The 144,179-nt window shown below is 41.8% G+C and overlaps 1 protein-coding gene across 4 annotated transcripts; it reads left to right on the top strand.

Moving 5' to 3' along the window:
• The first annotated feature begins 29,359 nt into the window (after positions 1-29,359).
• Positions 29,360-142,004, top strand: LOC106566896 (vitamin D3 receptor A). 4 transcript variants are annotated; one of them, XM_014135458.3, is made up of 11 exons: positions 29,360-29,444; positions 29,848-29,987; positions 50,005-50,125; positions 111,459-111,606; positions 114,859-114,989; positions 123,238-123,422; positions 123,655-123,754; positions 125,806-125,989; positions 129,433-129,587; positions 134,190-134,306; positions 135,229-142,004. In XM_014135458.3, the coding sequence occupies exons 4-11, from the start codon at positions 111,461-111,463 to the stop codon at positions 135,480-135,482; spliced, it is 1,272 nt and encodes a 423-aa protein (XP_013990933.1). In that variant the 5' UTR covers positions 29,360-29,444; positions 29,848-29,987; positions 50,005-50,125; positions 111,459-111,460; the 3' UTR covers positions 135,483-142,004. The 4 variants fall into 4 exon arrangements, with proteins under 4 accessions (XP_013990933.1, XP_013990932.1, XP_013990935.1 ...); XM_014135457.3 differs by lacking the exon at positions 50,005-50,125; XM_014135460.3 differs by lacking the exons at positions 29,360-29,444; positions 29,848-29,987; positions 50,005-50,125 and adding an exon at positions 51,085-51,347.
• The last annotated feature ends 2,175 nt before the right edge of the window (positions 142,005-144,179 follow it).

Genomic DNA, 144,179 nt, shown 5'->3' with positions numbered 1-144,179 from the left:
ATAATACACCACAACACAGCAATACAAGTTAAAAGTAAACAATAATGACAAACGGCAAAAGAGATAATGTAGTTGTTAGTATTTATTTAATATTAACAGCTTTTCCAGAGGAAAGTGGGGGAAAAAAACAACAGAAACCCATTTAAGACAATATGGAATAATCAGCCAATATTTTTCCTGATCTCTCAAAACAATCAAGCAAGTTCCTGGAAAATATACAAATAATGAACATGTACCCATTAACAATTTAAGTGAAAATGTACCTGACAGTAGTTTACTGAAGAAAGGCCTGGTACTACATTACCTGTAAGCAAAAATGAGTTATCACTAAATTTACAATTTACAACCAAATGTACATTCAGATCTAGTCAACTTTGTAAATGCAGTGCATGGATGGCCACAATTGCTCTTGATAAGCTACAGGTTTATGAAGGCTTTTCTGTTCAAGCCCAGTACTACCACACCTGATTCCACTATTCATGGTCTCGATGAACAGCTAGAATCTGGTGTGGTAGCACTGGGAATGAACAGAAAAGACTGCATAACACTGTGGATCGTCAATGGCAATTTTGGTAACTCCTGATACAAGCACTGCAACAAATAACAAACTGTTGAGAAACACCTGTAATATAGTCATTAGACAAGTACAGAACTTTTTTACACATCTGAAATTGGGTAGGTGCTCTAAATCCTTGAATATTAAACTTCAGCTACAAATGTCCTAAGTAATGGTGTACACAGCTGTCCTACTCCAGTAAAAGAGCACGTCCTCATTTATAAATACCAGTATAAATATGAAAACAGATGGGAGTACTCAGATTTGGAACAGAACATACATTTTAAGTATTGATAGTGTGCAAGGTACCATGTGTACTGCGTGCATTTGAATTGGTGTAAGTCGTTTGTCAGTTCCACATGGGTCAGCTTGCATTTCTCAGTGACATGTGCATGCCCACAATCTGCCACTCTGCCATAAAGCACTGTGTCCCTGGGCAGTACTGTTCGGATGGCGTGCATCTCACGGATGAGAGCAACGACCTCTTTCTTCCTTGAGAGTCTGAGAGCTGGTCTCTCCTCTGTTCTAGCAAGACTCAAGCAGTTGTGCACACCACCATTGTCGCTTGCCTGCCATTCCACAAACCCAAAGGCTATTTTAAGAGCCACCTAAGCAATGCAAATTAGCACTGTGTCAAAACTATACACTAAAGTGAGTGGTCAAAATGTGTCCTCAGACAGGCAAACCCAGGACCTTCAGTTCCAAAGGCAGTGACACTAACTGTTACGCTACAAAACTTGTTATAAGCAACTTCACAGCAACTTCACACTATTTTAATGGACAGTATGGTGATGACAGGAAGCTTTAGTTGCAATGATTTTGTTCATTCACTCAATAGTGACTACACATTTTATGTTATCTTAAAAAAGTCTAAAACAGTTATTTGTTGAAAACAGACTAATTTCATTACTTTTTCATTTTCTTTTGACTGCATGCTGCTGCAACCTGATCTCATAGCATTTCGTATTGTTCTGTATGTAAATTCAGGACACCCCTGTTAGTATAATATGTTATATTTCGTATGGTATGTATTAATTTGTGGATGTCCATCATCCATTTCACATATGTTATGAATTACAATTCGTATGATATGTTGCAAATGTCAATTCGTAAAAAATATGTTATGACTTTTCATTACGTATGATATCTTATGAATTCCAATTCGTTGTGGCTAATGCTAACACTAATGTTAGCTAGGTGGCTAAGGTTAGTTAGTCTAGGCCCGGGGTTAGGGTTAAGTAATTGACCATGAAATCGGAACACTCAACCTTTGGGTTGCTAGACATTCACATACGCCCATCCTTCCACCCTGACCTTGTTTTTGCCTTAAGTAACCTTCTGTCTTATGTAACCTTAAAGGTACATACTGTATCATACTAATTTCAGTGTACTGGATTTACATTTACTATGTTACATCTAGTGTATGAGACCAGGCTGGAACATGTGATCATCCTGGAAAAAAATCTAAGGGAAGAGAACAAAATAGAGCAAGGAAAGAAAGATGATACAAATGAAAACATGTCAAAGACAGTGGTGGAAAAAGTACCTAATTGTCATACTTGAGTAAAAGTAAAGATACCTTAATGGAAAATGAGTAAAATAAGTGAGTCACCCAGTAAAATACTTGAGTAAAAGTATAAAAGTATTTGATTTAAAATATACTTAATTTTTCCCCAACTGCTTACACATGTTTTCAAAACTGTCTCCTTTATTCAAAACTCTACACACAATTGCCTAAACTGCACACACAAAATGCCTCACATCTCCTTCAAAATGTAACACTGCATTCAAAATGCCATAAACACATGTCAGAATGAAGCATTTGCATCAAATGGCAAACACTGCTTTCATAATAGTACATTTTTGGATATACCATGTAAACACTGTTCTAAATCTAAAGCTCTTTGGTCTTTCGTAGGCTTATATCTACATTTCAGTACAATGTTCTACAGTGAAAGTAATCTGCTGAGAGGGGTAACAAGTACACTGTAAACACCAATGCAATGTAGAATCAGAAAATGTATTAGGCCAAACATTACTGTTGTATACAGTAGCATACAACAAAACCATAAACATATGTAAACCAAAAGTATATTCTTTAGAATACAGTAAAGAACACAATTGTGTGTGTGGGGTCCCGGGGGGGGCAGTCCAGGAATTGGTGTGGGAGGGGGGGCAGTCACCAGTGCTAAGCGTCATCTTTTCTCCAGGCTGGGTCTGGCCACAATACTTCGTCCACGTCACAAGATACGTTTTCTCTTGCCAAACATCAAGGGAAGTATCTCCTAGCATGGCGTATCCAACCTTGGACAGAGGCAACCTCTATGTCCCGTGTGGCTCAGTTGGTAGAGCATGGTGTTTGCAACGCCAGGGTTGTGGGTTCGATTCCCACTGGGGACCAGTACGGGGAAAAAAATATATATATTATGAAATGTATGCATTCACTACTGTAAGTCGCTCTGGATAAGAGCGTCTGCTAAATGACTAAAATGTAATGTCCCCACATGTGTCCTCCATTGCCTGGAGAAGTGGCATGCAGGCACAGGGTTGGCAATCATACACTTTCCAGCACCAGGCTGAGAAGAATTCCTCTATGGGATTTAGAAAAGGTGAATATGGGGATATGTACAAAACTAGAAATTGTGGATGGGTGGCAAACCAGTTTTGGACCAGAACAGCCTGGTGAAAACTAACATTGTCCCATAAAACCACAAATCTAGCAGGCTCCTGATCTGGATCAGGGACAAGCATTGTGTAAATTACATCCAGAAAAGTGAGCATATGGCCGGTGTTGTACGCATTGTGATAGAGGACCCTGTTTTGAGTGATGGCAGCACACAGTTATATTACCCCTATGCTGTCCAGGGACATTGGTAATTGCCCTCTGTCGTATTACATTTCTTCCGTGGTTCCTGGTTTTGGTGAGGTTGAAGCCAACCTCATCCACATAAATTCATGGCGAATTACATGGGCATCCAGCTCCAATACTCTCTGTAATAGACAGCAGGATATACAGATGAGTAAATATGGTATGTCTGAAGTACTGGAAGTAGTGTTGCATACATACCTCTACAAAGTCATGTCGCATATTCTTGACTGTTTCTCTCAAATGGCACCTTGTAAAGTTGTTTCATCGTTACTCGGTGCCGTTGGAGGATGCGTTGTATGGTCGACAGGCTTACAGCATTGATGTTGTTAAATATGGTGTCATTATTCAAAATATGCTCTCTTATCTCTCGAATCCTAATTGCATTGTTGGCCAAAACCATATTTATAGTAGCAGTCTCTTGTACATCTGTAAACAAGCGTCCTCCATGATGTCTTTGCCTTTCCACTCTGTACAGAATTCAAACACAGTATGTGTTCAGCAAAGGAACTGTAAACAATGTGCAAAAAAGGTAGTACAGCATGATAACCAACCTCATTCATTCAATGCAGTGCAGTAAATGGATGGCTTAGAGTTACAAATGTTTATGCAATACTATGCAGTCATACGTATTTTACAGTACATTAATGTAATGCTAATGCTAGTCATTAGATAGTTGCATACCTGTTCTCATTTCTGAAGGTTCGAATTATGGACGCCACTGTAAATCGACTCAATCCAGCCTCTCTCATGGTCAAACCGTGGTTGATCACATGATCAACAAGTGTTGCCCTAATCTCGTCAGAGATGGCTCTCCTTCCTTCTCTTCTTTGCCCTCGTTCTCTTCCTCCAACTCTTCGTCTTTGAATTTGTCCTCGTTGTTGTCCCCTGCCTCTCCCTCTTACTCCTCTTGCTCTCTGTCCATTGTTGGCATCCATTGTTCAAAACAGGTAATCTGACCTTTGAACTATTTATAGGCCTATACTACGGTAAAGCAGTGATTGGTTAGTGATCAGTTAAGCAATTAGTGTTTGCACATGTGTGGAGTGTGTGTGTAACCTGGTGAATAAGTGTAGCATTTTGATTGGTTGTGTTTGGAAAAGGAAAGTAAGTCACTTCCTGTTAGATTTGTGTGTTTTAGGTAGAGAATTGTGTGTAGTGTTTTGAAAAAAGTGTTTTATGCAATTGACAACTGAGTCAAAGGCTGAGAAATAGCTTATGGTTTTGGATATTTGGTGTGTAGTTTTGCACTTTGAGTGAGAGGTTTCAAAAATCGTGTGACATGAAAAGATTTTGTGTGTAAGCAGTTGGAAAAAACTGTAAGTATAAAATTAAAAGTATAAGCAAACAAGACCTTCTTGTTTTTATTTTATTTACGGCTAGCCAGGGGCATACTCAGACATCATTTACAAACAAAGCATTTGTGTTTAGTGAGTCTGCCAGATCAGAGGTAGGGGATGACCAGGGATGTTCTCTTGATAAGTGTGTGAATTGGAACATTTGCCTGTCGTGCTAAGAATTGAAAATGTACTTTTGTATTTGTATTTATTATGGATCCCCACTCTTCCTGGGGGCCAGCAAAATTAAGGCAGTTTATACAATTTTAAAACATTACATTCACAGATTTCACAGCACACTGTGTGCCCTCAGGCCCCTACTCCACTACTAACATATACCTACAGTACTAAATCTGTGTGTGTGTGTGTGTGTGTGTGCATGTGTCCGTGCCAATGTTTGTGTTGCTTCACAGACCCGCTGTTCCAAGCTGTTTTTTTATCTGTTTTTTAAATCTAATTTTACTGCTTGCGTCAGTTACTTGATGTGGAATAGAGTTCCATGTAGTCATGGCTCTATGTAGTACTGTGCGCCTCCCATAGTCTGTACTGGACTTGGGGACTGTGAAGAGACCTCTTGTGGCATGTCTTGTGGGGTATGCATGGTTTTTCCGAGCTATGTGCCAGTAGTTTATACAGACAGCTCGGTGCATTCAACATGTCAATACCTCTCATAAATAAAAGTCGTGATGAAGTCAATCTCTCCTCCACTTTCAACCAGGAGAGATTGACATGCATATTATTAATATTAGCTCTTTGTGTACATCCAAGGGCCATCCGTGCTGCCCTGTTCTGAGACAATTGCAATTTTCCTAAGTCCTTTTTTGTGGCACCTGACCACACGAGTGAACAGTAGTCAAGGTGCGACAAAACTAGGGCCTGTAAGACCTGCCTTGTTGATAGTGTTGTTAAAAAGGCAGAGCATCATTTTATTATAGACAGACTTCTCCCCATTTTAGCTATTACTGCATCAATATGTTTTGACCATGACAGTTTACAATCTAGGGTTACTCCAAGCAGTTTAGTCATCTCAACTTCCTCAATTTCCATATTATTTATCACAAAATGTAATTGCGGTTTAGGGTTTAATGAGTGTTTTGTTCCAAATACAATGCTTTTATTTTTAGAAATATTTAGGGCTAACTTATTCCTTGCCACCCACTCTGAAACTAACTGCAGATCTTTGTTGAGTATTGCAGTCATTTCAGTCGCTTTAGTAGCTAACGTGTATAGCGGTGAGTCATCCGCATACATAGAAACTCTGGCTTTACTCAAAATCAGTGGCATGTCATTAGTAAAAATTGAAAAATGCAAGGGCTTAAACAGCTACCCTGGGGAATTCCTGATTCTAACTGGATTATATTTGAGAGGCTTCCATTGAAGAACACCCTCTGTGTTCTGTTAGACAAGTAACTCTTTATCCACATTATAACAGGGTGTGTAAAGCCATAACACATATGTTTTTCCAGCAGCAGACTATGCTCGATCATTTCAAAATATGCACTGAAGTCTAACAAGACAGCCCCTACAATCATTTTATCGGCAATTTCTCTCAGCCAATCATCAGTCATTTGTGTAAGTGCTGTGCTTGTTGAGTGTCCTCCCCTGTAAGCATGCTGAAATTCTGTTGTGAATTTGTTTACTGTGAAATAGCATTGTATCTGGTCAAACACATTTTTTTTCAGAAGTTTACTAAGGGTTGGTAACAGGCTGATTGGTCGGCTATTTGAGCCAGTAAAGGAGGCTTTACTATTCTTGGGTAGTGGAATGACTTTAGCTTCCCTCCAGGCCTGAGGGCACACGCTCTCTAGGAGGCTTAAATTGAAGATGTGGCAAATAGGAGTGGCAATATTATCTGCTATTATCCTCAGTAATTTTCCATTGTCAGACCCCAGTGGCTTGACATTGTTGATAGACAACAATCATTTTTTCACCTCTTCCACACTGACTTTACAGAATTCAAAAGTACAATTCTTGTCTTTCATAATTTGGTCTGATATACTTGGATGTGTAGTATCAGCGTTTGTTGCTGGCATGTCATCCCTAAGTTTGCTTATCTTGCCAATGAAAAAGTCATTAAAGTAGTTTGCGATATCAGTGGGCTTTGTGATGAATGAGCCATCTGATTCAATGAATGAAGGAGCCAAGTTGGCTTTTTCCCCAAAAAAAGTAATTCAAGGTCCCCCAAAGCTTTTTACTATCATTCTTTATATAATGTATCTTTGTTTCATTGTGTAGTTTATTTTTATTTAGTTTAGTCACATGATTTCTTAATTTGCAGTACGTTTGCTAATCAGTTGGGCTGCCAGACTTAATTGCCATACCTTTTGCCTCATCCCTCTCAACTATACAATTTTTCAATTCCTCCTCAATCCAAGGGGATTAACAGTTTTTACAGTCATTTTCTTAATGGGTGCGTGCTCATTAGTAACTGGAATTAGTAGTTTCCTAAATGCGTTAAGTGCAGCGTCTGGTTGCTCCTCATTACACACCACAGACACGCAAATATTCTTTACATCATCAACATATGAATCACTACAAAACTTATTGTATGACCTCTTATACACTATATTAGGCCCAGCCTTTGGAACTTTGGTTTTCCTAGATATGGCTACTATATTGTGATCACTACGTCCTAATATATAAAATATTATCCAGATACTGACTGTTAGCACTTGGTGGTCTATAGCAGTTTCCCACAAGAACGGGCTTTAGGTGAGGCAGATGAACCTGTAGCCATATTACTTAAACAGTATTTAACATTAGATCGTCTCTAAGCTTTACAAGAATGTGGGTTCTGAATATAGACCGCAACACCGCCTCTGTTGGCATTTTTTTTTTTTGGTACATGTTATAACCATGTATTGCTACCACTGTATCACCACCACTGTATCACCAAAGGTATTATCTAAGTGAGTTTCAGAGATAGTCAGAATATGAATGTACAAGCAAGTTATTGACTTTGGGACCTTGTTTTTTAGGCTACATATGTTAATATGGGCTAGCACTTTTCTGGGTTGCTTGATTGTTTTTAATGCTTTACTGGGAAGCTTAGAGGTAGACTTACTCATGTTATTTACATTGGAGCTGATGAGGGTGAGCTGCATGAAGTGGTCTTCCTGCTATTGCACACCGCCTCAGTGCTAACAGTGTAACTCTGGTTTATAGGCTCATGATTACGGCTTACAATAGCTGGAAGATAAACATATGAATTCGGTGCAATTAGGGGTACATCAATTAAATTACTTACATTGTGTTTGCCAATGCCCCTAAGATCATGTACATTTGATGCAGCATTATGACGACTCATTGTCACAATGGTAGGGATTAACTGAGCTGATCTTGTATAATTTTCCAGTCATTGTTTCAACGCAGCCTTGAAATGCGTGGACAGAGTCCAGGAGCCAAGATGATTTGGATGGACTCTGTTATTCCTGTAGTGTATCTTCTGTTTCCAGAAGGTGTCAAACAAAAGTGACTCCAGCAGAGCTACAATAGTCTTTTAGATGTTGGAAATAAGGCATAATGCAGCAAGATGTTAGAATAAGTGTTATGATTCATGAATAGGTCATTTATAATGAGTATACCAAACCTTAAGGACACCTGCTCTTTCCATGACATAGATTGACCAGGTGAATCCAGGTGAAAGCTATGATCCCTTAAAGATCTCACTTGTTAAATCCACTTCAAATCAGTGTAGATGAAGGGGAGGATGTCAATAGTCCATGTATATGAGATGAGAAAATGAGTCAGTCGCAGGACACCGAACTGAGTAAAACATACGTTATTTTACTCTAAGCAAAGTTCAAATACAAAATCCACGCAGGGATAAAACAAATAACTACATACAAGGAACACGACCAACAGCAAAACAATAACGCACAAAACATACTGAATATCAGAGGGTTTAAATAGGGAAGTAATCATATTGAAATGGGAACCAGGTGTGAAAAATGAAGACCCAACAAATGGACAAAGAAACATGGATCGGTGGCAGCTAGAAAGCCGGTGACGTTGATTGCCGAACGCCGCCCGAACAAGGAGAGGCACCAACTTCGGCGGAAGTCGTGACAGAGGAAACAGGTTAAAGAAGGATTTTTAAGCCTTGAAACATGGATTGTGTATGTGTGCCATTCGGAGGGTGAATAGGCAAGACAAAATATTTAAGTGCCTTTGAATGAGGTATGGTAGTAGGTGTCAGGCGCACCTGTTTGTATCAAGAACTGCAATGCTACTGGGTTTTTCACGCTGAACAGTTTCACGTGTGTATTAACAATAGTCCACCACCCAAAGAACATCCAGCCAACTTGACATAACTGTGGGAAGCATTGGAGTCAACATGGGCCATCATCCCTGTGGAACGCTTTTGACACCTTGTAGAGTCCATGCCCCGATAAATTGAGTATGTTCTGAGGGCAAAGAGGGGTGCAACTCAATATTAGGAAGGTGTTCCTAATGTTTGGTATACTCAGTGTAATTTATGATGATTATGGTAAATTATCACTTCGATAACGAATAGAGCCTCGATTCCACTTCATTTAAAGCTTACTACATTCACTCAAGTTCAAGACTGCATTCATAGGCCTGGTCAGTGAGCTTTTATTTGCTCTTCCAGCTAGACTCACAGTGGCTTTGGGGCTTTTTATATAGGACAGCCTGGGATATGTGCCCCTGTGGTGGTCACAGTAAAAGTAGAACAGTAATCATGGTGGACTGAAAATGGCAAAATTCCATTGCGCACCATCCTTTAAAGCTTTAATATGTAACTTTTTGGGCGACCTGACCAAATTCACATAGAAATGTGAGTTATAGATCTGCAACATAGCTTCAGCGTGTAAATCAGCTAGAAAGATGTGTCGGCATCGAGTAATTGTCTCTGGCCCCCTCCCAGTTAGGGGGAGTGATGAGCTCTACAGCAGTCTCACAACTCAATCGCTGGTTGAAAACTGTTTTCTGCCCCTCCCAAAAGATAGAATTTGTAGATAATTGGCCCTCTTTCTGGGACTCACCCACAAACAGGACTAAGCCTGGCCTGTTGAGGAGTGACGGACTCCATCCTAGCTGGAGGGGTGCTCTCATCTTATCTACAAACATAGACAGGGCTCTAACTCCCCTAGCTCCACAATGAAATAGGGTGCAGGCCAGGCAGCAGGCTGTTAGCAAGCCTGCCAGCTTAGTGGAGTCTGCCACTAGCACAGTCAGTGTAGTCAGCTCAGCTATCCCCATTGAGACCGTGTCTGTGCCTCGACCTAGGTTGGGCAAAACTAAAGATGGCGGTGTTCGCCTTAGCAATCTCACTAGCATAAAGACCTCCATTCCTGCCATTATTGAAATAGATCGTGATACCTCACATCTCAAAATAGGGCTACTTAATGTTAGATCCCTCACTTCAAAGGCAGTCATAGTGAATGAACTAATCACTGATCATAATCTTGATGTGATTGGCCTGACTGAAACATGGCTTAAGCCTGATGAATTTACTGTGTTAAATGAGGCTAAATGAGGTTACACTAGTGACCATATCCCCCGTGCATCCCGCAAAGGCAGAGGTGTTGCTAACATTTATGATAGCAAATTTCAATGTACAAAAACAAAACAATGTCGTTTTCATCTTTTGAGCTTCTAGTCATGAAATCTATGCAGCCAACTCAATCACTTTTTATAGCTACTGTTTACAGGCCTCCTGGGCCATATACAGCGTTCCTCACTGAGTTCCCTGAATTCCTATCGGACATTGTAGTCATAGCAGATAATATTCACATTTTTGGTGACTTTTTAATATTCACATGGAAAAGTCCACAGACCCACTCCAAAAGGCTTTCGGAGCCATCATCGACTCAGTGGGTTTTGTGCAACATGTCTCTGGACCTACTCACTGCCACTGTCATACTCTGGACCTAGTTTTGTCCTGTGGAATAAATGTTGTGGATCTTAATGTTTTTCCCCATAATCCTGGACTATCGGACCACCATTTTATTATGTTTGCAATCGCAACAAATAATCTGCTCAGACCCCAACCAAGGAGCATCAAAAGTCATGCTATAAATTCTCAGACAACCCAAAGATTCCTTGATGCCCTTCCAGACTCCCTCTGCCTACCCAAGGACGTCAGAGGACAAAAATCAGTTAACCACCTAACTGAGGAACTCAATTTAACCTTGCGCAATACCCTAGATGCAGTTGCACCCCTAAAAACTAAAAACATTTGTCATAAGAAACTAGCTCCCTGGTATACAGAAAATACACGAGCTCTGAAGCAAGCTTCCAGAAAATTGGAACGGAAATGGCGCTACACCAAACTGGAAGTCTTCCGACTAGCTTGGAAAGACAGTACCGTGCAGTATCGAAAAGCCCTCACTGCTGCTCGATCATCCTATTTTTCCAACTTAATTGAGGAAAATAAGAACAATCCAACATTTCTTTTTGATACTGTCGCAAAGCTAACTAAAAAGCAGCATTCCCCAAGAGAGGATGGCTTTCACTTCAGCAGTAATAAATTCATGAACTTCTTTGAGGAAAAGATCATGATCATTAAAAGCAAATTACGGACCCCTCTTTAAATCTGCGTATTCCTCCAAAGCTCCATTGTCCTGAGTTTGCACAACTCTGCCAGGACCTAGGATCAAGGGAGACACTAAAGTGTTTTAGTACTATATCTCTTGACACAATGATGAAAATAATCATGGCCTCTAAACCTTCAAGCTGCATACTGGACCCTATTCCAACTAAACTACTGAAAGAGCTGCTTCCTGTGCTTGGTTTATTATGTTGAACATAATAAACGGCTCTCTATCCACCGGATGTGTACCAAACTCACTAAAAGTGGCGGTAATAAAGCCTCTCTTGAAAAAGCCAAATATTGACCCAGAAAATATTTTAAAAACTATCGGCCTATATCGAATCTTCCATTCCTCTCAAAAAAAATTGAAAAAGCTGTTGCGCAGCATCTCACTGCCTTCCTAAAGACAAACAATATATACGAAACGCTTCAGTCTGGTTTTAGACCCCATCATAGCACTGAGACTGCACTTGTGAAGGTGGTAAATTACCTTTTAATGGCATCAGACCGAGGCTCTGCATCTGTCCTCGTGCTCCTATATCTTAGTGCTGCTTTTGATACCATCGATCACCACATTCTTTTGGAGAAATTGGAAACCCAAATTGGTCTACACGGACAAGTTCTGGCCTGGTTTAGATCTTATCTGTCGGAAAGATATCAGTTTGTCTCTGTGAATGGTTTGTCCTCTGACAAATCAACGGTAAATTTCAGTGTTCCTCAAGGTTCCGTTTTAGGAACACTATTGTTTTCACTATATATTTTACCTCTTGGGGATGTCATTCGAAAACATAATGTTAAATTTCACTGCAATGCGGATGACACACAGCTGTACATTTCAATGAAACATGGTGAAGCCCCAAAATTGCCCTCGCTAGGATCCTGTGTTTCAGACATAAGGAAGTGGATGGCTGCAAACGTTCTACTTTTAAACTCGGACAAAACAGAGATGCTTGTTCTAGGTCCCAAGAAACAAAGAGATCTTCTGTTGAATCTGACAACTAATCTTGATGGTTGTACAGTCGTCTCAAATAAAACTGAGAAGGACCTTGGCGTTACTCTGGACCCTGATCTCTCTTTTGAAGAACATATCAAGACTGTTTCAAGGACAGCTTTTTTCCATCTACGTAACATTGCAAAAATCAGAAACTTTCTGTCCAAAAATGATGCAGAAAAATTCATCCATGCTTTTGTTACTTCTAGGTTGGACTACTGCAATGCTCTACTTTCCGGCTACCCGGATAAAGCACTAAATAAACTTCAGTTAGTGCTAAATACGGCTGCTAGAATCCTGACTAGAACCAAAAAATTTGATCATATTACTCCAGTGCTAGCCTCCCTAAACTGGCTTCCTGTTAAGGCAAGGGCTGATTTCAAGGTTTTACTGCTAACCTACAAAGCATTACATGGGCTTGCTCCTACCTATCTTTCCGATTTGGTCCTGCCATACATACCTACACGTACGCTACGGTCACAAGACGCAGGCCTCCTAATTGTCCCTAGAATTTCTAAGCAAACAGCTGGAGGCAGGGCTTTCTCCAATAGAGCTCAATTTTTATGGAATGGTCTGCCTACCCATGTGAGAGACGCAGACTCGGTCTCAACCTTTAAGCCTTTACTGAAGACTCATCTCTTCAGTAGGTTCTATGATTGAGTGTAGTCTGGCCCAATAGTGTGAAGGTGAACGGAAAGGCTCTGGAGCAACGAACCGCCCTTGCTGTCTCTGCCTGGCCGGTTCCCCTCTCTCCACTGGGATTCTCTGCCTCTAACCCTATTACAGGGGCTGAGTCACTGGCTTACTGGTGTTCTTCCATGCCGTCCCTAGGAGGGGTGCGTCACTTGAGTGGGTTGAGTCACTGACGTGGTCTTCCTGTCTGGGTTGGCGCCCCCCCTTGGGTTGTGCCGTGGTGGAGATCTTTGTGGGCTATACTCGGCCTTGTCTCAGGATGGTAAGTTGGTGGTTGAAGATATCCCTCCAGTGTTGTGGGGGCTGTGCTTTGGCAAAGTGGGTGGGGTTATATCCTGCCTGTTTGGCCCTGTCCGGGGGTATCATCGTATGGGGCCACAGTGTCTCCTGACCCCTCCTGTCTCAGCCTCCAGTATTTATGCTGCAGTAGTTTATGTGTCGGGGGCTAGGGTCAGTCTGTTATATGTGGAGTATTTCTCCTGTCTTATCCAGTGTCCTGTGTGAATTTAAGTATGCTCTCTCTAATTCTCTCTTTATTTCTTTCTCTCTCTCGGAGGACCTGAGCCCTAGGACCATGCCTCAGGACTACCTGGCATGATGACTCCTTGCTGTCCCCAGTCCACCTGGCCGTGCTGCTGCTCCAGTTTCAACTGTTCTGCCTGCGGCTATGGAACTCTGACCTGTTCACCAGACGTGCCACCTGTCCCAGACCTGCTGTTTTCAACTCTCTAGAGACAGCAGGAGCGGTAGAGATACTCTCAACGATCGGCTATGAAAAGCCAACTGACATTTACTCTTGAGGTGCTGACTTCTTGCACCCTCGACAACTACTGTGATTATTATTATTTGACCATGCTGGTCATGTATGAACATTTGAACATCTTGGCCATGTTGTGTTATAATCTCCACCCGGCACAGCCAGAAGAGGACTGGCCACCCCTCATAGCTTGGTTCCTCTCTAGGTTTCTTCCTAGGTTTTGGTCTTTCTAGGGAGTTTTTCCAAGCCACCGTGCTTCTACACCTGCATTACTTGCTGTTTGGGGTTTTAGGCTGGGTTTCTGTACAGCACTTTGAGATATCAGCTGATGTAAGAAGGGCTATATAAATAAATGTGATTTGATCTGTCATTCTCATTGAATGCAAGTCTCAGAAGTGGTACATTTGTCCTACTGTATGTGTGCTATTTCTATGCTTCCCGTTGTTAAGGTTTGTTTTTGCATCTTTTACTTTCAGTTTTGTACACCATCTTCCAACATCTGAAAAAACGATATTTTGGGTTATGTAAAATATATTTCACAGCGGTTTAGATGGTACAATGATCTGCAACACTGCTTGTTTTGTCACAAACTTAAATTAGACAAACTATTAGAATTTTAGCAACCAGGAAATGGAGGAGTAATTTATGCATATTGCACCTTTAATACAAATTTCACTTGCCATCAAGAGCACTGGGCAAATGGGAATTTCCACCGATGGAGATGAATCCAGAGGAAATGTGGCTATGCGTTCAAGTGGAATCTGCATTCGGGAGAGAGGGATGCCTTATGTATGGAGGGGGTGTGAGCATGGGGTGCAACTGTTCCTCAGTTGCATTGTGATTACACAGCGGACACACCTGACCCAGGCACCAAGGCACACTCCCACATACATTGATACGCCCATCAAACACAAACCCACAGTGATGGCCTAGATTAAGGTACGTGCAGGAGCATGCACATAAAGGCACAGGGAAAATATTACACATACCACATATCCAGACAGATGTTCACATAGACATTTACACATAGCAAAATGGCGTTCATGCCAGATTCTCACACACACACGTCATCTGCAAAAGTGCTTTGTGAGAATGAGAGTTCTGGTAGGAAATTTGAGACACACCCAGGTCACAGAAAACTGCCCGAGTAGGGCCCATGTGGCCATACAACAACACTCCTTTCCAATGAGTGAGCTACTGTTCACAATATGTCTTTGAGGAAACACTTGGTTCCATTCCGACAAAAATAAATAATAGGTCTACTACTGGTCAAAAATGTGGGTCTGGTTTCAAGGTCTGACATGTCCCAGCTCAGCTCACAGCCTCACACATGATCACTGACAGACAAAGAGGCCAGACTGTCCAGACTGTCTCCCAAGTTAAGCTCTAACTCAACAACACTGGGCTGCGTACAGAATCAATTCCCCTATAACCTGAGAGAGAGAGACAGAGAGATGCTTTGATTTTTAGATGCATGCTAGCAAAGCCACTACACAACATAACACTTAACAATACATTAGCTGCACTATAACGGTGACAAACGGTGCACACAAACTGTTAGCCTGTTAGGGCTAGGGGGCAGTATTGACACGTCCGGATAAAAAACGTACCCGATTTAATCTGGTTACTACTCCTGCCCAGTAACTAGAATATGCATATACTTATTGGCTTCGGATAGAAAACACCATAAAGTTTCTAAAACTGTTTGAATGGTGTCTGTGAGTATAACAGAACTCATATGGCAGGCAAAAACCTGAGAAGATTCCTTACAGGAAGTGCCCTCTCTGACAAGATCTTGTTCTTCTTGTCTCTGTTTATTGAAGACTGAGGATCTTTGCTGTAACGTGACACTTCCTACGGCTCCCATAGGCTCTCAGAGCCCGGGAAAAAGCTGAATGATATCGAGGCAGCCCCAGGCTGAAACACATTATCGCGTTTGGATAGTGGCCGGTCAGAGTACTCTGAGACTCAGGCTCGTGCACGAGATGTTTTTATTTTCTCTCTCTTTGTACGTATACACACTTTCCCGGTCGGAATATTATCGCTTTTTTACGAGAATTTTTAATTGATTTTAAACAGCGGTTGACATGCTTCGAAGTACGGTAATGGAATATTTCGAATTTTTTTGTCACGAAATGCACCATGCTCGTCACCCTTATTTACCCTTTCGGATAGTGTCTTGAACGCACGAACAAAACGCCGCTATTTGGATATAACAATGGATTATTTGGGACCAAACCAACATTTGTTATTGAAGTAGAAGTCCTGGGAGTGCATTCTGATGAAGAACAGCAAAGGTAATAACATTTTTCTTATAGTAAATCTGACTTTGGTGAGTGCTAAACTTGCTGGGTGTCTAAATAGCTAGCCCTGTGATGCCGGGCTATCTACTGAGAATATTGCAAAATGTGCTTTCACCGAAAAGCTATTTTAAAATTGGACATAGCGAGTGCATAGAGGAGTTCTGTATCTATAATTCTTAAAATAATTGTTATGTTTTTTGTGAACGTTTATCGTGAGTAATTTAGTAAATTCACCGGCAGTGTTCGGTGGGAATGCTAGTCACATGCTAATGTAAAAAGCTGGTTTTTGATATAAATATGAACTTGATTGAACAAAACATGCATGTATTGTATAACATAATGTCCTAGGGTTGTCATCTGATGAAGATCATCAAAGGTTAGTGCTGCATTTAGCTGTGGTTTGGGTTTATGTGACATTATATGCTAGCTTGAAAAATGGGTGTCTGATTATTTCTGGCTGGGTACTCTGCTGACATAATCTAATGTTTTGCTTTCGTTGTAAAGCCTTTTTGAAATCGGACAGTGTGGTTAGATTAACGAGAGTCTTGTCTTTAAAATGGTGTAAGAAAGTCATATGTTTGAAAAATTGAAGTTTTTGCATTTTTGAGGTATTTTTGAGGTATTTGAATATCGCGCCACAGGATTACACGCAAGCGTCCCACCTAGCCCAGAGAGGTTAAAGCCTACCAAAAGATGTCCCAACAGCAGAAATTTCCTTTCAGCGCCATGGAGTGAATCCTTACCACTGCTACACCTGGCTATCAGCGGAGCCTTGTCTGGCAGCGAAACAGTTCATTCAGCCTCATTTACTGCCTTTTTAAAAACTATAGCTGATATGATTGACTTGCTTAAACAAATGTGGTTACTACTGACTCCTTGTGGATTTGTTTAAGTTGATAAGAATTCTCCTTCGATAATAACGTATGCCAAAATGAGTTTGGAACCTTACACAAACATTACATTTATGTTCAGTAAATTCATAATGTTTATTCTTATATCATTAACACTTAGCTGTAAGTATAAGCAAGTGCAAGCAAACAAGCTGCGACAAGGTAGGCCTTTTTGTTCAGCACTTTCAAAATGGACACCCACAGAAATTCAGATAGATGTCAGTTAAGATAAATTTAGCAAGCCTTAACTTTGCTCTTCTTGAAGTCACCACACAGAGAGAGATGGGTGGAGGGAGAGAGAGAGAGAGAGAGAGAGAGAGAGAGAGAGAGAGAGAGAGAGAGAGAGAGACACTCGGTTAGCCTACCATTTGAATAATTTTATTAGGCCTGTTTGGTCTAAAAAAGAAGGAAAATACAAACATGAGGATCCACTTTTATATACAATATAGCGATGCACAGACAGAGCATTGCGCAAACAAAACAACCCTCACAATATCAACTGGAAATACATGGATCTATTACTGAACTTTTTGAGACTGTCACTGGAAAACATGGTTACAGACCCAACAACATTATATAGTATCTCCTCCTCATCAAGAAAAGCACATGAGCTAATTATAATACACAAAGTAAGCAAAACAATGAAATCATTCCAACATTGCCTAAAATGATTAATAAGATATTAATGAGACAGACCTCTATAAGCAATAGGCCTCTAACAATTGAGAGGTACTATCTGTTGCATAAGGGAATGATGAGCGGATAAGAGGCAATCCGTAACTTTAATTAAGAGATTAATGAGCGAGCTAAGATGGATGTAGTCAATATAACTATTTATTCAGTACTTTTGAAATGTACAGCGACAGAATTCAGAACATGGGTCGTTCTTACAGTATTCTCCTTGTACACCAAGTCAGAACTGTAGGATAAATAAAGGGGGAATGTAAGCAGACAAAGAAAGCTCTTACAATATTAGATTATTACATTTCTCTAAAACAGTCTACATGTGCTCCCCCAAGTCAGAACAGTAGGTTAAGTTATGAGGGGGAAAGGGACCAAATTATTAGGGTGAGGCTCGTGGGCTACTAACAGCTTATTACCCAACATACACTTAGTATTACTTTCTTAGCTACCGTATACATATCTCCCTGGCATATTACCTCATTTATGCAGCAGCATACAATACATTTTTGGACTCACCATTGTTGTGCTGTGTTAATTTGAACAGGAAGGTGGCGCAGCGGTACTTGTCATCAAACTTTGTCATCAGTCTGGCATTCTCTGGATTTATGGTGCTTTCAAGACAACTAGGAACTCTGAAAAAACAAGGTTGGTGATCTTCAGGTTGGAGCTCTAGAAAGAGGCCAGATTTCCTGACTTGGAATTCCAAGTTGGATGAACGTTCAAAACGTATTTTCCCAGTCAGAGCTTGTTTTTCCCCAAGTTGCCAGTTGTCTTGAATTCACTGAAGTCTGAGATTTCCCAGTCCCTAGTTGTTTTGAACACAGCAGAAGTCATGATGGATTGATGGATTTCCTGGCCCCCTGGTGTTGCGTGTGAAAGTTTATCCTTTTAAGCTTGGAAAAGAGATCCTTTCAGACAGATGTTTTAAATCCTTAAACCCAGACTTGGACCACACACCCTCTTCACCGAATAGCAGGCAGGGGAAGCAAAATAATGATTGCTTTGCAATGCTTGCAGTTAGCCACTGATTCCTTCCAAACCTCTCATTGTTGAATTTGCGATTTCCGACTTGTTGCGTAATGTTTATGTCCAATGGCCAATGAGCAACGATACGTTTTATCTATAATTTCTCTTCATGTGACAAGGATTTGCCAGTAGATTGTCGACGTGATTCATGATGATTGCTTGTCTAGCTTGCTAGCTAAGATTTTGAAAGTATGACATTAACATGATCAGTCCAATCAAAGCTACCGGTGAAAAGTGTTAGAGCACCTACTCATTCAAGGGTTTTTCTTTATTTTTAGTATCTTCTACATTGTAGAATAATAGTGAAGGCATCAAAACTATGAAATAACACATATGGAATCATGTAGTTTCCAAAAAAGTGTTAAACAAATCAAAATATATTTTACATTTGAGATTCTTCAAAGTAGCCACCCTTTGCCTTCATGACAGCTTTGCACACTATTGGCATTCTCTCAACCAGCTTCACCTGTAATGCTTTTCCAACAATCTTGAAGGACTTCCCACATATGCTGAGTACTTGTTTGCTGTTTTTTCTTCACTCTGAGGTCCGACTCATCCCAAACCATCTCAATTTGGTTGAGATCGGGGGATTGTGGAGGCCAGGTCATCTGATGCAGCCCTCCATCACTCTCCTTCTTAGTAAAATAGCCCTTACACAGCCTGGTGGTGCATTCAGTCATAGTCATGTTGAAAAACAAATGATAGTCAAACTAAGCCCAAACAAGATGGGATCGCTGCAGAATGCTGTGGTAGCCATGCTGGTTAAGTGTTGAATTCTAAATAAATAAATAATAGACAGTGTCACCAACAAAGCACACCCACACGGTTTATATTATTTTATTTAGCCTTTATTTAAACTAGGCAACTCAGTTAAGAACAAATTATTCTTTACACTGATGGCCTACCCCGGCCAAAACCTAACCCGGCCAAAACCTAACCCGGACGATTCTGGGCCAATTTTGCACCGCCCTATGGGAATCCCAATCACGGCCGGTTGTGATACAGCCTGGAATCGAACCAGGGTAGTGCAGTGACCCCTCTAGCATTGAGATGCAGTGCCTTAGACCACTGCACCACTTGGGAGTCTGAGTGTCGCAAAACACCTCCACCTCCTCCATGCTTTACGGTGGGAAATACACTTCATCCATTCACCCACACCGCATCTCACAAAGACACGGCGGATGGAACCAAAAATCTCCAATTTGGACTCCAGACCAAAGGACAAATTTCCTCCGGTCTAATGTCCATTGCTTGAGCTTCTTGGCCCAAGCAAGTCTCTTCTTCTTATTGGTGTCCTTTTAGTAGTGGTTTCTTTGCAGCAATTCAACCATGAAGGCGTGATTTACACAGTCTCCTCAGAACAGTTGATGTTGAGATGTTATTTGTCTGTTATTTGAACTCTGTGAAGCATTTATTTGGGCTGCAATTTCTGAGGCTGGTAACTAGGGTTGCAAAGGGTCTGAAACTTTCTGGAAAATTTCTGGAATTAATCGGAAAATTTTCCATGGGAAGTTACGCCCGGCAATTTTGCCTAAATTCATCAAAAAAGTTAGCTTATAACAGTGAACCTTTTTTGTTGGATACACATAAGGCAATTCTAGGCCTTGTGGCATATTTTGGTAAAACTATCCCCAATTCAATGGAATTGCAACCCTCTACATCCATTCCATGTGCAGTGCACTCTTCCATCACATGTACAGCTGATTCTCAAGATCTTGCACACTAATGAGATGCTATTGAGCCCACACTACTACACTGTCTGAGCCAAGGACTACATGCTTTCTGGTAAGTTTTGATTACGCTACTGGGTGGGGTGAATATATTTTTTATGACATACATGATTTTTTGTTAACTAGTAAATAGTAGCCTACAGAAAAGTGTGTTTAAATCACTTATAACTTGTTAACAATTTCTGCTACTTAGTTTTTTGCTACCATGTGGGTTTTAGCATGCTTGAGCCTGCTAACTGAGGAGTGTTAATTCACCTGTTTCTATACATGTTTCATTTTAAAACATTTATCTTACTAAGGAGTTGTTTAATCTAACTTTTCTAATCTTTACAGGAAAACGCCACAGGCACTATCTGATGTGTGGAGACGTTTCACTGCAGCAAATGCAGAAGGAAAAGCTGTGTACATTTGCAAATACTGTGCCAAATCTATTGTGAAGAATGCAACAAAGATGCAGAATCATCTGGCCACGTGCAAAAGTTCCCTCAGCGCTCACAACAAGCAACCTCTGACAAAAGTCCCTCTACTTCTATTCGAGGTGAAAATGATGAATCAGACACCTTATAGATAGCAACAGCTCATGGTCCTCCTGGAATCAGACGTTTTTTTGACTCAATGGTGGAACATAGTCAGTGAAATGCTGATGAATGTCTTCCTCGAGCTGTGTATGCAACTGGTTCACCTCTGATGTACACAGGCACTGGAAGAGATTTCTGAATGTTCTTTGCCCAGCATACACTTCTCCAACCAGACATGCTTTATCTACTCATTTGCTGGATGCAGAGTTCAACAGAGTTCAAGTGAAGGTCAAGAAAATCATAGAGAAAGCAGACTGTATTGCTATCATCTCTGATGGGTGGTTCAAGGTTCGTGGGCAAGGAATAATTAACTACATCATCTCCACCCCTCAACCAGTATTCTACAAGAGCACACACACAAGGGACAGACACACCGGTCTCTACATTGCAGATGAGCTGAAGGCAGTCATCAATGACCTTGGACCGCAGAAGATATTTGCACTGGTGACAGACAATGCTGCAAACATGAAGGCTGCTTGGTCTAAAGTGGAGGAGTCCTACCCTCACATCACACCCATTAGCTGTGCTGCTCATGCATTGAATCTGCTCCTCAAGGACATCATGGCACTGAAAGCAATGGATACACTCTACAAGAGAGCCAAGGAAATGGTTAGGTATGTGAAGGGTCATCAAGTTATAGCAGCAATCTACCTCACCAAGCAAAGTGAGAAGAATAAGAGCACCACATTGAAGCTGCCCAGCAACACAAAATGTAAAATCGGTTGGGGTGGTGTTGTCATCATGTTTGACAGTCTCCTGGAGGGGAAGGAGTCTCTCCAAGAAATGGCCATATCACAGTCTGCCGATATGGACAGCCCCATCAAGAGGATCCTCCTGGATGATGTATTTTGGGAGAGAGTGATAAGCAGCCTGAAACCTATAGCAGTAGCCATTGCACAGATTGAGGGAGACAATGCCATCCTGTCTGATGTTCAGACTCTGCTTGCAGATGTAAGAGATTAAATCCGTACTGCCCTGCCCACTTAACTGTTGCTCCAAGCGGAGAAAACTGCAGTTCTGAAATACATCAAAAAGCGTGAAGACTTCTGCCGGAAGTCCATACACGCCGCAGCATACATGTTGGACCCCAGGTATGCTGGCAAGAGCAGCCTGTCTGGTGCAGAGATCAACAAAGCCTATTGTGTCATCACTACCGTGTCTCGCCTCCTTGGCCCGGATGAGGGCAAGGTTCTTGGCAGTCTGGCAAAGTACACTTCCAAGCAAGGGCTTTGGGATGGAGATGCAATATGGCAGTTGTGCCAACATACTGTATCTCATCAGCCACCTGGTGGAAGGGACTTTGTGGATCTGAGACTCTTTCCCCTGTTGCCTCCATCCTCCTCGAAATCCCACCAACATCAGCTGCCTCAGAGCGCGACTGGTCCTTGTTTGGGAACACACACACCAAAGCACACAACAGGCTGACCAATACAAGGGTTTAAAGATTTGTGGCCATACAGGCAAATGTTAGGCTTTTTGAGCCTGACAACGAGCCATCCTCAACAAGGTTGGAAAGTGACAGTGAAGATGAGGCCTCAGAGTCTGATGTTCAAGAGGTGGACATTGAGGAGGTCCAGGGAGAAGACATGGAAGCCTGAGAGGAAGACAACCAAAGCTTTAGTTTCTAGACTTTAATTTTACAGATGTATGTTGAAAATGTTTTTGGGAGATGCGATGGATCATTGAGGATCATTCAATATTCTCTTTCTTTTGTTGTTCAGTGAAATTATCCCATGTGAAGAGTCAACTCATTTAATTAAAATTAAATTCATAACAATTGTTTTTTCTATTGGAAGGATTTAATAATTTGCAATTATGTCTACTTATGATAAGGTAAAAGGTTTGTTTCTGTCTCCATATGAGATGTTAAATATATCCAATGCAAAAAACATCTACATTTAAATGTATGTTTAATATTCATATGAATATTCATTTGCATATATTCCCGTTAATTCCTATGTATTATTAATTCATTCCCACAGAAAGCTTCCACCTCTGAATATTCCCCAAAATGTGCAACCCTACTTATCCTCTGCAGCAGAGGTAACTCTGTATCTTCCTTTCCTGTGGTGGTCCTCATGAGAGCCAGTTTCATCATTGAGCTTGCTGGTTTTTGCGATTGCACTTCTAGAAACTTTCAAAGTTCTTGAAATGTTTCGTATCGACTGACCTTCATGTCTTAAAGTAATGATGGAACGTCGTCTCTCTTTGCTTATTTGAGCTGTTCGTTACAAAATATGCCTATGTTCTGTATACCACCCCTACCTTTTCACAACAGAACTGATTGTCTCAAACACTTTAAGAAGAAAATAAATTCAACAAATGAACTTTTAACAAGGCACACATGTTAATTGAAATGCATTCCAGGTGACTACCTCATGAAGCTGGTTGAGAGAAAGCCAAGAGTGTGCAAAGCTGTCATCAAGGCAAAGGGTGGCTATTTGAAGAATCTCAAATATAAAATATTGATTTGATTTTTGATTTGTTTAACACTTTTTTGGTTACTACATGATTCCATGTGTTATTTCATAGTTTTGATGTCTTCGCTATTGTTCTACAATGTAGAAAATAGTAAAAATAAAGAAAAACCCTTGAATGAGTAGGTGTTCTAAAACCTTTGACCAGTAGTGTATAACGTGATTTGACGTCCTTTTACCTGTGGCCAATGACCTTGAGCCTTCTTGGATGGGCACTTCTAATGTAAATCTATGGCAGCACCCAAGGGGGCTTGAACTGCCTAGCTCTCCCTGTAGATTCTGCTGCGACGTAGTGTCCCCATGATTGACAGAACACTGAGCCAATCATGGTGCAACTAGTGAAGATTACCAATGCCTACGCTCTGTATTTTCCGCTGGCTGCCCCTCCACCACAGTAAGCACTGAGGTAGGCTGAAACACCTGCATTTTGGAGCTGCCTTACTCAAGGAAGCAAGAAAGAGTCCATGTTTGTATGCGGCTTATTCCCTCAATAAATTAATTGTTTGAAGACTGATATGTGACACGAATTAATGCCAAAATAACATGCAAAATAGGCCCCACCTGCCCTGAATTACGAGTCGCAACTGCTATGGCGTCATCTTAAATGAATTCAGATTAGTTCTATCAGAGATACTTTTGAGGAGAAACTCCATTGGAAAAGTATTAATGCTCATTGTGTACGTTGCCCATAGTGCTGAGTGATTAGTGCTTTTGATGTCGGTTCGGATTAAGATCGATTATGAAAAATGGATTACGTTTTTTGATTCATTATTTTTAGAACATTAAATACATTATGAAATATAGCTTTTTAATGGAAATTCCAAAGCCCAAAATAGTGAGTGTCCACTTGCAAAAACATTTCAAATATTCCATTGTCTCTGTCAGGTCCACATTAGGTAGACATCAATACAAAAATAAGAAATTACTATGAAATAATTAAATATTTCAGCTGTGTATATTACTTAGTTTTTATTTAATGACTAAACTGATTTTCATTCTTTAAAGTCACCTCATCTCTGTTCAGGCAGTAGCATTCTGCCAGCCAAACCTAACACAAACTGGCTCTAACCAGACTAGAAAAAGGAGTGGGAGACCCCGGTGCACAGCTGAGTTAGAGGACAAGTACATTAGAGTGTTTAGTTTGAGAAACAGAAGCCTCACAAGTCCTCAACTGGCAGCTTCATTAAATAGTACCCGCAAAACACCAGTCTCAACGTCAACAGCAAAGAGGCGACTCTGGGATGCTGGCCTTGTAGGCAGAGTTCCTCTGTCCAGTGTCTGTGTTCTTCTGCCCATCTTAATCTTCTCTTTTTATTGGCCAGTCTGAGATATGGCTTTTTCATTGCAACTTTGCCAAGAAGGCCAGCATCCCGGAGTCGCCTCTTCACTGTTGACATTGAGACGAGTTTAACGAGTACAATTTAATGAAGCTGCCAGTTGAGGACTTGTGAGGCGTCTGTTGCTCAGCCATCACGGTGAGCTATTCAGACACCCGCTAAGTTCGGGGCAACCTAAACTCAGAATTAGTATTAGAAATATTCTCTTACCTTTGCTGATCTTCGTCAGAATGCACTCCCAGGACTGCTACTTCCACAAGAAATGTTGTTTTTGTTCGAAATAATCCATATTTATGTACAAATACCTCTGTTTTGTTCGTGCGTACAGATCACTTATCCAAAGGCATAACGCGCGAGTGCGGAACGAGAGACGAAAAGTCAAAATGTTCCATTACCGTACTTAGAAGCATGTCAAACGCTGTTTAAAATCAATCTTTATGGTATTTTTAACGTAAAATTGCGATAATATTCCAACCGGACAATAGCATATTCATTCAAGAAGAAAAAGAAGGAACGGCGTGCTCGCATGACCGCGCATATCCAATCCCTTTGTTGCCAGGTACACCACTCAGTAACTGAGCTCCTATTATCTGCCCAGTGACAGGAAAATGCTCAAACCACTTTCTGAAGGCTTTAGACAGCCAATGGAAGCCTTAGGATGTGCAACGTCCCCCACAGACACTGTAGCTTCGATAGAGAATCAAAAGAAGAACTACAATTCTCAGACTTTCCACTTCCTGCTTGGATTTTTCTCAGGTTTTTGCCTGCCATATGAGTTCTGTTATACTCACAGACACCATTCAAACAGTTTTAGAAACTTCAGAGTGTTTTCTATCCAAATCTACTAATAATATGCATATTCTAGTTTCTGGGCCAGAGTAGTAACCTGTTAAAATTGGGTACGTTTTTCATCCGACCGTGAAAATACTGCCCCCTAGCCCAGACAGGTTAAACCCTTTTTCCATAAGGTATTGAGTGAATTAAGAGGAACATCAACATCATTTTTAGCATAGGCAAAGAAGCAAACTTCAGGTTTCCATCAAAATAACAATTATTGCGAGTTTAAGAATATGGTGCAAGAGAAAAGATAAATCACCATTATTTTCCATTAATGGATGTCGATTTAACTTGTTTTGATGCCTATGACTAAGTAATTTTGCCTGAGGAGGTGAGGTATATGGCCAATATACCAGGGCTTAGGTCTGTTCTTAGGACATAGCCCTTAGCCATGGCTAATAACAGCTCTAAGCCGTGGTATACTGGCCATATACAGTTGAAGTTGAAAGTTTACATACACCTTAGCCAAATACATTTAAACTTAGTTTTTCACAATTCTTGACATTTCATCTTAGTAAAAATTCCCTGTGTTAGGTCAGTTAGGATCACCACTTTATTTTAAGAATGTGAAATGTCAGAATAATAGTAGAGAATTATTTATTTCAGCTTTTATTTCTTTCATCACATTCCCAGTGGGTTAGCAGTTTACATACACTAAATTATTATTTGGTAGCATTGCCTTTAAATTGTTTAACTTGGGTCAAACTTTTCGGATAGCCTTCCACAAGCTTCCCACAATAAGTTGGGTGAATTTTGGCCCATTCTTCCTGGCAGAGCTGGTGTAACTGAATCAGGTTTCTAGGCCTCCTTGCTCGCACACACTTTTTCAGTTCTGCCCACAAATGTTCTATAGGACTGAGGTCAGGGCTTTGTGATGGCCACTCCAATACCTTGACTTTGTTGTCCATAAGCCATTTTGCCACAACTTTGCAAGTATGCTTGGGGTCATTGTCCATTTGGAAGATCCATTTGCGACCAAGCTTTAACTTCCTGACTGATGTCTTGAGATGTTGCTTCAATATATCCACATCATTTTACTCCTCATGATGCCATCTATTTTGTTAAGTGGACCAGTCCCTCCTGCAGCAAAGCACCCCCACAACATGATGCTGCCACCCCCATGCTTCACGGTTGGGATGGTGTTCTTCGGCTTGCAAGCCTCTTCTTTTTCCTCCAAACATAACGATGGTCATTATGGCCAAACAGTTCTATTTTTGTTTCATCAGACCAGAGGACATTTCTCCAAAAAGTATGATCTTTGTCCCCATGTGCAGTTGCAATCCATAGTCTGGCTTTTTTTATGGCGGTTTTGGAGCAGTGGCTTCTTCCTTGCTGAGCGGCCTTTCAGGTTATGTCGATATATGACTCGTTTTACTGTGGATATAGATATTTTTGCACTCGTTTCCTCCAGGATCTTCACAAGGTCCTTCGCTGTTGTTCTGGGATTGATTTGCACTTTTTGCACCAAAGTACGTTAATCTCTAGGAGACAGAACGCGTCTCCTTCCTGAGCGGTATGACGGCTGCATGGTCCCATGGTGTTTACACTTGGTACCATTGTTTGTACAGATGAACGTGGTACCTTCAGGCGTTTGGAAATTGCTTCCATGGATGAACCAGACTTGTGGAGGTCTACCATTTTTTTTCTGAGGTCTTGGCTGATTTCTTTTGATTTTCCCATGATGTCAAGCAAAGAGGCACTGAGTTTGAAGGTAGGCCTTGAAATACAGGTACACCTCCAATTGACTCAAATTATGTCAATTAGCCTATCAGAAACTTCTAAAGCCATGACATACTTTTCTGGAATTTTCACAGCTGTTTAAAGGCACAGTCAACTTAGTGTATGTAAACTTCTGACCCACTGGAATTGTGATACAGTGAATTGTAAGTGAAATAATCTGTCTGTAAACAATTGTTGGAAAAATTACTTGTGTCATGCACAAAGTAGATGTCCTAACTGACTTGCCAACACTATAGTTTGTTAACCAGAAATGTGTGGAGTGGTTGAAAAACGAGTTTTAATGACTCCAACCTAAGTGCATGTAAACTTCTGACTTCAACTGTACCACAAACCCCTGAGGTGCCTTATTGCTATTATAAACTGGTTAACAACTTAATTAGAATAGTAAAAAGTAATTTGTCATTCCCGTGGTACACAGTCTGATATACCATGGCTTTCAACCAATTTAGGGCACAAACAACACAGTTTATAATTGTAAATAAATCCTGTTTGCGCATGTGCAGAACTATATTTAACATTTTTACATTTACATTTTAGTCATTTAGCAGATGCTCTTATCCAGAGCGACTTACATTAGTGAATGCATACATTTCATACATTTTTTTTTGTACTGGCCCCCCGTGGGAATCGAACCCACAACCTTGGCGTTGCACACACCATGCTGGCGTTGCAAACACCATGCACTACCAACTGAGCTAAATCAGACAGGAGAGTTTGAGTGATGAATGTTGGACAGAGGATCTCAATCTCTGTGTAAGAAACACTTGGATAAACTTCAAAAACTGAATGTTAGTCTATTTTCTGGCAATCGTGCCATTAATATGTGCCAGATGTTAAGACTACGAACAGTTATAATGGCCAATTTGCAAGATTTACTTATTTGAATAGGCATATGCTACTGACTAAAATCTGGGTTTCTAATTGCAATTTAACTTTGCCATGGTTTTCTGAGTTAGAAGCAGGCAGCCTATAACCCCTGATAGGCAAACATCTCATTTCAGGGAAAAGTCCACAATGAAACTGACATTAAATGTGGAGAATGATACATTTGCGATAGAGCTGTGACCATGATCACAATTGATTACTTCCAATTTAATTAACTAAACATGGGCATTAATAATTGCATAATTACACAAGGCTACAACAACAAACGGAGTTATATGCCGTTTATTGAATCGTTTGCCAACTCCAGGTAGGCAACACAAGTGGCACAAATTGATTTGCAATGACTCCAGTGATATCTTCATTTCAACATATTTATTGTATCAAATGGTAGGGTACAGTAGCATACAATAGCATAGAAATTAATAACCTACTTGATGGCCAACCGATGTAAATGTAGCCTATCATTTTCCACATTTAATGTAATTTCCATTGTGAACTTTTTCCCATAACAGAAGCACGCTAGGGTGTTCCATAACTTCCATTTCCAATGGGACGCGCGGTGCATTCTGGACAACATTAGCAAGCATTTCGTGAAGAAGAAGTACAACATCACACATATTTTCACTGTAATATCCTATCGTTTTGGAATCGTGACATTACGTACTTAGGAGGAAAATAGGCAGATGTCTCGACTCATAACTCGTTCAGATGGTAGTCGAAACCAATTAGCAAGTAGGAAATGTCCGAGTTTCTTTGGTCCGACTAGCACATTAACGCGCATCATCATACATTGACTTTGGGAAGGTGTTGCGTGACGATAGTTTAGCAACTTTGTGACGCACCATGACAACCGGAACGCGATTGGTCGACAGTCTGCAGGGTGGAGCGTTATACGCATTGAATTAGGATAGGAATTCTAATACTAGAATAAGTTATAAGTTCCTCCATTCATTGCCCAATGGGATTCCCCTCTCCTCCTTTCTCTAATATCGCTGGTTCTATTCGACCAGAAAAGTGAGCCTGTCATGCTCTTGTCCAATTAAAATAAGATACTATTCTTACACGTTAGTTATGATTGGTTGCTCGCGGTGCTATATGTATAGATGTGCATTTTCTGCTAAACTATGGGGCGGGACAAGGCAGAATGGTGTTTATTTCAGGGGTAGACTAAAGACGTGTCTCTTCGTACTGATTGATTACCGTGAGTTGTTTTGCGAATGAGTTTACCATTTGGTCTTCATAACATGCACGTTTCAAATACATTTGATAACAAGGCGCTGGCTGAGCAATGTGTTTTTGTTGCGTTTGAGGCTGAAATGATTGGCTCGCGTAAAGCTGTACGCTTGAACAGCGCTGCTAGCTCTCTTGCTAATTTTGACAGAACAATGTGGCTAACTAACTGTCATTTTAGTGCGATCAATTTAGTTATGTTAAATGGTGTATTCTAACATTGTAATATAGCTACTTAGCAAATATGGTTCTTGATGGAATATCAGAGTAACTTTTATTATGCATATAAATATGTTGCTTTGATTTATCGTATCCTACTCATAGCTAGCCGATTGACGTTAGCTTTGTGTAACGCATTGCCATTTCTTTCACAGTTAAACACCAGAAAAGTTTCCATTGAACGAAGAACACGTTCACCAGATAACGTTACCAAACCTTTAGAGAATTCTTGAACTGGCTTCAAATTTCAGTCCCGATACCCAGCAAAGTAAAGAAGGGTGATATGCCACATCAGGTAAGAAAATTGCTTTTAAGTTAGCTAGCCAGCTTGCATAAGGCTAGCTAACGTTAGTTGCTCAACTCGATTAATTCACAACAGAGACCACAAGCCAGCCACAGCTAGCTTTGAAGCTAGGACCCTTGGTAGCTCTTGAAAACCCTTCTGTATGTAGGGTTTTCAGTTGTTAGCTTCGCCCACCGTTGGCTGCGTGTGAACAACTTCTTCGTGTGGCTTTCTGGCAGACTAGGCGCTAATTCTTCTTCTGTGGGTTTTTTTTGGCAGACTACAACCCCCAAAAGTTTATTACCTCCACCAACTGGACGGGGTTAACAAACCAAGGTAAAAAGAAAACCCATGTGTGATAAGGAACCTAATTTAATCCACCCAAAATAAAGCAATAAAAAAAACTCCCTTCCTTCAAATCTCGATCTCCCTTCTCAGGCTCTATGACTTACTTGAGGGTGGTACTGCTTGTGACAATACTCCATGCAACTCCTCTGCTGAGAAGTCTTTCAGTCACAGGAACCGTTCGCTGCATCCACAATTATATTTATTTTCCTGGACTTGCTCTCCACCTTGGCAGTGCCATTAATCACCATAGCTATAAAGGCCACGAAGTCCACCTTCTTAACCTTGAACATATCTGGGACCTGCTGTTGGAAGGGCAACCAGTGAAGGTTTCTTTGGACTACTCAGGGGCACCATTCGAAACCTCAACCATTTTAACAGCCGCTGCATATGAAACGCTCTGGACAGCGCTGACTTTGGCCACCTCTTCTCGTTCACCCTTGTTGGGCATTCCAAAGCCATGGCTTCATGGTTCCCACCAGAATTGCAACATGTTACATTCATCACTTTTAAAATGCATGATATGATCTTTTCCAGAACTTGGACATCTTGGCTTCTCCTTTCTGCAAACACTTGAAACATGTCCAAAAGCGTTACAATAATCACACTAAGTTGGTATTGTAACAAGTGCTCCGACTCTGTAGTTCATATAACCCAACTGCACTTGAGTAGGGAGAGACTCCATATCAAAAAAGAACAGATACTCTTTTTCTTCAAAGTGCCACACGATTCATCTGACAAACATAAATCACTCCAGGAATATTTTTCATGTCTGCAACATCAAATTCCCACGATACGCCAGATTAATATTGTCTCACCCCCTGGGGTGCCCTGTTCCGAAGCGACACACCGAACACATCAAACTTCTCAAATCGGGTGAGACGTAACACACTTTTGAAACTCAAAGGTTATTCATACTCCTTGACTTATTCAACATTTTGTTATAGCCTGACTTCGAACATAGATAAAATATTGTTCTCCCCATCTTCATGCAATACCATATGACAAAGTGATTTATTTTTTTGAATTTTTTTTAAATTACATTTTTGCACATGTATTGAAAATGAAATACAGAAATGTCTCATTTACATACTTTAAGTATTCACACCACGAGTAAATACATGGTAGAATTTCCTTTGGCAGAGATTACAGCTATGTGTCTTTCCGGGTAAGTCTAAGAGCTTTGCAGACCTGGGTTGTACAATATTTGCCCATTTATTAGTTTCAAAACTCTGGCACTCAGGAATGTTCATTTCTCTTTTTGGTAAGCAACTCCAGTGTAGATTTGGCCTTGTGTTTTTAGGTTCTTGTCCTGCTGAAAGGTGAAATCATCTCCCAGTGTCTGGTGGAACATAGACTAAACCGGGTTTTCCTCTAGGATTTAGCCTGTGCTTAGCTCCATTCCGATAATTGTATGGCCTGTAAAACTCCCCAGTCCTTAACAATTACAAGCATACCCATAGCATGACGCAGACACCCACCACTATGCTTGAAAATATAGAGAGTGGTAGTCAGTAATGTGTTGGATTTGCTCCAAACATAACAATGTATTCAGGACAAAAAGTGAATTACTTTGCCATATTTCTTGCAGTATTACTTTAGTGCCTTGTTGCAAACATGATGCATGTTTTAGAATGTTTTATTCTGTACAGGCTTGCTTTTTTTTCACTCTGTCTATTACGTTAGTATTGTGGCGTAACTACAATGTTTTCTATCACAGCTATTAAACTCTGTTTTAAGTCACCATTGGCTTCATGGTGAAATCCCCAAGTGTTTTCCTTCCTCTCCGGCAACTGAGTTAGGAAGGACGCCTGTATCTTTGTAGTGACAGGGCGTATTGATACACCATCCAAACTGTAATTAATAACTTCACCACGCTCAAAGGGATATTCAATCTGTTTTTTTTTTTTTTTTTACCCATCTACCAATAGGTGCCCTTTACAAGGCATTGAAAAACCTCCCTGAGCTTTGTGGTTGAATCTGTTTGAAATTCAGTGTTCGACTGAGGAACCTTACACATAATTGCATGTGTAGGGTACAGAGATGAGGCAGTCATTAAAAAAATCATGTTAAACACTTGTTGCAAACAACTTGATCTGAGTCCACCTGTGGTAAATTCACTTGATTCGACATGATTTGGAAAGGCGTGCACACTCCTGTCTCGATAAGGTCCCACAGTTGACAGTGCATGTCAGAGCAAAAACCGAGCAATAAGGTCGAAGGAATTGTCCGTAGAGCTCTGATACAGGATTGTGTCTAGGCACACATCTGGGGAAGGGTACCAAAACATTTCTGCAGCATTGAAGGTCCCCAAGAACAGTGGCCTCCATCATTCTTAAATTGAAGAAGTTTGGAACCTCCAAGACTCTTCCTAGAGCTGAGCCAAACTGAGAAATCAGGGAGAAGGGCCTTGGTTAGGGAGGTGACCAAGAACACGATGGTCACTCTGACTGAGCTCTAGAGTATCTCTGTGGAGATGGGAGAACCTTCCAGAAGGACAACCATCACTGCAGCACGCCACCAATCAGGCCTTTATGGTAGAGTGGCCAGATGGAAGCCACTCCTCAGAAAAAGGCACATGACAGCCCACTTGAAGTTTTCTATTAGGCACCTAAAGGACTCGCAGACCATGAGAAACAAGATTCTCTGGTCTGATGAAAGGTTCTGAATACCTATAATATTTGTTAATTTTTTTGTTATAAGTTTGCAAACATGTCATTAAGGGGTGTTGTTTGTGTGTTGCTGAGGAATTTGTTTTAATTAATCAACTTTACAATAAGGCCTGTAAATGTTACAAAATGTGGAAAAAGTCAAGGTCTGAATACTTTCCGAATGCACTGTACCTCTGCCAGGTAACTCTTCTTTGTAGTTAACATTTAATTGAGAAGGTTGAAGGAAGTATTTCCAGCAACCCAAGAAGCTTATCCAGTCAACTGACTACTAGTGATGGGCATTCTGTGTCTTTTTCTGTGAGCTGGATTATTTGGCTCCCAAACTACTCTTTGCTAAGTTAATGCATTGAAATTGACCTAAAATCATGAAAAAAAAAATACTCTAAATTTTAAAGCCTAAAACGTTGCCTACTATTATGTCAGATCGTGAAATGTGAGTTCAAATACATTTTTACCATAAATTATTAGATGGCATGCAACAAAAAAAAAATGAAGATAATGATGTTCTCTTCTCACTATTGTTCCTGCACTGAGGAATTACCATCTTGAGACTATTTATAATTTATCTGCAGATAATTGATGTCTGGAGCTCAAATGGCAGTAGGTATAGTATGCATATCAGGGAGCCAAATGAAGGTCTTTTTGCTATGTGATTGGGTTCCCGACTTTCACTAAAAAGTAGTTTGTTTCGAACAACCCATCACTACTGGCTACACACAGTCATAGACAAACATCTGCAACACAGACCAAAAGGGGCAATATTGCTGGAAATGATTTGCCAGATATTGTATTAGGTTTGGCTTTTTAAGGCAATAGTGGCTAACCAGGGGTGAAACAATGTACATTTTTGCATTGTTTAGATAGGCGCTGGGAGCTTACGGTGTCAGAACCTTGAGATTTGTTTGACTCTTTTCGTTGGAACACATGGAAATTGCATGTACTTTCAGAATAGTTTGGTGGGCTACTCTTAGGTGGTCTGTGAGCTACTGGTAGCTCGTGATCGACCTGTTTGAAACCCCTGTTCTAGTGTGTTGGGGGTCAAAATGAAACTTTGGTTCTGGTGTTATACTTTATTCCATGTTTTATAGAGAAGCTTCTCAGGAACACAGAACACCATTTCATGAGGATGGGACTTTTTTGTGGGGTAAAATGACTACGGTACCTGTAGTTTAAATAATTAGGTATATTCCTAATTTCCTCTTCAAGTGCTGGATTTTCACTCGCACTGGCCAATCCACCATTCATTTTGATCTATACTTCAACCCTCCGATGTCCAGAGTAACCTGTCTTTCCCAGTATAAGGCCATTTTGCCATTTCTATTTACAGTTCATCCCTCCATTTTAGTATATCTTACGAGGGTCCTGAACATCCCTAATTTGTAGCACTTCTAACATTATTGCCCTACAAATAAATACTTTTACCCAAGTGTATAAAGATACTATTCCCTAACAACCATTCCTGGACCTGACTCCAAATGCGAGCCACTGATGGACAATACCAGTAAAGTTGTTCTATTGGGAATCCCGAGTGGGGTGTACTCCCTTGGTGACAGGCAGTGGCTGAGACGGCAGATGTTCTGACTTTATACATTGCACTCCTTGAGAGAGGCCAGAGACCTGGTTTGAGATACCAATACTCCTTAGCCGGCCCACAAGAAGGGAATGGTCTACCGTGTCAATAAAAATAGCAGCACAACATTGCAATGGTGACATCATTTAGGACCTTTTGTAAGGTTGCAGTGACACATCCATAACCTGAGCGGAAACCAGATTGCATACCTGAGAGAATACTATAGACATCTAGAAAGCCAGTCAGTTGATTATTGGCAAGTTTTTCCAACACCTTTTGATAAGCAGGCAAAATGGAAATGGGCCTTTAACAGTTAGGATCAGCTTGATCTCCCCTTTTTTTTAATGAAGTGGTGATTTAAAGAGCTCAGCCATGTGCTCCTTGTCAGTAACAACCCCATCAACATTAAGGGACATGGGCAGCTGTGAGGAAGAGGGTTTATTCTCCAGGTCCTTAACCGTTTTCCAGAACTACTTCGGGTTAGACCAACAGAGTTACTTTTAAGGAACAGTTCTAACTTTGGCCTTCCGGATAGCTTGAGTGCACTTAATTCTCATTTGCCTCAACGAGAGCCAGTCAGCCTGTGTGCGCCGAGCATTTTTGTTTCCGTGACTCAATATTCTGGACAAAAACGGACAAATGTAACTAAGACTGGGAATGTCAATACAATCAAAGTTAGCAAGGGCAATGATCACAAGGCAGTCATAACATGGCTAATAGGCTAGCGTATCTATGTAGCAAGCTGAAAACACAGCGCCTAATGTTAGCTAGCAAGGTGTTAGGAGGATGTCATGCCATTGGAGGAGTGGGTGAGTGACTGACTTTTTCCCCTCATTGGCTACAGCTAGAGATGCAAGTGTCATTTGGTTAGCAAGAACTTGAATGACTGTTACACAGCATATCTTTTGCGTTCGCTAATTCACTCTGGCTATGTACTCCGATTTTATAACTCTGGTCTGCATTTTACAAACGCGCAACACCTGCTGAATATGACCGGTGTCACTAAACGTAGGCAAAAAAAGTAAATGTTAATCAAGAACGCTCTAGATAACATGTAGCCAGCTCTGCTACAGCAAGTAAAATGGCCAGTGTGAGGTGTTCTCTCATTTGTGACTGGAAGTAGCTTGCCAGTTTGCCTGGGTGCTTGGTTGGAACAAGCATGCAGAAGGACAAGGAGGCTACAATTCCCATTGTTTATCAGTGCAATTTTGACGGCTAATTAGCTGAAAAAGTTTGATTTGTCTAATGTTCCTTAATGAGAATTTAGCTCATCTTGCTCTAACATGGTTGTTAATCTTGTTGATATGCATAACTGCGGGAGAGAGAGAGCCTACCTTTTCATGGTTGTTTTATTAATAGGACTGTAAAGTTCCAAAATGTAAGAGGACTCCTGTGGTGTTTACATATTTGCAGAAATCCATTCAGGTGTATTTTGTGGCCTTTGGCGAATGCATTCTAATGATCTAAAGTCGCGCTGTTACAACTGCCTGTAAACACACAGACCAGTTCAAAGGGAATGATGGCTGGCCCGTGTGGCAAATAGCTTGTTGGTGTAAAGGTCTACTGTAGCTCTGATTGGCTATGGCGCACCGGTCTGTGTAGACTCCAGTCCTGGACAAGACGGGTGTTTTATTTACTGCAGTGCCTAATTGTCCAAACGTACGGCCGCTTTCCCACTGTATTGCATTCACAAATGCCTTAGTATACGTAATTCCCAAACATTCTAAATTTATGAAAACGTGAAAATTACAATGTCTATAGTCTTGTCAGAATTATTTTTTATTTTTTTCATAGTCATCCTGGGGCTGTATTTGAATAAGATTTAATGTTGCTAAAATGCTGTCAGTTGCACTTTAAATGCAGCAATGTTTCACATGTTATTTTTAAAAGAGATGGCTAACCGCAAGTGTGCTGCAATAAACACATTTCCACTGACCAGCTGATGATCATTAGAAACTGAACTTCTTATTGGAAGTTATTCTGGAAAAGGGAGACGCTAACAAATTAGCAACATCAGAGGATGCTAACACCTGCTGCAGCCGCTGCAAACTAGCCGACAACAAAAGCTAGCTAGCAAGACCGTGGGAAAATTACTGCTCGCTATTGCGCAATGACCTGTTGGCCTTCAAGAAGGCAGACGTTTCCATATGTTTTTGTAAAAACGGTCCTATTCATTAAGTCAACATGATTGGTTGATCCCACTGTCACTCCAAAATGTTGCCCTAATAAAGTTGAATGGCACATACCTTTGATCTAGCTTTTGATGTTCTAGCCAATGGCTGACTTAGCCAGCTAGATTGTATCTCCCCAGAGACGGAAAAGAAAAATCCTGATTGAAGAGAAAAAGATCCAATCTTCAGTTTTTGTTAGAAAGTAAAGGGTTAAGTCAGAATATCGTTGAAAAAAATATTTCAAATATAAATCCTGAGCCCTTCTGAAGGTGTAGAAGGCCCATTGTTCCCCACTGTTTGGGTTAGAGTGGCTCTTTTTCACTATTCTGAATGTCTAAATTATCTATATGTTCTGAATTATGAACCCAGAAATACTGGACATTTTTTAACTGAATGTGGTGGTTTGACAAAATTACAATCATGGTCTTGAATTGGACTCATATTTTTCTGGTCTTGACTCTGTCTAGGACCCCTTGTCCCCCTCCCGGGTCTCGACCCCTCCGGTATTGGTCTTGACTCGGCCTCTCTTTGCTCCGGTCTTCAATCGGTTTAAGTTTAGGTGGTCTCGAACACAACACTGCATTGTAAAGTTATTTTTGGTGTTGATGATATACTCTAGTGATGGGAGGATAAACTATACTGCTTCCTGCAAATAATTAGCGTAGGCTTAGAAGTGTGACTGGCCTGCTAGCCAGCTGCACGGCAAGATGGTTAAGACATTTTCAATTCAGTAATATTAAGCTATGCTTACCTATTGTAGTGCTGTAGCCACTGAATTCTGGTTTTATTCTTCCAAGTGAAAACTTCCATTTACAAAATTCGGCGCTGGCACAATACAGCGCAGCCTCTCGGCCACAGTTTCATCAAGTAGTCACACACAGCTAGCAAGCTAGCACTTGTCATAGAATGGGGCTGGCAGATCATGAATTTGAACCAAACACCAGCAACCGATAGCTATATCAGAACGTAGCTAGGAAAGCTTTATTTTGTAACCTGCTGGGTTCTTTTTGTGTCTCAAACCACATTTCTATCCAGAGTTTTTATGTGAATGAAGTCATACTGTATATAAAAACAAAATCTCAATGGCTGTGATGGAATCAAAGTTTCGGGACAATTTTATGCTGACAATTTGTTTGACATGGTGGGATGATTGTCTGTACAATTTATAATGTGAGAAATGGCAGTGGAAACACTTATAAAATATATTTTTTATAACCAGCATATCGAAGTAAACTTTGGAGTCATGCGATTATGGTGTGTGTGTGTGTGTGTGTGTGTGTGTGTGTGTGTGGTCCTCCCACTATGACTTGGGAAACCAGGCAGTTTATTAGGTGGCGAAAATGCAGTGATCTTGATTAGTAACAAGAATTACGCACGCCTCTAGTAAGAGGGAACGCAACACCCTGCTACAACTCAACTCTCCGTGGTGTGAAAGAGCTATGGACTGTAGGTGTGAGTAAGGATGACAAAAGGCAGAGATTTACCGTTTACAGGGAATTTATTCCGTCGCACGGTGATTTTGGGGAAAAGGGGCTGGACAGAACCAAAGAAAGAAAATATCAAAGCCCCCTCTCCAACCTTACTAGCACCACCTGGTGCACTAACCAAAATACAGGGGATGGTCTGCCCAGGTCTTTCCTAGTGTGCATAGACAACAAACTACTACGGGTAATGTATGCCCGCGGGCCTCTTGCCTAAGCACTCCCTAGGTACATTCCCCTTCCCCCCTGGGAACAAATGAAACAGAATAACACAAACTACTTCACAACAAAACCTGAGAACACTAACCCAGGACATTAAAGAAAACTCTCTCTGAGCACCAAACACAGACCATAAGCTTTCTCAGCAACAACTAACTCTGTACAAACCCAATTCTCTTTCTGAGAAACTATATATATATATATATATATATAAAACCCTCTGCCATCAACCTCCTATCCCTGCAATCATCTCTCTGCAATCATTTCCCTTCTGAGCAACAGAACACTGGCTTATATAGCTGGAGAAGGAGTTGTTAATTGGAGACAGCTGCATCCTGACGAGGAGGCGGTGTCAGTTCTCCAATCAGTAATGGGGCCGACCAATCAGCTGCTTGGAGAATTTCAGGAAGCCATTTCCTGAAATACATACAAATACACAACACAGAAACTGGGGAACGTAACAATACTCTTTTCAAATAAGTATCGAGGGTCCTATTCTGGTGACATGATGATCAATGCTTGACTGCAGTTTTGAAAAATACTTGTTTAAAAAAAGGGTAAAACATTTTCTTTTATTCTCCCCAATTTTGTGAAATCCAATTGGTAGTTAGTCTTGTCCCATCTCTGCAACTCCTGTATGGACTCGGGAGAGGAAGGTTGAGAGCCATGAGTCCCCCGAAACACGACCCTGCCAAGTTGCACTGCTTCTTGACACACTGCTCGCTTAATCCGGAACCAGCCGCACCAATGTGTTGTAGGAAACACCGTACAACTGGCGACTGAAGTCGGTGTGCATGTTCCCGGCCCGCCACAAGAAGTCGCTAGAGTGTGATGGGACAAGGACATCCTGGCCGCCCAAACCCTCCCCTAACCCGGACGATGCTGGGCCAAATGTGCGCCGTCTCCCGGGTCACGGCCAGCTGCAACACAGCCTGGGCTCAAAACTGCAGTCAAGCATTGAATCCCCGCTGCCATTTTTGCGGTCTGTCCAAACAATTAGCCAAGCAAGGTAAGTCCCTCAGCCCTAATTTCTGATTGAGTGTACAATTCTGTTCACTCCAGGGCCTAAAACGCCCCATAATTCAATTTGCGATGATTGTACATCTAAGAAAAGTCTGCCAAAACTTTTAAATCAATATGGAGAAGTCAACATACAAGTGTAAGTAAAAATGAATGTAAATAAGTTAGAAATTGGGCTACTAATGCACACGATGGCAAAAACACATCTCGTAAAAAACAAACTATTGAAGCGATGACAAGTGCCATTTTCAATGAAGTACTTTTACTTATAAATTTGAGACTTCAGTTTTCAGCAGTTTGAAACATTTGTAAAATAAAAGTGCTAAGAAAATGTTTTTAATGAAGTGCACTGAGCCCATCCGTAGTAAAAAAAAATAAAAATTGTGCAGGACAAGGATTTTATTTTTCAGACTAATCCGACACTGACCAGACCGTCCTTGAATGTACTATTTATTTGTTTACAGCTTGTTTACAGACGGAAGTCTAGGGGTTACCAGTATAGGGTTTAATAGTCACATTCCAGGAGCACCAGAAGCATTGTCCCCTGTGAGCCTGCTTCTTTTCTTCTCGTAAATGGCGCCAACTTCTCTAAAGACCCGTTCATTTGGAACGGAGGACGTTGGGGGACAGAGGAATTTTCTTGCAGGAGGAGGGCGTAGGCTGAAGCTTGCCACATTGTATTTCCACCACTAAAGTGGATTATCCTTCCTTCGGTCTATCAATGGCTCTTCGAGAGAATTTCCACCTCAAGGCTAGCCGCAACTCCTCATTGCTGGCAAGGTGTGGTGTCCAGGTAGAGTCTGTTACATTCTATCAATGAGACCCCGACTAGACTGACCCTGTACAACTGTAAGATTTCATGTTTTACCGAGGCATGGCTAAACGACGTCACGGATAATGTAGAGCTGGCTGGCTTCTCCGTGCATTGGCAGGACAGAGCAGCTACGTCGGGTAAGATGAGGGCGGGGGTGTGTCTATTTGTCAACTGACTGGAATATGTTCCGGTATTCATCCAATGGCATTGAGGAGTATACCACCTCAGTCACCGACTTCATCAATAAGTGCATTGACGACGATGTCGTCCCCACAGTGACCGTATGTACATTTCCCAACCAGAAGCCATGGATTACAGGCAACATCCGCACCGAGCTGCTGCTTTTATGGAGTGGAACACTAATCCGGATGCCTATAAGAAATCCTGCTATGCCCTCAGATGAACCATCAAACAGGCAAAGTGTCAATACAGGACTAAGATTGAATCCTACTACACCGGCTCTGACACTAGTCGGATGTGGCAAGGCTTGCAAATTATTACGGACTACAAAGGAAAACCCAGCCGCGTGCTGCCCAGTGACGCGAGCCTGCCAGACGAGCTAAAAGCCTTTTTTTATTTTTATCATGCTCTCTTTGAGGCAAGCAACATTGAAGCATGCATGAGAGCACCAGATGTTCTGGATGACTGTGATCACGCTCTCCGTAGCCGCTGTGAGCAAGACCTTTTACAGGTTAGCATTCACAATGCTGCGGGTCCAGACAGATTACTTGGGCGTGTACTCGGAGCATGCTCGGACCAGCTGGCAATTGTCTTCACTGACATTTTCAACCTCTCCCTGACCGACTCTGTGTAATACCTACATGTTTCAAACAGACCACCATGGTCCCTGTGCCCAAAGAAGGGAAGGTAACCTACCTAAATGATTACCACCCCGTAGCACTCACATCGGTAGCCATGAAGTGCTTTGAAAGGCTGTTCATGGCTCACATCAACAGCATCATGCCAGAAACCTGAGACCCACTTCAATTTGCATACCGCCCCAACAGATCCACAGAAGACGCAATCTCAATCGTACTCCACATAGCCCTTTCCCACCTGGACAAAATAAATCCTTATGTGAGAATGCTGTTCATTGACTACAGCTCAGTGTTCAACAACAGTACACACACAAACAAACAAACACAAACAAACTCATCACTAAGCTAAGGAGCATGGGACAAAACACCTCCCTCTGCAACTGGATCTTGGACTTCCTGACAGGCCTTCCCCAGGTGGTAAGGGTAAGCAACAAAACATCTGCCACACTGATCCTCAACACTGGGGCCCCTCAGGGGTGCGTGCTTAGTCCCCTCCTGTACTCCCTGTTCACCCATGACTACGTGGCCAGGCACGACTCCAACACCATTTTAAGTTTGCTGACGTCAGTGATCGGGCCATCACTGTTGTCAACTATGAGACAGCCTATTGGGAGGCGGTCAGAGACCTGGCAGTGTGGTGCCAGGACAACAACCTCTCTCTCAATGTAAGCAAGACAAAGGAGTTGATTGTGGACTATAGGAAAAGGAGGGCCGAACAGGCCCTCAATAACATCCACGGGGCTGAAGTGGAGCGGGTTGAGAGTTTCTAGTTCCTTTGTGTCCACATCACCAACAAACTATCATGGTCCAAACACACCAAGACAGTTGTGAAGAGGGCACGACAAAACCTATTCCCCTTCAGGAGACTGAAAAGATTTGCCATGGGTCCTCAGATCCTCAAAAGGTTCTACTGCTGCAACATCGAGAGCATCATGACCAGTTGCATTACCGCCTGGTATGGCAACTGCGCGGCATTTGACCGTAAGGCATTACAGAGGATTGTGCATACGGCCCAGTACATCACTGGGGCCACGCTTCCTGCCATCCAGGACCTCTATACCAGGTGGTGTCAGAGGAAGGCCCAAAAAATTGTCAGACTCCAGTCAACTAAGTCGTAGACTGTTCTCTCTGCTTCTGCATGGCAAGAGGTACTGGAGCGCAAAGTCTAGGACCAAAAGCCTACTTAACGGCGTCTACCCCCCCCAAGCCATAAGACTGCTGAACAATTAATCAAATGGCCACCCGGACTATTTAAATTACACTGCTACTCGCTGTTTATTATTTATGCATAGTCACTTTACAAATCACCTCGACTAACCTGTACCCCCCGCACATTGACTTGGTACCGGTACCCCCTGTATATAGTGTCATTATTGTTTTGTAATTTCTCTTTTTCTTTTCTATTTTAGTTTATTTAGTCAATATTTTCTTAACCTGCAATGCAGTTCATGAAATAGAGTTAAGGGCTTGTAAGTAAGCTTTTCACACTGTTATATTCAGCCCATATGACAAATAAAATTTGATTTTATTCTCTGGCTTTTTTGGGTACCTGCCTGTGTCTCCGTGCCCTCTAGTGTCTCCTCCATCTGAGTCGTTTTTTTCCCTATCTCCCATGTGGCAACCAGCTCTTCTTGGTCAACTTCTTTTAGCCATTCCTTGGTTAGAGTATTAGCAGAGGAGGAAGGGTGGCTCGTATAGCAAGGATCTAAGAGACAAGCAGGCTCTCCATCTCCTGCCTTACTGTCCTTCATTTTGGAAGAGCATCTTTAACACTTGGAGTTTTGGAATGATACAGGAGACGGAGGACTTGTAGTGGCTCATCTCTAGGCTAACCTTCTTTTGGTGTCAGTGTTTCCACTAGTTTTGCCACGAGACTCTGATCAGCTTTCAGAACCCTTAATTCTCCCCCCGTGTAGAGGTTAAGAGCCCTCTTCTTTTGCAGCGATCTCTCCAGTATATGGAGGGTGGAGTTCACCTGAGTGGAGCAGTCTTGAATGATTCTATGTTCAAGGAGGCCAAGGTCCTTCAGGATATCAGAGGCACTTTTTGGCAAGTATGGAAGGCTAAAATGGGTTGCACAGGATTTCAGCATTTCAATGATTTTCATCACTGCCCTCTGGCTGATGAGGCCATCGTAACCACTAGCTGAAGTGTATGGTCACTGCAGCTAAAGTCTGCTATCTCAGTGATCCTCATAACTTTGACCATGTAGGCCCCTCTGTTTCTGAGGACAAGAATCATGCAGTCCTTGGCTATGCCCCATTCATCCAGCATGCCCAGGAACATCTGACTGATGTACTCGCCAGTATTGCTTTTGTATTTAGGACCGCTTGCTGACGTATTCAATTTCAAACTCATCAGTGACTCGGTCGTTCCTGACCAGCAGTCAGTGGTGAACTACAGGCATTTCTGTGCTGTAGAATTTCACTTTTCAGGGTGTATCTAGGTTCGGCGGTGGCCATTACATGCTTGAAGCGTACACCTGAAACAACGCCAAAGGGCAAGTTCTCTGTAGCGATCATCTCTGTTAACACTTTGTCAATGTTTTTGGACCTGTTGTCTGTCTTCTGCCACTTTGCCTGTCTCGCAAACATCTGTGGAAGAGTGGGTTGAGCTGGCGTTTTGTTTTAGTTCTCTTTTCTTGTCTGCTGCATCAAACAAAGCAGGGGGATGACTCTTCAGATAGTACCACGTATGGTATTTGATGTTTTTACTTTTCGCTGTGTCCGATCCCATGCTGACTCATTACATGAATTACACAGTGCCACTCCTTGTGTTGGTTGAGTGAAATGGTCCCACACCACACTTACACTTCTCTTTTCAGCCATCTGCAATGGAAAAAAACTAATGCTTTTCATGCATACTGGTGTTGACTCCAATCAGAATCTCCAGTTAGAATCAGTGGAGGCTAAGTCTTCCCATAGACAGACGTGCGCATTCATTAGTTATGTAGTTAAGATATGTTGTCAATATTCCTACAACATTAACAACTGCAATAATGGCAATGATTTGTAATAGTAAATCCAAAAGACAACTCATGACACTAGAACCAAATTCTGCTCATCACTTCTGCTTATTTATTTAATGCTCATTTGTTAAATTGGGTAAATAAAAAGGGCAAAAATTCCATTAACTTCCACACCACTGTTTCCTCTGGAAAAATGTGGATGGGGGGGATGGGTCTGAAGGGGGGGTCTCCTATAATTTTTATGTAGAAGGACTGAAGCTCAGTTCTGACTTTTTAAAAGGACATTCTACTCAAAAATGAATGAAAATAAAAGTATGGTGACACCATGAGCCCAATAACACATCAGTAAAATTATTTGTTGAAATAATGGGGTTCCCTATCTGCATTTACCTCATAGGGCTAATCATTAGCCAGATTCCAAATTTGATCTTTTAACTAGTTATTATGCTATTGATTATTTTGGTCCCAAAAAACTTGCATAAACACAGTAAATATTATGTAGGCCTATCTGTTAGGGTAACTTTGACTAAATCGCCACTTGCTTGTACCATTTTATGTCACTATTACCCCCCCCCCCAACACTTTCCCTGGTTGCCATTACTCTTTCTCAACTAAAAATGTTTCATCACAATTTGAAGTCACTCCAAAACAAATGTTTTTGAGGTAGATGGTGTTTTACCCTACAATTGACCGGTGTTACATTTAGCCCCACTCTCCCTTATGCACTCATTGCGGAGCTGTAATGTGCTTAACCATGCAGATGCTAAAACTCTGGTTTTAAAATGGTGCAGTTAACGTGTATTTAGCAGCCTTTTGATTTAAACTGCTGTTTTCGTGATTGCAATAATTGTTGTGCATTGACTGCTTGTCAGAATGCATGTTTCCTTCCCTATGATACTCTTCTTTTTTTCATGTTCCATATTTTTTTTGTTTGGCGGCAATGATTTTTGCCGTGGCACAGCGCAACAGCAAAAATGAGTGTAGCAGAAACAGTTTGTTCTACACACAATATAGGTAAATGCATTATTCAATACTGTGTGTGTGTGTGTGTGTGTGTGTGTGTTACCTTGGCTAAGAGCCACAGCTCATGAAAGCTTAGTTGGCTAGTTTAGCGATCTATCAAGGAGTGGGCGGGTTGTAATCATACTGCTATGACTGGATAGCGCGAGGCTAACCGCTCACATCTCCTTGCATGTTTTGGTCAGATCATTTGCTGCTGCTGCTACTACAGTGTTTCTGAATATATATATATATATATATATATATATATATATATATATATATATTACACACACAATCTTTTGCTACTATGCACTTGGATTTGCTATGTAGAGGGACAATATATTGTGTAAATATCGGCTCGTCCGATTAATCGGTCATTCTGTCAGATGGCAGCCAACTTGTCGGGTGAAGGAAGGATGGGGGGAAAAATGACAGCTTATAACACATACACACTGATATTGAAATTCTAACTATAGGCTTATTTGTAAAAAGTTAAGGACGGGGGGACATGACTGAAAATGGCGGAGTAGGTTCATTAAAATGTTCATATGACACTTCTATTGTTAATCCACAGATAACAAGGATTCCCTTTATCTATGATTTAATCTTTCCTAATTTCTTTCAAATACCCACTTTGGTTTGTATGCTCTTGAAAAACGATGAGTTGATGGGAGAGGCAGGACTTGGAGCACATCTCAAATAGAACCAAGCGGGATGTTTTCTTTCTTGAGCTGATAGTCGTGGGGCCGGAACATAATTGTAAATCATTTGTAGACTGCAAAATTGGCTGCAAGAAGCCCAAACAGATATATTTGACCAAAACATAATAATTTTAAACCTTGCTTACATTTTATATACAATCAGTTTCTCTATTATGCGTGGGAACAGATTTCCATAATTAAAACCACGTGGAGCTGATTTCCTGGTGTTAGTCTTATGTCCAAAACTTGGGGGGCCAAATAAAACCACCCACCGGTCAAATTCAGTTGGATGCTGTTGTGTGGTTTATGATTTGATTAGGGTTCCCTTTTGAGTGGCCATAACAGCCACTCAATACTGTGCTGCCGTATTCATTGACCTGGCCAAGGCTTTCGACTCTGTCAATCACCACATCCTCATCAGCAGACTCAATAGCCTTGGTTTCTCAAATGATTGCCTCGCCTGGTTCACCAACTACTTCTCTGATAGAGTTCAATGTGTCAAATCGGATGGCCTGTTGTCCTGGCCTCTGGTAGTCTCTATGGGGGTGCCACAGGGTTCAATTCTTGGACCAACTCTTCTCTGTATACATCAATGATGTCGCTCTTGCTGCTGGTGAGTCTCTGATCCACCTCTACGCAGACGACACCATTCTGTATACTTCTGGCCCTTCTTTGGACACTGTGTTAACAACCCTCCAGACGAGCTTCAATGCCATACAACTCTCCTTCCGTGGCCTCCAACTGCTCTTAAATGCAAGTAAAACTAAATGCATGCTCTTCAACCGATCGCTGCCTGCACCTGCCCGCCCGTCCAGCATCACTACTCTGGACGGTTCTGACTTAGAATACGTGGACAACTACAAATACCTAGGTGTCTGGTTAGACTGTAAACTCTCCTTTAGACTGTAAACTCTCCTTCCATCTCCAATCCAAAGTTGAATCGGCTTCCTATTTCACAACAAAGCATCCTTCACTCATGCTGCCAAACATACCCTCGTAAAACTGACTATCCTACCTATCTTCGACTTCGGCGACGTCATTTACAAAATAGCCTCCAATACCCTACTCAATAAACTGGATGCAGTCTATCACAGTGCCATCTGTTTTGTCACCAAAGCCCCATATACTACCCACCACTGCGACCTGTACGCTCTCGTTGGCTGGCCCTCGCTTCATACTCGTCGCCAAACCCACTGGCTCCAGGTCATCTACAAGACCCTGCTAGGTAAAGTCCCCCCTTATCTCAGCTCACTGGTCACCGTAGCACCACCCACCTGTAGCACGTGCTCCAGCAGGTATATCTCTCTGGTCACCCCCAAAGCCAATTCCTCCTTTGGCCGTCTCTCCTTCCAGTTCTCTGCTGCCAATGACAGGAAATAACTACAAAAATCTCTGAAACTGGAAACACTTATCTCCCTCACTAGCTTAAAGCACCAGCTGTCAGAGCAGCTCACAGATCACTGCACCTGTACATAGCCAATCTATAATTTAGCCCAAACAATTACCTCTTCCCCTACTTATTTATTTATTTTGCTCCTTTGCACCCCATTATTTCTATTTCTAATTTGCACTTTCTTCCACTACAAATCTACCATTCCAGTGTTTTACTTGCTATATTGTATTTACTTTGCCACCATGGCCTTTGTGCCTTTACCTCCTTTATCTCACCTCATTTGCTCACATTGTATATAGACTTATTTTTCTACTGTATTATTGACTGTATGTTTGATTTACTCCATGTGTAACTGTGTTGTTGTATGTGTCGAACTGCTTTGCGTTATCTTGGCCAGGTCGCAATTGTAAATGAGAACTTCTTCTCAACTTGCCTACCTGGTTAAATAAATAGAACCCCATTCAGTCAAATGTTCCCAGCTCGTCGGAGTTATTTCCTAGTAGCTGTAAAAAAAAAAAAAATGTTGAGTAAGCTTAAGTTGGTTCAAAGTGTAGTACAAACTGTCAAGCTAAAATGTTTCAAACACTAAACATCTCCATGTTCAGCTATCTTGGCTATAGCTGAGCTATAGCAGTTCCCTGGTTTGTGTTGTACAGATGAAGAGCTTTCTCTTGACAGCTCCCAGATGGGCAAGGCTTGTGAAATATTCCCATGTACATGCTTTGAAAACAGAACTGAAGGTGTATTGTTCGTTGTGTTCCCTCTACCACACATTGGGGAAACGAAAGGCATGCTGTACTGCCGTGCCCCTGACTCGGAGCGAGTGGACTACTCGGCTACGAGTGACACGGGAAATCATTCGACAAGATGAAAATCGTTTAAAAAAAACGATGAGTAGAGACCCATGCCATTATTAGTTCTACATTATTACCCTTTGCCTCACTATCTTTCGCTATTTTCCTTGAAGATGTTTAGGTATAAGTATTTCACTGTTCAATCACTACACCCCAGTAGCCTTGCAGCCTTAGTAGTGGATACCATTTCTTTAAAGGCGCTAATGGTTTCCACAAGAGTGTAATTGCAATGGAACAACACAAGTGTAGGTGTAATTCAGGCATTTAGGGAAAAGCGCTGACGTTTTGTGATTGGGCCTAGGGGACTTTGTAAGGAGTTGCCGTGTTTGTAACAGGCAGGCCACGTGGCTTGATGTGGCGGATCTGGACACCTTGACACTGTCTCCAAGCACATTGACAGAAGCCACATGGCTGGTTAATCATGTGCTAGCATTCAATGCTGACAAAAAAAAGTACTCCACTGAGAACAATTGAGCCTTCACTTTGTCCAGCTTGGCTTAGTGCTAGTTGACTGACATCTTGAATCTTTTTTCTTTGTCTCTCACTATATACCTAAACTCAGCAAAAAAAGAAACGTCCTCTCACTGTCAACTGTTTATTTTCAGCAAACTTAACGTGTTAATATTTGTATGAACATAAGATTCAACAACTGAAACAACAGTTCCACAGACATGTGACTAACAAATGTAATAATGTGTCCCTGAACAAAGGCGGTGTCAAAAGTAACAGTCAGTATCTGGTGTGGCCACCAGCTGCATTAAGTACTGCAGTGCATCTCCTCATGGACTGCACCAGATTTGCCAGTTCTTGCTGTAAGATGTTACCCCACTCATCCACCATGGCACCTGCAAGTTCCCGGACATTTCTGGGGGAGTGGCCCTAGCCCTCACCCTCCGATCCAACAGGTCCCAGACATGCTCAATGAGTTTAAGATCCGGGCTCTTCACTGGCCATGGCAGAACACTGACATTCCTGTCTTGCAAGAAACCACGCACAGAACGAGTCATATGGCTGGTGGCATTGTCATGCTGGAGGGTCATGTCAGGATGAGCCTGCAGGAAGGGTACCACATGAGGGAGGAGGATGTCTTCCCTGTAACGCACAGCATTGAGATTGCCTGCAATGACAACAAGCTCAGTCCGATGATGCTGTGACACACCGCCCCAGACCATGACGGTCCCTCCACCTCCAAATCAATCCCGCTCCAGAGTACAGGCCTCGGTGTAATTCCTAATTTCTTCGATGATAAACGTGAATCTGACCATCACCCCTGGTGAGACACAACCACGACTCGTCAGTGAAGAGCACTTTTTGACAGTCCTGTCTGGTCCAGCGACGGTGGGTTTGTCCCCATAGGTGACGTTGTTGCTGGTGAGGACCTGCCTTCCAACAGGCCTACAAGCCCTCAGTCCAGCCTCTCTCAGCCTATTGCAGACAGTCTGAGCACTGATGGAGGGAATGTGCGTTCGTGGTGTAACTCGGGCAGTTGTTGCCATCCTGTACCTGTCCCGCAGGTGTGAGGTTCGGATGTACCGATCCTGTGCAGGTGTTACACGTGGTCTGCCACTGCAAGGACGATCAGCTGTCCGTCCTGTCTCCATGTAGCGCTGTCTTAGGCGTCTCACAGTACGGCCATTGCAATTTATTGCCCTGGCCACATCTGCAGTCCTCATGCCTCTTTGCAACATGTCTAAGGCATGTTCATGCAGATGAGCATGGACCCTGGGCATCTTTCTTTTGGTATTTTTCCAGAGTCAGTAGAAAGGCCTCTTCGGTGTCCTACGTTTTCATAACTGGCCTTAGTTGCCTTCCGTCTGTAAGCTGTTAGTGTCTTTACGACCGTTCCACAGGTGCATGTTCATTAAGTGTTAATGGTTCATTGAACAAGCATGGGAAAGTGTTTAAACCCTTTACAATGAAGATCTGTGACATTATTTGGATTTTTACGAATTATCTTTGAAAGACAGGGTCCTAAAAAAGGGATGTTTTCTTTTTTTGCAGAGTTTATTAGATTTCCCTCACTCTCCCTCGGCCCGGTGACGCTCCTGCCTTCCCCTCATTTTTGTAGCTAACTCAGCCTGCTCTCAACTTTTACCATCGGATGTGCCCCAACCTTCAATCTGTAAGTCTTTGCTTTTGATCTGCGGTTATGTTGGTTGACCAGGCTAAAAGCTAGTTTGCTCAATAGCTAACGTTAGCTGCCTGGCTCGCTGGCTTGGTAAGATAACTGCATATAGCGAACATTCTTTGGTAACTGGTTAGATGGCGTTATGTATTTCCAAAACGTTGGTTTACTTTAATGCCGCTCTAGCTAGGTATTGATGGCAACTGGCTGACTCCTTCAGTGCTAACGTATTGTTAGCAGGCTGGTAGTGCTAACGTTAGAAAGCTAGATGGCCACCTTGCATGTTGCTTTGTTATAATAAATTCAAAGTATTTGCTTGTACGTTGGAAATGGAAGGGATTTGGTTTAATTAGAAGTTATACATTTTAAGTTATTTCAGTTTATAATATAGGGAATAGGCTGGCTTGTCGGGCCCTCCATGTTACATCGCACCTGTAACAACTTTTTCTAACATGACTTCGGCTTTCTTTTGAATTCTGATAGGTTTTATGTAGTGGCTCGAATATTTGGTGTAACTTTGCAAGGGGGACTTTTGATGCGTGTAGTAATGAAAATCCATATGTTGCATGCGGTTACGTTTATGCTACCTACCCTTTTTAATATTTTTACTGCAACAATAACCATTTCTGGTAGTGTTACTACTGCTCATTAAGCCGTAATGGGCAGTGTTGATGTGTAAAATGTGTCCTTGGTCTGCAGTGCAGGTGCACAGTGCTTTTGTAAAGGACTCTGGGTTTAGCTCTCTCTGACCGGTTATCGTCTCGCTCAGCGCTTGGGGGCTATCCACTCCTCCCTCCGCTTCCTCTCTATCTCTTCTCTCTCTTCAGCTACTGCTGCAGCTCATGGATTGAGTGGATCAGGGAGGGACTGGGTGTAAACCGAGCCCAATGGATGGGATTGGTTGAGAGACCACAAGCCCCCCATTGTAGCCCCCTCCCCTTCCTGTTTGTGTCCTATTCATCTGCTGTCATGCGCACCCCAGCCCCCTCCCCAATGCCACTGCTGCACAGTAGAGCTGCAGACTCCTGTGGATCCTACAGAACACAGGGGTAAGCCCATGGGACAGGACCGAGCACGTTTGGCGTTTTCCTTTCTCTCCTGTCTCCTCCTCCCTCCTTTTTTGAATGGTTCTTTTTTTCATTTTGTCATCTGTCTCAAATGGAGGTGTGCAATATGAGGTAGCTTGTGAACATTCTCTCTCATTCACTTTATTGACATGGTAAGTTCATTACGTACATTGTCAAAGTATGTGTATATATTTGTGTGTATGAATAGTGGGACCAACAGCAATAATAGTAGTGGAAATGGGATTACCATTAACAGCAACTACAACAATATTAATGAGAATAACAATACATCAAAGCAATAGTAGTAGACCAGTCTCAACATGACTGAGAAGACGCATGACATGGTATGAAAGACAAAGCTAAGTGGGAAATATTGACATTACATTGCACATTTCACTGGCTGTCTCTCAGGTTGTGGCAGGAGGACACATATTTGGCTGCCAAAAATGCACATTTTGGCTTTTCACCCAATAAAATATATTAAAAAAAGAATCTTCATCTTTTATAGTTTCAAATTCTTTGTATTGAATTATAATTTTTGGAAAGAAATATTCTCTTAGGTCTGTGTATTTGTCACAGTGTAATATCAAATGCAGCTCTGTCTTTACCTCTCCCCTGGAGCAGAGTGAGCACAGCCTGTCCTCTCTGGGCAGCCAGGTTTGTTTGTGACGACCGGTCTCTATAGCCAGACTGTGCTCACTGTGTCTGTACATAATCTGTGTTTTCCTCAGTTTTCTATCAGTCACAGTGGTCAGATAGTCTGTCACCATGTACTGTCTGTTTAGAGCCAAATAGCATTGAAGTTTACTTAGATTTTTTGTGGTGTCTTTCCAATAGGTGATTTATATTTTTCTTTTTGCTTTGTTATTTGGTTCGGACAGATTTTCTGAGTGCTGTCCTGAGGCTCTATGGGGTTGGTTTGGGTTAGTGAACTGAGCCTCAGAACCAGCTGGTTGAGGGGACTCTTCTCTTGTTTCATCTCTTGACATTGTAGAGCTGTGTGATGGAATGTTTTGGGGTCACTTGTTTTTAGATGGTTGTAAAATTTGATGGCTCTTTTTTTCTATTTGAATGAGGAGGGGTATTGGCCCAATTCTGCTCTACATGTGTTATTTTGAGTTTTTCTTTGCACTTGCAATATAGTCTTGCAAGACTCTGCATGCAGTATTTGGATTGGATGTTTGTCCCATTTGGTATATTCCCTGTTAGGGAGTGGACCCCATACTTCACTACCATATAGAGCAATTGGTTCTATAACTGATTGGACAATTTTTTTGCCAGATTCTAATTGGAATGTTGATTTTTATGCTCCTTTTAATGGCATAGCATGCTCTTCTTGCTTTGTCTCTCAGCTCATTCACAGCCATGTGAAAGCTACCTGTGTTGCTGATATTTAGTCTAGAGGTCGACCGATTTTATGATTTTTCAAAGCCGATACCGATTTAATCAGACGATTCTTTATTTTTTATTTAAAAATGTTATCTTTGACTATTGGATGTTCTAATAGGTACTTTAGTATTGTCAGCCTAATCTCGGGAGTTGATAGGCTTGAAGTCATAAACGGCGCAATGCTTGAAGCATTGCGAAGAGCTGCTGGCAAACACAGTACAGTGCTGTTTGAATGAATACTTATGAGCCTGCTGCTGCCTACCACCGCTCAGTCAGACTGCTCTATCAAGTCATAGACTTAATTATAATAGAATACCACACAGAAATACGAGCCTTAGTTTACGGATTTGACCATATTAATGACCTATCATTTCGAAAACAAAACGTTTATTCTTTCAGTGAAATAAAGAACCGTTCCGTATTTTATCGAACGGGTGGCAACCCCAAGTCTAAATATTGCTGTTACATTGCACAACCTTCAATGTTATGTCATAATTATGAACAATTCTGGCAAATCAGTTTGCAACGAGCCAGGCGGCCCAAAATGTTGCATATACCCTGACTCTGCGTGCAATGAACGCAAGAGAAGTGACATACTTTCCCTAGTTTAATATGGCCTGCTAACATGATTTTTTTTAACTAAATATGCAGATTTAAAAAAAATACTTCTGTGTATTGATTTTAAGAAAGGCATTGATGTTTATGGTTAGGTACATTCGTGCAATGATTGTGCTTTTTTTTCCCCGCAAATGCGCTTTTTGTTAAATCATCCCCCATTTGGCGAATTTGACTGTCCTTTTTCAGAAGAAATGGTCTTCACACAGTTTACAACGAGCCAGGCGGCCCAAACTGCTGCATATACCCTGACTCTGTTGCACAGAACGCAAGAGAAGTGACGCAATTTCCCTAGTTAAAAGAAATTCATGTTAGCAGGCAATATAAACTAAATATGTAGGTTTAAAAAAATATACTTGTGTATTGATTTTAAGAAAGGTGTTGATGTTTATGGTTAGGTACACATTGGTGCAACGACAGTGCTTTTTCTTTGAATGCGCTTGTTAAATCACCTGTTTGGCGAAGTAGGCTGTGACTCAATGATAAATTAACAGGCACCGCATCGATTATATGCAATGCAGGACAAGCTAGATAAACTAGTAATATCATCAACCATGTGTAGTTAACTAATGATTATGTTAAGAGATTGTTTTTTATAAAGTAAGATTAATGCTAGTTAGCACCTTACCTTGGCTCCTTGCTGCACTCGCATAACAGGTAGTCAGCCTGCCACGCAGTCTCCTCGTGGAGTGCAATGTAATCGGCCATGATCGGTGGCAAAAAAAATGCCGATTACCGATCGTTATGAAAACTTGAAATCGGCCATTCCGTATTTTTTTTAATCTGTCGACCTCTAATTTAGTCCTAGATACGTGTAGTTTTTGGTGTGTTCTAATAGAATGTTGTCCAAATAGAATATATAAATGTCATCCGGATTTCTTATATATATATATATATATATATATACACTTTAAAAAAAAATGTTTTATTAACAGTCAGAGCCCAGGTCTGACAGAACCTGTGCAGATGATCTAGGTGCTGCTGTAACTCCTCCTTAGTGGGAGACGGTAGCACCAGGTCATCTGAATACAGCAGACACTTTATTTCAGTGTTGTGTAGGGTGAGACCAGGTGCTGCCGATTCTTCTAACGTTTTTGCCAATTCATTAATGTAGATGTTAAATAGTATTGGACTTATTGGGCAGCCCTGTTTCACTCCATGTCCCTGAGAGAAGAAGTCTGTTTGCTTGTTGCCAATTTTAACCGTACAATGATTTAATAACATATTTTCCCTCCAATACCACTTTCTATTAGTTTATAAAGAAGACCTTTGTGCCAAATTGAATCAAATGCTTTCTTGAAATCTACAAAACACGAGTAGATTTTGCCTTTGTTTTGGTTTACTTGTTTGTCAATTACAATAATTATTCTTCTGTAATTGGGGTATCCACAGGATTCTGATAGTCTTTGACTGCTGATTCAAGGATTTGTAGTTTTTCTTAACTTTTTGTTCTGGGCTCTGTTATATTGCTGTAGAGGTTTGCAAAGTGATTTCTCCACATATAGCCAATTCCTCCTGATGAGGTTTGTTTAATTTATTCCAATTCTCCCAGAAGTGGTTTGTTTCTATGGATTCCTCAATTCCATCCAGCTGATTTCTAATGTGGTGTTCCTTTTTGGTTCTTAGGGTGTGTTTGTATTGCTTCAGTGTTTCCCCATGTTGAACATTTTTGTTTGGTTCTCTGTTTTTGTTTAGATAGTAATTGACAAATATTTCTTAGATTTTTGCAAACCATTATCAAACCATTTTTCATTATCTATCCTTTTGGGTTTGCTCTTATGCTTCTTTAGATTAGCCAAGGACGCCAATTTGTCAAATATAAAGTTTGTTCCAAACGGCCAAATCTATACCTTCATTGCTGTAGGAGAATGTTAAGGCTAAAAAGTTGTCCAGGAGAGATTGTGTTTTTTGGCTACTAATTGTTTTTTGGTAGATTTATGTACTGTTTGCACTCCATCTGTAGGCCTGTTTAGCTAGTGGTGGTGGTGTATGTGGGGAGGGAAAGGTTGTTGCTTCCTGGTAGGTGTTTATCCCCATGACTGTTAATAGTGTCCGGTTCTAGCTGTTCTAGCATTCAGGTCTCCACAGACCAGTACATTGCCTTGGGCCTGAACGTGGCTAATCTCCCCCTCTAGAATGGAGAAACTCTCTTCATTGAAGTAGGGTGACTCTGAGGGAGGAATGTATGTGGCGCAGAGGAAGATAGCTTCCTTGTTAATTTTTTTAAAATATTTTTTACCAGATAAAGAATTCCCCTGTTTTGATCAACTGAATGAATTAGTTCAGATTTATACCATATTAGCATTCCCCCTGAGTCTCTGCCCTGTGATTCCTTTTAATTTGGTGGATGGTAGGATTATCTCCCTATAACCTAGTGGACAGCCAGTGGAAACATCCTCTGCACCATGTTTCCTGTAGTACTACAATATCAATATCATCAATTTCTTTCAGGAAGTCTGGGTTTCTGCTCTTTAGTCCAAAAGCAGAAGACTTCAATCCTTGTAAATTCGAACGTGCAACGTAAAAAGATTTCATAACTTTTTTTTTTCTCTTTACCTTCAAAATGAGACAAACATTCACAATCCAACAAGATCTACTAAAATAGGATTTTTCAATTAATGTGAACTCTTCTTATGCAAATGTGATTTGCTTATCATTTAAGATGTCATTTGTGTCATGCCACTTGGGTGGATCTAGTGTGAGGATGGTGGAGCTCACCTTACCATGACCTTCGTCCTATCACATGTGAGCATAGTAGACTCAGCATTTGTTTGTCACTCATTTAGTTGGTGGGGGCTGGGCCAGATGCTCCTCTCACAGCCTGTGCGTAGCTCTGCCTGCTGGGCTGTGGCTCCTCCAGGTGTGTTTCTGGGGTGGGGAGGAGGGGGGTGGTTGGCCTTGTCTTGGTGGGTCTGCGCTGGCTGTGGTGGGCATTGAGGTTGGTTTTGGATAGATTTACTGTAACAGCAAAGAAAAGAGACACTTATTTATTGCAGATTTCATGTATACTATGCTATTTCCTACAAAATCCTCTAGAGGGCAGAATTTGAAAATATGATAAAACTATACCACAGCAAAAAGAAAGCGGGGAGGAGTTTATTTTTTTATTTTCCCAAAAACGCTCAGGTTTTTGCTCAAATCACCTTTATTTTATTTTAAGTCCACAACCGCTCTAGCTCTGTCGCCTTTCACCGCAGATGTGGAAGTGCGACATCGGCAGATTTGGCATCCAATGAAAAAAACATCCTATTTAGATGTTACTTAGATTGACCAGTGCGTCTGAATCTAGGGGGTTAAACCACATCAGGGGACCATTTTGAGGCATGAGAAATGTCAACTTTTTTTTGTGTGGTTGCCCTTTAATTCCCGCCAGACTGTTGCGTTTAGCTAGCTGTGTTGAAGCACACTTGCGAGTTTTCAAAACAAATGGCCACTGGGTTGACAAATCATGATTCCGCCAGGTATAGGGTGCTTTGTAGGTACCTTTTTTTAATTGCCTGAGCCTAACCATTTTCGGGTAGATGCAATCATTAGCAACGCTAACAGTTTCCCAAAGTGTTATGTCTCGACATTCAGATAAATTTGCCAGTGGCACATTGGGCCACGAAAGCTACTGGCCCGAATGGGGGTGGAGGGAGGGGGTATACATGCTGTCTTGCTCATAATAACCACACGCGGTTTTACCGCAACACTTCAATTTTAACGGCGGGAAACAAACGAAAGTGCCTACATCTCTCCATAAAACTGATCAGAAATTAAATCGGAAATGATTTAACCAAGATGGCGTAGCAGTCCAACGTGTCTGTCTTATCCTATGTAAATAGTTGTTTTTTTCTATCTACGACCTAAATATACTTTCCTACAACCTGCCTCACCCAATGTGGTACAGATCTGCTATTTTTATTCCTTATAACCGGAACCTCCATCAGGAGCTAGCCAGCTAACTAGCTACTAGATATCAGTCTTTGTTAGCCACGGCTAGCGGTCTTCACATTGAGCTCGGACAGCAGCTAGCTTTAGCTCGGCAATACCTGCCAGTCTGCACAGCGCGATAGCAACCCAGAGCATATTGGACTGCTTCTCTACCACATCACCGGATTCCTGCCTCAAGCTCTGGACCATTACACCGGATCACCTCAGCTAGCTAGATGCAATCGAGTGGCTACTGTTAGCTAATGCCTCTGTCCTGAAGAAAGCACCAGTTAGCCTTGAGCTAGCCTCAAGCTAGGCCCATATACCAGCTTGCTTCTTGGCCTACAATGCCTCTTTTGCCAATTGTCCTGGACCCTTTATTGTCGACACGGAGCCCCGCCGATCCATCACGACTGGTCTGCCTTCGTAATCGTCCGATGTGGTTTCAACAGGCTTTTCCGTTGCGATGTCGTCGAAGAACCGGCCCACTAGCTTTCTGAACGCCGTGTCTCCCGCTCGCCTAGCATAGTAGCGACTACCGAATGGCTCCCTGACTCACCCATTGCTACTCATTGGACCCTATGATCACTCGGCTACACAGCTGATGCCTGCTGGTTTGTTCATTAACACTGCACCTCATTTGGTTTCTGTTGGCCTCAGCCTCGAACTCAGGTCCTGTATGTACCTAACTGACCCTCTCAGCCCATTCATCGCCATTTACCCTTTGTTTTAGCTCTCCCGACTAACACGTGATTGCTTTATGCCTATCTCTGTCTATATGCCTTGTCTACTGCTGTTTCGGTTAGTTATTGTTTTATTTCACTGTAGAGCCCCCAGTCCTGCTCAACATGCATTAGATAGGTCTTTTGTCCCACGCATGCGGAGAGCTCACCTGGCTTAACTGGTGCCCCCAGAGACGCAACCTCTCATCGTCCCTCAATGCCTAGGTTTACTTCCACTGTACTCACATCCTACCCTTGTCTGTACATTATGCCATGAATCTATTCTACCACACCCAGAAATCTGCTCCTTTTATTCTCTGTCCCAACGCACTAGACGACCAGTTCTTATAGCCTTTAGCTGTACCCTTATCCTTACTCCTCCTCTGTTCCTCTGGTGATGTAGAGGTTAACCCAGGCCCTGTAGCCCCCAGTCCTACACCTATTCCCCAGTCGTTCTCATTTGACTTCTGTAACCGTAAAAGCCTTGGTTTCATGCATGTTAACATCAGAAGTAGAGGTCGGCCGATTATGATTTTTCAACACCGATACCGATTTTATTAGAGGACCAAAAAAAGCCGATACCAATTAATCGGACGATTTTATTTATTTATTTGTAATAATGACAATTACAACAATACTGAATGAACACTTAATTTAACTTAATATAATACATAAATAAAATCAATTTAGCCTCAAATAAATAATGAAACATGTTCAATTTGGTTTAAATAATGCAAAAACAAAGTGTTGGAGAAGAAAGTAGAAGTGCAATATGTGCCATGTAAAAAAGCTAACGTTTAAGTTCCTTGCTCAGAACATATGAAAGCTGATGGTTCCTTTTAACATGAGTTTTCAATATTCCCAGGTAAGAAGTTCTAGGTTGTAGTTAGTTATTATAGGACTATTTCTCTCTCTACCATTTGTATTTCATATACCTTTGACTATTGGATGTTCTTATAGGCACTTTAGTATTGCCAGTGTAACAGTATAGCTTCCGTCCCTCTCCTCACCCCTACCTGGGCTCGAACCAGGAACATATCGACAACAGCCACCCTCGAAGCATCATTACCCAGCACTCCACAAAAGCCGCAGCTTTTGGGAACAACTCCTTCAAGGTCTCAGAGCGAGTGACATCACTGATTGAAACGCTATTAGCGCGCACCCCGCTAACTAGCTAGCCATTTCACATTGGTTACACCAGCCTAATCTCGGGAGTTGATAGGCTTGAAGTCATAAACAGCTCAATGCTTGAAGCACAGCAAAGAGCTGCTGCCAAACGCACAAAAGTGCTGTTTGAATTAATGCTTACGAGCCTGCTGCTGCCTACCATTGCTCAGTCAGAATGCTCTACCAAATCATAGACTTACTTATAATATAATAAACGCAGAAATACAAGCCTTTGGTCATTAATATGGTGAAATCCGTAAACTATCATTTCGAAAACAAAACGTTTATTCTTTCAGTGAAAACCGGAACCGTTCCGTATTTTATCTAACGGATGGCATCCCAAAGTCTAAATAATGCTGTTACATTGTACAACCTTCAATGTTATGTCATAATTATGTACAATTCTGGCAAATTAGTTCGCAATGAGCCAGGCGGCCCAAACTGCTGCATATACCTTGACTGCTTGCACGGAAAACAAGAGAAGTGACACAATTTCCCTAGTTAAAATAAATTCATGATAGCAGGCAATATTAACTAAATATGCAGGTTTAAAAATATATACTTTGAATTTAAAGAAAGGCGTTTACGCTTGTTAAATCCTCACCCGTTTGGTGAAGTAGGCTGTGATTCGATGAGAAATTATCAGGCACCGCATCGATTTTATGCAACGCAGGACACGTTAGATAAACTAGTAATATCATCAACCATGTGTAGTTAACTAGTGATTATGTTAAGATTGATTTTTTTATAAGATACATTTTATGCTAGCTAGCAACTTACCTTGGCTTTTTGCTTCCCTCGCGCAACAGGTAGTCAGCCTGCCACGCAGGCTCCTCGCGCGTTGGACTAGTAACCGGAAGGTTGCAAGATCGAATCCCCGAGCTGACAAGGTAAAAATCTGTCGTTCTGCCCCTGAACAAGGCAGTTAACCCACCGTTCCTAGGCCGTCATTGACAATAAGAATGTGTTCTTAACTGACTTGCCTAGTTAAATAAAGGTGGCCAAAAATACTGATTTATGAAAACTTGAAATCGTCCATTCCGATTTAATCGGTCGACCTCTAATCAGAAGCATCCTCCCTAAGTTTGTTATATTCACTGCTTTAGCACATTCCACCAACCCTGATGTCCTAGCCTTTTCTGAATCCTGGCTTAGAAAGGCCACCAAAAATTCAGAAATCAACATTTCCCCTTAAGATAGAACTGCCAAAGGGGGTGGACAGAGCTCTGCAAGCTATCCAGGTCTGTTCCCAAACAGTTCGAGCTTCTACTTTTAAAAATCCACCTTTGCATAATAAATAAGTCTCTCACTGTTGCTGTTTGTTATAGACCCCCCCCTCAGCCCCCAGCTGTGCCCTGGACACCATATGTGAATTGATTGCCCCCCCCCCATCTATCTTCAGAGTTCGTACTGTTAGGTGACTGGGATATGCTTAACACCCCGGCCGTCCTACAATCTAAGCTAGATGGCCACAATCTCTCACAAATTATCAAGGAACCTACCAGGTACAACACCAAATCTATAAACATGGGCACCCTCATAGATATCATCCTGACCAACTTGCCCTTCAAATACACCTCTTCTGTCTTCAACCAGGATCTTAGCGATCACTGCCTCATTGCCTGCGTCCGTAATGGGTCCGTGGTCAAATGACCACCCTTCATCACTGTCAAACGCTCCCCAAAATACTTCAGCGAGCAGGCCTTTCTAATCGACATGGCCCGGGTATCCTGGAAGGATATTGACCTCATCCCGTCAGTCGAGGATGCCTGGTTGTTCTTTAACCTGTTGGGGATAGGGGGCAGTATTTGCATGGCCGGATAAAAAAACGTACCCGATTTAATCTGGTTACTACTCCTGCCCAGTAACTAGAATATGCATGTAATTGTTTGATTTGTATAGAAAACACCCTAAAGTTTCTAAAACTGTTTGAATGGTGTCTGTGAGTATAACAGAACTCATATGGCAGGCCAAAACCTGAGAAGATTCTAAACAGGAAGTGCCCTCTCTGACCATTTCTTGGCCTTCTTTTTCATCTCTTTCCAAAACAGAGGATCTCTGCTGTAACGTGACACTTCCTACGGCTCCCATAGGCTCTCAGAAGGCGGCAAAACGGTGAATGATGCCTTTGGAGCCCCTGGCTGAGAAACAGTAGCGCATTTGGTAAGTGGTCGATCTGAGAACAATGAGACGGGTGCACGCGTGCACGTGAAGAGTCCATTTTACTTTCTCAGTCTTTGAACGAAAACAACGACTCCCGGTCGGAATATTATCGCTATTTTACGAGAAAAATCGCATAAATTGATTTTAAACAGCGTTTGACATGCTTCGAAGTACGGTAATGGAATATTTTGAATTTTTTTTGTCACGATATGCGCCGGCGCGTCACCCTTCGGATAGTGTCTTGAACGCATGAACAAAACGCCGCTTTTTTGGATATAACTATGGATTATTTGGAACCAAACCAACATTTGTTGTTGAAGTAGAAGTCCTGGGAGTGCATTCTGACGAAGAACAGCAAAGGTAATCCAATTTTTCTTATAGTAAATCTGAGTTTGGTGAGTACCAAACTTGGTGCGTGTCAAAATAGCTAGCCTGTGATGGCCGGGCTATCTACTCAGAATATTGCAAAATGTGCTTTCACCGAAAAGCTATTTTAAAATCGGGCACCGCGATTGCATAAAGGAGTTCTGTGTCTATAATTCTTAAAATAATGTATGTTTTTTGTGAACGTTTATCGTGAGTAATTTAGTAAATTCACCGGAAGTGTTCGGTGGGAATGCCAGTCATATGCTAGTCACATGCTAATGTAAAAAGCTGTTTTTTGATATAAATATGAACTTGATTGAACAAAACATGCATGTATTGTATAACAATGTCCTAGGAGTGTCATCTGATGAAGATCATCAAAGGTTAGTGCTGCATTTAGCTGTGGTTTTGGTTTTTGTGACATTATATGCTAGCTTGAAAAATGGGTGTCTAATTAATTATTTCTGGCTGGGTACTCTGCTGACAATCTAATGTTTTGCTTTCGTTGTAAAGCCTTTTTGAAATCGGACAGTGTGGTTAGATTAACGAGAGTCTTGTCTTTTAAAATGGTGTAAAATAGTCATATGTTTGAGAAATTGAAGTAATAGCATTTCTAAGGTATTTGAATATCGCGCCACAGGATTCCACTGGCTGTTGACTAGGGTGGGACACAAACGTCCCACCTAGCCCAGAGAGGTTAAAAGTGCTTTCCTCACCATCTTAAATAAGCATGCCCCATTCAAAAAATGTAGAACTAAGAACAGATATAGCCCCAGGTTCACTCCTGACTTGACTCCCCTTGACCAGCACAAAAACATCCGGTGGCGTACTGCATTAGCATCGAATAGCCCTCGCGATATGCAACTTTTCAGGGAAGTCAGGATCCAGTATACACAGTCCGTTAGGAAAGCAAAGGCTAGCTTTATCAAACAGATTTCCATCCTGTAGCACAAATTCCCAAAAGTTCATGGAGAATTAGAGCACCTCCTCCCAGCTGCCAACTGCACTGAGGCTAGGAAACACTGTCACCACCGATAAAACTACGATAATCAAGATAATCATGCTTTCCACCTGGCTACCCCTACCCCGGCCAACAGCTCTGCACCCCCCGCAGCAACCTGCCCAAGCCCCCGCTTCTCCTTCACCCAAATCCAGATAGCTGATGTTCTGAAAGAGCTGCAAAATCTGGACCTCTACAAATCAGCTGGGTTAGAAAATCTGGACCCTCTCTTTCTTAAATTATCTGCCGCAATTGTTGCAACCCCTATTACTAGCCTGTTCAACCTCTTTTGTATTGTCTGAGATCCCTGAAGACTGGAAAGCTGCCGCGGTCATCCCCTTCTTCAAAGGGGGAGACACTCTAGACCCAAACTGCTACAGACCTATATCCATCCTGCCCTGCCTTTTTCTAAAGTCTTCGAAATCCAAGTTAACAAACAGATCACCGACCATTTCGAATCCCACCGTACCTTCTCCGCTATGCAATCTGGTTTCCAAGCTGGTCATGGGTGTAACTCAGCCACGCTCCAGGTCCTAAACGATATCATAACCGCCATCGATAAAAGACAGTACTGTGCAGCTGTCTTCATCGACCTGGCCAAGGCTTTCAACTCTGTCAATCACCGCATCCTTATCGGCAGACTCAAAAGCCTTTGTTTCTCAAGTGACTGCCTCGCCTGGTTCACCAACTACTTCTCAGATAGAGTTCAGTGTGTCAAATCGGAGGGCCTGTTGTCCGGACCTCTGGCAGTCTCTATGGGGGTACCACAGCGTTCAATTCTCGGGCCGACTCTTTTCTCTGTATATATTAACCGCCAATATCCAATGGTAGCGCCTGGCGCGAAATACGAAAAACCTTAAAAATGCTATAATTTCAATTTCTCAAACATATGACTATTTTACACCATTTGAAAGATAAGACTCTCCTTTATCTAACCACTTTGTCCGATTTTCAAAAAGGCTTTACAGCGAATGCAAAACATTAGATTATGTCAGAGTACCCAGCCAGAAATAATCACACACCCATTTTTCAAGCTAGCATATGTCACAAAAACCAAAACCACAGCTAAATGCAGCACTAACCTTTGATCTTCATCAGATGACACTCCTAGGACATTATGTTATACAATACATGCATGTTTTGTTCAATCAAGTTCATATTTATATCAAAAACCAGCTTTTTACATTAGCATGTTTTGTTCAGAACTAGCATACCCACCGCAAACTTCCGGTGAATATACTAAATTACTCACGATAAACATTCACAAAAAACATAACAATTATTTTAAGAATTATAGATACAGAACTCCTTTATGCAATCGCGGTGTCAGATTTTAAAATAGCTTTTCGGTGAAAGCCCATTTTGCAATATTCTGAGTAGATAGCCCGGCCATCACGGCTAGCTAATTTGACACCCACCAAGTTTGGCCCTCACCAAACTCAGATTTACTATAAGAAAAATTGGATTACCTTTGCTGTTCTTCGGCAGAATGCACTCCCAGGACTTCTACTTCAACAACCAATGTTGTTTTGGTTCGAAATAATCCATAGTTATATCCAAATAGCTCTGTTTTGTTCGTGCGTTCAAGTCACTATCCGAAGGGTGACACGTCGGCTCGTTTCGTGACAAAAAAATTCAAAATATTCCATTACCGTACTTCAAAGCATGTCAAACGCTGTTTAAAATAAATTTTTATGCTATTTTTCTCGTAAAATAGCGATTATATTCCAACCGGGCGATGACGTATTTGTTCAGAGATAAAAACATGGAGTCGTCACATGCACGCGCACCAGTGTCATTGTCCTCAGAAGGACCACTCTCCAAAACCCCTGCTGTTTTTCGCCCAGAGACTGCAGAGCTATCATTCCACATTCTGGCGCCTTCCTAGAGCCAATGGAAGCCTTAGAAAATGTCACGTTACAGCAGAGATCCTGTATTTTCGATAGAGGCTAAAGAAGGACAAGAAATGGTCAGACGGGGCACTTCCCGTATAGAATCTTCTCAGGTTTTGGCCTGCCATATGAGTTCTGTTATACTCACAGACACCATTCAAACAGTTTTAGAAACGTTCGTGTTTTCTATCCAAATCGACTAATTATATGCATATTCTAGTTACTGGGCAGGAGTAGTAACCAGATTAAATCGGGTAGGTTTTTATTCCGGCCGTGAAAATACTGCCCCCTATCCCAAACAGGTTAATGATGTCGCTCTTGCTGCTGTTGTTTCTCTGATCCACCTCTACGCAGACGACACCTTTCTATATACATCTGGCCCTTTGGACACTGTTAACAAACCTCCAAACGAGCTTCAATGCCATACAACTCTCCCTCCGTGACCTCCAACTGCTCTCAAATGTATGCTCTTCAACCGATCGCTGCCCGCCCGTACAGCATCACTACTCTGGACGATTCTGACTTAGAATATGTGGATAACTACAAATACCTAGGTGTCTGGCTAGACTGTAAACTCTCCTTCCAGACTCACATTAAGCATCTCCAATCCAAAATTAAATCTAGAATCGGATTTCTATTTCGCAAAACAAAGCATCCTTCACTCATGCTGCCAAATATACCCTCGTAAAACTGCCGATCCTCGACTTCGGCGATGTCATTTATAAAATAGCCTCCAACACTCTACTCAGCAAATTGGATGCAGTCTATCACAGTGCCATCCTTTTTGTCACAAAACCCCATATACCTCCCACCATTGCGACCTGTATGTTCTCGTTGGCTGGCCCTCGCTACATATCCGTCGCCGAACCCACTGGCTTCAGGTCATCTGTAAGTCTTTGCTAGGTAAAGCCTCGCCTTATCTCAGCTCACTGGTCACCATAGCAACACCCACCCGTAGCACACGCTGCAGCAGGTATATTTCACTGGTCATCCCCAAAGCCAACACCTCCTTTGGCTGCCTTTCCTTCCAGTGCTGTATCTATAATTCTTAAAATAATTGTTTTTTGTGAACGTTTATCGTGAGTAATTTAGTAAATTCACCGGAAGTGTTCGGTGGGAATGCTAGTTCTGAACGTCACATGCTAATGTAAAAAGCTGGTTTTTGATATATGAACTTGATTGAACAAAACATGCATGAATTGTATAACATAATGTCCTAGGAGTGTCATCTGATGAAGATCATCAAAGGTTAGTGCTGCATTTAGCTGTGGTTTTGTTTTTTGTGACATTATATGCTAGCTTGAAAAATGGGTGTCTGATTATTTCTGGCTGGGTACTCTGCTGACATAATCTAATGTTTTGCTTTCGCTGTAAAGCCTTTTTGAAATCGGACAGTGTGGTTAGATAAAGGAGAGTCTTGTCTTTAAAATGGTGTAAAATAGTCATATGTTTGAAAAATTGAAGTTTGGGGATTTTTGAGGAATTTGTAATTCGCGCCATGCCTATCATTGGATATTGGAGCAGGTGTTCCGCTAGCCTTGTTTACACTTCCGTTCAATAGAGGTGGTGTACCGGATTCTGAGATTCGATAATTCAGCCTGACTGTTTAAATATATTTTCTACTGTGACGTGTTAAGATTTTAAATATGTTTTAATGCTTCTGTTATAATTCTCAGTGATAGAACTCTTTGGCTCAGTGGCAGGCAGCAGTGTTAGCCCCCAGACCCTGTGGTCAGATCCACCTGTCTGTGTGTGTAGTTTGGGGCCTGGATTTGTATGGCAGACTGCAGCTTTCCCTGCAGGTACCACCCACACTGTACACTACTGCTGGCTCTGGCTGTGTGGGAGGTATTTTCCTGCTATACTAATCAAGTGTGGTAAGTGCAGTGAGTGGGTCTTGAATTAGTGGCGTTAATGTGCTCCCCCCACTTTTCCTCTTCCCAATTCTCCTATAAATCTGCATGTGAGCTGGCATGTTGGCGTCTCCACTCGCTCGCTCTTGCTGTTAGTTCCTAGAACAGGCTGTAGATTTCTGTGGCTTTTTTTATTTAACAGATGTAAGGAGCAATGATGAGTAATTTCCTCCGTTACACGTGAGCCTGTTTTCTACTTCTTTTTTTGTCATTAATTGACAGCAGGGTTGCGTGGTGGAAGGGGGATTGTTTTTGGGGTAATTTTGTATTGGTGAAGCTGTGTGGAGGGAGTTTTAGGGCATGTTGAATCCCTGAGTGGTGTCTGTCCATACTGGATGTGTGGGATTGGACACGTGACTCCAGGAAAGTTTAATATCAGGTGAACTCTGCAAACTGAGTGGAAAGCAAAGGGGATAAAGATTTTTAATGTTTTTTTTAACAAGCTCTATTTTGGTGGCCTCTGGTACATTCTAATGCTAGATTGTATTTTTAACCAGCAGCTACAGTGCCTTCTAAGTATTCACATCCCTTGACTTGTTCCACATTTTGTTACAGCCTGATTTTTTAAAAATTGTTTGTCACCGGCCGACACACAATACCCCATAATGCCAAAGTGGAACTATGGTTTTTGACATTTTTACTAATTTATTAAAAATGAAGAGCTGAAATGTCTTGACTTTTGTATTCAACCCATTTTGTTATGGCAAGTATAAATAAGTTCAGGAGTAAACAAAGTACAGAATAAAAAATATTCCAAAACATGCATCCTGTTTGCAATAATACAAAAAATGTGACAAAGCAATTCACTTTCTGTCCTGAATACAAAGCATTATGTTTGGGGAAAATACAACACATTACTGAGTACCACTCTCCATATTTTCAAGCATAGTGGTGGCGGCATCATGTTATAGGTATGCTTGTAATCGTTGAAGACTGGAGTTTTTCAGGATAAAAAAATGTATTGAATGGAGCTAAGTACAAGCGAAATCCTAGAGGAAAACCTGGTTGTCTGCTTTCCACCAGACACTGGGAGATTTAATTCACTTTTCAGCAGGGCAATAACCTTAAACACAAGGCCAAATCTACACTGGAGTTGCTTACTGAGGAGAGTGAATATCTACTTGAAAATCTATAGCAAGACCTGAAATTGTAATTTTTTAAATAATAATGGGAAAATATTGCACAATCCAGGTGTGAAAAGCTCTTAGACTTACCCAGAAAGACTTACCACTGTAATCGCTGTCAAAGGTGCTTCTACAAAGTATTGATTCTGGTGTGGATACTAACACTACCGTTCAAAAGTTTGGGTTCACTTAGAAATGTCTTTTGTTTTTGAAAGAAAAGCAAAAAAAAATGTGTACAGTTTTTAAAATAACATCAAATTAATCAGAAATACAGTGTAGGCATTGTTATTGTTGTGAATGACTATTGTAGCTGGAAACGGCTGATTTAAAAAAAAAATACAAAAAAATGGATTATCTATGTAGGCATACAGAGGCCTATGATCAGCAACCATCACTCCTGTGTTTCAATGGCACGTTGTTAGCGAATCCAAGTTCATAGCTTTTTAAAATTAATTGATCATTTGAATACCTTTTTTGCAATTGTTAGCACAGCTGAAAGCTGTTGTCCTGATTTAAAGAAGCAATACAACTGGCCTTTAGACTAGTTGAGTATCTGGAGCATCAGCATTTGTAGGTTCAATTACAGGCTCAAATGGACAGAAACAAAGAACTTTCTTCGGAAACTCGTCAATCTATTCTTGTTCTGAGAAATGAAGGCTATTCCATGCGAGAAATTGCCAAGAAACTGAAGCTCTCGTACAACGCTCTGTGCTACTCCCATCACAGAACAGTGCAAACTGGCCCTAACCAGAATATAAATAGGAGTGGGAGGCTCCAATGCACAACTGAGTAAGAGGACAAGTACATTCATCTAGTTTGAGAAACAGACGCCTCACAAGTCCTCAACTGGCAGCTTCTTTAAATAGTACCCGAAAAACACCAGTCTCAACGTCAACAGTGAAGAGGCGGCTCCGGGATGCTGGCCTTCTTGGCGGAGTTCCAAAGAAAAAGCCATCTCAGACTGGCCAATAAAAAGAAAAGATTAAGATGGGCAAAAGAATAGACAGTGGACAGAAGACAATTGGAAAAGTGTTATGGACAGACAAATCTAAGTTCTGAGGTGTTCGAATCACAAAGAACATAATTCGTGAGATGCAGGAAAAATGAAAATATGCTGGAGGAGTATGGAGGCATGCGATGGTCTGGGGGTGCTTTGGTGGCGGTAAAGTGGAAGATCTGTACATGGTAAAAGGGATCTTGAAGAAGGAAGGCTGTCACTCCATTTTGCAACGCCATGCCGTACCCTGTGGACGGCGCTTAATTGGAGCCAAGTTCCTCCTACAACAGGACAGTGACCCAAAGCACAGCTCCAAACTACACAATAACTATTTAGGGAAGAAGCCGTCAGCTGGTATTCTGTCTATAATGGAGTGGCCAACACAGTCACCGGATCTCAACCCTATTGAGCTGTTGTGGGAGCAGCTTGACCGTATGGTACATAAGAAAGAAGTGCCCATCAAGCCAATCAAACTTGTGGGAGGTGCTTCAGGAAGCATGGGGTGAAATCTCTTCAGATTACCTCAACAAATTTTCAACATGGATGCTAAAGGTCTGCAAGGCTGTAATTGCTGCAAATGGAGTATTCTTTGACGAAAGCAAAGTTTGAGGGACATTCTTTCAATTAAAAATCATTGTTTATAACCTTGTCAGCGTCTTGACTATTTCCTATTCATTTTGCAATTCATTTCATGTATGTTTTCATGGAAAACAAGGACATTTCTAAGTGACCCCAAGCTTTTGAAAGGTAGTGTTTGTACTAGAGGTCGACCGATTTATGATTTTTCAAAGCCGATATCGATTTATTGGAGGACCAAAAATCGGACGATACCAATTAATCGGACGATTTAATTAAAAAATATATATTTCTAATAATAACAATTACAACAATGCTCAATGAACACTTATTTTTATTTAAAATAATACATAAAATCTATTTAGTCTCAAATAAATAATGAAACAATTTGGTTTAAATAATGCAAAAACACGGTGTTGGAGAAGAAAGTAGAAGTGCAATATGTGCCATGTAAAAAAAGCTAACGTTTAAGTTCCTTGCTCAGAACATGACCATATGAAAGAAAGCTGGTGGTTCAATATTCCCAGTTAAGAAGTTTTAGGTTGTAGTTATTATGACGCGTCAACTATTTCTCTCTATACCATTTGTATTCCATATGCCTTTGACTATTGGATGTTCTAATAGGCACTTTAGTATTGCCAGCCTAATCTCAGCAGTTGATAGACTTGAAGTCATAAACAGCGCTGTGAAGCAAGCATTGCTAAGAGTTGCTGGTAAACGCAATAAAGTTTGAATGAATGCTTACGAGTCTGCTGCTGCCTAACACCGCTTAGTCAGAATGCTATATCAAAGCATAGACTTTATTATAATAAACACAGAAATACGAGCCATTGCTCATTAATATGGTATAATCCGGAAACTATCATTTCGAAAACAAAACGTTTATTCTTTCAGTGAAATACAGAACCGTTCCGTATTTTATCGAATGGGTGGCATCCCTAAGTCTAAATATTGCTGTTAAATTGCACGACCTTCAATGTTATGTCATAATTATGTAAAATTCTGGCAAATTAGTTTGCAACGAGCCAGGCGGCCCAAAATGTTAAATATACCCTGACTCTGCGTGCAATGAACGCAAGAGAAGTGACACACTTTTTCCCTAGTTAATATTGCCTGCTAACATGAATTTCTTCTAACTAAATATGCAGGTTAAAAATATACTTCTGTGTATTGATTTTTTTTTTTAAGAAAGCCATTGATGTTTATGGTTAGGTACATTCGTGCAACGATTGCTTTTTTCGCAGATGCGTTTTGTTAAATCATCCCCCGTTTGGCGAAGTAGGCTGTGATTCGATGATAAATTAACAGGCACCACATTGATGATATGCAATGCAGGACAAGCTAGTTAACCTTGTAATATCATCAACCATGTCTAGTTATGTTAAGATTGATTATTATAATTTTTTTTTATAAGATAAGTTTAATGCTAGCTAGCAGCTTATCTTGGCTCCTTGCTGCACTCGCGTAACAGGTGGTCAGCCTAATTAAGACTAACAACAATTTGGAGTATGACAAGGGGTATGAATATTTTCTGAAGGCACTGTATCTGGAAATAACAACCAAAAAAGTCACTTACAGTGTAGTTTCGTCAGCTGTTGTACAATTTGATATAAAACACAGGGAAAACATACTTTTGTTTGCACTGGGCCTTTTTTTAAAAATCCTGTAAGAATCTGCTGACTTCCACAGGCTTCAAGCTTCCTTTTTTTTTTTTAAGAGGCATTTTCTCAGTTATCTGCAATACAGGTCTGATTTGAAGAATGAAGCAGGTGTTAAACATGGCCTTTGCTACACAGAAAGCAGCTGCTCCATTGTCCACATTGATTAAATCAGTAGCTCTAGATCAATATCTTTTTGAAAATACCATATAAGTATCATTTCTTCTTTTAACATATTTTGGACCAGAGTGAGGATCTCTCCACTACCCTACTTTTTGTTCCTGCAGTGAGGCAGATTCACCATCTTCATTGAATGTTTTCATAATTTATCAACAGATAATCTGCAAAAAAATCCTACCCGTATGCAAATTAGGGAGCCAAATGAACAGCTCTCTTACCCTTGCAATTCGGTAGGCTGCTGACGAGTCACTCACTTTAACGTCTGATGGACTTCATAGCGAAAATACAAACATGATCTTTAGTTTGCCAAGGATATATGAGATTGACTTTATTCAGTCAGTTTGGCACTTTTTATAAACTACTCAAGCTTGCTGTTTGTCAATCAAAGCACAGTAAATGGCCTGTGCGTCACCACTCCGGTTGAGCCAGTTGGCCAAAAATCTACTGGCCCGAGCAGAATTTCTACTGGCCCGGACGTGGTGTATTTCTTAAATGCCTTGGTCATGCAGGGCCTGTAGGTTGGCATGCTTTCTCTCTATATTCAGCTATTAGTAGGCTGCATTTGGTTATGATGTGTATTAACAAGTGGTGTAGTTTAGCAATGCAAGTCATTACTTAATGCAATCCTAAAGAGTTGTTTTAAATGCTTTCATTTTTGTTTTTAAATTATGTCATATTAAAGATTTGAAAATCGGACGCTGCCCCTTAAGGCCAATGTTCCTAAAGAGATGTTGACATGGCTACAGTAGGCTACCCAAGACAAATGCTAGGTGTCTTGTGTAGCTTTCTTTTTGCACACTTTCAACAGTAGCCAGTATATTGCTAGTATGTTCCATAAACATTAAAACCAGTAGATAGTGATAGCGCTAACGTCATCTACAGTTGAAGTCGGAACTTTACATACACCTTAGCCAAATGCATTTAAACTCAGTTTTTCACAATTCTTGACATTTAATCTTAGAAAAAATTCCCTGTCTTGGGTCAGTTAGGATAACCACTTTATTTTAAGAATGTGAAATGTCAGAATAATAGTAGAATTATTTATTTCAGCTTTTATTTCTTTCATCACATTCCCAGTGGGTCAGAAGTTTACATACACTCAGTATTTGGTAGCATTGCCTTTAAATTGTTTAGCCTTCCCTGTGGCTCAGTTGGTAGAGCATGGTGTGTGCAACGCCAGGGTTGTGGGTTCGATAACCACGGGGGGCCAGCACAAAAAAAAAGAAAAGAGAAAAAAAATGCATGAAATGTATTCACTACTGTAAGTCGCCCTGGATAAGAGCGTCTGCTAAATGACTAAAAATGTAAAATGTTTAACTTGTAGTATTTGGTAGCATTGCCTTTAAATTGTTTAACTTGGGTCAAACGTTTCGGGTAGCCTTCCACAAGCTTTCCACAATAAGTTGGGTGAATTTTGGCCCATTCCTCCTGACAGAGCTGGTGTAACTTTTTTATTTATTTCACCTTTATTTAACCAGGTAGGCTAGTTGAGAATAAGTTCTCATTTACAACTGCAACCTGGCCAAGATAAAGCAAAGCAGTTCGACACATACAACAACAGAGTTACACATGGAATAAACAAACATAGTCAATAATACAATAGAAAAGGTCTATACAGTGAGGGGTAAAAAGTATTTGATCCCCTGCTGATTTTGTACATTTGCCCACTGACAAAGAAATGATCAGTCTATAATTTTAATGTTAGGTTTATTTGAACAGTGAGAGACAGAATAACACAAAATTCCAGAAAAACGCATGTTAAAAATTGTATAAATTGATTTGCATTTTAATGAGGGAAATAAGTATTTGACCCCTCTGCAAAACATGACTTAGTACTTGGTGGCAAAACCCTGTTGGCAATCGCAGAGGTCAGACGTTTCTTGTAGTTGGCCACCAGGTTTGCACACATCTCAGGAGGGATTTTGTCCCACTCCTCTTTGCAGATCTGCTCCAAGTCATTAAGGTTTCGAGGCTGACGTTTGGCAACTCAAACCTTCAGCTCCCTCCACAGAGTTTTTATGGGATTAAGGTCTGGAGACTGGCTAGGCCACTCCAGGACCTTAATGTGCTTCTTCTTGAGCCACTCCTTTGTTGCCTTGGCCGTCTGTTTTGGGTCATTGTCATACTGGAATACCCATCCACGACCCATTTTCAATGCCCTGGCTGAGGGAAGGAGGTTCTCACCCAAAATTTGACGGTACATGGCCCCGTCCATCGTCCCTTTGATGCGGTGAAGTTGTCCTGTCCCCTTAGCAGAAAAACACCCCCAAAGCATAATGTTTCCACCTCCATGTTTGACGGTGGAGATGGTGTTCTTGGGGTCATAGGCAGCATTCCTCCTCCTCCAAACACGGCTAGTTGAGTTGATGCCAAAGAGCTCCATTTTTGGTCTTATCTGACCACAACACTTTCACCCAGTTGTCCTCTGAATAATTCAGATGTTTATTGGCAAACTTCAGACGGGCATGTATATGTGCTTTCTTGAGCAGGGGGACCTTGCGGGCGCTGCAGGATTTCAGTCCTTCACGGCGTAGTGTGTTACCAATTGTTTTCTTGGTGACTATGGTCCCAGCTGCCTTGAGATCATAGACAAGATCCTCCCGTGTAGTTCTGGGCTGATTCCTCACCATTCTCATGATCATTGCAACTCCACAAGGTGAGATCTTGCATGGAGCCCCAGGCCGAGGGAGATTGACAATACATTTGTTTCTTCCATTTGCGAATAATCGCACCAACTGTTGTCACCTTCTCACCAAGCTGCTTGGCAATGGTCTTGTAGCCCATTCCAGCCTTGTGTAGGTCTACAATCTTGTCCCTGACATCCTTGGAGAGCTCTTTGGTCTTGGCCATGGTGGAGAGTTTGGAATCTGATTGCTTCTGTGGACAGGTGTCTTTTATACAGGTAGCAAGCTGCGGTTAGGAGCGCTCCCTTTAAGAGTGTGCTCCTAATCTCAGCTCGTTATCTGTATAAAATACACCTGGGAGCCAGAAATCTTTCTGATTGAGAGGGGGTCAAATACTTATTTCCCTCATTAAAATGCAAATCAATTTAAAGTTAACATGTTTTTCTGGATTTTCTTTTGTTATTCTGTCTCTCACTGTTCAAATAAACCTACCATTAAAATGATAGACTTATCATTTCTTTTTCAGTGGGGGATCAAATACCTTTTTCCTCTCACCGTGTACAGTGTGTACAAAATCAGCAGGGGATCAAATACCTTTTTCCCCTCACTGTACAGTGTGTACAAATGAGGTAGGATAAGGGAGGTAAGGCAATAAATAGGCCATCGTGGCAAAATAATTGCAATATAGCAATTAAACACTGGAGTGATAGATGTGAAGAAGATGAATGTGCAAGTAGAGATACTGGGGTGCAAAGGAGCTAAATAAATAACAGTATGTGGATGAGGTAGGTGGATGTGCAGTGAGCTGCTCTGACAGCTGGTGCTTCGTTAGTGAGGGAGATAATGAGGCTTCAGTGATTTTTTTGCAGTTTGTTCCAGTCATTGGCAGCTGAGAACTAGAAGGAAAAGGTGGCCAAAAAGGATTTGGCTTTGGGGGTTACCAGTGAAATATACCTGCTGGAGCGCGTACTACGGGTGGGTGTTGCTATTGTGACCAGTGAGCTGAGATAGGGCGGGGCTTTACCTAGCAAAGACTTATATATGACCTGGAGCCAGTTGGTTTGGCGACGAATATGAAGCGAGGGCCAGCCAACGAGAGCGTACAGGTTGCACTGGTGGGTAGTATATGGGGCTTTTGTGACTAAACGGATGGCACTGTGATAGACTGCATCCAGTTTTGCTGAGTAGAGTGTTGGAGGCTATTTTGTAAATGACATCGCCGAAGTCAAGGATCGGTAGGATTGTCAGTTTTACGAGGGTATGTTTGGCAGCATGAGTGAAGGATGTTTTGTTTTTGTGAAATAGAAATCCGATTCTAGATTTAATTTTGGATTGGAGATGCTTAATGTGAGTCTGGAAGGAGAGTTTACAGTCTAGCCAGACACCTAGGTATTTGTAGTTATCGACATATTCTAAGTCAGAATCGTCCAGAGTAGTGATGCTGGACAGGCGGGCAGCTGTGGGCAGCGATCGGTTGAAGAGCATGCATTTAGTTTTACTTGCATTTAAGAGCAGTTGGAGGCCACGGAAGGAGAGTTGTATGGCATTGAAGCTTGTCTGGAGGTTCGTTAACACCGTGTCCAAAGAAGGGCCAGAAGTATACAGAATGGTGTCATCTGCGTAGAGGTGGATCAGAGAATCACCAGCAGCAAGAGCGACATCATTCAGGTTTGTAGGCCGAACTTAGTCAGGTATCTGAGTCAGGTTTGTAGGCCTCCTTGCTCGCACATGCCTTTTCAGTTCTGCCCACAAATTTTCTATAGGGTTGAGGTCAGGGCTTTGTAATGGCCCTCCAATACATTGACTTTGTTGTCCTTAAGCCATTTTGCCACAACTTTGGAAGTATGCTTGGGTTCGTTGTCCATTTGGAACACCCATTTGCGACCAAGCTTTAAATTCCTGACTGATGTCTTGAGATGTTGCTTCAATATATCCACATACTTTTCCTCTCTCATGATGCCATCTATTTTGTGAAGTGCACCAGACCCTCCTGCAGCAAAGCACCCCCACAACATGATGCTGCCACCCCCGTGCTTCACGGTTGGGATGGTGTTCTTCGGCTTGCAAGCGTCCCCCCTTTTTCCTCCAAACATAACGATGGTCATTTTGGCCAAATAGTTAAATTTTTGTTTCATCAGACCAAAGGACATTTCTCCAAAAAGTATGATCTTTGTCCCCATGTGCATTTGTAAACCGTAGTCTGGCTTTTTTATGGAGGTTTTGGAGCAGTGGTTTCTTTCTTGCTGAGTGGCCTTTCAGGTTATGTCGCTATAGGACAAGGCCCTTTGCTGTTGTCCTGTGATTGATTTGCACTTTTCGCTTCAAGTATGTTCATCTCTAGGAGACAGAACGCGTCTCCTTCCTGAGAGGTATGCCGGCTGCGTGGTCACATGGTGTTTATACCTACGTACTATTGTTTGTACAGATGAACGTGGTACCTTCAGGCGTTTTGGAAATTGCTCCCATGGATGAATCAGGCTTGTGGAGGTCTACAATTTGTTTTCGGAGTTCTTGGCTGATTTCTCTTGATTTTCCCATGATGTCAAGCAAAGAGGCACTGAGTTTGAAGGTAGGCCTTGAAATGCATACACAGGTACACCTCCAATTGGCTCAAATGATGTCAATTCGCGTTTCAGAAGCTTCTAAAGCCATGACATACTTTTCTGTTTTTTTCCAAGCTGTTTAAAGGCACAGTCAACTTGGTGTATGTAAACTTCTGACCCACTGGAATTGTGATACAGTGAATTATAAGTGACATAATCTGTCTGTAAACAATTGTTGGAAAAATTACTTGTGTCATGCATGAAGTAGATGTCCCAACCCACTTGACAAAACTATAGTTTGTTAACACGAAATTTGTGGAGTGGTTGAAAAATGAGTTTTAATGACTCCAACCTAAGTATGTACACTTCTGACTTCAACTGTACGTATTCCAATAGGAAAACTCCCGATGGCACATGAAGCTGGAAGTATTTGAATTTGAAGCATGCCATATTGCTAAATGGCATAAAAAAATCGGTCATGGTCGATGTAGTCATTTTCATCCTGCATGAGAGGGCCTCCTCATAGCCCCTGGATTGGTCTATGTCTGCACATGGTCCTGTGTGGCGACAAATGTAGGAGTCAGAATTTAACATTTTTTTTATTTTTTATATATATCTCGATTTGTAACCAACTTTTTTTTTTATTACCGTGGGAATCGAACTTGATCGTAATAATCACATTTTGGAATCCAGAAAGCCAGTCCCCAAAACATGTTGGAGCAGTTCTGGCGATCGTAATTTACATAGGCTTTTGGCAGCGCTTGGTTGCTACGCAGTAGCCAACCAGTGGAGCTCATGACTTCATGCTCCAGACTGAACACTGGGGGGCCTGGTATGTTCACTATTGAAGGTTTTCTCCTGTAAATCACTTTCCCTAAAATTAAATAAGCTCAGTGAGTAGATTAATGGGCGCTTCTTTTTGCTCTGGCCAGCTAGCATCAACTCGTGTACTGCTCGAAGTTGACTCGCAGGAGCGTGGTGGTGCTTGAATGAACGGCCAATCATATTGCACAAATACAAATGGCATGACATTTACGTGTGTAGTCTTCAATGGTAGGCTGTGACAGAGCAGACAAATGTTGAACTAAAATGCAAAAAATCCACTGGTCTGACATGTTTTTACTGGCCCCGGCGGACCATTGTTAATGTCAGACCCTGCATACAAAATAAACTATTGTTTTGCGGCACATTTGTTTTAAGTGGATTTTCACTCATTACCATATGTGAGGTGCAACTTGACTCGCATTATATGGGATGTGTAAATTCATGCTCTCGCCCTCAGTGTAGAAATTTGACTGAAACCACAACACACTCCCAGATACAGAGAGGCGGGACAGACCGCAGACCTGTCAAACAAGCAGTGTTTACCTGTCATCGCTCACTTTGGCTGACTGGCGCCTGTCCTGTCAATAGATGGCTAGAGGATGCATATTGCTCATTCTAGCAGGAGAGGGCTCAGCAGACCTTTTTTCTGACTAGTGAATTGAAAAGTAGCTTAGTTTAAGTGGAAAATGTACCCGGGAGAAAATGTCTCCATGCTCCCTTCTCCACTCCTCTCCTCAGGCAGGCGCTTAGCTTTTCTCTGAAGTACTCTGTCCCACTGTAATCCTTTTCATCTTCCTTGAAGACAACCTCTCTCAGCCCCTCTCTTTGATAAGCCAATTAGGTAGTGGCAGCCAGTTTCTGTAGTATGCATAATGGCGAATACACAGGTAGGCTATACACTCACTGGCCAGTTTCTTAGGTATAGCCATCTAGTACCAGGTCGGACCCCTTTTGCCTCCATAACAGCCTGAATTCTTCGAGGCATGGGTTCTACAAGTCTGAAACTTAACACAGGGATGTTGGTCCATGCTGACGTGATGACAGCACACAGTTGCTGCAGATTGGACGGCGGTACCCCACCGCCACCAGCCTGTACCGTTGACACCAGGCAGGATGGGTCCATGGACTCATGCTGCGTACACCAAATCCTGACTCTGCCATCAGTATAATGCACCAGGAACTGGGATTATTCGCACCAGGCAACGTTTTTGGACTCCTCAATTGTCCGGTGTTGGTGATCGCGTGGCCACAAGCCGCCTCCTTGTTTGTTTTTAGCTGATACGAGTGGAATCCAGTGTGGTCGTCTGCTGCAATAGCCCTTTCGAAACAAGGATCAACAAGTTGTGCATTCCGAGATGCCAATCTGCACACCACTGTTGTACTGCGCTTAATAGCTTACGCGATTCTTGCCATTCTCCTTCGACCTTTCATCAACAAGCTGTTTTTGCCCACAGGACTGCCGCTGACTGGATGTTTTTTGTTTGTTGCACCTTTCTCTGTAAACCCTAGACACTGTCGTGAGTGAAAAGCCCAGGAGGGTGGTCGTTTCTGAGAACTTATCGGGCGGTCTTAGCACCGACTATCATGCCATGCTCAGTCGCTTAGGTCACTGGTTTTGCCCATTCTAACGTTCAATTGAACAGTAACGATGCCTGTCTGCCTGCTTTATATACAAGCCATGGCCACGTGACACACTGTCTGTAGGAGCCATTTTTGTGAAAGGGGTGGTGTACCTAATAAACTGGCTGGTGATTGTATGCCGTTTGTAGATGTAACACGGAACCCAAACTGGCTGCGTGCGTGTGCCATCGTGCATAAATGCATTTTGTCCCCCCACACCAAACGCTATCATGACATGTAGGTTAAAATATGAAAACAAACTCTGAACCAATTATATTAATTTGGGGACAGGTCAAAAAACATAACATTTATGGCAATTTAGCTAGCAAGCTTGCACTTGCCAGCTAATTTGTCCTATTTAGCTAGCTTGCTTTTGCTAGGTAATTTGTCCTGGGATTTAAACATTGAGTTATTTTACCTGAAATGCACAAGGTCCTCTACTCCGCCAAATAATCCACACATAAAATCCTTCCAGGCCTTTTCTTCTCTTTACTTTACAGTGCGATTGGCAACTTTCATAAATTAGGTGCATTACCACCACTGACCTCATTCGTCTTTCTGTCACCCACATGGGTATAACCAATGAGGAGATGGCATGTGGGTACCTGCTTCTATAAACCAATGAGGAGATGGGAGAGGCAGGACTTGCAGCGCGTCTGCGTCAGAAATAGAACTGACTTCTATTTTAGCGCTTGGCAATGCAGACGATCGTTGGCGCAATAATTTAATAACATGCATGTCTACATTTATTTTGCAACGCTCGTGCACGCGACGCGAGCGGTATAGTCATCCTGTAAGATGACTTGTCCTGTTCATCAGATCCAAAGCAAAAAAGGAAGTCCAAGGGGTGTCAAATAGGATGGCTATTTTTGGAGATGGTGGTGATGGAGGCTCCATAGGCAGTCTGTATCCATTATGTCTCACTGGGTCTGTAGGAGCTCCCAGGTGCCACTTTTCACCATTAACTGCCTGGAACAGCTTTTATCTGGAATACCAATCACTGGCCGGAGCTGGAATCGCAACCATTTCCCTCCAAAAAGTACATGGTGAAGAAAAGTTGTTAATGGACTTTTCCCCTTTTACCAGGCCTGCTGAGCACCACTAATACAGCATGGCTCACCCTCTGATGCATAGCCTAAACATTGATCGCTATTTGTATAGACAAAAGTTTCCTTAATAGCCGATTGGCTGTAAACCATAAATGTCTCACTCTTGAAGTTTCTTGGTGTGTGTTAACATAATTACACAGCATGCCACTCACTGACCCTAATCGTTCACCGTCATCATGTTTTCCCAGCTGTGATTGAAGTATAGGCTAATGATAAACACTATGGAACAAGTAAAAGGATCATAGTGCTTTGTTATATAAATGTCTTGTTTGTGCCCTGTGTATTGCTAGTTGAGGGATGGATGGATATGGTGTATAAGGGCTAGAGGAAGGTAGAGTAGGAAAGTGGGGGCTTTAGTTACTCATTTCTATGGCAGCCTATATGCTAGTAAGGCTATGGTATACTTGCTACTACCATTGGCATCTACACTTTCTTCCATAGGCATATTCTTTTCCACATTTACCTCCCCATATTTGGCTTTTAGGAATATGAATTGACAGTAATTGAATTAATTGCTTCAAATGAGTCACTATCATATCAATTTGGTTATTTAACCTTTATTTTGACAGGGAGTCATTTACATTTGTCATTTAGCAGACACTCTTATCCAGAGCGACTTACAAATTGGTGCATTCACCTTATGATATCCAGTGGAACAACCACTTTACAATAGTGCATCTAAATCTTTTAAGGGAGGGGGGGGGGGGTTAGAAGGATTACTTTATGCTATCCTAGGTATTCCTTGAAGAGGTGGGGTTTCAGGTGTCTCCGGAAGGTGGTGATTGACTCCGCTGTCCTGGCGTCGTGAGGGAGCTTGTTCCACCATTGGGGTGCCAGAGCAGCGAACATTTTTGACTGGGCTGAGCGGGAACTGTGCTTCCTCAGAGGTAGGGAGGCGAGCAGGCCAGAGGTGGATGAACGCAGTGCCCTTGTTTGGGTGTAGGGCCTGATCAGAGCCTGAAGGTATGGAGGTGCCGTTCCCATCACAGCTCCGTAGGCAAGCACCATGGTCTTGTAGCGGATGCGAGCTTCAACTGGAAGCCAGTGGAGAGAGCGGAGGAGCGGGGTGACGTGAGAGAACTTGGGAAGGTTGAACACCAGACGGGCTGCGGCGTTCTGGATGAGTTGTAGGGGTTTAATGGCACAGGCAGGGAGCAGGATTCAGGGGGGAGGAGGATTCAGGAGGGAGGAGAAGGTGGCAAAAAGCTTCCTAGGGTTAGAGGCAGATGCTTGGAATTTAGAGTGGTAGAAAGTGGCTTTAGCAGCATAGACAGAAGAGGAAAATGTAGAGAGGAGGGAGTGAAAGGATGCCAGGTCCGCAGGGAGGCGAGTTTTCCTCCATTTCCGCTCAGCTGCCCGGAGCCCTGTTCTGTGAGCTCGCAATGAGTCGTCGAGCCACGGAGCAGGAAGGGAGGACCGAGCCGGCCTGGAGGATAGGGGACATAGAGAGTCAAAGGATGCAGAAAGGGAGGAGAGGAGGGTTGAGGAGGCAGAATCAGGAGATGGTTTGAGCAGAGGGAAGAGATGATAGGATGGAAGAGGAGAGAGTAGCGGGAGAGAGAGAGCGAAGGTTGGGACGGCACAATACCATCCGAGTAGGGGCAGAGTGAGAAGTGTTGGATGAGAGCGAGAGGGAAAAGGATACAAGGTAGTGGTCAGAGACTTGGAGGGGAGTTGCAATGAGATTAGTGGAAGAACAGCATCTAGTAAAGATGAGGTCAAGCGTATTGCCTGCCTTGTGAGTAGGGGGGGGGAAGGTGAGAGGGTGAGGTCAAAAGATGAGAGGAGTGGAAAGGAGGCAGAGAGGAATGAGTCAAAGGTAGACGTGGGGAGGTTAAAGTCACCCAGAACTGTGAGAGGTGAGCCATCCTCAGGAAAGGAACTTATCAAGGCGTCAAGCTCATTGATGAACTCTCCAAGGGAACCTGGAGGGCGATAAATGATAAGGATGTTAAGCTTGAAAGGGCTGGTAACTGTGACAGCATGGAATTCAAAGGAGGCGATAGACAGATGGGTCAGGGGAGAAAGAGAGAATGTCCACTTGGGAGAGATGAGGATTCCAGTGCCACCACCCCGCTGGCCAGATGCTCTCGGGGTATGCGAGAACATGTGGGCAGACGAGGAGAGAGCAGTTGGAGTAGCAGTGTTTTCTGTGGTAATCCATGTTTCCGTCAGTGCCAAGAAGTCGAGGGACTGGAGGGTAGCATAGGCTGAGATTAACTCTGCCTTGTTGGCCGCAGACCGGCAGTTCCAGAGGCTGCCGGAGACCTGGAACTCCACGTGGGTCGTGCGCGCTGGGACCACCAGGTTAGAGTGGCAGCGGCCATGCGGTGTGAAGCGTTTGTATGGCCTGTGCAGAGGGGAGAGAACAGGGATAGACAGACACATAGTTGACAGGCTACAGAAGAGGCTACGATAATGCAAAGGAGATTGGAATGACAATTGGACTACACGTCTCGAATGTTTAGAAAGTTAAGCTTACGTTGCAAAAATCTTATTGACTAAAATGATTAAAATGATACAGTACTGCTGGCTGGTGAAGTAGGCTAGCTAGCAGTGGCTGCGTTGTTGACTTTGTTTGAAAGTGTAGCTGGCTATGTAACATCGATAGTTTCAGTGCTACACCTTATCATGATACAAAGGCAACTATGTAGCTAGCTAACACTACCAAACCTGGCTAGCTAACCTCGATAATTACTCTAAACTACACAATTATCTTAGATACAAAGACAGCAAAGACAACTATGTAGCTAGCTAACACTACACTAATCAAATCGTTCCGTTGTAATTTATTAGTTTCTATAGTGCTGCTAGTCGGTAGAAGTTGGCTGGCTAGCTAGCTAGCAGTTGTTGACTAAGTAGGAGAACGGTGACGCGGCGGACGAAAATAGCTGGCTAGCTAACCTCGATAATTACTCTAAACTACACAATTATCTTTGATACAAAGACAGCTAAGTAGCTAGCTAAAAAAATTGCTCAGATCAAACAAATCAAACCGTTGTAATGTAATGAGATGTAATATTACCTGCGGAGCGAAGTGCAGCACGACTACTCGCTCCAGTTCTCTTTTTACATACACTACCCGTCAAAAGTTTTAGAACACCTACTCAGTCAAGTGTTTTTCTTTATTTTTACTATTTTCTACATTGTAGAATAATAGTGAAGACATAAAAACTATTAAATAACACACATGGAATCATGTAGTAACCCAAAAAATATTTTAGATTTGAGATTCTTCAAGTAGCCACCCTTTGCCGTGATGACAGTTTTGCACACTCTTGGCATTCTCTCAACCAGATTCACCTGGAATGCTTTTCCAATCGTCTTGGAGTTCCCACATATGCTGAGCACTTGCTGGCTGCTTTTACTTCTCTCTGCGGTCTGACTCCATCCCCTCTTGTACTCCCTGTTCACTCATGATTGCATGGCCAGGCACGACTCCAACGCCATCAAGTTTGCCGATGACACAACAGTGGTAGGCCTGATCACCGACAACGATGAGACCGCCTATAGGGAGGAGGTCAGATACCGGGCCATGTGGTGCCAGGACAACATCCTCTCCCTCAACGTGATCAAGTCAAAGGAGATGATTGTGGACTACAGGAAAAGGAGGCCCGAGCACGCCCCCATTCTCATTGATGGGGCTGTAGTGGAACAGGATGGGAGCTTCAAGTTCCTTGGTGCCCACTTCACCAACAAACTATCATTGTCCAAACTAGAGGTCGATTTAATTAGGGCCGATTTTCAGGTTTTCATAACAATCGGTAATCGGCATTTTTGGAGGCCGATTATGGCCGATTACATTGCATTCCACGAGTAGACTGCTGTTACACAAGTGCAGCAAGGAGCCAAGGTAAGTTGCTAGCTAGCATTAAACTTATCTAATAAAAAAACAATCAATCTTCACATAATCACTAGTTAACTACACATGGTTGATGATATTACTAGTTTATCTAGCTTGTCCTGTATTGCATATAATCAATGCGGTGCCTGTTAATTTATCATCAAATCACTGCCTACTTCGCCAAACGGGTGATTTAACAAAAGCACAATCGTTGCGTGAATGTACCTAACCATAAACATCAATGCCTTTCTTAAAATCAATACACAGAAGTATATATTTTTTTAAACCTGCATATTTAGTTAGAAGAAATTCATGTTAGCAGGCAATATTAACTAGGGAAATTGTCACTCCTCTTGCGTTCATTGCACGCAGAGTCAGGGTATATGCAACATTTTGGGCCGCCTGGCTCGTTGCAAACAAATTTGCCAGAATTGTACATAATTATGACATAACATTGAAGGTTGTGCAATGTAACAGCAATATTTAGAGTTGGGGTTGCCACCCGTTCTATAAAATACGGAACGGTTCTTTATTTCACCGAAAGAATAAACGTTTTGTTTTCGAAATGATAGTTTCCGGTTTTCACCATATTAATGACCAATGGCTCGTATTTCTGTGTGTTATGATATTATAATTAAGTCTATGATTTGATAGAGAAGTCTGACTGAGCAGCGGTAGGCAGCAGCAGGCTGGTAAGCATTCATTCAAACTTTACTGCGTTTGCCAACAGCTCTTAGCAATGCTTGCTTCACAGCGCTGTTTATGACTTCAAGTCTATCAACTGCTGAGATTAGGCTGGCAATACTAAAGTGCCTATTAGAACATCCAATAGTCAAAGGCATATGAAATACAAATGGTATAGAGAGAAATAGTTGACGCGTCATAATAACTACAACCTAAAACTTCTTAACTGGGAATATTGAAGAACTGGGAATATTGAACCACCAACTTTCTTTCATATGGTCATGTTCTGAGCAAGGAACTTAAACGTTAGCTTTTTTACATGGCACATATTGCACTTCTACTTTCTTCTCCAACACTGTGTTTTTGCATTATTTAAACCAAAGTGAGCATGTTTCATTATTTATTTGAGACTAAATAGATTTTATTCATGTGTTATTAAGTTAATATAAGTGTTCATTGTTCATTCAGTATTGTTGTAATTGTCATTATTATATGCATGTATGTGCATGGACGCATATGTATGTGTACATGTATGTATGTATGTATGTATGCATGCATACATACATGCATACATACATACATACATGCATACATACATACATACATACATACATACACACAAATCAGTATCGGCGTTGAAAAATCATAATCGGTAGACCTCTAGTCCAAACACACTAAGACAGTCGTGAAGAGGGCACGACAAAGCCTATTCCCCCTCAGGAGACTGAAAAAGAATTCACAGCCTTCCTCTGACACCAAGCAGTGTCAGAGGAAGGCCCTGAAAAAGACTCTAGCCACCCTAGTCATAGACTGTTCTCTCTGCTACCGGAGCGCCAAGTCTAGGTCCAAAAGGCTTCTTAACAGCTTCTAACACCAAGCAATAAGACTCCTGAACAGCTAATCGAAGGGCTACCCAGACCCTCTTTTACGCTGCTGCTACTTTCTGTTTATTATCGATTCCATAGTCACTTTAACTCTACATGTACATATTAGCTCGACTTACCGATGTCTCCTAACATTGACTCTGTACCGGTACCCCCTGTATATCGCCTCGCTACTGTTATTTTACTGCTGCTGTTGAATTATTTACTTTCATTTTCTATTTTTTACTTATTTTTTTTCTTGACTTCTTAAAGCATTGTTTAAGGGCTTGTAAGTAAGCATTTCACTGAAAGGTCTACAGCTGTTGTATTCGGTGTGTGAGACACAACATTTTATTTGACTCATCCCAAACCAACTCAATTTGGTTGAGGTCGGGATTGTGGAGGCCAGGTCATCTGATGCAGCATATGATTCCATATGTGTTTATTTTGTAGTTTTGATTTCTTCACTATTATTCTACAATGTAGAAAATGGTACAAATAAAGGAAAACCCTTGAATGAGTAGGTGTTCTGAAGCTTTTGACCGGTAGTGAATGAGCCCTGTATACACATCACTATACACACAAATATTCACATCAGTATACGAAAGCAAAACACAATCGTAGAAAACAAACACATTATTCATTAAAAACGTCCTCAATCAGCCTTTTTGAATTGCCCTAGAGGCACTAATTCATTCAATTTTATAGAGCCATGGAGATTTTTCCACAAGGTGCAACAAAACGAAAAGCAGGTTTCCCTAACTCAGTGGAGATCGAAGGGCTCTCCAGAGTTAGCCATCCCTGAGACTGAGTCTGTTATCTTGTACGTCCAAGTTAACAATGAAGTTACTGTGAAAGTTTGCAGTAGGGCCTGCCTACTTTCTAATACAAAATACAGTGATGTGTACTGAACCTATCGCTCGTAATAAAGTGTTGTGCGCTATGATAAACCTCATCCAATGGCTTCAATACAGTAGCAGCTGCATTAATATAGACAATATTGCCAAAGTCTATTTCTGCTATTTAATGAAAGGCATGACCTATTCATATAAAAGAAACTCATTTGAATTCTACATTTCTTAACTAACTCATCAGCATGCTTTTTGAAAAAGCTTTTCGTAAATCCAGATGCCCTGATTTTTATAAGTGGGTACAAGATCAATGAGGGCACCATTCAATGTACTTATGCATACTGCAAATAATGATATAATTTAGATGAGAGAAGAGTCGTATCAATCTTTTTTTAGTTTGATTGAATGGTTTAGCTAAGCTGTGTGATAAAAGATCCTCTAGACTACCACTCCTTCAGTAAACCAGGCAGAGAGATCCGGTTTTTCTGGTTGATCGTCACCGCTGGTGGGGCTCCTGCTCAGCCCAAGCCGTGTTACAGCTACACACTTAGTTTTCCAGATGGAGGGTATCATCATAGTGCTCCCACAATCATTACAGTGGGGATACTTAAGGTGATGTTGGGGCGGCAGGTAGCCTAGTGGTTAGAGCATTGGGCCAGTAACTGAAAGGTTGCTAGATCGAATCCCTGAGCTGGCAAGGTAAAAATCGTCGTTCTGCCCCTGAACAAGGCAGTTAACCCACTGTTCCTAGGCCGTCATTGTAAATAAGAATTTGTTCTTAACTGACTTGCCTTGTTAAATAAAGGTTAAAAAGAAATGTTTTGCCATCATTACTCTCAGCAACAGCATTGGCAGCAATTGATGGGATTAATTATCCCAGCCTTCACACGGTGTCTGAGTCACGTGAACGAATCAGGAGGCAGGAATCTGCTGTGTGTGGTGTGTACCCATCCGTCCATGTGTGCGCCGTGCTCATATGTTTATTGTACCCAAATATGACTGTGTGCCTGAAGCTGCTCTTCTGTCCTCAATGTCCTTACCAGTGTCTGTTCATTCAGATATGTGGACAAAATTGAGAAAAAACCTAAACCTTCTGACTGTTCCTGGCAGGAGATGAGAGGGTGTTGCATAGCTACCCGTTGGGCTTACAGTGGCACGAAAAAGTATGGGAACCCTTTGGAATTAACTGAATTTCTGCATAAATTGGTCATAAAATTTGTTCTGATCTTCATCTAAGCCACAACAATAGACAGTCTGCTTAAACTAATAACACCCAAATAATTAAATGTTTTCATGTCTTTATTGAACACACCATGTAAACATTCACAGTGTAGGGTTGAAAAAGTATGTGACTTGCATTTAATAACGGGTTGACACTCCTTTTGACAGAAATAAACTCAACCCAATGTTTTCTGTAGTTGTGGATCAGACCTGCACAACGGTCAGGAAGAATTTTGGACCATTCATCTTTACAAAACTGTTTCAGTTTAGCAATATTCTTAGGATGTCTGGTGTGAACCGCTAAATCGGGTTGAGGTCAGGACTCTGACTGGGCCACTCCAGAAGGTGTATTTTCTTCTGCTGAAGCCGTTCTGTTGTTGATTTACTTTTGTTTTGGGTTGTTGTCCTGTTGCATCACCCAACTTCTGTTGAGCTTCAATTGGCAAACAGCCTTACATTCTCCTGCAAAATGTATAAATAAAGCCCAAAACATGATGCTCCCTCCACCATACTTTACAGTTGGGATGAGGTTTTGATGTTGGTGTGCTGTGCATTTTTTTTCTCCACAGTGTTTTGTGTTCCTTCAAAACAACTCAACTGTAGTGTCATCTGTCCACAGAATATTTTTCCAGAAGCGCTGTGGAACATCCAGGTGCACTTTTGTGAACTTCAGACGTGCAGCAATGTTTTTTTTGTTGTTTTTTTTTGACAGCAGTGGCTGCTTCCATGGTGTCCTCCCATGAACACCATTTCTTGTTTGGTGTTCTACGTATCGTAGACTCGTCAGCAGAGATGTTAGAATGTTCCAGAGATTTCTGTGTCTTTAGCTGACACTAGGATTCTTCTTAACCTCATTGCAAGAGCAGAATGCTCAGTCATCTTTGCAGGACGACCACTCCTAGGGAGAGTAGCAACATTTACTCCATTTATAGACAGTTTGTCTTACCGTGGACTGATGAACATCAAGGCTTTTAGAGATTCTTTTGCAACCCTTTCCAGCGTTATGCAAGTAGACAATTCTTAATCTTAGGTCTTCTGAGATCTCTTTTTGTTCGAGGCATGGTTCACAACAGGCAATGCTTTTTGTGAATAGCAAACTCCAATTTTATGATTTTTTTAAATTATTTTTTTTAAATAGGGCAAGGCAGCTTGAACCAACATCTCCAATCATGTCTCATTGATTGTACTCCAGGTTAGCTGACTCCTGACTCCAATTAGCTTTTGGAAAAGTTATTAGCCTAGGGGTTCACATACTTTTTCCAACCTACACTGTGAATGTTTAAATGATGTATTCAATATAGACAAGAAAAATACAATTTGTTATTAGTTTAAGCACACTGTGTTCATCTATTGTTGTGACTAAGATGAAGATCAGATTAAATCTTTACTAATTTATGCAGAAATACAGGTAATTCCAAAGGGTTCACATTTTCTTGCCACTGTACTGGTGGCCTCCCCTCCACACAAGATGACAACCTCAGGAGAGCTATGGTGAGTTGATCTAAGTTGGTCGTGTTTTCACCAGTACACAGTAGTCTGAAGTGGACTGATATATGGGTCTTGTTAACCAGTGTTATGCGTTTTTCACGGAGAAAAGGAAAGATAAAATACAGAAAAAATATCTTGCTGCGTTTTATATAGTTGAAGTCAGAAGTTTACATACATACACCTTAGCCAAATACATTTAAACTCAGTTTCACAATTCCTGACATTTAATCCTAGTAAAAATTCCCATGTCTTAGGTCAGTTAGGATAACCACTTTATTTTAAGAATGTGAAATATATAAATGAATAATAGTAGAGTGATTTTATTTCAGCTTTTATTTCTTTCATCACATTCCCACTGGGTCAGAAGTTTACATACACTCAATTAGTATTTGGCAGCATTGCCTTTAAATTGTGTAACTTGGATCAAATGTTTTGGGTAGCCTTCCACAAGCTTCAAACAATAAGTTGGGTGAATTTTGGCCCATTCCTCCTGACAGAGCTGGTGTAACTGAGTCAGGTTTGAAGGGCTCCTTGCTCACACACGCTTTTGCAGTTCTGCCCACAAATTTTCTATAGGACTTAGGTCAGGGCTTTGTATTGGCCACTCCAATACCTTGACTTTGTTGTCCTTAAGCAATTTAGCCACAACTTTGGAAGTTTGCTTGGGGTCATTATCCATTTGGAAGACCCATTTGCGACCAAGCTTTAACTTCCTGACTGATGTCTTGAGATGTTGCTTCAATATATCCACATACTTTTCCTCCCTCTGGATGCCATCTATTTTGTGAAGTGCACCAGTCCCTCCTGCAGCAAAGCACACCCACAAAATGATGCTGCCACCCCCGTGCCTCAAGGTTGGGATGGTGTTCCTCGGCTTGCCAGCATCCCCCTTTTTCCTCCAAGCATAACAATGGTCGTTATGGCTAGAGGACATTTCTCCAAAAAGTACGATCTTTGTCCCCATGTGCAGTTGCGCACTGTAGTCTGGACTCGTTTTACTGTGGATATAGATACTCTGGTACCTGTTTATTCCAGCATCTTCATAAGGTCCTTTGCTGTTGTTCTGGGATTTATTTGCACTTTTCGCACCAAAGTACGTTCATCTCTAGGAGACAGAACGCGTCTCCTTCCTGAGCGGTTTGACGGCTGCGTGTTCCAATGGTGTTAATACTTGCGTACTATTGTTTGTACAGATGAACGTGGTACCTTCAGGCGTTTTGGAAATTGCTCCCAAGGATGAACCAGACTTGTGGAGGTCTACAACACACAGGTACACCTCCAATTGACTCAAATGATGTCAATTAGCCTATCAGAAGCTTCTAAAGCCATGACATACTTTTCTGGAATTTTCCAAGCTGTTTAAAGGCACAGTCAACTTAGTGTATGTAAACTTCTGACCCACTGGAATTGTAATACAGTGAAATAATCTGTCTGTAAACAATTGTTGGAAAAATGACTTATCATGCACAAAGTAGATGACCTAACCGACTTGCCAAAACTACAGTTTGTTAACAAGAAATTTGTGGAGTGGTTGAAAAACGAGTTTTAATGACTCCAACCTAAGTGTATGTAAACTTCCGACTTCAACTCTGTGTAATATCAGAAATTAGTACTGAATGTTGCTGATTCCTTCCTGCCTCTTCTCTTTCTGGAAGCTTTTTAGAAGTGAAGTGATGGAATGTAAGTTCTTTACATCTTTAGTCTGTCTCTCCATGGATAGAAGCTCTGCAGATTTAGTTTTTAAACTTACATTTTAAGCTTTTCATTCCCCAAAGCAAGCTTTTCCTCTCCCTACCGCTCACTTGGCACAGTTTCACTGCATTTGTGAGACTCATCTATTTTTATTCAGTTTATCAATACATAATCAAAACTCTGCACCTCAACCTCTGCATGCTTACCTCCCTATTCCTCCCCATCTGAAATGGGCTCCACAGCAATACTCCTGGAAAGAGTAACCTTGTGTCAGCGTCACCCCACCACTCCAGCTCCAAACCGCTATTTGAGAAAATATGATTGATAGAAAAATGATTTATGACGAAGCCAAAGTGTCAAATGCCAAGGTCTCCAGAAGACTACTGTAGGCATGGACATGTAGGACCACTCAGTTCTCTGGGTCCTCATGCTAACCCAAATGCAGCCTACAGGATACAATGTGAATCTTATATCAATGAAATAACTATTCTGTTTTCTACCATATTTTCATTGAATAAGACCTACAGTGCCTTAAAAGTATTCGCAGCTCTTGACTTTTTGTTTGTTTTACAGCCTGAATTTAAAATTGATTGATGTGTTTTTGTCATTGGCCTATACACAATACCCCATAATGTGAAAGTGGAATTATGAATTATTATTTTTTACAAATGAGTTAAAAATGAAAGGCTGAAATATCTTCAGTCAATAAGCATTCAACCCCTTTGTTATGGCAAGCCTGAGTAAAAATGTGCTTTGTTATGGCAAGTAGGTCACAAGATGCATGGACTTACTGTGTGCAACAGTGTTTAACATGGTTTTTGTATGACTACCTCATCTCTGTACACCACACATAGTTATTTGTAAAGTTCTTCAGTCGAGCAGTGAATTTCAAACACAGATTCAACCACAACAACCAGCGAGGTTTTCCAAGGCCTCGCAAAGAAGGGTCCGTATTGGTAGATGGGTAGGGGAAAAAAGCAGACATTCAATATCTCTTTGAGCATGGTGAAGTTATTAATTACACGTTGGATGGTGTCAATACAAAAATATATATTTTTCTGACTACTTTGCCGGTAAGGGATTTCACTGAGGCCAATGGTGACTTTAAAACAGTTTGAGTTTAATGGCAGTGAAAACTGAGGATGGATCAACAACATTGTACTTACTCCACAATACTAACCTAACTGACAGAGTGAAAAGAAGGAATCCTGTACAGCAGGTATTCCCAAACTGGGGTAGGGGGTAGGCGTGCATTCTTGGCTTTTCTTTCCGTCACATTTTCAAACAGTACATTTTATGTTTTCCAACGGGGCTATACATTTGGGTGAGGTTTTTTTTCTCGCCGGAGTAGCCTCTTTTCACTGCCAAAAATAAAATCAAACCAAAAGCAACAGATACCATTAATAAGAAGGGGCTAGAAGAGTCTTACTGTATATGGTGAGCTACCGAGTGGCTAGGACAGGCAAGCTACATACTATTGTGGAGGGCTTAATTCTTCCTGCTGCTGGGACAATGCTGGGTGAAAAGGCCCAAAAAACTATGCAGACAATTCCTTCATCAAACACTTTCATGATGCGTCAGTGACATGGTAGGAGATGTTTTGAAACAATTACTGCTTTGCATATAAGTCAGTGAATTATGTTACAGCTGGATGAGTCAACAGACATGGCCGGCCTGGCACAGCTTCTGGTATATGTCCGTTACGTTTATGGGGGGGGGGGGGGGGGGGTCAATTTAGGAACACATCCTCTTCTGCAAACCACTGGAAACCAGGACAACATGAGAGGATATTTTTAAAGTACTGGACAGATTTGTGACATCAAATGGACTTTGGTGGTCAAGATGTGGTATCTGTACTGATGGCGCAAAAGCCATGACAGGGAGACATAGTGGAGTGATGGCGCGCATTCAAGCAGTTGCTCCCGACGCCACTTGGGTACACTGCAGCATCCACCGAGAGGCTCTTGCTGCCAAGGGAATGCTTGAAAGATGTTTTGGACACTACAGTGAAAATGGTAAACTTTTTTAAAGCAAGGCCCCTGAACTCTTGTGTATTTTCTGCATTATGCAATATGGGCAGCGACCATGTAATGTTTTTACAACATACAGAAGTGCGCTGGTTATCAAGGGGCAAAGTATTGACACGTTTTTTAAAAATTGAGACGAGCTTAAAGTTTTGTTTACTGACCATAATTTTCACTTGTCTGACCGCTTGCATGATGACGAGTTTCTCACACGACTGGCCTATCTGGGTGATGTTTTTTCTCACCTGAATGATCTGAATCTAGGATTACAGGGACTCTCTGCAACTATATTCAATGTGCGGGACAAAATTGAGGCTATGATTAAGAAGTTTGAGCTCTTTTTCTGTCTGCATTAACAAGGACAGCACACAGGTCTTTACATCATTGTATGATTTGTTTTGTGTGCAAATGAACTCAAGCTTACGGATAATGCCAAATGTGATATAGCGAAGCACTGAAGCATGATTCATCACTCCAGAGAACACGTTTCCATTGCTCCAGAGTCCAATGGCGGCAAGCTTTACACCACTCCAGCCAATGCTTTGCATTGCGCATGCTGATCTTAGGCTTGTGTGCTGCTGCTCGGCCATGGAAACCCATTTCATGAAGCTGACGTTGCTTCCAGAGGCGAGTTTGGAACTTGGTAGTGAGTGTTGCAACTCAGGACAGACACGCTTCAGCAACCGCGCTGCAGCCCTCAGCATTTCAATTCTGTGAGCTTGTGTGGCCTACCACTTTGCGGCTGAACCGTTGTTGCTCCTAGACATTTCAACTTCACAATAACAACGTTGAAGTTGACATTTTTAAATGGTTGGGTAGGGTTTAAGTGTAGGGACGTACCAAGGTTCCCAGATGGCACTAACCCTCGGTGAACAGCGTCAAGTACTCATACCGCTAGTTACCGCTAGTTAGCTGGCTAGCAAGCACTCATCATGGAAATGGCGGTGATGAAACGTGATTTTGGACCAGTCCCTGACAAGTGACAATCCATACACCAAAATGTTGCTTCAAAGTGCTATTGTAACCTGCTATGTTTTTTTGTGTCTCTGAAAATATTTGAATGACAGAGCTTGAGGAATACCCTTTGCAAAGATCAAATATAACGCACGAGATTTTGCGGCCTTCACGAAAGGGCTGTAGTCAACGTTACCACAGAGATGAACGTTTAGCACGGCACTTGCTTTACATTTAGGCATAGCATCCATGGTTTGCTACGACACCCCAAACCCTACCATGACACCCCACACCCTACCATGACACTTCACGTAACTGTATATAGCCAGTGCACATTTTTTGGCACTTTGTTGAGCTGTCAAGCTTCTATTGACTCGGCACGCACCGTAGAAGCACCAACAGTTCGTTTGCAGTAGTTCACTCCTCTTCGACTGTGGTGATGTGCAGTTCGAACGATTCGTTCGTTTTGAACGACTCTCTTTACTGACTCGAGAATCCTAATTCGTTTTTCAGAGTGACTTGTTCATTTTCGTCGTTTGTCTGACCTGCTGGCGAGCAATGCATTCCGCCAAAAGTCGTTCACAATCCAGTCCAGTTGCGGCCACTACTAGACCTAGCAATCAACAAATGTGCATTGTTTGAAAGTACACTTTTACAAGTGTCAGTCACATGACAGCTCCAATAAGCCCTTTATGGCAGAGATATGTATATAATGATATGGTCATGTCTCCGCCCTAACAATGGGAGTCATTGGCGGGAAGGCAGGCGACAAGTTTGTCCAAAATAATCCCATAGAAACGTATTGAGCTTATTTTGGGCAGATTTTGGCGAGAATGAAAGCACTTGCTTCGCCTATTCCTCTGCTTGTGGTGAACGAGAGGCTTGTAGAATCATGACTCTTTCGAGTTTTCAGTTCATTGTTCGCCATTAAGGGGTCCTCCATGCTCTGGGCATTAGTAACTCAAATTAACGAAATTAGTCAAAAGATTTGTTATGACTGAAGGAGTCTCAGATCAGTCAGGAAAAAGAGCCAAACTTCCCATCACTATCTGACTGGTGTAGTTGTGTTTGATGATAGTGTCCAACCAAGGCAAGATGGGTTTATAGTCATGTAAAGAGCGTGCTCTTCAGGAAAAATTATCGAATTTAAAAGAAATATAATTTAAGACAGCGTTTTCTACATCTTATGTAGGTTATTTTTGGTGGATTAAACGCAGACACAAATACATCCATAAAAGGCTAATATTAGCCTATTTTGTGTTTGTTAGTCTACTGATAAATCGGTCGGGCTATAGTTGAGATGAGCAAGATGCAAGTCTGCACTCACACAGTCACACACAGTATCTGCACATGGGTTTGCTTCACGCTCTTCAGTGTAGTAGCCACAGGACCAAAACAGTGGAGAAATTGAGCCTCACTCTTCAACACTCTTAGTTGTTGCGGAAATTGACCCACTATGCTGTTTACTTTCTACATCACTGAGTCGACCTTTTTTAAAAGGTTTTTTTGTTGAGTGGCTGAAGTGAAGATGAATGTGTTCTTAATCATACATCTCATCAAGTTGCCTGTAGGGCTATTACTGCCATATTAAGCATATTTTATTTCAGAAGGCTAATATGTTTGTTTGGCTTGGTGCCTTTTTTCGCTTAACGGGAAATTTTGGCAGAGTGCAAAGCTCAGATCTAAATCTGTTACCCTTTTAAACCAAGTAAACCTCGGAATGTTCTTGTTGGGTCCACCCCATTAGACAGAGTTGAGGTCTTTGCTGTACAGAGAATGTGACGTTGGGGAGTTTCACAAGTATGTTTATAGAGACTCATCACCTGATTGTATCTTTTGAAGTGCATATCCTCTGCCATGTCTCGTCTTGAGATGATGTGCAATCCCCTACACTTTCCATCATCTGTTTTGTTTTTCTAGTTCAGTACTGTAATAAAATATAAACCTTCCTTTTGATTGAAGTCAAGTACCTACTCTTGATTTAAAGGCTTGTCGCTTAACTGTTGCGGTTTCACTACATAGCCTTCCTTTGCCAATGGCCATTTATTTAGATTAATGGAATTACATGGCAGAGTTTTATGAGCATACATTTGTACAGTCTCCCTATGTTATTAGCACATTTGTCGTCCTAGTCTCCTATGTGGGGGTAAAAGTGGGCCTCTCTTCTCCATGCCAGTTCTGGAGTTTGCCCTGCTGACCACATGAGTATGTTAAACATTAGCTATCACCACTCACCTCTCTGACTTCACTATTGAACAGGTATAGACCGAGACATTACTGCAGCTGAGGGGAAAGAATGAGAGCGGGAGAGGGTGAATAAGAAAGCCACTAAAAGGAGAACGAGGACAAGGGAGAGAGGAGAAGACAGGGATTTTCTCTCTGACCTTGGGGTATTTTGTCTGGAGCCTGTCTGTATTTTCTAATTCAGAGGAAATGGATCCACAGACCCCTCTCTGAGTTGCTCAGGTCAGTGATGCTTTATCTTACCCCGTTTGACGAAGTCTGACTGGCTTATCAATACTATGTTTATAGTATACGGTACAAAAATATAAACATGCAACAATTTCTAAGATTTTACTGAGTTACAGTTCATATAAGGAAATGTCAATTCAAATGAATTCATTAGGCCCTAATCTAATGAATTTAATTTGACTGGGAATACACATATGCATCGGTTTGTCACAGATACCTTAACAAAAAAAGGTAGGGCCGTGGATCAGATAAACAGTTAGTATCTGGTGTGACCACCATTTGCCTCATGCAGTGCGACACATCTACTTTGCATAGTTGATCAGGCTGTTGATTGTGGCCTGTGAATGTTGTTTCACTCTTCATTGGCTGTGCGAAGCTGCTGGATATTGGCGGAAACTGGAACACCCTGTTGAACAGGTCAATCCAGAGCACCCCAAACATGCTCAATGGGGGACATGTCTGAGAATGCAGGCCATGGACGAACAGGGACATTTTCAGCTTCCAGTAATTGTGTACATATCCTTATGACATGTGGCCGTGCATTATCATACTGAAACATGAGGTGATGGCGGCGGATGACTGGCACGACAATGGGCCTCAGGATCTCATCATGGTATCGCTGTGCATTCAAATTGCCATCGACAAAATGCAATTGGGTTTGTTATGCCTGCCCATACCATAACCCCACCGCCACAATGGGGCACTCTGTTCAAAACGTTGACTTAAGCAAACCACTCGCCCACACAACGCCATACGCGTGGTCTGCGGTTGTGAGGCCGGTTGGACGTACTGCCAAATTCTCAAACTACTTTGAAGGCGGCTTATGGTAGAAATTAACATTCAATTATCTGGCAACAGCTCTGGTGGACATTCCTGCAGTCAGCATGCCAAATGCACTCTACCTCAACTTGAGACATCTTGGGCATTGTGTTGTGACACAACTGCACATTTTAGAGTGTGCTTTTATTGCGCAAGGTGCACTTGTGTAATGACACGCTTCTTAATATGCCACACCTGTTGGATGGATTATCTTGGCAAATGAGAAATGCTCATTGACAAGGATGTATGCACGTTTGTGCACAGAATTTGAGAGAAATAAGCTGTTTGTGTGTATGGATAATCTCTGGGATCTTTTATTTCAGCTCATGAAACATGGGACCAACACTTCACATGTTGCATTTATATTTTTGTTCAGTATAGTTTTAGGTTTTCTTGTGGTTTCTGCCTAATAGTGCCTATGTGAGGTGCTCTACCTTTTTTTATTTTGGCAGATTTATTTTTACGCTTTGTCTCTTGAGCAGTTTCTTTGGGAGCTTATCTTGTGTTTGTGCATTGGGCTATTAAACCAGCCTGTTTTAGATGCCCAGCCAATGAATGTGTGAACACAAGCTGTCGCCCAACAAAGACCACCCGGTGAGCGCGCTAGTTGGCAGCTCCACTCGCTGAATGCTTAGTGAGCCCTTCTAGTGCTTGAATATAAGTGCCTAGCTTCTTGGGTTTTAATGGTGATGTTAAATGTGACTCTTCAAGGAAAAGTGATGGTGGCTAAAGTAAAATCTAGTGTATTTTTATCATTGCCGGACATTGCTGCTCCACATTAGCTGTCAGTTCAGGTTATTTGTTCATGGACTGTGGCTGCCTGCTGGGTGTTTCATTGATGTTTGGTTTAGAGGTTGACCGATTTTTTTATTTGTATTATTATTATTTTTTTGTATTTTTTTGTTTGAAATTTTTATTTTTTTTATTTTATGATTTTTCAACGCCGATACCGACTATTGGAGGACCAAAAAAAGCCGACGCCGATTAATCGGCCTTTTTTAAAATTGTGTATTTATTTGTAATAATTACAATTACAACAATACTGAATGAACAGTTATTTTAACTTAATATAATACATCAATAAAATCAATTTAGCCTCAAATAAATAATGAAACATGTTCAATGTGGTTTAAATAATGCAAAAACAAAGTGTTGGAGAAGAAAGTAAAAGTGCAATATGTGCCATGTAAGAAAGCTAACGTTTAAGTGCCTTGCTCAGAACATGGGAACATATGAAAGCTGGTGGTTCCTTTTAACATGAGTCTTCAATATTCCCAGGTAAGATGTTTTAGGTTGTAGTTATTATAGGACTATTTCTCTATACGATTTGTATTTCATATACCTTTGACTATTGGATGTTCTTATAGGCACTTTAGTATTGCCAGTGTAACAGTATAGCTTCTGTCCCTCTCCTCGCTCCTACCTGGGCTCAAACCAGGAACACATCGACAACAGCCACCCTCGAAGCAGCGTTACCCATGTAGAGCAAGGGGAACAACTACTCCAAGTCTCAGAGCGAGTGACGTTTGAAACGCTATTAGCGCGCACCCACTAACAAGCTAGCCATTTCACATAGGTTACACCAGCCTAATCTTGGGAGTTGACAGGCTTGAAGTCATAAACCGCAATGCATTGCGAAGAGCTGCTGGCAAAACGCACGAAAGTGCTGTTTGAATAAACGCTTACGAGCCTGCTGGTGCCTACCACCGCTCAGTCAGACTGCTCTATCAAATCATAGACTTAATTATAATATAATAAACACACAGAAATACGAGCCTTAGGTCATTAATATGGTCGAATCTGGAAACTATCATCTCGAAAACAAAACGTTTTTTCATTCAGTGAAATACGGAACCGGTCCGTATTTTATCTAACGGGTGGCATCCCTAAGTCTAAATATCCCTGTTACATTGCACAACCTTCAATGGTATGTCATAATTATGTAAAATTCTGGCAAATTAGTTCGCAACGAGCCAGGCAGTGAACGCAAGAGCAGTGACACATGTTAGCAGGCAATATTAACTAAATATACAGGTTTAAAAATATATACTTGTGTATTGATTTTAAAGAAAGGCATTGATGTTTATGGTTAGGTACATTGGTGCAACGACAGTGCTTTTTTTGCAAATGCGCTTGTTAAATCATCACCCGTTTGTCGTAGGCTGTGATTCGATGAGAAATTAACAGGCACCGCATAGATTTTATGCAACGCAGGACACGTTAGATAAACTAGTAATATCATCAACCATGTGTAGTTAACTAGTGATTATGTTAAGATTGATTGTTTTTTTTTATAAGATAAGTTTAATGCTAGCTAGCAACTTAACTTGGCTTCTTGCTGCCCTCGCGTAACAGGTAGTCAGCCTGCCATGCAGGCTCCTCATGGAGTGCAATGTAAGGCAGGTAGTAACCAGAAGGTTGCAAAAACGAATCCCCCCTGAACAAGGCAGTTAACCCCCGTTCCTAGGCCGTCATTGAAAATAAGAATTTGTTCTTAATCTGACTTGCCTAGTTAAATAAATCTGTGGCCAAAAATACTGATTACCGATTGTTATGAAAACGTGAAATCGGCCCTAATTAATCGGCCGTTCCGATTAATCGGTCGACCTCTAGTTTGGTTCTATACTGTAATTCCATAATTGACAGAATTCTATTGATCTTTGCTGGATCTCCACTCAGCAGATGAGTTTTCTCACTTGGGTTGAAATCTGACATGAAGAGACCCCACATGACTTTCCAGTCTAGGTGGCATTGTTGTTCCCCACAGGAGGGAGGAACACTTTACTACGACATAGGCCTACTTTTGTATTTTGGCAAATCCCTGTCAGGTGTTTTGTTTAACATACAGTGCCTAGTGAAAGTCTACACACCCCTTGCACAGTCTTCACATTTTGCAGTTTGAAATTAGGATTAATTGGGATTTTGTGGTTCTTCATTTGGATTTTTTTTAATTTGGATTTTTTTCCTAACGATCTACACAATCTACCTCACATTTTTTTACGTACTTTTTTTTTGAAAAAAAGACCCCCAGCAATAAAAGATTGATTGTGTACAGTACCAGTCAAAAGTTTGGACACACCTACTCATTCAAGGTTTTCCTTTTATTTTTTACTATTTTCTACATTATAGAACAATAGTGAAGACAGCAATACTATGAAACTATGAAAAAACACATGGAATCATGTAACCAAAAAAGTGTTCAACAAATCAAAATATATTTGAGATTCTTCAAAGTAGCCACGCTTTTTCTTGACATCTTTGCACACTTTTGGCATTCTCTCAACCAGCTTCATAAGGAATGCATTTCAATTAACAGGTGTGCCTTATTAAAAGTACATTTGTTGAATTACTTTCCTTAATGCGTTTGAGCCAATCAGCTGTGTTGTGACAAGGTAGGGGTGGTATACAGAAGATAGCCCTATTTGGTAAAAGACCAAGTCCATATTATGGCAAGAACAGCTCAAATAAGCAAGGAGAAACAACAGTCCATCATTACTAAAAGACATGAAGGTCAGTCAATACAGACAATTTCAAGAACTTTGAAAGTTTCTTCAAGTGCAGTCGCAAAAAACGTCAAGCACTATGATGAAACTGGCTCTCATGAGGACCGCCAGAGGTTACTGCACCTCCGATTACAGACCAAATAAATGCTTCAGAGTTCAAGTAACTGACACATCTCAACATCAACTCTTCAGAGTAGATTGCGTGAATCGGACTTCAGTGTTGAATTGCTGCAAAGAAACCACTACATAAGGACACCAATAAGACGAAGAGACTTGCTTGGGCTAAGAACACAAGCAATGGACATTAGACCAGTGGAAATCTGTCCTTTTGGTTTGATGAGTCCAAATGTGAGATTTTTGGTTCCAACTGCCATGTCTTTGTGAGACGCAGAGTAGGTGAACGGATGATCTCATGTGTGGTTCCCACCGTGAAGCAGGGAGGAGGATGTGTGATGGTGTCGGGGTGCTTTGCTGGTAACACTGTCTGATTTATTTAGAATGCAAGGCATTCTTAACCAGCATGGCTACCACAGCATTCTGCAGCGATACACCATCCTGCCTGTCCTTCATCCCAAATATCTCCAAGCCTTATGAGCTCTTTTCTATGCTATATAAACAAATATTTGGGTTGAAGAACAGGTGGAAACACGTGAGGTTTGCCAGACTTTTACAGGATTGCACAGGCGTTATAACAGCAAAAACAAGTTTGTTTTAAATTTGTCCTGGTCTAGGATAACTTAAGATTGATGTATATTATTAGTCCGAATGTTGTTATGCTATGGCTACCCTCCTGGCAGATGTGATTTGGAACGAATATAATTTAAATAGATAATATAAACACATTTATTATGGGGCTATGAGAAGATAAAGGATGTATACAGTTGAAATGGTCAAGTTGTCCTAGGTTCCACACTACAGTATCTTTATTTAAAAACCTCAGCCTTTTTTGGGGGTACTAAGATAACATACAGTATGGAATTGTTTTAAGATAGTCACACCATGGATCATTTAGGTATTTGATTTTGAATTTTAGGACCCCTTTATGTTTTTTATTTTATTTATTATTTTAAAAACATTTAAATTGGCCTTTAGTACTATAGCCCATAGAAACGCATTGAATTACACGTTCATAAATTGCTAAAAAGACAGTAAAAAAATAAATAGAAGGAATATGTTTTTGAAGTGTCTGTCCTATATCTAGGAGATATGAGGCTCAGGATTTGTTATTTTTTTGTTGACACATTTAACTCCTTTTTTGGGGGGGGGGGGGCACAAAAACCCTAACCCAATGGGTTACCTTGAGGTGACACTTGTGGGGGTCGTAGAGAACAACGGAGAACACTGTTCGTGAGTCTCCCCTTTCCATGGGGAGGTCATATTAGTTTGACGCTCAAATGGTTCAGTCACTACAGACCGAAGTTGGCACAGCATTACCAACTTCAGACGAGTCCTGTGACACTTGCGGGGGTTGTAAAGCAAAACGTAGAACACCACCGTGTGGTCATATTAGTTTGTAGACCAAACCGTACAGATGTTTTCGTGAGAAGACCGATTTTTGGGATGTCTCATGGTCTGACAAACACTGCTGCAGCTTGGCCACGTTCCACTGCAGATGCTGTAAAGGATTTCATATTGTTCTGACATGCAGTGGGTTAGGTGTTTGTCACCTGGATCCGTTGACTCCGCCCGCTCGCTGCTGATAATTATACACTGGGTTAAACTAATGGTAGACAAAATCAATCAGTAGAGCCAATATAATTACTGGCTTATGAAAACACTTCTCTCAGGAAGCAAAGTTTTTAAAATATATTTTTGTTGTGCTCTTAAAGATCTATGCTCCCCCAATCTTTCTATCCCAGGTCCTCATTTAAAAAAACAGCCCGAGCTATAGGTTGGCGACCCGGGTGATTTTAAAAGGATTGTCCTAGAAAAATAATTTAATTTGTTAACTTTGCAGTTGGACTGAATATGTGTGGTTTATATATGTGCATGCATATTCACTTCAGTGTACAAAACATTAGGAGCACCTGCTCTTTCCATGATAGACTGACCAGGTGAATCCAGGTGAATGCTATTATCCCTTATTGATGTCACTTGTTAAATCCACTTCAATCAGTGTGGATGAAGGGGGAGAGACAGGTTAAAGAAGGATTTTTAAACCTTGTGACGTGGACTGTGTGCTATTCAGAGGGTGAATGGGCAAGACAACAGATTTTAGTGCCTTGAAAGGACTGGACTGATATGCCAACCCTTAGGGGTGATTATCAGAATGGGACTAAGTGAACCAAAAATGTTGTCAGTCAATCCTGCCTGAGTAAGATGGCTCACATCAGTCTTACTAGGAGTAACAAAATGGCTTGCTGCTCTAAAGGGGAGTTCATCTCCCTCCAACTCATCACATGCTATGATAACCTGTCAGCCCAACGGGCTATACCATTGGACATGTCTCACGCTAGTTTTAATCCTAAAGGTTAGGTGCCAGTCTGTTTTTGTTAACGGTGTTCTGTGCTTATCTGGGATATCAGAGTTCAGTCAATTTCCACAGAGAGGGACTCTGTCTTTACTGTGTGCTAATCTGATTTGCATTTGTGTGTGGATCCTCTGACTGCTGTTCTCCTCTGAACTTTGAACTATGGCCCTTTCTCAGTTGAGGGAAGGCAAATAGAGGATGGGCTGAATGCACATTTTTGAAAGCTACATACATTACATTTACATTTTAGTCATTTAGCAGATGCTCTTATCCAGAGCGACTTACAGTAGTGAACGCATACATTTCATACATTTTTTTTCTGTGCTGGCCCCCCGTGGGAATACATGCATGCATGCATGCATACATACATACATACATACATACATACATACATACATACATACATACATACATACATACATACATACATACATACATACATACACTACCGTTCAAAAGTTTGGGGTCACTAAGAAATGTCTTTGTTTTTGAAAGAAAAACACATTTTTTTTTGTCCATTTTAAAATAAGATCAAATAGATCTGAAATACAGTGTAGACATTGTTATTGTTGTAGCTGGAAATGGCTGATTTAGAAGAAAATTATGGAATATCTACATAGGCGTACAGAGGCCCATTATCAGCAACCATCACTCCTGTGTTCCAATGGCACGTTGCGTTAGCTAATCGAAATTGATCATTTTAAAAGGCTAATTGATCATTAGAAAACCATTTTGCTGTTAGGTTAACACAGCTGGAAACTGTTGTGCCAATTAAAGAAGCAATAAAACTGGCCTTTAGACTAGTTGAGTATCTGGAGCATCAGCATTTGTGGGTTCGATTACAGGCTCAAAATGGCCAGAAACAAAGAAGTCGCATCTTCACTGTTGACGTTGAGACTGGTGTTTTTGCAGGTACTATTTAATGAAGCTGCCAGTTGAGGACTTGAGGTGTCTGTTTCTCAAACTAGACACTCTAATGTAATTGTCCTCTTGCGCAGTTGTGCACCGGGGCCTCCCACTCTCTCTATTCTGGTTAGCGCCAGTTTGCGCTGTTCTGTGAAGGGAGTAGTACACAGCATTGTACGAGATCTTCAGTTTCTTGGCAATTTCTCGCATGGAATAGCCTTCATTTCTCAGAACAAGAATAGACTGACGAGTTTCAGTAGAAAGTTATTTGTTTCTGGCTATTTTGAGTCTATAATCGAACCCACAAATGCTGATGATCCAGTTACTCAACTAGTCTCACTTTTGTCAGCCTGCCAACACGGACGTCTTATTAATTTCCAGCCAATGGCGAAAACAAGGTCTAAAGTTCAGAGTGGCTCCAGTAGTTTGGATCTATCCCCCAGGGATAATGCAGACTTTCATTAGTATATCTGTTTGTACAGCTGGGCATGTGTTGAACCCTGCCCACTGTGCCCATGGCTAAACAACCATGTCTCTGCTCCAAAAGTGCCCAGGATTGATGACATGGCCTGTGTGCTAGGTTCTGCACGATTAATCTATTTCAGATCGAAATTGCAGTATTGACATGTGCAATATCCATATCACGAGGCTATGATTTTCTTTGACACTCCGTTAAAGCTGCAATATGTAACTTTTTGGGCAACCTGAACAAATGTACATAGAAATGTGTTATAGATCTGTCATTCTCATTGAAAGCAAGTATAAGAAGCGTATAAGAATCTGTTCTTAGTGCGTTATTTCTATGCTTCCCGTTCTTTAGTTTTTGCATCTTTTACTTTGGGTTTTGTACACCAGCTTCAATCAGTGTAAACTACAATATTTTGGTTTATGGGCTCGGTATTTCACAGCAGTTTAGATGGTACAATGATTCTATACACTATACCTGCTTGTTTTGTCTCAAAGTAAAATTAAGCTAACTATTACAATTTTAGCAACCAGGAAATGGCAGAGGTATTTCTGCGTAGTGCGTCTTTTAATACATCAAAATCTATACTATGGTAACTCCTCCAATGAGATGCGCTGCTAGACTCTGTTCAATCACTCTCTACATGCACAGAGGATGCTGACCAATCACAAGCAGGCTCCGTCACTCTGCATGGCACGCATATGCTGACCAATCACAAGTGTCCCGGCATGTTGGTGAGAGAGAGAGGGCATTGGTCGTGTTGGAAACATGAGTGCTGCTAGTGCTAACGAGAAGTCGATTTGGTTCCAATGAAGGGCGCATCTTCATTGGAATGGCAGTATTTCGGCTACAGGCCGATGTCAACCAAATGCAAGTGTTGCGCTTGATTGATTGCCGATACATTTTCAGGTTCAAGGGAAAAGGGTCTGCAAAAAAATATTTTGCCCACGCTACAGACTGATATATCGGTCCGCTAATACAGGACAAGTAACGGCCCAGTGCTGCAGCACCCTCAGCAACCCTGCTTCCTTTTTCCCGTGCATGTCTCCATCCCAACGCTGTATAACGAAATTAAGGGAGAAGTTGAAACATGTTGCTTTGAATGACTGGACCAGACTACAATGTTTTGGACACAGGCAGCATCTTGCAATCAGTAGGCTACATGTCCCATCGCGCACCAGCGACTGTAGGGGGCCGGGCGCAATGCACTCTGACACGGTAGCCAGGTGTTTCCTCCAACACATTGGTGCGGCTGGCTTCCGTGTTAAGCGGGCATTGTGTCAAGAAGCAGTGCAGCTTGGCTGGGTTGTGTTTTAACCGTGTCTGATGGTATTACTAGGTGTTTGAAAATCGACCTTTGCCTCTCCCGAGTCCGTAAGGGAGTTGCAGTGATGGGACAAGACTAAGCACCAGTTGGATACCATGACATTGGGGAGAAAAAGTGTTTGTTAATATGTAGGTGTAGTAATAATATACAGCCGGTAACAATGTTACAAAAGATTTGGTTCTGTGTTCAGTTAGCACAGTATTTATTCATTTTAGAAGTGATGTTCTCTATCCTGACACTTGTTTTAACCATGTCTGATGGAATTACTAAGTGTTTGAAACTCGCAATTCACAATCACAATATCTGGGGCCCCCCCCCCAAAAAAATCGCAATTAGATATTTTGTCCAAATCATGCACCCTACCGTATGCCACCATGTGTTTTTTTTACCTGACGTGTCACGTGTGTGCAGCTCACCCCGTCTTACCCTCGCCTGCTCTTACCTCAGTAAGAATAGGATGCTGCCCACCTGCTTTCTTTTGTTGGGGCCCTTCAGCTCACTTTCGCCCCTATGACTGTTGCTTTGATAACATGCAAAACAAGGAGGCACAAAATGGTGCATTGAGCTGATCTTTTTTGGAGAGAGTAACTAGTGTGCGGTTTCCCAGACCAATCGGAGCAATGCATCCATGGGGTGCGCGTTATTTGCATTAGCCAATCCTAACAATGCGTGTGTCTTCAGAAGTCCTGGGAAAGGCTTTGGACCCGCTGTTGGATTTTGTTAGTGACTGTTAAGATGGAGGACCCAGCAGGACTATTTAGTTGGTATGGAGCAGCAACCGTTGAGACTGAGTCATAGGTTTTGGGTGCAAAATAAGTGGAATTTATTTGACAGTGCAGGTGAAGACTGGCTCCAGAGTTGAGTATTTAACACATTTAGACATGTAAAGAATTGTTGACAAAAATATTTAGCTCGGAAAAACAAACTTACTTGGCCTACAGCAAGATGACCTTGACACAAGGAATAAGGCAAAACGCCTCAATGGCAGAGCTATAGTAGTAACAGCCTGTTACCTGAATGGGGAGACCGAGGACCCTGTAAGGACCTGCCCCAACCTGGCAGAAACCATGCACATTCTCATTGACAATGATGACACACTTGAATGGTGACGTGATTGAACAATTGACTGCACCTTTAAAGCATTTCAATCTACACAGGACCTTCTAATAAGCCTGTTTGCATGGGCAGGAGTTTCGGCTTGACTGGTGACATCACCCGGTGGTAAATTGGTTTATAGACCAATAACAGACATCCAAACCTCTCTGCCAATAACAGATAGTTTAAAGTTTTCCCCTCCCCACTCAGACCACTCCCAGACAGTCATAGCAAAATTCTTACTTGAGAGTTTTTTTGTTAAAATGTATTTTTGTCCATTTTAAAGGACCGCTATTACGGTAAGATACTTAATTGTTACCAATAAATTATTTGATCTAAAAATGGCTGCATTGGCCATTTAATGCAAACAAAGACGTAATTAGCATAAACATTAGCCTAACATTTTAGATAAACAATGAAACACCCCTTAACTGGGATAAACCAATTACAGAAAGGCACGTAACCTGTGGAATTGTTCGCTCTCATCCAGGGTGGCAGAGCGTTGGGCCAGTAACCAAAAGGTTGCTGGTTTGTATCTCCGAACTGACTAGATTATCAAAAAAGTGTATGTACCCTTGAGCAAGGCACTTAACTGTAATTGCTCCAGTAAATTAAATACAAAGGCTAAACATTTTCTAAATAAATGATTACCAGACTCTGGCGTTTGTTCTTTACATCATACAAAGCATAATATTAGAAGGGTTAGTGATTTTAATGTAGCAAGCAAATGTTTGTACCAAACAATCAGTCCTTTTTGTGTGGAAAGAAATGGAGGGAAATGTTCCGACTTAGCGATGGCTCACAGGCACATCGTCAGTAACTTAACGTGGCTCACATGGCCCCCTCTCCTACAGCTCCCCCATCTTAATGGTTTCTGGGTCGTTTGCTCTGTGTGAGTGTCCGGTTAGATAACGTCAGCACTTTCTTCCCTTTCGTTTGATGTCCTGTAGCTGTGCTGTTCTGTGGAGGCTACTGGTGGTTGGTTGATGTTTCTCAGGTCTGGAGGGACAGACAATGGGAACAACCTGCACTTTCAGTGTAGTGACTGGTGGCAAAATGAATAATTCTGATTATTAGTTATGCCTGCGGCACTGAGTATCAAGGTCTATTGCACAGCAACGTAACATGCAACCAGCCTTTTGCTTCTCTGAGTGAGGCTCCAGGCAGGCAGTCTCTTACTGTCATATGTCTGTGGTGGAACATCAGATTTGTAATGGCAAGAACTCCCAAAGACAAGACGGTCACAGCACTTTAGTGTAGGGCGTCTGACCAGACGAAGACATGGATGCAAGGGTGGCGGATCCTTGTTTCGCACAATCTCCTGACCTGGGTAGATCATATGAAACTTCTGTAGCTTTAGTGTACTTGTTCCATTTGTTTGCATAGGCGCTTCCATCCAGTGAAACTTGCACAGCATGCATTGTTGCTTCACGTGTTGATACAGCTGTCTATTTACTGGGTCTTGTTAGCAGCTGCTCAATGCCTAAATGGTATTGACCGGACTGAGATTTGTGTTCAATGCACAGCATTGTGGGTGGGTGGATCATGTTTAGAAAGAAAGCGATTATCCCCATGTTGTGGAGAGCTCAAAGAGGGAATTGTTTTATGGGACTACTGGTTCTATCCTTCTCAAAATTACAATTAGACCAAGCTACAAGGCAAACAAACAAAAATACAACAGATGTTGAAAGTGCACTCACACTACTGCACAATTAGGAATGTTTGTCCTAGTTTCCATTTAGGTCTCTGTTTGGGGTGTGATGGTGATCAGGAGCCCATGTTTCAGTGATTGCCAGTCTCACATCATTGTGCCAATGTGGGACTAGCCTAGCGTTGGGGCAGCCTGGCCTTTTATTAGGCATTGGTCTTTATGCAACTCTTTGCCAGTCAAGCAACAACCTGATGTTTGCTTCCAGAAATGGAGGCTCCCTTGTCTGTATACATTGTTTTCAGCTTCTTGCTAAGCGTGCAATCATCACTATATTAATGGAAAAACAACTTGTTTTCCGTTTTTCTGCTCTTGCCCTGTCGTGAACCATGGACGAACACACAATGCTCCAACCAACCAGTGCCTTTGTCAGCAGAAATGGATAACAGCTGTTGAATTATTCAAATCTTGGCTAAACCTTGTTGGTTTCTCTAGTACAATGATGAATGTTATGGCCTGTGGTAGTTCTGATTTTGATTTAGCTGTCAATCAACAACCCCCGTTGGTATTATTGAATCCCCCCCCCCAAAAAAATAATATATACACACACACACACACACACACACACACATATATACACATACACACACAGAGTACCAGCCAAAAGTTTGGACAGTGTCTGCCGACCCCTCTTGTCTCAACCTCCAGTATTTATGCTGCAATAGTTTGTGTCGGGGGGCTAGGATCAGTCTGTTATATCTGGAGTTTTTATCCAGTGTCCTGTGTGAATTTAAGTATGCTCCCTCTAATTCTCTCCTCCCCTCGGAAGACCTGAGCCCTGGGACCATGCCTCAGGACTATCTGGCCTGATTACTCCTTGCTGTCCCCAGTCCACCTGGTCGTGCTGCTGCTCTAGTTTCAACTGTTCTGCCTGCAGCTATGGAACCCTGACCTGTTCACCGGACGTGCTACCTTGTCCTGGACCTGCTGTTTTCAACTCCCTCTCTCTACCGCACCTGCTGTCTCGAACTCTGAATGCTCGGCTATGAAAAGCCAAGTGACATTTACTCCTGAGGTGCTGACCTGTTGCACCCTCTACAACCACCGTGATTATTATTATTATTTGACCCTGCTGGTCATCTATGAACGTTTGAACATCTTGGCCATGTTCTGTTATAATCTCAACCCGGCACAGCCAGAAGAGGACTGGCCACCCCTCATTGCCTGGTTCCTCTCTAGGTTTCTTCCTAGGTTCTGGCCTTTCTAGGGAGTTTCTCCTAGCCACCGTTCTTCTACATCTGCATTGCTTGCTGTTTGGGGTTTTAGGCTGGGTTTCTGTATAGCACTTTGTGACATCGGCTGATGTAAAAAGGGCTTTATAAATACATTTGATTGATTGACCTACTCAAGGGTTATTCTTTAACTATTTTCTACATTGTAGAAAAATAGTGAATACATAAACTAGAAAATAACACATGGAATCATGTAGTTAACAATGTGTTAAACAAATCAAAATACATTTCAGATTCTTCAAAGTAGCCACCATTTACCTTGATAACAGCTTTGCACATTCTTGGCATTCTATCAACCGGCTTCCCCGGGAATGCTTTCACAACAGTCTTGAAAGAGTTCCCACATATGCTGAACTCCTGTTGGCTGCTTTTCCTTCACTCTGCGGTCCAACTCATCCCAAACCATCTCAATTGGTTTGAGGTCGGGGGATTGTGGAGTCCAGGTCATCTGATGCAGCATTCCATCAGTCTCCTTCTTGGTCAAATAGCCCTTACACAGCCTGGAGGTGTGTTGGGTCATTTGTCCTGTTGAAAAACAAATGATAGTCCCACTGTGTGCAAACCAGATGGGATGGCATATCACTGCAGAATGCTGTGGTAGCCATGCTGGTTAAGTGTGCCTTGAATTCTAAATAAATCAGACAGTGTCACCAAGAAAAGAGCCCCACATCATCACACCACCACCTCCATGCTTCACGGTGGGAACCACACATGCAGAGATCATCCGTTCACCGACTCTGCATCTCACAAAGACATGGCGGACAGATTTCCACCGGTCTAATGTCCATTGCTTGTGTTTCTTGGCCCAAGCAAATCTCTTATTGTTGGGGTGCTTTAGTAGTGGTTTCTTTGAAGCAATTCGACCATGAAGGCCATGCATTTATTTGGACTGCTATTTCTGAGGCTGGTAACTCTTATGAACTTATCCTCTGCAGCAGAGGTAACTCTGGGTCTTCCTTTCCTGTGGCGGTCCTCATGAGAGCCAGTATCATCATAGTGCTTGATGGTTTTTGCGACTGCAGTTGAAGAAACGTTCAAAGTTCTTGAAATGTTTTGGATTGACTAACCTTCATGTCTTAAAGTAATGGACTGTCGTTTCTCTTTGCTTATTTGAGCTGTTCTTGCCATAATATGGACTTGGTCTTTTTTCAAATAGGGCTATCTTCTGTATACCACCCCTACCTTGTCACAACACAACTGATTAAGAAGGAAAGAAATTCCACAAATTAACTTTTAACAAGGCACACCTGTTAATTTAAATGCATTCCAGGTGACTACCTCATGAAGCTGGTTGAGAGAACGTGGGAGTGGCTTCAGGACAAGTCTCAATTTCCTTGAGTGGCTCAGCCAGAGCCCGATCAAACATCTCTGGAGAGTCCTGAAAATAGCTGTGCCGCAATGCTCCCCATCCAATCTGGCAGAGCTTGAGAGGATCTGCAGAGAACAATGGGAGAAACTCCCCAAATACAGGTGTGCCAAGTCATACCCAAGAAGACTCGCAGCTGTAATCGCTTCCAAAGATGCTTCAACAAAGTACTGAGTGTTAAGGGTCTGAATACTTATGTAAATGTGATATTTCCGTTTTTTTGGAATATATATGTTTGCAAAATGTTAATCTGTTTCTGCTTCGTCATTATGGGGTATTGTGTGCGGATTGGTGAAGGGGGCGGGGGGGGAAGGATTCAATCCATTTTAAAATAAGGCTGTAACATAACAAAATGTGTGGAATGTCGAGGTGTCTGAAAACTTTCTGAATGCACTGTATGTGTAGGTGAAAGGCAGTAAACAGAACATTTTCATTTTCGGGCAAGTGATCATAATCTTTGGGCAACCTAAAAATACGCCTGACTTGTCTGACAGGAGAACTGCCCTTCAGTACTTGATTTCAATCGCTGCTACTAGGATATAATTTATTCTTCTCTGGTCTGTCCAGACAATGCCAGAGGGTCTTTGGAAATGAGAGGCAGAGTGAGATTGAAAAAGCTTTAGGCGTGTTACCTCTGGTGTGCATTACTTCACTGTTGTTTTTTTCATTGACAGGGCCAGATGGTGTGTTCGTGTTGACTCATTACATAGCCAATAACAGGCAGAATCATGGGGGTGTTCTTTTTATCTTATGCTAATTTCCCCAACACCTGTCCCTATAAAATTAGATGCAACAAATGCAACCTGTCTGATTCACATGGGAAGGACAAAGACCTGCGCCAGACCACTGATTACCAACTACTCTCTCCCCTCTCTCGTTGCAGTGATGGAGCCCATGGCTGTGAGCACCTCAGTGGTCGGGCCGGATGAGTTCAACCGCAACATGCCGCGCATCTGCGGCGTCTGCGGCGACAAGGCCACCGGCTTCCACTTCAACGCCATGACCTGCGAGGGCTGCAAGGGCTTCTTCAGGTGGGTACTGACCAGGACGGGGCATACCAGAAATGGTGGAACAGGAAGGATGGTCCAGGGTTGTGTTTGTTAGGCATCAAACAGATGAACACTGGGAGGGACTACCTGGACTTGTCTAATAAGAAATGCAAATTGTCCATTGTTTTGGCCTAATGAACATGATTTAGTGAAGAAGCTTGTTGGGCTCCAAGGCTTATAAAGTTCAAACAATTCACACCGTTTTGATCATTAGCTGAGGGATGTGGCTGGAGACATGTAACCACTCACATTTCCACAGACCGAGCTATCGATGCAAGTTCTGAGCATTCATGATATCAACATTATAGATTTAACCATGTTTTGAGGCCATTATGTTCTTCAAGAGTCAGTGGGTGTATGCATGTATTTAAATTAATCAATTAATTTAAATGGCTGAAGTGAATGTAGCAATCATGCCCCTTTAAGGCTCTATACTTCCCACATGTAGGAAGACAGACCACATTATCCAGGGATTAAAAAGGTAGCCTATTAGCCAGTTTTGAAAAGGGCACAAAAAATAAGTGATTGATACTCTGACAGCCTGAGATCCAACCCAAAACAACTCCACTATTGCTGCTTGTCCACATGGAAGCTTATTATCTGAAATCCTTTATCTTTTTAAAGATTGTGTAAGCTGGTGTTTTTGAGCAGGAACAAGATCATGTATTTTTGTTTAACACTAGAACCGCTAAAGCAGTCGTCATTTTCACTGCTCATGATTTTTAAGAAATGTCTGCCATGCCCCCCTCCATCCTTGACTTTCCCTGAATACGTTTATATAACACTGTCGGTGTTAGAATCTTAATATCACAAGCAGAACTGGAGTTATAACCAGTTTTAGGTGGGCATATAACAGATTAAATAAATTAAGTAAAGTATCAAATCACTAATTGTGAATGAGGAACAGGAAGGGCCATGGCTCCCGAGTGGCGCAGTACAATATAAGGGAAGGGAGAAAGCCACTTAGAATTCATGTGTTGCCATCCTAGGGTCATGCACTACCCATAAAGCATATTTAGAACTTTTATTATTCAAAAACATAAAATAGTCATACCGCTAATTAGGGTTCTTAGCCTAATGATGAGCTTTGTGTGCACTATGGTGTTGAACGCTGTGCTGTTGTCACTGTGGAGTGGGCAGTGTGGAGTACAATAGAGATTGTGTGATCTGTTGGTGCGGTATGCAAATTGAAGTGGGACAATATTTCTGGGATGATGGTGTTGTGAGCCATCACCAGCCTTTCAAAGCTTTTCCTGGCTACAAATGGAAATGCTACGGGGCAGTAGTCATTTAGGCCGGTTACCTTGCCGTTCTTGGCCACAAGGATGATGGTAATTTGCTTGAAACATGTAGTTGAAAATGTCAGTGTAGACTTTTGCCAGTACGCGTCCTGGTAATCCATCTGGCCTTTTGAATGTTAACATGTTTTAAAGGTCTTACATGGTCTACGGAGAGCATGATCACACAGTTGTCCGGAACAGCTGGTGCGCTCATGAATGGTTCAGTGTTGCTTGCTACAAAGGCAGTATAGAAGGCATTTAGCTCGTCTGGTAGGCTCGCTTCACTGGGCAGCTCACGGCTGAGTTTCCCTTTATAATCTGGGATAGTTTGCAAGCCCTGCCTCATCCGACGAGCGTCAGAGCTAGTGTAGTATTAAATCTTAATCCTGTATTGACACTTAGCCAGTTTGATGGTTCGTCTGAGGGCGTAGCAGGATTTCTTATAAGCGTCTGGATTAGTGTCTCGCTCCTTGAAAGCAGTAGCTCTAGCCTTTAGCGCAGTGCTGCCTGTACTCCATGGCTTCTGGTTGGGATATGTACATTCAGTCACTGTGAAGCCTGTGACTGATGAGGTATACTCCTTAATGCCGTCGGCTAAATCCCAGAACATATTCCAATCAAATATTACCCTGAGATAGCGTGCGTAATTGTACATGCTGAACACCTTTTAAAATCTGGGAAAATATCCACCATGGGCAGCAGGTGAGCGAGTGTCGGTGAATGTGGTGATGAGGCTTGTGGACCTTTATGTTGGCAAGGGGAGAAATGTCACCATGGACAATGGAGAACCTGAGACTATTATGCTCTACTGACAAAGTCAGTGTTTCAATCAAGTGAAAGTTATGAAAATTGTGTCAACTGTTAGGACAAGGAATAACCTCTAAATGAAATCCAACTGATGCCATTGCATGAAGATGCACACAAGCACGACCTGACAGTTGACCATTTTTGACTGCTGTCATATCGACACTTACGGTACATTCGGAAAGTTTTCAAATCGTCTTCACTTTTTCCACATCTTGTTACGTTTCAGCCTTATTCTGAAATATGTTTTTAAACTAAGACTGTAACATAACAAAATGTGAAGGGGTCTGAATACTTTCCAAATACACTGTGCTTCCAACACCTGTATATCTTATAAGTAAAGGGAAAATTGTTTGCCATAGACAAAGCTATTGCTGCTGAATTAAAAGCTGAGCTGTTTCCCTTCGATTTTTTTCATTCACATTTTTTTGGAAACATCAAGAAAACATCTTAACATCTAAAAACTCTGGGGTTGTATCTACAGGGTTCATAGTGATTGAAGTAGTTATACTGCAGGGCAGAAAGCACCCCAAATAGTTTCATTATCATAACACCATCAAGACTACTTATTGCAGCTCGGGAAAATGTAACCAATGTATGTGGATTACAGAAAGTGCCGACAGGAAAGGAGAAAATGCCAGGCTGTGTGTCTTTCTCAGACATCAGGTTCTCATTAAACAAAACTCTTAGTCAGTGGTCCTCTCATGTCTGCCATGCTTAATTTGTTAACTATTTGGGAGAAAGGGCAACAGACACCTGTTGAAACCCCTGTTTGTGTGTGGGGGGAACAAGAGGGACTCTAGTCCTCTACAGATCTGTGTGTTTTATCATTTTTGTGTTAAACTATTTCTAAACTGTGCGTGCGCCTCCGGTGCTTGCAGCAATTGGGAGGCTGTATTTCTGTTTTTCTGTTACAATGGCACGCTATGTGACTGCTCATGAAATGTTTCTTTTTACTGTGGTGGTGGGGGGGGGTGGTAGTGTGGCGTTAGAATTCAGTGTTTTTCTGTGTCTGAATGTAATCCAGTTGAGTAATAATCCCGTCTGCCTTCCATTTCCTGTAAAATAGCAATATTAGCAGCACGGTTTTAATGCATCTTCCTCTTTTTAATGTGCTAGTGAGCCAGCTCTGTCTATCTGCCTCCACCAGACGCAGCATGAAGCGGAAGGCCAGTTTCACCTGCCCCTTCAACGGAAGCTGCTCCATCACCAAGGACAACCGGCGCCACTGCCAGGCCTGCCGGCTCAAACGCTGCGTGGACATGGGCATGATGAAGGAGTGTGAGTGCTCAGACACCTGATTTCTAACTGGTCATAAATACAGTAACTTCAGCCCTTTTAAGTGCTTGGCTCATTCTGGCTGAAGACTATCTACATCATGTAAACCTAAAGTAAAAGAGCAATACAGATGTACAGTACACTCTACTGTACAGTATGTTACACATAATCATCTTTGCCTGGACATGCTGTTTCTTTTTTAGATGTTTGTGTTGCTTTCAGCCAGAAAAATAGAACAGGGTTGTACTGTATTTTACGTTCTTTACCGACTTAGAAAATATGGGGATGTTTCAAAAATATTCCCCAACATTTGCTGGCTACGGTCATAGAATCCTTCTTTATAAAATGCCCTCCAGTTTACCATGCTTCAACACCAACAAGTCAGCAGGGTTATGGAAATAAACAAGCTGTGCATTTTAAGGTGACAGAGAGGGGTGAAGGAGGGGATTGCGAAATAAAGACCAGTCCAACAATGCTCCGACTGCTTCTGTGTAGCCTAGCCCGCAAGCAGTCAAGCCTAAATGAGGCCCCTGGAAAAGGAAAAGGGATCTAAACAGCTAAAATGGCCTCTTTGTCTGCACCAGCGCTAAAGCTCCAGGCCACAGTGCTGCCTGGCACAGCATGCCCCAGTCATGTGGGTACTCACTCATGTGAAAACAATAACATGTGGCATACCCTGAAATATTCCAGACGGGTGTGGCATGGAGTGAGACTTGCGATTGGATGAGAGCGGCGACTCTGCAACCAATTGTCGAGCTAGGTTCAGGTTGATGTGGACACAAGTGCAGGCGGTTATGTAAAGTAGAATGTTGATGTTAAATGCTCTTTGAAGTTTTCCTGTTGGTCCTCTTTTTTTTTTAGAGTGATACAGTTACCGTATGTGGCTGATATAGCACTATATTCTCTTGAATGAATCATGTTGAATGCTACAGATGAGAGTTGAAGGTCATAACCAGTGGGTGTTGTCGTAACGCTTTAATTGGTCAATCCAAGGCCTCGCCTCTATATAGTTTGTTGCTTTTTCAAGGCATCGCTGCCTTGCTGAGGATCCAGCCACATTGTCTGCAGTTGATAGTGTGTGCCAAGACAACAGAGCAGGCCTGCCCACTCTGCCCCCTACCAAATCAGTGAGGAGTACACAATTATCCACACTCCCTTATGCTACAGGGTTAACAGGAGGGCAGCCAGAAATAGCCCCTCTGTGCTCATTCTGCAAAGAGGTGAAATTAAATGACTAGTATTGAAATTAAATTACTACAAGACCAAACGGCTCACTCAATCAAGCCTGATTGTCTTGGAAGTTTAAAATCAAAGCTTGCTTTCCTATAATTGAAAAGCTTGAAAAGGTAGTGAAATGGGATAATGTCTTAGTGTGGGCAGTGCCTAAAGAATCCAAGACTTTACCTTGTATGCAGTACAAATCACATTATTGTGGGAGCACCTTTGAGTATTAATTAGGCTGTTTTGAGAAGGTTTGAATCCTAAGCAACCTGCCTACACATTGTTTGTTTGATGTACAATAGACTAACATAACTACTGTATTAGGTCAAAGCTGTGTGCTGGTAAACCTTGGTAAAACATGGGTGAAGTATGTATGTATGGTGGTGCTTGTGAATTTCTTTTCCTTTTTGGCTTCAGATCAATGCCTACTTCTCACTTCAGTTTTTTGTTTCTAGTTAATAGATAGGGATAGTTATTGTGATGTTGATGATAAAGTATTACAATACCACACTACGTTCAGTAGTGATAGGCAAGGCAAGTGGCCCGTAATTATGATCTTTTAAAAATATTTTCTGTGGACTTAATCTTTTATGCTTAATCTTTGAAATCCAATTGAGGATCGCTCTCCCTCCCTCCCAGCATCTCAATCCTCCGCCATGGCGATCCAGGCACTAGACTAATTACTAAATGTGGACACATTATGTGGTAAACAGCTCGATTTTTCTGGCCTTAGCCGGCTGTCTGTCACCTCAGTGCTGTGCCAGCAATACAGAAGGCACTGTGAAATACTATCTAGACAGCGCAGCAGACAATAACTGGCAAATTCTGGGAAATCACCACTGTTGGCTAGATTGGGTGCGTCGGCAGTCCTTTTGACTATGCCATGCTAGATGGGCTACGAAGTGTCCCATTCTGGCTTGATGTCAACCAGCCAGTAACAGTAAGACAGTCTATGATGGAGTAAGGGTGGTCCACCTCTAGTTCTGAACATGTCTCCATTGTGGATAATCTTTAAATATGGCTCTAGATTAAATCAAAGCAAAGACTTGTAGATGACCTGGAGCCCGTGGGTTTGGCGACGAATATGAAGCGAGGGCCAGCCAACGAGAGCATAGAGGTCGCAGGGGTGGGTAGTGTATGGGGCTTGGTGACAAAACGGATGGAACTGTGATAGACTGCATCCAATTTGCTGAGTAGAGTGTGGGAGGTTATTTTGTAAATGACATCGCCAAAGTCAAGGATCGGCAGGATAGTCAGTTTTACGAGGGTATATTTGGCAGCAAGAGTGAAGGATGCTTTGTTGCGAAATAGGAATCCGATTCTAGATTTAATTTTGGATTGGAGATGCTCAATGTGTCTCTGGAAGGAGAGTTTAGTCTAACCAGACACCTAGGTATTTGTAGTTGTCCACATATTCTAAGTCAGACCCGTCCAGAGTAGTGATGCTGGACGGGCGGGCAGCGATCGGTTGAAGAGCATGCATTTAGTTTTACTTGCATTTAAGAGCAGTTGGAGTCCACGGAAGGAGAGTTGTATGGCATTGAAGCTCGTCTGGAGGTTAGTTGCACAGTGTCCAAAGAAGGGCCAGAAGTATACAGAATGGTGTTGTCTGCATAGAGGTGGATCAGTAAATCACCAGCAGCAATAGCGACATCATTGACGTATACAATACTTACAGTACCAGTCAAAAGTTTGGACACTTCAAGGGTCACTTTACTCATTCAAGGGTTTTTCTACATTGTAGAATAATAGTGAAGACATCAACTGAAATAACATCAAAAAAGTGTTAAACAAATAGCCACACTTTGCCTTGATGACAGCTTTGCACACTCTTGGGAATTCTCTCAACCAGCTTCATGAGGTAGTCACCTGGAATGCATTTCAATCAATGCCTTGTTAAAAGTTCATTTGTTACTTTTCGTTCCTTAATGCATTTGAGCCAATCGGTTGTGGTGTTAAAAGGTAGGGGTGGTATACAGAAGATAACCCTACTTGGTAAAAGTCCATATTATGGCAAGAACAGCTCAAATAAGCAAAGAGAAACGACAGTCCATCATTACTTTAAGACATGAAGGTTAGTCAATCCAAAACATTTCAAGAACGTTTCTTCAAGTGCAGTCGCAAAAACCATCAAGCGCTATGATGAAACTGGCTCTCATGAGGAACGACACAGGAGAGGAAGACCCAGAGTTACCTCTGCTGCAGAGGATAAGTTCATTAGAGTTACCAGACTCTGCAGCCCAAATAAATGCTTCCGAGTTTTAGTAACAGGCACATTTCAACAAAACTGTTCAGAGGAGACTGCGTTAATCAGGCCTTCATGGTCGAATTGCTGCAAAGATACCACTACTAAAGGACACCAATAAGAAGAAGAGACTTGCTTGGGCCAAGAAACATGAGCAATGGACATTAGACCAGTGAAAATCTGTCCTTTGGTCTGATGGTTCCAGATTTTTGGTTCCAGCCGCTGTGTCTTTGTGAGACGCAGAATAGGTGAACGGATGATCTCTGCATATGTGGTTCCCACCTTGAAGCATGGAGGTGTGATGGTGCTTTGCAGGAAACAGTCAGTGATTTATTTAGAATTCAAGGCATACTTAACCAGCATGGCTACCACAGCATTCTGCAGCGATACGCCATCCCATCTGGTGTGTGCATCATTTGTTTTTCAACAGGACAATGACCCAAAACACACCCAGGCTGTGCAAGGGCTATTTGACCAAGAATGAGAGTGATGGAGTGCTGCATCCGAAACCAATTGAGTTGGTTTGAGATGAGTTGGGCCACAGAGTGAAGGAAAAGCAGCCAATAAGTGCTCAGCATATGTGGGAACTCCTTCAAGACTGTTGGAATAGCATTCCTCATGAAGCTGGTTGAGAGAATTCCAAGTGTGCATAGTGGTCGTCAAGGCGCATGCTGGCTACTTTTGAAGAATCTCAAATATACACTTTTGGTTACTTTTTGATTCCATATATTATTATTTTATAGTTTTGATGTCTTCACTATTATTCTACAATGTGTAAAAATAGTAACAATAAAGAAAAACCCTTGAATGAGTAGGTGTATCCAAACTTTTGACTGGTGCTGTGTGTAAATATGATATTGTTTATTTTGATAAATTTGCAAAGTATTTTATATATATTTTTTAAATGATTGGGTATTGTGTGTAGATTGGTGAGGGGAATTTGTTTTTAATTCATTTTGAGGCTGTAATGTAATACATTGTGCAAAAAGTGAAGAGGTCTGAATACTTTCTGAATGCACTGCATAACACGAGCCAGCTGCCTGGTTGTGGTTACAGTCAGCTCCCAAAGACTGTTTTATAAACTTATTTTCGTTCAATTTGCTGTTCACAGTGGGAAGACTATTGGCAAATGATAGACAAAAACATAAAATACATTCTACCACTGGCACAGCTGCTGTTAACTTGATCTGTCAGCATGTGAGCATGAAACGGCCAACATTTGTTTTACAGTTGCGTAATTCCTTTTCTGACAAGGGTAGTCCGGAAAGCTTTTTGCATGAATAACGCAAAAGCCATTTTGTGCAAATGAAGTGAGCAGAAGTTTCTAGAAAGCATCAGGCATGACAGGAATATCTTGCTGTGAAGCTGATTCACATGTGACTCACTTAGAAAAGGCATTTAGTTGCTGTTTATCTACAAGGCTAACTTGTAGCAGTTACATGACTACACCTACCACGTGCATATTGATTTTGTTCATCCACACCGGACGCCATCATGACATGCAGGTTAAAATATCAAAGCCAACTGTGAACCAACTACACTGAACAAAAATAGAAACGCAACATGCAACAATTTCAAAGATTTAACGGAGTTACAGTTTCTATAAGGAAATCAGTCAATTTAAATAAAGTAGGCCCTTATCTATGGATTTCACATGACTGGGAATACAGATATGCATCTGTTAGTCACAGATACCTTGAAATCAAGGTAGGGGTGTGGATCAGAAAATCAGTCAGTATCAGGTGTGACCAACGTTTGCCTCATAGCGCGACACATCTCCTTCACGTATAGTTGATCAGGCTGTTGATTGTGGTCTGTGGAATGTTGTCCCACTCCTATTCAATGGCGAAGTTCCTTGATATTGTCGGGAACTATAACACGCTATCGTACACATCGATCCAGAACATCCCAAACAGGCTTAGTGGGTGACATGTCTGGTGAGTATGTAGGCCACTAAAACAACGTTGGTTGTGGCATGTGGTTTTGAAATTATCTTCCAACTGCAAGCTCCCTCAACTTGAGACATCTGTGGTGTTGTGTGACAACATTTTAGTGGCCTTTTATTGTCCCTAGCCAGCACAAGGTGCACCTGTGTAAAGATCATTCTGTTTAATCAGCTTCTTGATATGCCAAACCTTTCAGGTGAGTGGATTATTTTGGCCACGGAGAAATGCTCACTAACAGGCATGTAAACAAATTTGTGCACACAATTTGAGAGAAATAAGCTTTTGTGGTTTTAGAATATTTCTGGGATCTTTCATTTCAGCTTATGAAACATGGGACCAGCAGTTTACATGTTGCTTTATATTTTTGTTCAGTATAGTTTTAGGATTTCTTGTGGTTTCTTCCTAATTGTTCCTATGTGGGGTGCTCTACATTTAGAAGATGAGCACCATCTTTTGAGCAGTTTCTTTGGGAGCTTATCTTGTGTTTGTGCATTGGGCTATTAAACCAGCCTGTTTTAGATGCCCAGCCAATGAATGTGTGAACACAAGCTGTCGCCCAACAAAGACCACCCGGTGAGCGCGGTGAGCGCGCTGAGCGGTGAGCGCGCTAGTTGGCAGCTCCGCTCGCTGAATGATTAGTGAGCCCTTCTAGTGCTTGAATGTAAGTGCCTAGTTTCTTGGGTTTTAATGGTGATGTTAAATGTGACTCTTCAAGGAAAAGTGATGGTGGCCAAAGTAAAATCTAGTGTATTTTTATCATTGCCGGACTTTGCTGCTCCACATTAGTTGTCAGTTCAGGTTATTTGTTCATGGACTGTTGCTGCCTGCTGGGTGTTTCATTGATGTTTGGTTCTATACTGTAATTCCATAATTGACAGAATTCTATGGATCTTTGCTGGATCTCCACTCAGCAGATGAGTTTTCTCACTTGGGTTGAAATCTGACATGAAGAGACCCCACATGACTTTCCAGTCTAGGTGGCATTGTTGTTCCCCACAGGAGGGAGGAACACTTTACTACGACATAGGCCTACTTTTGTATTTTGGCAAATCCTTTTACATGTTGCCTTTTTATATTTTTGTTCAATATATATTAATTTGGGGGCATGTCAAACACATGAAACATTCATGGACATTTAGCTAGCTTACTATTGCTAGCTAGTTTGTCCTGGTAGATGAACATTGGGTTGTTATTTTAACTGAAATGTATTATGGTCCTTTTTTGTTGTTGTTGCTGAATCTGTAGAATTCTGACCCATGTCTGGGCATCGAACATCAAGCTGCACATCTAGCCATCCTGTTTTGAGCCAATTTATTTGAACAGTCTGTTTTTATATATGCTATTGCAAAAAATATAATTTGACGGTTATAGTTAGGCTCTCCATTAGACAACGCAAAAAAAATGATCATTAGTTTGTTACTGTAGGCTATATGTAAAAACAAAACCACAACACCTCAATTTACCATCAAATGCATTCATATTTTAAGGCAGGTCTTTAGAATCATATATATATATATATATATATATATATATATATATATATATATATATATATATATATATATATATATATATAATCTGTGCTTAATAGCCTATGGCTATGCTTCCACAAGTGCTCACATGTAGAACATATTGAATAGCGGCTGTAATGCTCTACAAAACAAATATATTTTGAAAAATAGAGCCCATGCCGTAATTATATATTTTTTGCAAATGTATGTTTTAGAAATCGTAGAACCTGTTCTTTCCGATATGTTATGAAATCAAAACGTCTTAACCTGCCTGAAGGATGATTTGGAAAAAGTAGCTTTTTTGGTGAGCTCTGTTCCCTTTGTGATTTACCTGCACTGCAGTCTCTTCACAAGGGAATTAATAATATTCTCACCCATCAGACTATAGTCAATGTAATCTTGTCTTTAGGCTACATCTATTATTATAGGCCTATGTGTGAAATTAGTTTTGATATAGTTTAGGTGTAGACAACTTGTGAAGGAAGAGCATGGGGGAAATAACATGTCCTCATAAAAACTCTAAACAGTGTGTTGAATAGGACTGGTGTTTAAAATGTTAAATTCATGACCTCAAAATAATGCTCTCTGACTAGTTGCTGTAGTTATCTAGCATTAATCTCTCTTCGTTCATCTTTCAAATACCCACGTGGGGTCGTATGCTCCTGAAAACCAATGAGTAGATGGGAGAAGCGGGACTTGCAGCGCTTCAAGTGTCTCACCTAGATCCAAGTTCTGTTTTAGTGCTTGGCTACGCAGACACTCGGTCACACGTGTGACTGGTGTGGCTGAAATGATGTCTACATTTTATTTTGTAACGCTCGCAAACGCAATGTGTCCGGTGAGGTTTGCATGTTAGCCTCTGTCTGGTACATTTGATATGATTATTTGTTTCATCGGTTGAAACTAAAATTGGCTTCTAGTTTAGTTTCCATATATTTACTAATGTATAGTTGATAGCCTCTGTCTGGTATATTTCTACATTGCTTTGTGTATCATCTTGTAGTAGTTTACCGCAGTATGGAATTTGGCATTATGTATGTTTGTTTGAGAAACAGAACAGCTCAGATGACACTTGTTGGTGCTAATGGTGGTTCTCCTTGGAAGAACATAAGCCTACACGCATTCTACTGTGTCTTGTTTCAACCCTCTCTCATAGCTGCTGTTTGTGTGACGAAAACTATCAACTAGTGATAGAAACTCACTTAATTGACCACTGTTGTCAGGAGATCTGAGAGAGGCTCCTGTGAAAGGCAATCAGGCTAGCTGTGTTACCTCTTTCCCACCACTCCTCTTCTCACCTGTCTCCCCTTCGCCTTCCTCTCCCCCAGTCATCCTGACAGATGAGGAGGTGCAGAGGAAGAAGGATCTGATCCAGAAGAGGAAGGAGGAGGAGGCGGCGCGGGAGGCCCTGAGACCAAGGCTGAATGACGAGCAGAGCCAGGTCATCGCGTCATTGGTGGAGGCACACCACAAGACCTACGACGACTCCTACTCCGACTTCTCACGCTTTAGGGTCTGTACTGATCGAAATATGCTTAGCCACTCACGTTCTCACTTTTTTTGCTGTATATATTTTATTGCGATATGAAATCACAGCTATTGCATGACATGCATTTAATGTTTTACCATTTTCAATTCAAGTGATTCTGGGTCTGTTGTTTTGTCAATCACTCCCATGTGCACTTCACAAGATAGACACAATGTGTTTTTGCTATATGTTAAATGCATGTGTTGTGTGTTTGCAGCCCCCGGTGCGAGGGGGCCCAGTAACACGCAGTGCCAGTCGTGCAGCCTCCCTTCACTCGCTGTCAGATGCCTCCTCAGACTCCTTCAACCACTCACCAGGTGAGGGGGACATGCGCAGGCACACAGTATACATGCACCACAATCACATGTTCCATTAACATGATGAGCAAGACTACTCTTGTCGTCATTGACAAGTCTCTCCAAATGTCTTGAGTCAAGTAAAGTATTCATCCCTTTTGTTGAGGCAAGCCTAAATAAGTTCAGGAGTAAAAATGTGCTTAACAAGTCACATAATAAGTTCCATGGACTCTGTGCAATAATAGTGTTTTTATAACTACCTATTCTCTGTACCCCACACATACAATTATCTGTAAGGTCCCTCAGTCGAGCAATGCATTTCAAACACAGATTCAACCACAAAGACCAGGGAAAGAAGGGCACCTATTGGTAGAAGGGTAAAATAAAAAATCTGACATTGAATATCTCTTTGAGCATGGTGAAGTTATTACTTATACTTTAATGTATCAACACACCCAGACACTACAAAGATACCGGGGTCCTTCCTAACTCAGTTGCCAGAGAGGAAGGAAACCACTCAGGGATTTCACCATGAGGTCAATGGTGACTTTAAAACAGAGTTTAATGGGTGTGATAGGAGAAAACTGAGGATGGATAGTTACTTACACAATACTAACCTAAATGACAGAGTGAAAAGAAGGAAGCTTGTACAGAATACAGATATTCCAAAACTTGCTTTCTGTTTGCAATAAGGCACTAAATGTGGCAAAGAAATTCACTATGTCCTGAATATAAATTGTTTAGGGCAAATCCAACACAACACATCCCTGAGTACCATTCTTCATATTTTCAAGCATGGTGGTGGCTGCATCATGTTATGGGTATTCTTGTCATCGGCAAAGACTAAGGAGTTTTTTAGGATATAAATAAACTGAATAGAGCTAAGCACAGGAAAAATCCTAAAGGGAAAACCTTGTTGTCTGCTTTCCAAACAGAGTGGCTTCTGTCCATTAAGGTGACATTACCTTTCAGCAGGACAATATCCTAAAACACAAGGCCAAGTCTACACTGGAGTTCCTTACCAAGATGACGTTGAATGTTCCTGAGTGGCCTAGTTACAGTTTTGACAAATCGGCTTGAAGATCTATGCATAGACTTGAAAATGGCTGTCTAGCAATGATCAACAACCAACTTGAGGGCGCTTGAAGAATTTTAATGAAAGAAATGTGCAAATATTGCACATTCCAGGTGTACAAAGCTCTAAGAGACTTACCCAGAATGACTCACAGCTGTAATTGCTGCCAAAGGTGATTGTACCATGTATTGACTCAGGGTGGTGAATACTTATGTAAATTAGATTTCTCTATATACTTTTCATAACATTTGGTCAAATTCATATTAAAAAAAAATCCAGCTGTAACACAAAATTGGTATCAGTCTAGGGGTATGATTACTGTTACTGCAGTAGGCTATAGGCCTATTTCAATCATATTGAAATACATTTAATGTTCAATAAATTGAGTTCTGTTTTGTTACTTGTATGTTACTGTCTGTAAATTGTCTGAATATATTTCATAATGTATAGCCTTTAATGTGCGGTAAGCATTAGAATTGTATTGAATAAGCATTAGAGTAAGCTGCCTCAATATTTGCAGCCGTAGGTGGTAATATCTCTCTGGGAGCTGATCCGTTGTAGGTAATGTGAGTAATACTAATGTTAAGATGAGATTTGAATTGAGAAAGATGATCTGAGAGAAGCACTGCCTTTTCTTTCGATCTAATCAGTATCGACACATGCTCCAACGACGCATTTGTAGTGTCTGTTCTCTTTGCGTGGTGTTTTGGGAAACGCGTGTTATATCTTCGGCTGTTGTAGGAAAGATGTGTCGTTAAAGCTCTCATAAGCCTAAGTTACATCGCTTTCGGGAAACTGGGCCCTGGAAGAGTTGAATGGCCTTTTGTACCATTTCATTGTAAACCTTTTGCTTCCTTTAGCAACCATTTATTGCCACTGACATCTCTCCCTCGCTCACATTCCCCATGATCTCTTACATTTATCCTTTCTCTTTATTATTGAACACCTCTCTTTCTACCATCTCCATTAAACACCTTTATTCTCTCTCCCTGTGTAGAGTCAGTGGACACCAAGCTGATGAAATTCAGCAGTCTGTTGATGATGTACCAGGACAGTGCAGGCAGCCCAGACTCCAGTGAGGACGATGGCTCCAAGCTCTCCATGTTACCCCACCTGGCTGACCTGGTCAGTTACAGCATCCAGAAGGTCATCGGCTTCGCTAAGATGATCCCTGGCTTCAGGTGGGACTCTTTGCATATCATGTGCCTTCTCTGGTCTGGGGTCAGTTGTACATTTTGCCCACTAATGGTTAAGGTTAGGATTGTACGTAGTAGAAAATTCACCCCGGAGCCCTACAATTGTACATTAAAGGGATTGTGTAGGACCTACACAAATGATTGCTCCACCATATTCTTTATCTTTAATTAGGCAATTACACAACATGTTGATCTGGAGGTGGATGTCTGTCAGGCTCCTTCTGTCCATTAAGCCGGTAGTAGTTATTTCTGTGGGTGGACGACTTCATTAATTGCATAGCTACAAGCTTTGGTACAGTGTTATTGTGTGTGTGTGTGTGTGTGTGTGTGTGTGTGTGTGTAAGGCATTTGATAAACACTTAGGGCCTCCGGCGGGTACTGCTCAGTGCTCTTCCTGGAATACGCTGGAACAGAGTGATTGCATCACATGACGTGTTCAGTTAAGGTTCCCAATCCGTCCCCAGATGTATGCAGTCAGTGAACATGTTGTACAGAACATGCCATGAATACATATTCACAACAAGTTGTTTCATGTTTAACATGTGGTTCCAACAAAGCAGTAATGATGTCCTCGGCATGGGGAAGGGTGTGCCAGACAAATGTAACATTCATAGACTCACTAGTAGAGTTGATTTACTGCGGGAATGAATCCTCATTCTCAAAATGACTAAATGCGGAAAGGCCAAAGTCAAATATGCGTAGGGAAGTGGTAAACTCTCGTACTGTGGAAAATTGTACATTTTACTGACCTGCGTTTGAGTCATTCCTGCACCCTCTCCCCAATAGTTGATCTCCATGAACTATCAAAGCCTATGCGCCGTGCTTACAGTACTTATTTGAACTTCGGTCTCAGAAAGCATTCAGGGAAATGGCTGAAACCTGTATTTGTGATGAAGGGTTAGATCACAGGTGTAAATGGATCTCTCTCGCCAGTCATATCAGTCGGGGTTGCATGTATTCAGGATTCCCATTCAGTTACAGGATCTGTTTAGAATGACCTGGCTGGCTGTGTGTTTGCCTGGCAGCCTTTGTTAGTGTGGCTCTGTGGCTCATGACTCAGTCGTTGGCAGGGAGACTGCCTGTTCCCCAGCAGTCAGGTGCTGTACGGGCACAGCGGATCAAGATTCCCAGTAATTAGGTGTGCGTGTTGAAAGCAAAACAACTTAAGAAATTGGACATACCTTTTCTTATTATTTACCTTTGCTGGCACCTGTAGCACCAAAACAACTGTAAAAGCTACCAGTCTTCAGGTTGCTAGGAAAAAGTTTTATTACTACTTATACTTTTCGCACAACAACGTTTGCATATATCCCAATGTATTTAAATGGCTATAGGTTTGAATGGGAAAAATTCTGCTCGCTTCTAGTGACTAGTCTTCAACCATTTAAGCTAGAAACGCCATTCAAACTTTCAAATGTGCGAAACATTCTGGAATAATGTGCTTGTATACAGATTTTTATAACCATGTAACCATTTGTTTCACATGTACAGACTGACTCAATTTAGTTTGTGGAAAGACTGACACTTTTTTAACTATAACCATTTTAAATTTGCATAAGCCCCATATACTTTAAAGGCAACATTTGGATTCGCCACCGATCTCAGTCCTCTTTAAAGTGAACTCTGGGGGGGAAAAAAAGAATCTGCTCTTGATTTTGAATGAGGACTCAACTCTTTTGCCACTTAATTTAACCTATTTTGTGGTCTGAGTCCTCTTTGCATTCACATTGCTATGATTAGAAAGGGACCAATGTCTTTTTTTTTTTAATTCTGTCAATGCACTGGGTCTTTACAAAGTGCAGGACAAGCCATTCCATCAGAACGTGTTATCGGACAGCTACATATAACACTTGCATTTTGGAAGCTAATAGATTGTATTATTTTAAAAGTTGAGACATAATAGTTGTAATTGGAAGATATTATTGTAATGTAAATATTATTGTTAACCGACTACATAGCAGATTAAATAATGCTGTAATTGAAAAATGTAAACCCAATGTAGGCTACTGCAACTTTAAATGCTAGAATAGATTTTGTAAAAACACACATGGCTTATGATGCTAATACTATTCACTCAAGCTTACTAAATTAGCCTGCTATAATATCTCCACACCTACAAACCACCACAAAATAGCTCACTATAACCAGAGAAGAAGAGGCAAAGTGACAATCTGTCTGTGTGAAAATACAAGGTTAACCAATGGAACTGGGGATTTTTTGTATGGAGGTTAATGGGAAACATAAAATTGAATTGCTAATTTGCTATGCAAGGTTTATTTGATCGAATAGAATTTTAGGTTTTTGTGAATGTGCGCACGTGGTACGGCAACTTTGAGACAAACTACTTTATCACGGAGTTGTGCATGTTGTTCACGTGTGTATCTGCCCTCTCATTGGCTAGAATGTTCCCGACTAATCCTACCGTCTCCCACCTGCCTTCCGCCTTTGCAGACGTATTCCCATAGTTAGAGCAGTCAGTCCAGTATCTTGTTAGTATATAGATAATCTTTGCCAATACTAACCAGTTGGCCTATGAAAACCATATTACTACTGCAGTCACAACCACTACAGTGCGACCATTTTACTTGCATATGTGCCTAAATATTTTGGTGTTAGACCTGGTATTTAAATTTTGGAGCACCAGTGTGCTGAGAAAAATGAAGGATTCTAGCTTTATTACCTCGAATATTTTCATTGTGCTCCTAAATTTCTTGGTGTGTGCCTCCATTTTCCGTCTACCACTACTACCACTACTCTTTCACAACCATATACTTCAAGACTAGCAAGTACACACATTTACCTCAGGTAATGTCATTTTCTAGTTTGGTATTAACCTTGGTACGGGTGTGTGAATATGGATGGGGAGAGATGTGGGTGGAGGGGTAGAACAGCATGCCCCTGTGTGCTCATGCTCAAAAGAAAACAGTGGAATGCCGTCGTCCTGGTAACCATATGCATTGTACATCTTGTCCTTCCTGTTTCTCTCGTCCCCTAGAACATTCTAGAGAACAGTGCTGATTCACTCATCCTGTCAGAAGACACGTCTGTGGGTACAAAAAATAAAAATGAGAATGAGATGGAAATTTTGTTTTCTTCAGACAATCCTGCAATTCCAGTTTCAAGGATAAGAACTACTTTTTTTTGTTAGGAAGTAAAAGAAAGGCATTGTCCAATGGACTCCAAGATTCCAGCCTAGGTATGGTGTTATGCTGATTCCCTCATATTTTGGTACCAATGGAACTCAGTCTTTAAATCTCTGCCCTCAAATCTGGACTGAATCGCACAATGGGAGAAACAGGTTCCTATTGCCTCAATTCTTCAGCTGGTGTAATAGAAGCTGATAAGAGGCCCTCTGTGTGATGTGATGATGGGTAAGGGCACCCTGTCACACTGCATGTTTGGCTCAGTACATGTTATTGTGTTTCCAGAGGGCTGACTGCTGAGGACCAGATCGCCCTGCTCAAGTCAAGTGCCATCGAGATCATTATGCTACGCTCCAACCAGTCTTTCAACCTAGAGGACATGTCCTGGAGCTGTGGTGGTAGCCCTGACTTCAAGTACTGCGTCAACGACGTCACCAAGGGTGAGACACAGAGGCGCACGCACAGACATGCATATGTTGAGTGCTGTGAAAAAGTATTTGCCCCCTTCCTGATTTCTTATTTTTTTGCACATTTGTCACACTTAAATGTTTCAGATCATCAAACACATTTTAATATTACACAAAGATAACACAAAATGCAGTTTTTAAGTGATGCTTTTATTTATTAATGGAAAAAAGCTATCCGAACCTTCATGGCCCTATGTGAAAAAGTCACATTGGAGGGTTTTTGAGCATGAACCACCTTTTTAAGGTCACGCCACAGCATCTCAATCGGATTCAAGTCCTGACTTTGACTACGCCACTCCAGAACATAATTTTTTATTTTATTTTATGCCATTCAGAGGTGGACTTGCTGGTGTGTTTTGGATCATTGTCCTGCTGCAGAACCCAAGTGCGCTTCAGCTTGAGGTCACGAACTGATGGCCGGACATTCTCCTTCAGGATTTTTTGGTAGAGAGCAGAATTCATGGTTCCATCAATCACAGCAAGTCGTCCAGGTCCTGAAGCAGCAAAGCAGTCCCAGACCATCACACTACCACCACCATATGACTGTTGGTATGATGTTCTTTTTCTGAAGTGCTGTGTTACTTTTACGCCAGATGTAACGGGACGCGCACCTTCCAAAAGTTCAACTTTTGTCTCGTGTGTCCACAGAATATTTTCCCAAAAGTCTTGGGGATCATCAAGATGTTTTTTGCCAAAAGTGAGACGAGCCTTTATGTTCTTTTTGGTCAGCAGTGGTTTTCGCCTTGGAACTCTGCCATGGATGCCATTTTTGCCCAGTCTCTTTCTTATGGTTGAGTCATGAACACTGACCTTAACTGAGGCAAGTAAGGCCTGCAGTTCTTTTAGATGTTGTTGTGGGTTCTTTTGTGACCTCTTGGATGAGTCGTCGATGCGCTCTTAGGGTAAGTTTGGTAGGCCGGCCACTCCTGGAAAGGTTCACCACTGTTCCAAATTTTCTCCATTTGTGGATAATGGCTCTCACCGGGGTTCGCTGGAGTCCCAAAGCTTTAGAAATGGCTTTGTAACCCTTTCCAGACTGATAGATGTCAATTACTTTGCTTCTCATCTGTTCCTGAATTTCTTTGGATCGCAGCATGATGTCTTGCTTTTTGAGATCTTTTGGCCTACTTCACTTTGTCAGACAGGTTCTATTTAAGTGATTTCTTGATTCAACAGGTCTGGCAGTAATCAGCTAGTGAAATTGAACTCAGCTTTCAAAGAAATGTGATTAACCACAGTAAATTCATGATTTAACAAGAGGGGGAATTACTTTGTCACATAGGGCCATGAAGGTTCGGATAGCTTTTTTCCTTTAATAAATAAAATTATCGCTTAACTGCATTTTGTGTTTACTTGGGTTATTTTTGTGTAATACTAACATTTGTTTGATCTGACACATTTAAGTGTGACAAATGTGCAAAAAAATAAGAAATCAGGAAGGTGGCAAATACTTTTTCACAGCACTGTAGATACAGTTGAAGTCTTTGTGACATCAGCTGATGTAAGAAGGGATTTATAAATAAATGTGATTGAAGTCGGAAGTTTACATACACCTTAGCCAAATACTTTTAAACTCAGTTTTTCACAATTCCTGACATTTAATCTTAGTAAAAATTCCCTGTCTTAGGTCACTTAGGATCACCACTTTATTTTAAGAATGTGAAATATCAGAATAATAGTAGAGAATTATTTATTTCAGCTTTTATTTCTTTCATCACATTCCCAATGGGTCAGAAGTTTACATACACTCAAATAGTATTTGGTAGCATTGCCTTTAAATTGTTTAACTTGGGTCAAACGTTTCGGGTAGCCTTCCACAAGCTTCCCACAATAAGTTGGGTGAATTTTGGCCCATTCCTCCTGACAGAGCTGGTGTAACGGAGTCAGGTTTGTAGGCCTCCTTGCTCGCACACGCTTTTTCAGTTCTGCCCACAAATGTTCTATAGGACTGAGGTCAGGGCTTTGTATTGGCCACTCCAATACCTTGACTTTGTTGTCCTTAAGCAATTTAGCCACAACTTTGGAAGTATGCTTGGGGTCATTGTCCATTTGGAAGACCCATTTGCGACCAAGCTTTAACTTCCTGACTGATGTCTTGAGATGTTGCTTCAATATATCCACATCATTTTCGTCCTCATGATGCCATCTATTTTGTGAAGTGCACCAGTCCCTCCTGCAGCAAAGCACACCCACAAAATGATGCTGCCACCCCCGTGCTTCACGGTTGGGATGGTGTTCTTCGGCTTGCAAGCGTCCCCCCTTTTCCTCCAAACATAACGATGGTCATTTTGGCCAAACAGTTCTATTTTTGTTTCTTCAGACCAGAGGACATTTCTCCAAAAAGTACAATCTTCGTCCCCATGTGCAGTTGCAAACCGTAGTCTGGCTTTTTTATGGCGGTTTTGGAGCAGTGGCTTCTTCCTTACTGAGCGGCCTTTCAGGGTATGTTGAAAGATGGGACTCTTTTTACTGTGGATATAAATACTTTTGTACCTGTTTCCTCCAGCATCTTCACAAGGTCCTTTGCTGTTGTTCTGGGATTGATTTTGCACTTTTCGCACCAAAGTACATTCATCTCTGAGCGGTATGCCGGCTACATGGTCCCATGGTGTTTATACTTGCGTACTATTGTTTGTACAGATGAACGTGGTACCTTCAGGCGTTTGGAAATTGTTCCCAAGGATGAACCAGACTTGTGGAGGTCAAATTTTTTTTCTGAGGTCTTGGCTGATTTCTTTTTTCCATGATGTCAAGCAAAGAGGCACTGAGTTTGAAGGTAGGCCTTGAAATACATCTACAGGTACACCTCCAATTGACTCATGATGTCAAATAGCATATCAGAGGCTTCTAAAGCTATGACATCATTCTCTGGAATTTTCAAAGCTGTTTAAAGGCACAGTCAACTTAGTTTGTAAACTTCTGACATGCTGGAATTGGTATACAGTGAAAGAATCTGTCTGTAAACAATTGTTGGAAAAAATACTTGTCTTGCACAAAGTAGATGTCCTGACCGACTTGCCAAAACTATAGTTTGTTAACAAGAAATTTGTGGAGTGGTTGAAAAATGATTTTGAATGTCTGCAACCTAAGTGCATGTAAACTTCCGACTTCAAGTGTGTGTGTGTGTGTGTGTGTGTGTGTGTGTGTGTGTGTGTGTACACACACTCTTCACACTACATAAAGTGCCTTCAGAAAGTATTCATACCCCTTGACTTATTCCACATTTTGTTAGTTGGAATTCAAATTTGATTAAATTGATTTTTATTTTTTTTCTCACCTATCTACACACAATGCCGAATAATGACAAAGTTGCAAACATGTTTTTAGACATTTGCACATTTATAACAACAACAAAAAATACAGATCTTTTTTATTTAACCTTTATTTAACTAGGCAAGTCCGTTAAGAACACATTCTTATTTACAATAATGGCCTACTAAAAGACAAAAGGCCTCCTGTGGGGCGGGCGCTGGGATTATAAAATAAATGCAATATAAATATAGGACAAAACACACATCACAACAAGTGAGACAAAACTACATAAAGAGAGACCTAAGACAACAACACAGCATGGTAGCAACACAAAATGGTAGCAGCATCGGAGCGACAGCGTAGCCTAGTGGTTAGAGCGTTGGACTAATAACCGCAAGGTTGCAAGTTCGAATCCCCGAGCTGACAAGGTACAAATCTGTCGTTCTGCCCCTGAACAAGGCAGTTAAGCCACTAGGCTGTCATTGAAAATAAGAATTTGTTCATGACTTGCCAGGTTAAATAAAGGTCTTTTTTATTTTTTATTATTATTTTTTTATTTTTTTTATTTTATTAAATCAAACATGGTACAAATATTATTGGGCACAGACAACAGCACAAAGGGCAAGAAGTTAGAGACAACAATACATCACGCAGTACCAGTCAAGTTTGGACACACCTACTTATTCAAGGGTTTTTCATTATTTTTCCTTTTTTCTACATTGTAGAAAACAAATCAGAATATATTTTATATTTGAGATTCTTCAAATGTGGCCACTCTTTACCTTGGTGACAGCTTTGCACACGCATACAGCCAAAACAACTCTGGAATGGCTTCAAAACAAGAAAATGAAAATCCTTGAGTGGCCCAGCCAAAGCCGAGACTTGAATCCCATTTGAAAGTCTATGGAAAGACTTGGAGATTGCTGTTCACCGCCGTTCCCCATTTAACTTAACGGAGCTTGAGAAAATCTGCAAGGAAGAATAGGAGAAAATCCTAAAGCTGATGAATGCATACCCAAGGCGAATCAAAGCGGTAATAGCTGCCCAAGATGCTCTTACAAAGTATTGACACACGGTATGAATATGCCTACTTATCTAAATTAGATTCCTGCATTCATTTTTCTAAAAACATGTTTTCACTTTGTCGTCATGTGGTATTGTGTGTAGATGGTTGCATATTTCATCGTGTTTTTTTTCAGGCTGTAACACAACAAAATGTGGAATAAGTCAAGAGATATGAATACTTTCTGAAGGCACTGTAGTTCAATCACTATGTCAAACCACATGAACACACACTTACCCCCTGTCTGCCGCTCCCTGTAGCGGGTCACACTCTGGACCTGTTGGAGCCGCTAGTGAAGTTCCAGGTGGGCCTGAAGAAACTCAGCCTCCATGAGGAGGAACACGTGCTGCTCATGGCCATCTGCCTGCTGTCTCCAGGTATCTACCTGACCGCTGCCATCTGTGCTTGTTCGTATATGCGTTACATGTGTTTTACGTGTGTGTGTGTGTGTGTGTGTGTGTGTGTGTGTGTGTGTGTGTGTGTGCACGCACACAAGTTGAGCATGTGCTTGGTTATACTCTGAGTGTACAAAGCATTAGGAACACCTGCTGACCAGGTGAAAGCTATGATCCCTTATTGATGTCACCTGTTAAATCCACTTCAATCAGTGTAGGTGAAGGGGAGGAGACAGGTTGAAGAAGGATTTTTGAGACATGGATTGTGTATGTGGTGAATGGGTAAGACAAAATATTTAAGTGACTTTGAAAGGGGTATTTTTATTTTTATTTAACCTTTATGTAACAAGAACAAATTCTTATTTACAATGACGACCTACCCCGGGCAAACCCAGACAATGCTGGGCCAATTGTGCGCAGCCCTATGGGACTTCGCATCACGGCCGGTTGTGATGCTGCCTGGAATCGAACCAGGGTCTGAGGTGACGCCACTAGCATTGAGATGCAGTGCCTTAGACCACTGTGGCACTCGGGAGCCCCAATGGTAGTAGGTGTCAGGTGCACCGGTTTGAGTGTGTCAAGAACTGCAATGCTGCTGGGTTTTTCACATTCCACAGTGTCCCGTGTGTATCAAGAATAGTCCACCACCCAAAGGACATCCAGCCAACTTGACACAACTGTTGGAAGCATTGGAGTCATCCAACATGGGCCAGCATCCCTGTGGAACGCTTTCGACACCTTGTAGAGTCCATGCCCCGATAAATTGAGGCTGTTCTGAGTGCAAAAGTGTGTGCAACTCAATTTTAGAAAGGTGTTCCTAGGGTTTTGCACACTATATGTTTGTGTGCATTCCCATCTCTTCTTCACTCCTTTTGACAGCCTCTCCCTCCTCCCCTCGATGTAGATCGTCCAGGGGTGCAGGACCACGCTAAGATCGAGGTTCTCCAGGACAGTCTGTCGGAGGTGCTCCAGGCCTACATCAGGGTGAACCACCCGGGAGGACGGCTGCTCTACGCCAGGATGATCCAGAAGCTGGCCGACCTGCGCAGCCTCAACGAGGAGCACTCCAAACAGTACCGCTCGCTGTCCTTCCAGCCCGAGCACAGCATGCAGCTCACCCCGCTGGTGCTGGAGGTGTTTGGGAGCGAGGTGTCCTAGCAGCCACGCCGACCCACACCACCACCCCTCTGGTTGGAAGAGATGGACAGACGATCCCTCCCGTGAGGACCCCCGGGAGTTAATTTGTTGAGTTGCTGCTGGATAGAGGGCTCAGCGATGGGGTTGATGGAAGGGTCTCTGTGGGGGAATAGCGGAATGGACCGGAAAGTCACACTGTCACAAAGGTTTTCGGGGGTTAATCAGGGTATTATGGGTAAATGGAGGAGGAAGGGGCTTCGATAAGGTTGTAATTTCCCGTTCATAAGAAAAAGGGAATTTCGAATATATTGTATTTATAACTAAACTATAAATACACAGTACCAGTCAAAAGTTTGGATACACCTACTCATTCGAAGGTTTTTCTTTATTTTTACTATTTTCTACATTGTAGAACAATAGTGAATACATCAAAACTATGAAATAACACATATGGAATCATGTACTAACCCAAAAAATGTTAAACAAATAAAAAATATATTTTATTCTTTAGATTCTTCCAAGTAGTCGGGTGACCCTTTGCCTTGATGACAGCTTTGCACACTCTTGGCATTCTCTCAACCAGCCTCACCTGGAATGCTTTTCCAGCTGTCTTGAAAGAGTTCCCACATATACTGAGCACTTGTTGGCTGCTTTTCCTTCACTCTGCGGTTCAACTCATCCCAAACCATCTCAATTGGGTTGAGGTCGGGTGATTGGGGATCTGATCCAGCATTCATCACTCTCCTTGTTGGTCAAATAGCCCTTACACAGCCTGGAGGTTGGTTTGTCATTGTCCTGTTGAATAACAAATGATAGTCCTATTAAGTGGAACCAGATGGGATGGCGTATCACTGCTGGTTAAGTGTGTCTTGACTTCTAAATAAATCACGACAGTGTCACCAGCAAAAGACCCCCACTCTATCACACCACCTCCTCCATGCTTCACGGTGGGAACTACACATGCGGAGATCACCTACTCTGCGTCTCACAAAGACACGGAGGTTGGAACCAAAAATCTCAAATTTGGACTCATCAGACCAAAGGACAAACTTCCACTGGTCTAATGTCCGTTGCTCGTGTTTCTTGGCCCAAGCAAGTCTCTTCTTCTTATTGGTGTCTTTTTAGTAGTGGTTTCTTTGCAGCAATTTGACCATGGGGGCCTGATTAAGGCAGTCTCCCCTGAACAGTTGATGTTGAGAAGTCTGTTACTTGAACTCCGTGAAGCATTTATTTGGGATGCAAATGAAGGTACAGTTAACTCTAATGAACTTATCCTCTGCAGCAGAGGTAACTCTGAGTCTTCCCTTCCTGTGGCAGTTCTCATGAGAGCCAGTTTCATCATAGTGCTTGATGGTTTTTGTGACTGCGCTTGAAGAAACTTTTAAAAGTTCTTAATGTTTTGGATTGACTAACCTTCATGTCTTAAAGTAATGATGGACTGTCGTTTCTCTTTGCTTATTTGAGCTGTTATTGCCATAATATGGACTTAGCCCTATTTGGTAAAAGACCATCTTCTGTGTACCACCCCTACCTTGTCTCAACACAGCTGATTGGCTCAAACGCATTAAGAAGGAAAGGAATTTCACAAATTTACTTTTAACAAAGCACACCTGTTAATTGAAATGCATTTCAGGTGACTACCTCATGAAGCTGGTTGAGAGAATGCCAAGAGTGTGCAAGCTGTCATCAAGGCAAAGGTTGGCCACTTTGCAGAATCTCAAATTGAAAATATATTTGTATTTGTTTTACACTTTTTTGGTTACTACATGATTCCATATGTGTTATTTCATAGTTTTGATGTGTTCACTATTATTCTACAATGTAGAAAATAATATAACAAAGAAACACATTTGAATGAGTAGGTGTGTTCAAACCGTTGTCTGGTACTGCATATACATACATGTAAACTAATATCTATATTTAAGGTTGTTTCTACTAAAACAAATGGATGAGTAGTCCTCTGTATATTATAAGATATGTAGGCCCCAATTTGTGTGCATATGAATGTGTGTATGTATTGATGTAGGCGGTTTCAATTGCACACAAATACACCCTGAGTAGAGTGCAAGGGGCCTTTTTTATTTTTGATGTTTCTGTATGAGAATACTGAATGACCTCAAAAGGGTGTTGAGTACAGGCTCTGACGAAGTGTTTAGTAGTGGGACTGCCATTAATGTATTGGGGAAAGTGTCGGCTACACACAGGATATATGTGGATAATTTGGTAACAATTTGGTTCTGTTGCCCCCTTTCAGACTTCAAAATATACACATTTAGCGTTTTAAAATCTCTTTCCTTCATAAGAGGAAAGAGACTTGTTTTATTATTATTGGTTAACTAGCTAAAATAAGATGGTTAAACTAACCTGGTAGGGTGACAAACTGCCCTGCCTCAGGGAGAAGTTAGCCTGATATTGTTTATTGTACAATATACATTTTGAGTAATACGTACGCAAGCTTACAATCAAGAGGGGGAGTCATCGCCGGTCAAACCTGTTGGTAATGATGTAGTAATTACTAAAACCTTTTAATCAAATCTGCAGATGCTCTTCATGCCTGATCAAATTCTATTCATGGTACAATACAATTACAATGTCACCCCCACCAGTTTCTGTTTGAGAGCCATGTTCTAGTAGGTCGAAGGTTCAGCACATCACGTGTTTCCTCTCACACCGTCTGCAGGTCTTGGTCACCCTCTTGTGGTTATTGTCTGTAAATACCACTTGTTATTTCTGTACATAATAAGGAAAAAATAGGCAAATACTAAGATAATTGTTGGGAAGAATGCTCTGGAGATATATGCAAATATGAGATGTGCTATTTTCTTATGTTCCTCTCTTTTGAGGTCTTGATAAGCTTTGACCGCTATATATACATTTTTGGGGCGGTGCAAAGTCATTGGTTTTATTCGATTTGAGATTGTTTCCTGACATCAGCGTTCATTCCGCTGCACCAAAATCTTTTCACATACTGAGGAGACGTTCTGACTCAACCTGCTGCTCTGTAAAGCTGCTCTGTAAAGCTACCATACCGTTAGAACCAGGAAAAAGACAACACTATCTTGTTCATGCTCTTTACTACTAACACTGCCTCAACTCAAACAGACAAGGATAAAGGCCAATCAGTCGCCATCGTGGTGGACATGCCTCTTTCTTCAACATGCCAGCCAGCCTGGCAGAACTCTTCATAGCTTTAATGCGACGGCATCCATTTAGGCCCAACTCAACAGCTGTAGTGCACCAAGTGTTGATGGGACTGAGTTTGTGAGCAGCGGCTTTGGATGTCACACCGATGGAAGGTCTCTTACCTGGGAAGTGATTAACACTGAACTGATCCAGTGATGAGAGTTTAGGGAGGTGGGATCAGGTGTGATAAAGGAGTGACTGTATAGAAAGTAAGAATCACGGAAGTGCAGTACAGAGCTCCCAATCCAAAGTCTGATATTTTCTCCCATTGCAGCAGATGTCCAGACCCCACTGTGCGTAGACCAGGTATTGTGGAGAAGGCATACTTTTTTGTTGCTGCATTCTATCACATATACATAAACCCATGTAAAGGAATGCAGGAAAGATGGGGTCGGGTTCTGATGGGAGGAAGTCCTCCAAGAGCTCTCTCTGCCTGCTGCCGAGCTGGCTCAGAAAGACTGGCCCAAAAACTACACACCTCTCCCAATGCAGGTCAGCAACTCCACCTCAGTAGCCTTACAAAACCCTGTTAAACATTTAACAGATACCTCAATGAAACTGAACACTTTCATAATAGCATAGAAGGGAACCAAACATGTAACACAGTGACACACACACCACGATGTTTCTTCAGCAACTTCTGCAGTGTTCTGTTTTTTTATCTGGCAAAAAGTTGCCAGGTTCTTTTGAAGATAAACTCCCTAGAGGGCTGTGTTGCAGGCCCTGTATAGGGATCCATTGTTTTCTCACAGGACGTCTGTCTGTTTTTCTTATCACAGCACGATAATCATGTGTTTAAAGAGACAGGAAATATAAGCAACAGTCCACAATGTAAACAAAGCGTCACTGAATCTAAATCCATGATTCCCGCTGCCGCTGTCAAAAGTCCAGTCCTAATCAGTTTTTGTATTTTTGAGGAATGACTCCGTATTAATATGTATATCATGCAGTCACCATGGCTGATTTCAGGCAGGGCTTCTGTGATCAGTACCTTTTTAGGTTTACTATAACGTCACCTGGATTAGCTAAAATAATAAATACATAAAGGTAATCCATTTCTTCTTTCAATGTATTGTTAAGATCAGTCAATTATTGCAGACAGGTTCCTGATAAAGCACTGATCACAGCGGCCCTGCCTATATTTTGGCCTGTATGGTTGCTACTGTTGTTGGTGGCTTTGTTGTATTGCTCTGGTGACGTGGGAAGCAAGCTGAATCCTGAATCCCTGTCAGTTTATTGTATAGAGCCCTGCCGCCAGGCACTGTTTTAACCAAAACAAACTACCTCTCCCATCGCACATGTATTTTTGGCATGATTGTGTTTCATCTTTTCTTATTTTAATACTAATTCATTGTATTTATTCATTTTACTTCTCAAATGCTGGATGATTTATCTCAACACACCTCAAAATAAGCCTACATGAACCGCTTATCATGTTTATATCCTGTCTTGGTTTAGATGTCTGCTTTGCAGCCAGCTGCTCAGTCACCTTCTCAGTCTGCCCTCAGCTCAGTGTTCTACTGCCCCTCTTAGCTCATGGCTCTGGAATCCAGGGCTTTATTGTATCACGTGGATGTACAGGACACAGCCCATGGTAGCACAGTGCTTTACCAACTAAGCATACCGTTTTAAATGGGTTTCTGTAAAGGATACAATGAAAACGTGTGTGTGTGTGTGTAATCAGTTTTTTTTGAGGTGATGGTTGATGAGGCTGGGCAGTTATCTACCTACGTTCTTGAGAAGCGTGGAAGTTTTTCTTTGGATAGAGAGAGATGAGGAAAGATTGAGTAATCGCATGAATGTTGCTCACTGTTTTGGAATCTTTTTTCTTTTTGCTCTGATTGTCCTCTGCTACCTCTTTTTAATATGCGCTTGCTCACATGCACACTCACACATACAGTACTACAGTACGCACGCATACAGTACTACAAACGCATACAGTACTGCAGTATATGCACAGACTCAATATGCACTTCTATTTCACCAGCAGTTTTTGCCAATGATGCACTTGTGTTTGTCTCTATGCTCTGGCTTTTGTCTGAAGTCTATTACTGATGATCACTATAGCAAACCACCGATGGTTTGTCGTTTTAACATTGAATGCACATTATTGCTCAGTTATCTTGGTGTGCCTAGAAACCGGAGCCTTATTTTGGGACAATATCAGGGGTTTAACGAAACACATTTTTAAAATTCTTATTTAAGACCATGTTGAAATGGCTTTTCACAATTCCGTTTATTTTATTATCAATCTTTATGGCTTAGGAGAACATGCCATCAGCTCGCCCCTACCGGGAAGCACTTTTTAAATGGTGATCCGCCGGACGCAAATATGCTAAACATCTTTAAAGCTGAGGTGACGCTTTAGTTTCAGCGTTGGGGATGTACAGAAGGCCAACATAACACGTCTATATACACTATGTCTCACCTGACAGGTTTTAGTCCATTCATGTAGACTGCATTGCTCTGCGGAGAGGATTTGCTTAAGTATATTTGTGTGAAATATAACAGCTGGCCGTTCTTCCTCTTGTTTATTATATTCTATGCTATGCTAATGTAGTTTGTTATTAGGGCCTATATTTTCTCCTGCCTAACGGATGTAGCCTAGTGGTTAAGAGCGTTGGGCCAGTAACTGAAAGGTCACTGGTTCGAAACCCTGAGCTGACTAGGTGAAAAATCTGTCTGTGCCCTTGAGCAAGGCACTAATTGCTCCTGTAAGTCGCTCTAGATAAGAGCGTCTGCTAAATGACTAAAATGTACATGTCGGGAAGTATTACTGGAATGGAAGGAGGTGTGAACTGTTATGAATCTGGACTGCGTTATTCCTGTTGGAGCACATTACATAGTTGTTAGCAAGCACTGTTGGTCTGAGATCTCTGTACGTTAGTTTTTAATCCCCACTGCTCTCCTTGATACATTCTCTGAGGTCAATATTATTGTATTTAGTTGATGATGAAGCATCAGTTGATCTTGTGAATGGCCCAAGAACACAACATACACTGGTGTACTTTGTTAGACATTTTGTTGACTGACTTCTGGTAGCCAGACCATTTCTCATTTAGTAATCAATCATTGTAATTAATCTTAAAGTCCCAAGATAAGTAATTTTTTATACATGCACACCATGTAATTCTCATGACTCGATGCTTCACACCGTCTTTCAACGATCTTGGCGTTGTTTGTTAATATCAATGCTCTAGTTGATAGTAATACCATTGTCTTTGTTCAATCACCGGCTGTTTTTTGTGTTTCTTTTATTCTTCTGAAGTTGATCCATTGTACATTGTTTATGTGCATTGTATGTAGTATATAATGTTTTGAAAAATCACAAATAAACCTCTGTACATATTGATGCAAAAATCCATGTCTTTATATATTCTCAAAAGGAAGCCATACTAGATTTGCTACCCTCAAGGTGGGCCTGTAAAAGTTATGAACATGCAACAGCTCTTGCTGTTAATTTATAATTTGCGTACCGTCCCAACAGATCCACAGATGACACAATTTCTCTCACTCCACACTGCCCTTTCCCACTTGGACAAAAGGAACACCTACGTGCGAATGCTGTTCATTGATGACAGCTCAGCGTTCAACACCATAGTGCCCACAAAGCTCATCACTAAGCTAATGACCCTGGGACTGAACACCTCCCTCTGCAACTGGATCCTGGACTTCCTGATGGGCCGATCCAAGGTGGTGAGGGAAGGCAACACCATTAAGTGTGCTGATGACACAGCGGTGGTAGGCTTGATCACTGACGACGATGAGACAGCCTAGGGAGGTCAGAGACCTGGCAGTGTGGTGCCAGGGAAACAACCTCTCCCTCAAGGTCAGCAAGACTAAGGAGCTGATCGTGGACTACTGGAAAAGGAGGGCCGAGCACGCATCCTTTCACATCGATGGGGCTGTAGTGGAGCGAGTCAAGAGTTCAAGTTCCTCTGTGTCCACGTCACTAAGGATTGATCATGGTCCAAATACACCAACACAGTCGTGAAGAGGGCACATTGCTTCTTTCCCCTCAGGAGGCTGAAAAGATTTGGCATGGGCCTTCGGTTCCTCAAAAGGTTCTACAGCTGCACCATCGAGAGCATCTTGACTGGCTGCATCACTGCTTGGTATGGCAACTGCTTGGCATCCAACCGCAAGGCGCTACAGAGGGTATTGCGTACAGCCCAGTACATCACTGGGACCGAGCTCCCTGCCATCCAGGACCTGTGTAACAAGCAATGTCAGAGGAAGGCCCTAAAAAATGTCAGACTCCAGCCATCCAAGTCATAGACTCACCATATACGCTGCTACTGTTTTATCTATCCTGTTAAAGTGACTTGCCTAGTCACTTTACCCCTACCTATATGTACAGTACATGGCTACCTCATACCCATGCGCATCGACTCGGTACTGTGTGTGTGTGTGTGTGTGTGTGTGTGTGTGTGTGTGTACTGCTCAAAAAAATAAAGGGAACACTTAAACAACACAATGTAACTCCAAGTCAATCACACTTCTGTGAAATCAAACTGTCCACTTAGGAAGCAACACTGACTGACAATAAATTTCACATGCTGTTGTGCAAATGGAATAGACAACAGGTGGAAATTATAGGCAATTAGCAAGACACCCCCAATAAAGGAGTGGTTCTGCAGGTGGTGACCACAGACCACTTCTCAGTTCCTATGCTTCCTGGCTGATGTTTTGGTGAGACCATGAATGCTGGTGGTGCTTTCACTCTAATGGTAGCATGAGACGGAGTCTACAACCCACACAAGTGGCTCAGGTAGTGCAGCTCATCCAGGATGGCACATCAATGCGACCTGTGGCAAGAAGGTTTGCTGTGTCTGTCAGCGTAGTGTCCAGAGCATGGAGGCGCTACCAGGAGACAGGCCAGTACATCAGGAGACGTGGAGGAGGCCGTAGGAGGGCAACAACCCAGCAGCAGGACCACTACCTCCGCCTTTGTGCAAGGAGGAGCAGGAGGAGCACTGCCAGAGCCCTGCAAAATGACCTCCAGCAGGCCACAAATGTGCATGTGTCTGCTCAAACGGTCAGAAACAGACTCTATGAGGGCCCGACGTCCACAGGTGGGGGTTGTGCTTACAGCCCAACACCGTGCAGGACGTTTGGCATTTGCCAGAGAACACCAAGATTGGCAAATTCGCCACTGGTGCCCTGTGCTCTTCACAGATGAAAGCAGGTTCACACTGAGCACGTGACAGAGTCTGGAGACGCTGTGGAGAACGTTCTGCTGCCTGCAACATCCTCCAGCATGACCGGTTTGGCGGTGGGTCAGTCATGGTGTGGGGTGGCATTTCTTTGGGGGGCCGCACAGCCCTCCATGTGCTCGCCAGAGGTAGCCTGACTGCCATTAGGTACCGAGATGAGATCCTCAGACCCCTTGTGAGACCATATGCTGGTGCGGTTGGCCCTGGGTTCCTCCTAATGCAAGACAATGCTAGACCTCATGTGGCTGGAGTGTGTCAGCAGTTCCTGCAAGAGGAAGGCATTGATGCTATGGACTGGCCTGCCCATTCCCCAGACCTG

This window comes from Salmo salar, chromosome 13 (assembly GCF_965601325.2).
Source record: "Salmo salar chromosome 13, fSalSal1, whole genome shotgun sequence".
NCBI classification, from domain to species: Eukaryota; Metazoa; Chordata; class Actinopteri; order Salmoniformes; family Salmonidae; genus Salmo; species Salmo salar.
This window is presented reverse-complemented; position numbering and strand designations above follow the sequence as displayed.

Excerpts from the sequence above, each read along its gene's own strand:
- LOC106566896 (XM_014135457.3), top strand. The coding sequence starts at position 111,461 with ATGGAGCCCATGGCTGTGAGCACCTCAGTGGTCGGGCCGGATGAGTTC. Across the intron at positions 123,423-123,654 it reads CCGACTTCTCACGCTTTAGG|CCCCCGGTGCGAGGGGGCCC; the intron begins GTCTGTACTGAT and ends GTGTGTTTGCAG. Across the intron at positions 123,755-125,805 it reads CTCCTTCAACCACTCACCAG|AGTCAGTGGACACCAAGCTG; the intron begins GTGAGGGGGACA and ends CTCCCTGTGTAG.